General features: G+C 48.5%; 3 protein-coding genes and 1 long non-coding RNA gene across 32 annotated transcripts in view; 2 read left to right on the top strand and 2 right to left on the bottom strand.

Moving 5' to 3' along the window:
* The first annotated feature begins 16,320 nt into the window (after positions 1–16,320).
* On the top strand, positions 16,321–96,948 carry LOC110524889 (cytoplasmic FMR1-interacting protein 1 homolog). Of its 7 annotated transcripts, none has more exons than XM_090236525.1 (31): positions 16,321–16,623; positions 42,208–42,328; positions 42,430–42,519; positions 44,971–45,048; positions 45,163–45,264; positions 46,288–46,469; positions 48,823–48,919; positions 50,264–50,392; positions 51,167–51,271; positions 52,602–52,693; positions 52,834–52,951; positions 53,959–54,081; positions 54,270–54,395; positions 57,877–58,043; positions 58,131–58,278; positions 60,079–60,232; positions 61,859–62,015; positions 62,112–62,208; positions 62,939–63,015; positions 73,843–73,951; positions 76,714–76,833; positions 78,940–79,139; positions 80,809–80,896; positions 85,229–85,372; positions 86,554–86,644; positions 87,235–87,365; positions 88,266–88,338; positions 88,431–88,525; positions 90,340–90,578; positions 95,433–95,580; positions 95,842–96,948. In XM_090236525.1, the coding sequence occupies exons 2-31, from the start codon at positions 42,212–42,214 to the stop codon at positions 96,004–96,006; spliced, it is 3,762 nt and encodes a 1,253-aa protein (XP_090092651.1). In that variant the 5' UTR covers positions 16,321–16,623; positions 42,208–42,211; the 3' UTR covers positions 96,007–96,948. The 7 variants fall into 7 exon arrangements, with proteins under 7 accessions (XP_090092651.1, XP_090092656.1, XP_090092654.1 ...); XM_090236526.1 differs by having other exon boundaries at positions 16,335–16,623; positions 42,211–42,328; XM_090236527.1 differs by lacking the exons at positions 16,321–16,623; positions 42,208–42,328 and having other exon boundaries at positions 42,467–42,571.
* On the bottom strand, positions 96,878–112,813 carry LOC110524891 (magnesium transporter NIPA2). Of its 2 annotated transcripts, none has more exons than XM_090236533.1 (6): positions 112,500–112,813; positions 109,944–110,177; positions 105,747–105,803; positions 105,523–105,613; positions 100,210–100,370; positions 96,878–97,933 (listed from the first exon to the last, which is right to left on the bottom strand). In XM_090236533.1, the coding sequence occupies exons 2-6, from the start codon at positions 110,080–110,082 to the stop codon at positions 97,281–97,283; spliced, it is 1,101 nt and encodes a 366-aa protein (XP_090092659.1). In that variant the 5' UTR covers positions 110,083–110,177; positions 112,500–112,813; the 3' UTR covers positions 96,878–97,280. The 2 variants fall into 2 exon arrangements, with proteins under 2 accessions (XP_090092659.1, XP_090092658.1); XM_090236532.1 differs by having other exon boundaries at positions 96,952–97,933; positions 100,016–100,370.
* Positions 112,814–127,544: 14,731 nt separating this feature from the next.
* On the bottom strand, positions 127,545–132,090 carry LOC118964707 (uncharacterized). The gene is made up of 3 exons (XR_005051931.2): positions 131,969–132,090; positions 131,082–131,129; positions 127,545–127,633 (listed from the first exon to the last, which is right to left on the bottom strand). It is a non-coding gene; the product is annotated as an uncharacterized LOC118964707 (long non-coding RNA).
* The window catches only part of herc2 (HECT and RLD domain containing E3 ubiquitin protein ligase 2), a 228,445-nt gene continuing 226,530 nt past the window's right edge, over positions 131,368–133,282 (top strand). For 20 of the 22 annotated variants that reach the window (XM_090236518.1, XM_090236516.1, XM_090236507.1 and 17 more), the window contains exon 1: positions 131,368–131,541. The gene's annotated coding sequence lies outside the window, so the exon portion shown is untranslated. The remainder of the gene's footprint in view (positions 131,542–133,282) is intronic. The other 2 variants (XM_090236517.1, XM_090236505.1) reach the window with 1 other exon arrangement.

Below are 133,282 nucleotides of genomic sequence, written 5' to 3'. Positions count from 1 at the left end.
TAACCACCTATAGGTGGGAGATAAATGTGGTTATCACTGGCATAACCATCTATAGGAGGGAGCTCAATGTGGTTATCACTGGCATAACCACCTGTAGGAGGGAGCTAAATGTGGTTATCACGGGCATAACCACCTATAGGAGGAGGCTCAATGTGGTTATCACTGGCATAACCATCTATATGAGGAGGCTCAATGTGGTTATCATTGGCATAACCACCTATAGGAGGGAGCTCAATGTGGTTATCACTGGCATAACCATCTATAGGAAGAAGCTCAATGTGGTTAACTTGAGGTATGAAATAATATATAAAATAATTGTAACGTTAATGACATCTCCATGGGTCCACCTTGGGGGGTCAAAGGTCATACCTGCATGCATTTTGGGGTATATTGATGAGACAGAATGGGCAGCTCTGGGATGTCCATAATTATCACATGGTACCCTAGATGAGAACTACCCCAAACTTCCCACAGAACAAGGAGACCCATTGGAAACGTTTCATGGTCATCATGGATTCAGTGTCAAATCAGTCACAGCAGCGTATTTTCACGTTGGCCGCCATTCATTTCCATGTGGAGGAACTGAGTAAATTTTTTTCTCAAGGATCGGACCCTTTTTTGCAATTTTCGCCTGAAGTGACCCAAATCTAACTTCCTGCAGCTCAGGACCTGAAGCAAGGATATGCATATTCTTGATACCATTTGAAAGGAAACACTTTGAAGTTTGTTGAAATGTGAAAGGAATGTGGGAGAATATAACACATTAGATCTGGTAAATGATAATACAAAGAAAAAACATGCGTTTTTTCCCTGTTTTTTTTCTCCATCATATTATGTCAGTCCAGGCGCAATATAGATTTTGGCCATTAGATGGAAGCAGTGTATGTGCAAAGTTTTAGACTGATTTAATGAACCATTAAATATACAGTATACAGAATGGTGTCGTCTGCGTAGAGGTGGATCAGAGAATCACCAGCAGCAAGAGCGACATCATTGATGTATACAGAGAAGCGAGTCGGCCCGAGATTTTAACCCTGTGTTACCCCCATAGAGACTGCCAGAGGTCCGGACAACAGACCCTCCGATTTGACACACTGAACTCTGTCTGAGAATTAGTTGGTGAACCAGGCGAGGCAGTCATTTGAGAAACCAAGGCTGTCGAGTCTGCCGATAAGAATGTGGTGATTGACAGAGTCGACAGCCTTGGCCAGGTCTATGAATACAGCTGCACAATATTGTCTCTTATCAATGGAGGTTATGATTAGAGGTCGATCGATTATGATTTTTCAACACCGATACCGATACCGATTATTGGAGGACCAAAAAAAGCCGATACCGATCAATCGGCCAATTTTTTAAATGTATTTGTAATAATGACAATTACAACTATACTGAATGAAAACTTATTTTAACTTAATATAATACATCAATAAAATCAATTTAGCCTCAAATAAATAATGAAACATGTTCAATTTGGTTTAAATAATGCAAAAACAAAGTGTTGGAGAAGAAAGTAAAAGTGCAATATGTGCCATGTAAGAAAGCTAAAGTTTAAGTTCCTTGCTCAGAACATGAGAACATATGAAAGCTGGTGGTTCCTTTTAACATGAGTCTTCAATATTCCCAGGTAAGAAGTTTTAGGTTGTAGTTATTATAGGACTATTTCTCTCTATACCATTTGTATTTCATATACCTTTGACTATTGGATGTTCTTATAGGCACTTTATTATTGCCAGTGTAACAGTATAGCTTCCGTCCCTCTCCTCTCCCCTACCTGGGCTCGAACCAGGAACACATCGACAATAGCCACCCTCGAAGCAGCGTTACCCATCGCTCCACAAAAGCCGCGGCACTTGCAGAGCAAGGGGAACAACTACTTCAAGGTCTCAGAGCGAGTGACGTCACCGATTGAAACGCTATTAGCGCGAACCCCGCTAACTAGCTAGCCATTTCATATCGGTTACACCAGCCTAATCTTGGGAGTTGATAGGCTTGAAGTCATAAACAGCTCAATGCTTGAAGCACAGCGAAGAGCTGCTGGCAAAACGCACGAAAGTGCTGTTTGAATGAATACTTACGAGCCTGCTGCTGTCTACCACCGCTCAGTCAGACTGCTCTATCAAATAATAGACTTAGTTATAACATAATAACACATAGAAATACGATCCTTTGGTCATTATTAAAATGGTCGAATCTGGAAACTATCATTTCGAAAACAAAACGTTTATTCTTTCAGTGAAATACGGAACCGTTCCGTATTTTATCTAATGGGTGGCATCCCTAAGTCTAAATATTGCTGTTACATTGTACAACCTTCAATGTTATGTCATAGTTATGTACAATTCTGTCACGCCCTGAACTTAGATACCTCTGTTTTCTTTATATTTTGGTTAGGTCAGGGTGTGACTAGGGTGGGTACGCTAGTTTTTGTATTTTCTAGGGTTTTTGTATGTCTAGGGTTGTTGTAGGTCTAGGGTTTTTGTATTTCTATGTTGGGCTGATATGGTTCTCAATCAAAGACAGATGTTTATCGTTGTCTCTGATTGGGGATCATATTTAGGCAGCCATTTCCCTTTGGTGTTTGTGGGATCTTGGTTATATTTAGTTGCCTGTCAGAACTAGTTGTATAGCGTCACGTTTCGTTTGTTCGTTTTGTAGTTTTTGTTCGGTGTTCATTCATTAAAAGTATAATGTACGCCTACCATGCTGCACCTTGGTCTCATCCTTATAACGAACGTGACAGAAGATCCCTCAGCTCCCAGCTGTGCCCTGGACACCATTTGTGAATTGATCGCCTCCCATCTAGCTTCAGAGTTTGTTCTGTTAGGTGACCTAAACTGGGATATGCACCCCGGCAGTCCTACAATTTAAGCTAAATACCCTCAATCCCACACAAATCATCAAGGAACCCACCAGGTACAACCCTAAATCTGTAAACAAGGGCACCCTCATAGACGTCATCCTGACCAACTGGCCCTCCAAATACACCTCCGCTGTCTTCAAACAGGATCTCAGCGATCACTGCCTCATTGCCTGTATCCGCTACGGATCCGCAGTCAAACGACCACCCCTCATCACTGTCAAACGCTCCCTAAAACACTTCTGCGAGCAGGCCTTTCTAATCACTCCAGACCTGACTGCCCTCAACCAGCACAAAAACAGCCTGTGGCGGACTACAATAGCATCTAATAGTCTCCGTGATATGCAACTGTTCAGGGAAATCAGGAACCAATACACGCAGTCAGTCAGGAAAGCAAAGGCCAGCTTCTTCAGGCAGAAATTTGCATCCTGTAGCTCTAACTCCAAAAAGTTCTGGGACACTGTAAAGACCATAGAGAACAAGAGCACCTCCTCCCAGCTGCCCACTGCACTGAGGCTAGGTAACACGGTCACCACCGATAAATCCATGATTATCGAAAACTTCAACAAGCATTTCTCAACGGCTGGCCATGCCTTTCGCCTGGCTACTCCAACCTCGGCCAACAGCTCCGCCCTCCCCGCAGCTACTCGCCCAAGCCTCTCCAGGTTCTCCTTTACCCAAATCTACAGTGCCTTGCGAAAGTATTCGGCCCCCTTGAACTTTGCGACCTTTTGCCACATTTCAGGCTTCAAACATAAAGATATAAAACTGTATTTTTTTGTGAAGAATCAACAACAAGTGGGACACAATCATGAAGTGGAACGACATTTATTGGATATTTCAAACTTTTTTAACAAATCAAAAACTGAAAAATTGGGCTTGCAAAATTATTCGGCCCCTTTACTTTCAGTGCAGCAAACTCTCTCCAGAAGTTCAGTGAGGATCTCTGAATGATCCAATGTTGACCTAAATGACTAATGATGATAAATACAATCCACCTGTGTGTAATCAAGTCTCCGTATAAGTGCACCTGCACTGTGATAGTCTCAGAGGTCCGTTATAAGCGCAGAGAGCATCATGAAGAACAAGGAACACACCAGGCAGGTCCGAGATACTGTTGTGAAGAAGTTTAAAGCCGGATTTGGATACAAAAATATTTCCCAAGCTTTAAACATCCCAGGGAACACTGTGCAAGCGATAATATTGAAATGGAAGGAGTATCAGACCACTGCAAATCTACCAAGACCTGGCCGTCCCTCTAAACTTTCAGCTCATACAAGGAGAAGACTGATCAGAGATGCAGCCAAGAGGCCCATGATCACTCTGGATGAACTGCAGAGATCTACAGCTGAGGTGGGAGACTCTGTCCATAGGACAACAATCAGTCGTATATTGCACAAATCTGGCCTTTATGGAAGAGTGGCAAGAAGAAAGCCATTTATTAAAGATATCCATAAAAAGTGTCGTTTAAAGTTTGCCACAAGCCACCTGGGAGACACACCAAACATGTGGAAGAAGGTGCTCTGGTCAGATGAAACCAAAATTGAACTTTTTGGCAACAATGCAAAACGTTATGTTTGGCGTAAAAGCAACACAGCTGAACACACCATCCCCACTGTCAAACATGGTGGTGGCAGCATCATGGTTTGGGCCTGCTTTTCTTCAGCAGGGACAGGGAAGATGGTTAAATTGATGGGAAGATGGATGGAGCCAAATACAGGACCATTCTGGAAGCAAACCTGATGGAGTCTGCAAAAGACCTGAGACTGGGACGGAGATTTGTCTTCCAACAAGACAATGATCCAAAACATAAAGCAAAATCTACAATGGAATGGTTCAAAAATAAACACATCCAGGTGTTAGAATGGCCAAGTCAAAGTCCAGACCTGAATCCAATCGAGAATCTGTGGAAAGAACTGAAAACTGCTGTTCACAAATGCTCTCCATCCAACCTCACTGAGCTCGAGCTGTTTTGCAAGGAGGAATGGGAAAAAATGTCAGTCTCTCGATGTGCAAAACTGATAGAGACATACCCCAACCGACTTACAGCTGTAATCGCAGCAAAAGGTGGCGCTACAAAGTATTAACTTAAGGGGGCTGAATAATTTTGCACGCCCAATTTATCAGTTTTTGATTTGTTAAAAAAGTTTGAAATATCCAATAAATGTCGTTCCACTTCATGATTGTGTCCCACTTGTTGTTGATTCTTCACAAAAAAATACAGTTTTATATCTTTATGTTTGAAGCCTGAAATGTGGCAAAAGGTCGCAAAGTTCAAGGGGCCAAATACTTTCGCAAGGCACTGTAGATAGCAGATGTTCTGAAAGAGCTGCAAAACCTGGACCCGTACAAATCAGCTGGGCTTGACAATCTGGACCCTCTATTTCTGAAACTATCCACCGCCATTGTCGCAACTCCTATTACCAGCCTGTTCAACCTCTCTTTCACATCGTCTGAGATCCCCAAGGATTGGAAAGCTGCCGCAAAGGGGGAGACACCCTGGACCCAAACTGTTACAGACCTATATCCATCCTGCCCAGTGCGCCTCCACAGTCCAGAGCTTCCGGCGACAGTTCCCAGTCCAGAGCTTCCGGCGACAGTTCCCAGTCTTCGAAAGCCAAGTCAACAAACAGGTCACTGACCATCTCGAATCCCACCGTACCTTCTCCGCTGTGCAATCTGGTTTCCGAGCCGGTCACGGATGCACCTCAGCCACGCTCAAGGTACTAAACGATATCATAACCGCCATCGATAAAAGACAGTACTGTGCAGCCGTCTTCATCAACCTTGCCAAGGCTTTCGACTCTGTCAATCACCATATTCTTATCGGCAGACCCAGTAGCCTCGGTTTTTCTAATGACTGCCTTGCCTGGTTCACCAACTACTTTGCAGACAGAGTTCAGTGTGTCAAATCGGAGGGCATGTTGTCTGGTCCTCTGGCAGTCTCTATGGGGGTGCCACAGGGTTCAAATCTCGGGCCGACTCTTTTCTCTGTATATATCAATGATGTTGCTCTTGCTGTGGGCGATTCTCTGATCCACCTCTACGCAGACGACACCATTCTGTATACTTCCGACCGTTCCTTGGACACTGTGCTATCTAACCTCCAAACGAGCTTCAATGCCATACAACACTCCTTCCGTGGCCTCCAACTGCTCTTAAACGCTAGTAAAACCAAATGCATGCTTTTCAACCGTTCGCTGCCTGCACCCGCACGCCTGACTAGCATCACCACCCTGGATGGTTCCGACTTAGAATATGTGGACATCTATAAGTACCTAGGTGTCTGGCTAGACTGTAAACTCTCCTTCCAGACTCATATCAAACATCTCCAATCTAAAATCAAATCTAGAGTCGGCTTTCTATTCCGCAATAAAGCCTCCTTCACTCACGCCACCAAACTTACCCTAGTAAAACTGACTATCCTACCGATCCTCGACTTCGGTGATGTCATCTACAAAATAGCTTCCAATACTCTACTCAGCAAACTGGATGCAGTTTATCACAGTGCCATCCGTTTTGTTACTAAAGCACCTTATACCACCCACCACTGCGACCTGTATGCTCTAGTCGGCTTGCCCTCGCTACATATTCGTCGCCAGACCCACTGGCTCCAGGTCATCTACAAGTCCATGCTAGGTAAAGCGCCGCCTTATCTCAGTTCACTGGTCACGATGGCAACACCCACCCGTAGCACGCGCTCCAGCAGGTGTATCTCACTGATCATCCCTAAAGCCAATACCTCATTTGGCCGCCTTTCGTTCCAGTTCTCTGCTGCCTGTGACTGGAACGAATTGCAAAAATCGCTGAAGTTGGAGACTTTTATCTCCCTCACCAACTTCGAACATCTGCTATCTGAGCAGCTAACCGATCGCTGCAGCTGTACATAGTCTATCGGTAAATAGCCCACCCAATTTTACCTACCTCATCCCCATACTGTTTATATTTATTTACTTTTCTGCTCTTTTGCACACCAGTATCTCTACCTGTACATGACCATCTGATAATTTATCACTCCAGTGTTAATCTGCAAAATTGTAATTATTCGCCTACCTTCTCATGCCTTTTGCACACAATGTATATAGACTACTGTGTTATTGACTTGTTAATTGTTTACTCCATGTGTAACTCTGTGTTGTCTGTTCACACTGCTATGCTTTATCTTGGCCGGGTCGCAGTTGTAAATGAGAACTTGTTCTCAACTAGCCTACCTGGTTAAATAAAGGTGAAATAAAAAATAATTGCCGGGCTCAAGTGAGCATCCAGCCAGGACGCATTGTGCCAGCGCTACGCTCCAGATCTCCAGTGAGCCTCCACAGTCCAGTACGTCCTGTGCCTGCTCCCTGCACTCACCCTTAGGTGTGTGTCACCAGGCCGGTACCACCAGTGCCGGCACCACGCACCAGACCTCCAGTGAGCCTCCAGAGTCCAGTACATCCTGTGCCTCCTCCCCGCACTCGCCCTGATGTGCGTGTCTTCAGCCCGGTGCCACCTGTACCGGTCGCACGCACCAGGCATTAAGTGCGCCTCCAGAGTCCAGTACGTCTTGTGCCTCCTCCCCGCACTCGCCCTGAGGTGCGTGTCTTCAGCCCAGTGCCACTTGTACCGGTCCCAAGCACCAGGCCTCCAGTGCGCCTCCAGAGTCCAGTACGTCTTGTGCCCTCCCCGCACTTGCCCTGAGATGCGTCTCTTCAGCCCGGTACCACTAGTGCCGGCACCACGCATCAGGTCTCCAGTGCGCCTCTACAGTCCAGAGCTTCCGGCGACAGTTCCCAGTCCAGAGCTTTCGGCAACAGTTCCCAGTCCGTAGCTTCCGGCGACAGTTCACAGTTTCACAGTCCGGAACCTCCAACGACGAGCCACAGTCCGGAATCTCTAATGACGGGCCACAGTCCGGAACCTCCAACGACGGGCCACAGTCCGGAACCTCCAACGACAGGCCACAGTCCGGAACCTCCAACGATGGGCCACAGTCCGGAACCTCCAACGACGGGCCACAGTCCGTAACCTCCAACGACGGTCCACAGTCTGGAACCACCAATGAGGGTCCACAGTCCAGAACCTCCAACGACGGTCCACAGTCCTGAACCTCCACCGACAGTCCACAATCCGGAACTTTCATCGACGCTCCACAGTCCAGAACCTCCACCAACGGTCCACAGTCGGGAACCTCCACCGACGGTCCACAGTCCGGAACCTTCACCGACGGTCCACAGTCCGGAACCTCCAGCGACCGTCCCCAGTCAGGGGCCTCCGGCGATGATCCGTAGTCCGGAACCTCCGGCGATGATCCACGGTCCGGTTCTTCAAAGGCGGAGGGATCAGCGTAAAGAGGGGGGCCGGCGTCCAGAACCGGAGCCGCCACCGAGGGTAGATGTCCAACCGGACCCTCCTCTATAGGTTCAGGTTTGCGGCCGGGAGTCGGAAAATCGGTGTCCAAAAATACTGATTGTTATGAAAACTTGAAATCGGACCTAATTAATCGGCCATTCAGATTAATCGGTCGACCTCCAGTTATGATATCGTTTAGGACCTTGAGCGTGGCTGAGGTGCATACATGACCAGCTCGGAAACCAGATTGCATAGCGGAGAAGGTACGGTGGGATTCTAAATGGTTGGTGATCTATTTGTTAACTTGGCTTTCGAAGACCTTAGAAAGGCAGGGTAGAACAGATATAGGTCTGTAGCAGTTTGGGTCAAAAGTGTCTCCCCCTTTGCAACAATTTCGCCTGATAATTTTAGAAAGAGAGGGTTCAGATTGTCTAGTCCTTCTGATTTGTAGGGGTCCAGATTTTGCAGCTCTTTCAGAACATCAGCTATCTGGATTTGGGTGAAGGAGAAATGGGGGAGGCTTGGGCAAGGTGCTGTGGGGGGTGCAGGGCTGTTGACCAGGGTAGGGTTGGCCAGGTGGAAAGCATGGCCAGCCGTAGAAAAATACTTATTGAAATTCTTAATTATTGTGGATTTATCAGTGGTGACAGTAGTACTGTGTAATGTGTATATCAAACTGTATTCCTATCATGTAGTACTGTGTACTGTGTACTGTATATCAAACTGTATTCCTATCATGTAGTACTGTGTATATCAAACTGTATTCCTATCATGTAGTACTGTGGAATGTGTATATCAAACTGTATTCCTATCATGTAGTACTGTGTATATCAAACTGTATTCCTATCATGTAGTACTGTGTACTGTGTATATCAAACTGTATTCCTATCATGTAGTACTGTGTACTGTGTATATCAAATTGTATTCCTATCATGTAGTACTGTGTACTGTGTATATCAAACTGTATTCCTATCATGTAGTACTGTGGAATGTGTATATCAAACTGTATTCCTGTCATGTAGTACTGTGTACTGTGTACTGTATATCAAACTGTATTCCTATCATGTAGTACTGTGTATATCAAACTGTATTCCTATCATGTAGTACTGTGTACTGTGTACTGTATATCAAACTGTATTCCTATCATGTAGTACTGTGTATATCAAACTGTATTCCTATCATGTAGTACTGTGTACTGTGTATATCAAACTGTATTCCTATCATGTAGTACTGTGGAATGTGTATATCAAACTGTATTCCTATCATGTAGTACTGTGGAATGTGTACTGTATATCAAACTGTATTCCTGTCATGTAGTACTGTGTATATCAAACTGTATTCCTGTCATGTAGTACTGTGTATATCAAACTGTATTCCTATCATGTAGTACTGTGTATATCAAACTGTATTCCTGTCATGTAGTACTGTATATAAACGTATCATGTTTAAATCAGAAGTTTACATACATTTAGGTTGGAGTCATTAAAACTCGTTTTTCAACCACTCCACACATTTATAGTCAAAACTATAGTTTTGGACATCAGTTAGGACATCTACTTTGCGCATCATTTTTCCAACAATTGTTTACAGACAGATTATTTCACGTATAATTCACTGTATCACAATTCCAGTGGGTCAGAAGCTTACATACACTAAGTTGACTGCCTTTAAACAGCTTGGAAAATTCCAGAAAATGATGCAATGGCTTTAGAAGCTTCTGATAGGCTATTAGACATAATTTGAGTCAATTGGAGCTGTACCTGTGGATGTATTTCAAGACCTACCTTCAAACTCAGTGCCTATTTGCTTAACATCATGGGAAAATCAAAAGAAATCAGCCAAGACCTCAGAAAAAAAATTGTAGACCTCCACAAGTCTGGTTCATTCTTGGGAGCAATTTCCAAATGCCTGAAGGTACCACATTCACCTGCACAAACAACAGTACGCAAGTATAAACACCATGGGACCACGCAGCCGTCATACTGCTCAGGAAGGAGACGCGTTCTGTCTCCTAGAGATGAGCGTACTTTGGTGTGGAAAGTGCAAATCAATCGCACCTTTTTTAATTACTAAATGATTCCATGTGTAATATCATAGTTTGATGTCTTCACTATTATTCTACAATGTAGAAAACAGTACAAATAAAGAAGAACCGTGGAATGAGTCGGTGTCCAAACTGTTGACTGTTATTGTACACAGGATGGAACAAAATATTTGTAGAAGAAACGAAAATGTGAAACAAAATGTCCTCCGAAGAGGGGGGAGGATGGGCCACCAAAATATATACTGATAAAGAGTATGTAAGTGGGGTTAGGGTGGTGAGTTACCCCTGTATCGAGTAGGGTTAGGGTAGTGAGATACCCCTGTATAGATTGGAGTGGTGAGTTACCCCTGTATCGAGTGGAGTGGTGAGTTACCTCTGTATAGAGTGGAGTTAGGGTGGTGAGTTACCTCTGTATAGAGTGGAGTTAGGGTGGTGAGTTACCCCTGTATAGAGTGGAGTTAGGGTGGTGAGTTACCCCTGTATAGAGTGGGGTTAGGGTGGTGAGTTACCCCTGTATAGAGTGGGGTTAGGGTGGTGAGTTACCCCTGTATAGAGTAGGGTTAGGGTGGTGAGTTACCCCTGTATAGAGTGGGGTTAGGGTGGTGAGTTACCCCTGTGTAGAGTAGGGTTAGGGTGGTGAGTTATCCCTGTATAGAGTAGGGTTAGGGTGGTGAGTTACCCCTGTGTAGAGTAGGGTTAGGGTGGTGAGTTATCCCTGTATAGAGTAGGGTTAGGGTGGTGAGTTACCCCTGTATAGAGTGGAGTTAGGGTGGTGAGTTACCCCTATATAGAGTAGGGTTAGGGTGGTGAGTTACCCCTGTGTAGAGTAGGGTTAGGGTGGTGAGTTATCCCTGTATAGAGTAGGGTTAGGGTGGTGAGTTACCCCTGTATAGTGTAGGGTTAGGGTGGTGAGTTACCCCTGCATAGAGTAGGGTGGTGAGTTACCCCTGTATAGAGTGGAGTTAGGGTGGTGAGATACCCTTGTATAGAGTAGGGTTAGGGTGGTGAGTTACCCCTGTATAGTGTAGGGTTAGGGTGGTGAGTTACCCCTGTACAGAGTAGGGAGGTGAGATACCCCTGTATAGAGTTAGGGTGGTGAGTTACCCCTGTATAGAGTGGAGTTAGTGTGGTGAGTTACCCCTGTATCGAGTGGAGTTAGGGTGGTGAGTTACCCCTGTATAGAGTAGGGTTAGGGTGGTGAGTTACCCCTGTGTAGAGTAGGGTTAGGGTGGTGAGTTATCCCTGTATAGAGTAGGGTTAGGGTGGTGAGTTACCCCTGTATAGAGTGGAGTTAGGGTGGTGAGTTACCCCTGTATAGAGTAGGGTTAGGGTGGTGAGTTACCCCTGTGTAGAGTAGGGTTAGGGTGGTGAGTTATCCCTGTATAGAGTAGGGTTACGGTGGTGAGTTACCCCTGTATAGAGTGGAGTTAGGATGGTGAGTTACCCCTATATCGAGTGGGGTTAGGGTGGTGAGTTACCCCTGTATAGAGTGGAGTTAGGGTGGTGAGTTACCCCTGTATAGAGTAGGGTGGTGAGTTACCCCTGTATAGAGTAGGGTGGTGAGTTACCCCTGTATCGAGTGGAGTTAGGGTGGTGAGTTACCCCTGTATCGAGTGGAGTTAGGGTGGTGAGTTACCCCTGCATAGAGTAGGGTGGTGAGTTACCCCTGTATAGATTGGAGTTAGGGTGGTGAGATACCCCTGTATAGAGTGGAGTTAGGGTGGTGAGATACCCCTGTATAGAGTAGGGTTAGGGTGGTGAGTTACCCCTGTATAGTGTAGGGTTAGGGTGGTGAGTTACCCCTGTATAGAGTGGAGTTAGGGTGGTGAGTTACCCCTGTATCGAGTGGAGTTAGGGTGGTGAGTTACCCCTGTATAGAGTGGAGTTAGGGTGGTGAGTTACCCCTGCATAGAGTAGGGTGGTGAGTTACCCCTGTATAGAGTGGAGTTAGGGTGGTGAGTTACCCCTGTATAGAGTAGGGTTAGGGTGGTGAGTTACCCCTGTATAGAGTAGGGTTAGGGTGGTGAGTTATCCCTGTATAGAGTAGGGTTACGGTGGTGAGTTACCTCTGTATAGAGTGGAGTTAGGGTGGTGAGTTACCCCTGTATAGAGTAGGGTTAGGGTGGTGAGTTACCCCTATATCGAGTGGGGTTAGGGTGGTGAGTTACCCCTGTATAGAGTAGGGTTAGGGTGGTGAGTTAGCCCTGTATAGAGTGGAGTTAGGGTGGTGAGTTACCCCTGTATAGAGTACGGTGGTGAGTTACCCCTGTATTGAGTGGAGTTAGGGTGGTGAGTTACCCCTGTATCGAGTGGAGTTAGGGTGGTGAGTTACCCCTGTATAGAGTAGGATGGTGAGTTACCCCTGCATAGAGTGGAGTTAGTGTGGTGAGTTACCCCTGTATAGAGTAGGATGGTGAGTTACCCCTGCATAGAGTGGAGTTAGGGTGGTGAGATACCCCTGTATAGAGTGGAGTTAGGGTGGTGAGATACCCCTGTATAGAGTAGGGTTAGGGTGGTGAGTTACCCCTGTATAGAGTGGAGTTAGTGTGGTGAGTTACCCCTGTATCGATTGGAGTTAGGGTGGTGAGTTACCCCTGTATAGAGTAGGGTTAGGGTGGTGAGTTACCCCTGTATAGAGTGGAGTTAGGGTGGTGGGTTACCCCTGTATCGAGTGGAGTTAGGGTGGTGAGTTACCCCTGTGTAGAGTAGGGTTAGGGTGGTGAGTTATCCCTGTATAGAGTAGGGTTAGGGTGGTGAGTTACCCCTGTATAGAGTGGAGTTAGGGTGGTGAGTTACCCCTGTATAGAGTAGGGTTAGGGTGGTGAGTTACCCCTGTGTAGAGTAGGGTTAGGGTGGTGAGTTATCCCTGTATAGAGTAGGGTTAGGGTGGTGAGTTACCCCTGTATAGAGTGGAGTTAGGGTGGTGAGTTACCCCTGTATCGAGTGGAGTTAGGGTGGTGAGTTACCCCTGCATAGAGTAGGGTGGTGAGTTACCCCTGTATAGTGAAGGGTTAGGGTGTTGAGTTACCCCTGTATAGAGTGGAGTTAAGGTGGTGAGTTACCCCTGTATCGATTGGAGTTAGGGTGGTGAGTTACCCCTGTATAGAGTAGGGTTAGGGTGGTGAGTTACCCCTGTATAGAGTGGAGTTAGGGTGGTGAGTTACCCCTGTATCGATTGGAGTTAGGGTGGTGAGTTACCCCTGTATAGAGTAGGGTTAGGGTGGTGAGTTACCCCTGTATAGAGTGGAGTTAGGGTGGTGAGTTACCCCTGCATAGAGTAGGGTGGTGAGTTACCCCTGTATAGATTGGAGTTAGGGTGGTGAGATACCCCTGTATAGAGTGGAGTTAGGGTGGTGAGATACCCCTGTATAGAGTAGGGTTAGGGTGGTGAGTTACCCCTGTATAGTGTAGGGTTAGGGTGGTGAGTTACCCCTGTATAGAGTGGAGTTAGTGTGGTGAGTTACCCCTGTATCGAGTGGAGTTAGGGTGGTGAGTTACCCCTGTATCGAGTGGAGTTAGGGTGGTGAGTTACCCCTGCATAGAGTAGGGTGGTGAGTTACCCCTGTATAGATTGGAGTTAGGGTGGTGAGATACCCCTGTATAGAGTGGAGTTAGGGTGGTGAGATACCCCTGTATAGAGTAGGGTTAGGGTGGTGAGTTACCCCTGTATAGTGTAGGGTTAGGGTGGTGAGTTACCCCTGTATAGAGTGGAGTTAGGGTGGTGAGTTACCCCTGTATCGAGTGGAGTTAGGGTGGTGAGTTACCCCTGTATAGAGTGGAGTTAGGGTGGTGAGTTACCCCTGCATAGAGTAGGGTGGTGAGTTACCCCTGTATAGAGTGGAGTTAGGGTGGTGAGTTACCCCTGTATAGAGTAGGGTTAGGGTGGTGAGTTACCCCTGTATAGAGTAGGGTTAGGGTGGTGAGTTATCCCTGTATAGAGTAGGGTTACGGTGGTGAGTTACCTCTGTATAGAGTGGAGTTAGGGTGGTGAGTTACCCCTGTATAGAGTAGGGTTAGGGTGGTGAGTTACCCCTATATCGAGTGGGGTTAGGGTGGTGAGTTACCCCTGTATAGAGTAGGGTTAGGGTGGTGAGTTAGCCCTGTATAGAGTGGAGTTAGGGTGGTGAGTTACCCCTGTATAGAGTACGGTGGTGAGTTACCCCTGTATTGAGTGGAGTTAGGGTGGTGAGTTACCCCTGTATCGAGTGGAGTTAGGGTGGTGAGTTACCCCTGTATAGAGTAGGATGGTGAGTTACCCCTGCATAGAGTGGAGTTAGGGTGGTGAGATACCCCTGTATAGAGTGGAGTTAGGGTGGTGAGATACCCCTGTATAGAGTAGGGTTAGGGTGGTGAGTTACCCCTGTATAGAGTGGAGTTAGTGTGGTGAGTTACCCCTGTATCGATTGGAGTTAGGGTGGTGAGTTACCCCTGTATAGAGTAGGGTTAGGGTGGTGAGTTACCCCTGTATAGAGTGGAGTTAGGGTGGTGGGTTACCCCTGTATCGAGTGGAGTTAGGGTGGTGAGTTACCCCTGTGTAGAGTAGGGTTAGGGTGGTGAGTTATCCCTGTATAGAGTAGGGTTAGGGTGGTGAGTTACCCCTGTATAGAGTGGAGTTAGGGTGGTGAGTTACCCCTGTATAGAGTAGGGTTAGGGTGGTGAGTTACCCCTGTGTAGAGTAGGGTTAGGGTGGTGAGTTATCCCTGTATAGAGTAGGGTTAGGGTGGTGAGTTACCCCTGTATAGAGTGGAGTTAGGGTGGTGAGTTACCCCTGTATCGAGTGGAGTTAGGGTGGTGAGTTACCCCTGCATAGAGTAGGGTGGTGAGTTACCCCTGTATAGTGAAGGGTTAGGGTGTTGAGTTACCCCTGTATAGAGTGGAGTTAAGGTGGTGAGTTACCCCTGTATCGATTGGAGTTAGGGTGGTGAGTTACCCCTGTATAGAGTAGGGTTAGGGTGGTGAGTTACCCCTGTATAGAGTGGAGTTAGGGTGGTGAGTTACCCCTGTATCGAGTGGAGTTAGGGTGGTGAGTTACCCCTGCATAGAGTAGGGTGGTGAGTTACCCCTGTATAGAGTGGAGTTAGGGTGGTGAGATACCCTTGTATAGAGTAGGGTTAGGGTGGTGAGTTACCCCTGTATAGTGTAGGGTTAGGGTGGTGAGTTACCCCTGTACAGAGTAGGGAGGTGAGATACCCCTGTATAGAGTAGGGTTAGGGTGGTGAGTTACCCCTGTATAGTGTAGGGTTAGGGTGGTGAGTTACCCCTGTATAGAGTGGAGTTAGGGTGGTGAGTTACCCCTGTATCGATTGGAGTTAGGGTGGTGAGTTACCCCTGTATAGAGTAGGGTTAGGGTGGTGAGATACCCTTGTATAGAGTAGGGTTAGGGTGGTGAGTTACCCCTGTATAGTGTAGGGTTAGGGTGGTGAGTTACCCCTGTACAGAGTAGGGAGGTGAGATACCCCTGTATAGAGTTAGGGTGGTGAGTTACCCCTGTATAGAGTGGAGTTAGTGTGGTGAGTTACCCCTGTATCGAGTGGAGTTAGGGTGGTGAGATACCCTTGTATAGAGTAGGGTTAGGGTGGTGAGTTACCCCTGTATAGTGTAGGGTTAGGGTGGTGAGTTACCCCTGCATAGAGTAGGGTGGTGAGTTACCCCTGTATAGAGTGGAGTTAGGGTGGTGAGATACCCTTGTATAGAGTAGGGTTAGGGTGGTGAGTTACCCCTGTATAGTGTAGGGTTAGGGTGGTGAGTTACCCCTGTACAGAGTAGGGAGGTGAGATACCCCTGTATAGAGTTAGGGTGGTGAGTTACCCCTGTATAGAGTGGAGTTAGTGTGGTGAGTTACCCCTGTATCGAGTGGAGTTAGGGTGGACTACAAGGCTATGTTAAGTTCAATAAATAAATTACTATAGTAAGTGCATAGGTGCCAAATAAAGTTATATTTTATCAGCCAAAAATCTGCCAATTTCAAAGATGTATCTTTCTGTGAAACAAAAAAAAAGGCATTTATCTCGGCGTTCGCGTCATCACACTCCCTCATCTGATTGGTGGAGTAGGCTGACTCTGTGGTTATGGTAAGTAGTGAGGAGCCCTTTCCTGTGAGGTCGTTCCCCACACCGTCCCTAGCGGATAACATCTGCACCGCAGTGGAGGGGTTTCCTGTTCCATTTCCCTGCTTCAGTGGGACAGGAACTCCCTGTTCTCGACTCCCCGCCTGCCTGACGCGATAGCCTCAAACAGGGAAGAAGATTGCCCCAGACTAAAAAAAAACGGTGCTATTTATGCTTTTTCACCGCCATTGCTTTCCAGGGGCGTCAAGCTTATTAATATTAGTGTTGAATGGATTTCTAAGTCGTTGAAGTGGACCAAATTCCCAGGAAAACAACTCCGGGTGAGTATCTAATCAGTTCGGGAAGTTTTAGCTGTGTAACCAACGCCTACGAAAACTTTCTGTGATGTTTCTCTGGATGGGTGTTGCCTTTTGTGGCTTCGCGTTGTTTTACTCCTTATGGGTTTTCTATTCAAGAGAATTACCGTTTTTATCGAATTTAGACGATAAAAAAATTGCTTATGCGCTTATTATTTTGATTTAATTAATGAAAAGTTAACTCTATAAACTGCATATTTTCCTTCAACGCCCTAGGCCTCAAACAGTGCGACTAATCAGACTAGATAGGATCTTGACACGCAGGAATCTGACACAGATCCGCCCGTCGAGAGTAACTCTTATACAGGCGAGTCACAGGTTGCAGGAATTATTTGTACCAATCATGGTGGATGTTGACTGACACATCAATGAGAAAATACTAAAAGTGATCAAAATAATTGCCTGTTGGGGAAGTTACTGTGAAAGCTACTGGTTGATAATGACTCTCTTACAGGGCATTTGGAAAGTATTCAGACACCTTGACTTTTTCCACATTTTGTTATTTTACAGCCTCATTCTAAAATGGATTAAATGTTTTACTCATCAATTTACACACTATCATATTATGACAGAGTGAATGACATCTGGGGAGAGCTCTGAGACAGGATTGTGTCGAGGCACAGATCTGGGGAAGGGTACCAAAACATTTTCTGCAGCATTGAAGGTCCCCAAGAACACAGGGGCCTCCATCATTATTAAATGGAAGGAGTTTGGAACCACCAAGACTCTTCCTAGAGCTGGCTGCCCTGCCAAACGGAGCAATCGGGAGGAGGGCCTTGGTCAGGGAGGTGACCAAGAACCCGATGGGCACTCTGACAGAAATCTAGAGATCCTCTGTGGAGATGGAAGAGCCTTCCAGAAGGACAGCCATCGCTGCAGCACTCCACCAATCAGGCCTTTATGGTAAAGTGGCCAGACGGAATTCAGGGTGGTCAGAACATGAGTAACAAGATTCTTTGGTCTGATGAAACTAAGATTGAACTCTTTGGCCTGAATGCCAAGCGTCACATCTGGAGGAAACCTGGCACCATCCCTACGGTGAAGCATGGTGATGGCAGCGTCACATCTGGAGGAAACCTGGCACCATCCCTACGGTGAAGCATGGTGGTGGCAGCGTCACATCTGGAGGAAACCTGGCACCATCCCTACGGTGAAGCATGGTGGTGGCAGCGTCACATCTGGAGGAAACCTGGCACCATCCCTACGGTGAAGCATGGTGATGGCAGCGTCACATCTGGAGGAAACCTGGCACCATCCCTACGGTGAAGCATGGTGATGGCAGAATTAAGGGAAAGATGAACAGAGCAAAGTACAGCGAGATTCTTGACGAAAACCTGCTCCAGAGCCCTCAGGACCTCAGACTGGGGGTGAAGGTTCCCCTTCCAACTGAACAACGATCCTGTGTTGTCTTGGCACACAGCCAAGACAACACAGGAGTGGCTTCTGGACAAGTCTTTGAATGTCTGGACAAGTCTCTGAATGTCCTTGAGTGGACCGGACTTGAACCCAATCTAACATCTCTGTAGAGACCTGATAATAGCTGTGCAGCGGCGCTCCCCGTCCAACCTGACAGAGATTGAGAGGATCTGCAGAGAGGAATGGTGAAACTCCCCAAATACAGGTGTGCCAAGCTTGTAGCGTCATACCCAAGAAGACTTGATGCTGTATGTGCTGCCAAATGTGCCTCAACAAAGAACTGAGTAAAGCGTCTGAATACTTATGTAAATGTGATATAAAAAATAAAAAAAACATTTGCTAAAATCTCAACTTGTTTTTGCTTTGTCATTATGGGTAATTGTATGTAGCTTGAGGGGGGGAAACACAATGTAATCCACTTTAGAATAAAGGCTGTAATGTAACAAAGGTGGAAAACGTCAAGGGGTCTGAATACTTGTCCGAATGCACACGCTCTGATTGGACGAAGACGTCTTCTGTAGGGGGGAGTTTTGCTAACAGCCGTCTGAACATTAACAGGCATCACTCGCTATTTTGGATGTATAAGGACTAAGGCGATATGGACTAAAAATAATATCTAAGCTCAGCAGAAAAAGAAACGTCCTTTCACTGTCTTCTGCATTTATTTTCAGCAACTGAGACATAAACTGAACAAGTTCCACAGACATGTGACTAACAGAAATGTATTAATATGTCCCTGAACAAAGGGTGGGGTCAAAATCAAAAGTAACAGTCAGTCTCTGGTGTGGCCACCAGCTGCATTAAGTACTGCAGTGCATCTCCTCCTCATGGACTGCACCAGATTTGCCAGTTCTTGCAGTGAGATGTTACCCCACTCTTCCACCAAGGCACCTGCAAGTTCCCGGACATTTCTGGGGGCAATGGCCCTAGCCCTCACCCTCCGATCCAACAGGTCCCAGACGTGCTCAATGGGATTAAGATCATTCCTTGCAGGAAATCACACACAGAACGAGCAGTATGGCTGGAGGGTCATGGAGGGTCAGGATGAGCCTGCAGGAAGGGTACCACGTGAGGGAGGAGGATGTCTTCCCTGTAACGCACAGCATTGAAATTGCCTGCAATGACAACAAGCTCAGTCCGATGATGCTGTGACACTCCACACCATGACGGACCCTCCACCTCCAAATCGATCCCTCTCCAGAGTACAGGCCTCGGTGTAACGCTCATTCCTTCGACAATAAATGCGAATCCGACCATCATCCCATGTGAGGCAAAACCACAACTCGTCAGTGAAGAGCACTTTTTACCAGTCCTGTCTGGTCCAGCGACGGTGGGTTTGTGCCCATAGGCGATGTTGTTGCCGGTGATGTCTGGTGAGGACCTGCCTTACAACAGGCCTACAAGCCCTCAGTCCAGCCTCTCTCAGCCTATTGCAGACAGTCTGAGCACTGATGGAGGGATTGTGTGTTCCTGGTGTAACTCGGGCAGTTGTTGTTGCCATCCTGTATATGTCCCGCAGGTGTGATGTTCGGATGTACCGATCCTGTGCAGGAGTTGTTACACATGGTCTGCCACTGCGTGGACGATCAGCTGTCCATCCTGTCTCCCTGTAGTGCTGTCTTAGGCGTCTCACAGTATGGACATTTCAATTTATTGCCCTGGCCACATCAGTCCTCATGCCTCCTTGCAACATGCCTAAGGCATGTTCATGCAGATGAGCAGGGACACTCTTTTTCAGAGTCAGTAGAAAGGCCTCTTTAGTGTCCTAAACGTTCATAACTGTGACCTTAATTGCCTACCGTCTGTAAACTGTTAGTGTCTTAATGACCGTTCCACAGGTGCTTGTTCATTATTTGTTTATGATTCATTGAACAAGCATGGGAAACAGTGTTTAAACCCTTTACAATGAAGGTCTGTGAAGTGTTTTAGATTTTTACGAATTATCTTTGAAAGACAGGGTCCTGAAAATGGGACTTTGCTTTTTTTACTGAGTTTACACCATAGCTATATACATACATACATACATACATACATACATACATATGATTAGTCCGTTCGACGCGTTTCCACTGCTCCAGAGTCCAATGGCGGTGAGCTTATCACCACTCCAGCTGACGCTTGGCACTGTGCATGGTGATCTTAGGCTTGTGTGCGGCTGCTAGGCCATGGAAACCCATTTCATGAAGCTCCCTGATTAATTAACCGGACTGCCAGATGGTGAAGTGATTCATCACTCCAGAGAAGGTGTTTCTACTGCTCCAGAGTCCAATGGCGGTGAGCTTATCACCACTCCAGCTGATGCTTGGCATTGTGCATGGTGATTTCATGCTTATGTACGGCTGCTAGGCCATGAACACTTCTTATGCTGACGTTGCTTCCAGGGGTAGTTTGGAACACGGTAGTGAGTGTCGCCACCGAGGACAGACGATTTTTACACGCTACACGTTTCATCACTCAGTGGTCCTGTTCTGTGAGCTTGTGTGGCCTACCACGTCACAGCTGAGCCGTTGTTGCTCCTAGAAGTTTCCGCTTCACAATAACAGCACTTACACTGGGCCAGTTCTAGCAGGGCAGACATTTGACAAACAGATTTGTTGGAAAGGTGGCATCCTATGACGGTGCCACGTTGAAAGTCAATCAAATTGCAATTAAATGTATTTGTAAAGGCCTTTTTACATCAGCAGTTGTCCCAAAGTTCTATACAGAAACCCGAGGTAGCACGTCTGGTGAACAAGTCTGGGTTCCATAGCCGCAGGCAGAACAGTTGAAACTGGAGCAGAAGCACGACCAGGTGGACTGGGGACAGCAAGGAGTCATCAGGCCAGGTAGTTCTGAGGCATGGTCCCAGGGCTCAGTTCCTCTGGGAGGGGAGGGAGAGAATTAGAGTGATCATACTTAAATTCACACAGGACACCAGATAAGACAGGAGAATTTCACCAGATATAACAGACTGACCCTAGCCCCCCGACACAAATTATTGCAACATAGATACTGGAGGCTGAGACAAGGGTGGGTTGGGGGACACTGTGGCCCCGTCTGACGATACCCCCAGACAGGGTCAACCAGGCAGAGTATAACCCCACCCACTTAGCCAATGCACAGCCCCAACACCACGAGAGGCATATCAACAGACCACCAACTTACGACCCTGAGGCAAGGCTGAGTATAGCCACGAAGGTATCATCCACTGCACCAGCCTGAGGGGCTGCGAAACCTGACAGGAAGATCACGTCAGTGACTCACCCCTTCTAGGACTGTCATGCAAGAGCGCTACTAAGCCAGTGACTCAGCCCCCGTAATAGGGTCAGAGGCAGAGAATCCCAGTAGAGAGAGGGGAGCCAGCCAGTCAGAGACAGCAAGAGTGGTTCGTTGCTCCTCCTCCTCTCCAATCCTTACATCTTATGGTTCCACAGGAAAAGGGTAGTAAAACCTTGAAATACTCCCTTCAGATCTGTCCTCACCTCCTGACCTCAACCCCTCCTTCCCCTAGTCCACAGATGTCCATCTGTCTCCCCTGTATCAACACGTTGCTCTGCTCCCGTCCCCCAACACATTCCACAGCCACTCTGTCTTTCTACAGATCTCTCTCCTTAATATGCGTCTGATCTATCATGTCTTATCTCAATGTTCAAAATGTCAAATCCAACAATACTGAACAAAAATATAAATGCAACAATTTCAACGATTTTACTGAGTTACAGTTCATGGAAGGAAATCAGTCAATTGAAATAAATTCACAAAGCTCTTATCTATGGATTTCACTTGCCTGGGCAGGGGAGCAGGGGTACAGTGGGCGCAGGGGTGCAGGGGTGCAGCAGACGCAGTGGGTGCAGCGGGCGCAGTGGGCGCAGGGGTGCAGGGGTGCAGCAGACGCAGTGGGTGCAGGGGTGCAGCTATGGGTGGGGAGTTTTTGCAGGTATGGAACGTTTCTGGGATTTTTGTAATTTCAGCTCATGAAACATGGGACCAACACTTTACATGTTGCGTTTCTTCTATTTGTGTTCAGTGTAGTTCAGCTACCACCTGCAAAATGTCTAGTAGTTGAACTACTAGTTGACCTACGTGTCGGTCACTGCTGTTGGGTTGTTATTGAGGAACAGAGATTTCAAAGTTGACATTTCATTCTTTCTGAACTGAAGTCATATCCATTGCTCTGCAAAAATCAAGGTTTAAATTGTATTTGGTGTCAGTGCATACGAACCAGATGTCTGTAGTGACTTATATTGTTGATTTATAAATGTGGTTTCTATGTACTCGTATCATATCTGTTGGGTGTGGGCTGGGTGGCATGGCCCAGGTTCCTACAAAACCACAATGTAACCATTCACCGGTTGGTTGGATCCTTGCTTTGTAATACACCCACTATCCTGTAGTCATTCTGCCACCACTAACCAATTCTGCAATTAGATAAGGAGAAGTTTATCTTAAAGCTCAACACGTCTCTATTGAGACCAGATAGGCCTAGATCTAGTCTACTGTAGGCCCTCCAGCAGTCTGGTATAGGCCCTCCAGCAGTCTGGTATAGGCCCTCCAGCAGTCTGGTATAGGCCCTCCTGCAGTCTGGTATAGGCCCTCCTGCAGTCTGGTATAGGCCCTCCAGCAGTCTGGTATAGGCCCTCCAGCAGTCTGGTATAGGCCCTCCAGCAGTCTAGTATAGGCCCTCCAGCAGTCTGGTATAGGCCCTCCAGCAGTCTAGTATAGGCCCTCCAGCAGTCTGGTATAGGCCCTCCAGCAGTCTAGTATAGGCCCTCCAGCAGTCTGGTATAGGCCCTCCAGCAGTCTGGTATAGGCCCTCCAGCAGTCTGGTATAGGCCCTCCAGCAGTCTAGTATAGGCCCTCCAGCAGTCTGGTATAGGCCCTCCAGCAGTCTAGTATAGGCCCTCCAGCAGTCTGGTATAGGCCCTCCAGCAGTCTAGTATAGGCCCTCCAGCAGTCTGGTATAGGCCCTCCAGCAGTCTAGTATAGGCCCTCCAGCAGTCTGGTATAGGCCCTCCAGCAGTCTAGTATAGGCCCTCCAGCAGTCTAGTATAGGCCCTCCAGCAGTCTGGTATAGGCCCTCCAGCAGTCTGGTATAGGCCCTCCTGCAGTCTGGTATAGGCCCTCCAGCAGTCTGGTATAGGCCCTCCAGCAGTCTGGTATAGGCCCTCCTGCAGTCTGGTATAGGCCCTCCTGCAGTCTGGTATAGGCCCTCCAGCAGTCTGGTATAGGCCCTCCAGCAGTCTAGTATAGGCCCTCCAGCAGTCTGGTATAGGCCCTCCAGCAGTCTGGTATAGGCCCTCCAGCAGTCTGGTATAGGCCCTCCAGCAGTCTGGTATAGGCCCTCCAGCAGTCTGGTATAGGCCCTCCAGCAGTCTAGTATAGGCCCTCCAGCAGTCTGGTATAGGCCCTCCAGCAGTCTAGTATAGGCCCTCCAGCAGTCTAGTATAGGCCCTCCAGCAGTCTGGTATAGGCCCTCCAGCAGTCTGGTATAGGCCCTCCTGCAGTCTGGTATAGGCCCTCCAGCAGTCTGGTATAGGCCCTCCAGCAGTCTGGTATAGGCCCTCCAGCAGTCTGGTATAGGCCCTCCAGCAGTCTGGTATAGGCCCTCCAGCAGTCTGGTATAGGCCCTCCTGCAGTCTAGTATAGGCCCTCCAGCAGTCTGGTATAGGCCCTCCAGCAGTCTAGTATAGGCCCTCCAGCAGTCTAGTATAGGCCCTCCAGCAGTCTGGTATAGGCCCTCCAGCAGTCTGGTATAGGCCCTCCAGCAGTCTGATATAGGCCCTCCAGCAGTCTAGTATAGGCCCTCCAGCAGTCTGGTATAGGCCCTCCAGCAGTCTGGTATAGGCCCTCCAGCAGTCTAGTATAGGCCCTCCAGCAGTCTAGTATAGGCCCTCCAGCAGTCTGATATAGGCCCTCCAGCAGTCTGGTATAGGCCCTCCAGCAGTCTGATATAGGCCCTCCAGCAGTCTGGTATAGGCCCTCCAGCAGTCTGGTATAGGCCCTCCAGCAGTCTGGTATAGGCCCTCCTGCAGTCTGGTATAGGCCCTCCAGCAGTCTGATATAGGCCCTCCAGCAGTCTAGTATAGGCCCTCCAGCAGTCTGGTATAGGCCCTCCAGCAGTCTGGTATAGGCCCTCCAGCAGTCTAGTATAGGCCCTCCAGCAGTCTAGTATAGGCCCTCCAGCAGTCTGATATAGGCCCTCCAGCAGTCTGGTATAGGCCCTCCTGCAGTCTGGTATAGGCCCTCCAGCAGTCTGGTATAGGCCCTCCAGCAGTCTAGTATAGGCCCTCCAGCAGTCTGGTATAGGCCCTCCAGCAGTCTAGTATAGGCCCTCCAGCAGTCTGGTATAGGCCCTCCAGCAGTCTAGTATAGGCCCTCCAGCAGTCTGGTATAGGCCCTCCAGCAGTCTAGTATAGGCCCTCCAGCAGTCTAGTATAGGCCCTCCAGCAGTCTGGTATAGGCCCTCCAGCAGTCTGGTATAGGCCCTCCTGCAGTCTGGTATAGGCCCTCCAGCAGTCTGGTATAGGCCCTCCAGCAGTCTGGTATAGGCCCTCCTGCAGTCTGGTATAGGCCCTCCTGCAGTCTGGTATAGGCCCTCCAGCAGTCTGGTATAGGCCCTCCAGCAGTCTAGTATAGGCCCTCCAGCAGTCTGGTATAGGCCCTCCAGCAGTCTGGTATAGGCCCTCCAGCAGTCTGGTATAGGCCCTCCAGCAGTCTGGTATAGGCCCTCCAGCAGTCTGGTATAGGCCCTCCAGCAGTCTAGTATAGGCCCTCCAGCAGTCTGGTATAGGCCCTCCAGCAGTCTAGTATAGGCCCTCCAGCAGTCTAGTATAGGCCCTCCAGCAGTCTGGTATAGGCCCTCCAGCAGTCTGGTATAGGCCCTCCTGCAGTCTGGTATAGGCCCTCCAGCAGTCTGGTATAGGCCCTCCAGCAGTCTGGTATAGGCCCTCCAGCAGTCTGGTATAGGCCCTCCAGCAGTCTGGTATAGGCCCTCCAGCAGTCTGGTATAGGCCCTCCTGCAGTCTAGTATAGGCCCTCCAGCAGTCTGGTATAGGCCCTCCAGCAGTCTAGTATAGGCCCTCCAGCAGTCTAGTATAGGCCCTCCAGCAGTCTGGTATAGGCCCTCCAGCAGTCTGGTATAGGCCCTCCAGCAGTCTGATATAGGCCCTCCAGCAGTCTAGTATAGGCCCTCCAGCAGTCTGGTATAGGCCCTCCAGCAGTCTGGTATAGGCCCTCCAGCAGTCTAGTATAGGCCCTCCAGCAGTCTAGTATAGGCCCTCCAGCAGTCTGATATAGGCCCTCCAGCAGTCTGGTATAGGCCCTCCAGCAGTCTGATATAGGCCCTCCAGCAGTCTGGTATAGGCCCTCCAGCAGTCTGGTATAGGCCCTCCAGCAGTCTGGTATAGGCCCTCCTGCAGTCTGGTATAGGCCCTCCAGCAGTCTGATATAGGCCCTCCAGCAGTCTAGTATAGGCCCTCCAGCAGTCTGGTATAGGCCCTCCAGCAGTCTGGTATAGGCCCTCCAGCAGTCTAGTATAGGCCCTCCAGCAGTCTAGTATAGGCCCTCCAGCAGTCTGATATAGGCCCTCCAGCAGTCTGGTATAGGCCCTCCAGCAGTCTGATATAGGCCCTCCAGCAGTCTAGTATAGGCCCTCCAGCAGTCTGGTATAGGCCCTCCAGCAGTCTGGTATAGGCCCTCCAGCAGTCTGGTATAGGCCCTCCAGCAGTCTAGTATAGGCCCTCCAGCAGTCTAGTATAGGCCCTCCAGCAGTCTGGTATAGGCCCTCCAGCAGTCTGGTATAGGCCCTCCAGCAGTCTAGTATAGGCCCTCCAGCAGTCTAGTATAGGCCCTCCTGCAGTCTGGTATAGGCCCTCCTGCAGTCTGGTATAGGCCCTCCAGCAGTCTAGTATAGGCCCTCCAGCAGTCTAGTATAGGCCCTCCAGCAGTCTGGTATAGGCCCTCCTGCAGTCTGGTATAGGCCCTCCAGCAGTCTAGTATAGGCCCTCCAGCAGTCTAGTATAGGCCCTCCAGCAGTCTGGTATAGGCCCTCCAGCAGTCTGATATAGGCCCTCCAGCAGTCTAGTATAGGCCCTCCAGCAGTCTGGTATAGGCCCTCCAGCAGTCTGGTATAGGCCCTCCAGCAGTCTGGTATAGGCCCTCCAGCAGTCTGGTATAGGCCCTCCAGCAGTCTGATATAGGCCCTCCAGCAGTCTAGTATAGGCCCTCCAGCAGTCTGGTATAGGCCCTCCAGCAGTCTAGTATAGGCCCTCCAGCAGTCTGGTATAGGCCCTCCTGCAGTCTGATATAGTCCCTCCAGCAGTCTGGTATACGCCCTCCAGCAGTCTGGTATAGGCCCTCCAGCAGTCTGATATAGGCCCTCCAGCAGTCTAGTATAGGCCCTCCAGCAGTCTGGTATAGGCCCTCCAGCAGTCTAGTATAGGCCCTCCAGCAGTCTGGTATAGGCCCTCCTGCAGTCTGATATAGGCCCTCCAGCAGTCTAGTATAGGCCCTCCAGCAGTCTGGTATACGCCCTCCAGCAGTCTAGTATAGGCCCTCCAGCAGTCTAGTATAGGCCCTCCAGCAGTCTGGTATAGGCCCTCCAGCAGTCTAGTATAGGCCCTCCAGCAGTCTGGTATAGGCCCTCCAGCAGTCTGGTATAGGCCCTCCAGCAGTCTGGTATAGGCCCTCCTGCAATCTGGTATAGGCCCTCCAACAGTCTAGTATAGGCCCTCCAGCAGTCTAGTATAGGCCCTCCAGCAGTCTGGTATAGGCCCTCCAGCAGTCTAGTATAGGCCCTCCAGCAGTCTAGTATAGGCCCTCCAGCAGTCTGGTATAGGCCCTCCAGCAGTCTGGTATAGGCCCTCCAGCAGTCTGGTATAGGCCCTCCAGCAGTCTAGTATAGGCCCTCCAGCAGTCTAGTATAGGCCCTCCAGCAGTCTGGTATAGGCCCTCCAGCAGTCTAGTATAGGCCCTCCAGCAGTCTGGTATAGGCCCTCCAGCAGTCTAGTATAGGCCCTCTAGCAGTCTGGTATAGGCCCTCCAGCAGTCTAGTATAGGCCCTCCAGCAGTCTAGTATAGGCCCTCCAGCAGTCTAGTATAGGCCCTCCAGCAGTCTGGTATAGGCCCTCCAGCAGTCTGGTATAGGCCCTCCAGCAGTCTGATATAGGCCCTCCAGCAGTCTGGTATAGGCCCTCCAGCAGTCTGATATAGGCCCTCCAGCAGTCTGGTATAGGCCCTCCTGCAGTCTGGTATAGGCCCTCCAGCAGTCTGGTATAGGCCCTCCAGCAGTCTAGTATAGGCCCTCCAGCAGTCTAGTATAGGCCCTCCAGCAGTCTGGTATAGGCCCTCCTGCAGTCTGGTATAGGCCCTCCAGCAGTCTAGTATAGGCCCTCCAGCAGTCTGGTATAGGCCCTCCTGCAGTCTGGTATAGGCCCTCCAGCAGTCTGGTATAGGCCCTCCTGCAGTCTGGTATAGGCCCTCCAGCAGTCTGGTATAGGCCCTCCAGCAGTCTGATATAGGCCCTCCAGCAGTCTGGTATAGGCCCTCCAGCAGTCTGGTATAGGCCCTCCAGCAGTCTGGTATAGGCCCTCCAGCAGTCTGGTATAGGCCCTCCTGCAGTCTGGTATAGGCCCTCCAGCAGTCTGGTATAGGCCCTCCTGCAGTCTGGTATAGGCCCTCCAGCAGTCTGGTATAGGCCCTCCAGCAGTCTGATATAGGCCCTCCAGCAGTCTGGTATAGGCCCTCCAGCAGTCTGGTATAGGCCCTCCAGCAGTCTGGTATAGGCCCTCCAGCAGTCTGGTATAGGCCCTCCTGCAGTCTGGTATAGGCCCTCCAGCAGTCTGGTATAGGCCCTCCTGCAGTCTGGTATAGGCCCTCCAGCAGTCTGGTATAGGCCCTCCAGCAGTCTGATATAGGCCCTCCTGCAGTCTGGTATAGGCCCTCCAGCAGTCTGGTATAGGCCCTCCAGCAGTCTGGTATAGGCCCTCCAGCAGTCTGGTATAGGCCCTCCAGCAGTCTGGTATAGGCCCTCCAGCAGTCTGGTATAGGCCCTCCAGCAGTCTGGTATAGGCCCTCCAGCAGTCTGGTATAGGCCCTCCTGCAGTCTGGTATAGGCCCTCCAGCAGTCTAGTATAGGCCCTCCAGCAGTCTAGTATAGGCCCTCCAGCAGTCTGGTATAGGCCCTCCAGCAGTCTGGTATAGGCCCTCCAGCAGTCTGGTATAGGCCCTCCTGCAGTCTGGTATAGGCCCTCCAGCAGTCTAGTATAGGCCCTCCAGCAGTCTAGTATAGGCCCTCCAGCAGTCTGGTATAGGCCCTCCAGCAGTCTGGTATAGGCCCTCCAGCAGTCTGGTATAGGCCCTCCAGCAGTCTGGTATAGGCCCTCCAGCAGTCTGATATAGGCCCTCCAGCAGTCTGGTATAGGCCCTCCAGCAGTCTAGTATAGGCCCTCCAGCAGTCTGGTATAGGCCCTCCAGCAGTCTAGTATAGGTCCTCCAGCAGTCTGGTATAGGCCCTCCAGCAGTCTGGTATAGGCCCTCCAGCAGTCTGGTATAGGCCCTCCAGCAGTCTAGTATAGGCCCTCCAGCAGTCTGGTATAGGCCCTCCAGCAGTCTAGTATAGGCCCTCCAGCAGTCTGGTATAGGCCCTCCAGCAGTCTGGTATAGGCCCTCCAGCAGTCTGGTATAGGCCCTCCAGCAGTCTGGTATAGGCCCTCCAGCAGTCTAGTATAGGCCCTCCAGCAGTCTGGTATAGGCCCTCCTGCAGTCTGGTATAGGCCCTCCAGCAGTCTAGTATAGGCCCTCCAGCAGTCTAGTATAGGCCCTCCAGCAGTCTAGTATAGGCCCTCCAGCAGTCTGGTATAGGCCCTCCAGCAGTCTAGTATAGGCCCTCCAGCAGTCTGGTATAGGCCCTCCAGCAGTCTAGTATAGGCCCTCCAGCAGTCTAGTATAGGCCCTCCAGCAGTCTAGTATAGGCCCTCCAGCAGTCTGGTATAGGCCCTCCTGCAGTCTGGTATAGGCCCTCCAGCAGTCTAGTATAGGCCCTCCAGCAGTCTAGTATAGGCCCTCCAGCAGTCTAGTATAGGCCCTCCAGCAGTCTAGTATAGGCCCTCCAGCAGTCTAGTATATGCCCTCCAGCAGTCTGGTATAGGCCCTCCAGCAGTCTAGTATAGGCCCTCCAGCAGTCTAGTATAGGCCCTCCAGCAGTCTGGTATAGGCCCTCCAGCAGTCTGGTATAGGCCCTCCAGCAGTCTGGTATAGGCCCTCCAGCAGTCTGGTATAGGCCCTCCAGCAGTCTAGTATAGGCCCTCCAGCAGTCTGGTATAGGCCCTCCAGCAGTCTAGTATAGGCCCTCCAGCAGTCTGGTATAGGCCCTCCAGCAGTCTAGTATAGGCCCTCCAGCAGTCTGGTATAGGCCCTCCAGCAGTCTAGTATAGGCCCTCCAGCAGTCTGGTATAGGCCCTCCAGCAGTCTGGTATAGGCCCTCCAGCAGTCTGGTATAGGCCCTCCAGCAGTCTGGTATAGGCCCTCCTGCAGTCTGGTATAGGCCCTCCAGCAGTCTAGTATAGGCCCTCCTGCAGTCTAGTATAGGCCCTCCAGCAGTCTAGTATAGGCCCTCCTGCAGTCTAGTATAGGCCCTCCAGCAGTCTAGTATAGGCCCTCCTGCAGTCTGGTATAGGCCCTCCAGCAGTCTAGTATAGGCCCTCCTGCAGTCTAGTATAGGCCCTCCAGCAGTCTAGTATAGGCCCTCCTGCAGTCTAGTATAGGCCCTCCAGCAGTCTAGTATAGGCCCTCCTGCAGTCTAGTATAGGCCCTCCAGCAGTCTAGTATAGGCCCTCCTGCAGTCTAGTATAGGCCCTCCAGCAGTCTGGTATAGGCCCTCCTGCAGTCTGGTATAGGCCCTCCAGCAGTCTAGTATAGGCCCTCCAGCAGTCTAGTATAGGCCCTCCAGCAGTCTGGTATAGGCCCTCCAGCAGTCTGGTATAGGCCCTCCAGCAGTCTGGTATAGGCCCTCCTGCAGTCTGGTATAGGCCCTCCAGCAGTCTAGTATAGGCCCTCCAGCAGTCTAGTATAGGCCCTCCAGCAGTCTGGTATAGGCCCTCCAGCAGTCTGGTATAGGCCCTCCAGCAGTCTGGTATAGGCCCTCCAGCAGTCTGGTATAGGCCCTCCAGCAGTCTGGTATAGGCCCTCCAGCAGTCTGATATAGGCCCTCCAGCAGTCTAGTATAGGCCCTCCAGCAGTCTGGTATAGGCCCTCCAGCAGTCTAGTATAGGCCCTCCAGCAGTCTGGTATAGGCCCTCCAGCAGTCTGGTATAGGCCCTCCAGCAGTCTGGTATAGGCCCTCCAGCAGTCTAGTATAGGCCCTCCAGCAGTCTGGTATAGGCCCTCCAGCAGTCTAGTATAGGCCCTCCAGCAGTCTGGTATAGGCCCTCCAGCAGTCTGGTATAGGCCCTCCAGCAGTCTGGTATAGGCCCTCCAGCAGTCTGGTATAGGCCCTCCAGCAGTCTAGTATAGGCCCTCCAGCAGTCTAGTATAGGCCCTCCAGCAGTCTGGTATAGGCCCTCCTGCAGTCTGGTATAGGCCCTCCAGCAGTCTAGTATAGGCCCTCCAGCAGTCTAGTATAGGCCCTCCAGCAGTCTAGTATAGGCCCTCCAGCAGTCTGGTATAGGCCCTCCAGCAGTCTAGTATAGGCCCTCCAGCAGTCTGGTATAGGCCCTCCAGCAGTCTAGTATAGGCCCTCCAGCAGTCTAGTATAGGCCCTCCAGCAGTCTAGTATAGGCCCTCCAGCAGTCTGGTATAGGCCCTCCTGCAGTCTGGTATAGGCCCTCCAGCAGTCTAGTATAGGCCCTCCAGCAGTCTAGTATAGGCCCTCCAGCAGTCTAGTATAGGCCCTCCAGCAGTCTAGTATAGGCCCTCCAGCAGTCTAGTATAGGCCCTCCAGCAGTCTAGTATAGGCCCTCCAGCAGTCTAGTATTGGCCCTCCAGCAGTCTGGTATAGGCCCTCCAGCAGTCTAGTATAGGCCCTCCAGCAGTCTGGTATAGGCCCTCCAGCAGTCTGGTATAGGCCCTCCAGCAGTCTGGTATAGGCCCTCCAGCAGTCTGGTATAGGCCCTCCAGCAGTCTAGTATAGGCCCTCCAGCAGTCTGGTATAGGCCCTCCAGCAGTCTAGTATAGGCCCTCCAGCAGTCTGGTATAGGCCCTCCAGCAGTCTAGTATAGGCCCTCCAGCAGTCTGGTATAGGCCCTCCAGCAGTCTGGTATAGGCCCTCCAGCAGTCTGGTATAGGCCCTCCAGCAGTCTGGTATAGGCCCTCCAGCAGTCTAGTATAGGCCCTCCAGCAGTCTGGTATAGGCCCTCCAGCAGTCTGGTATAGGCCCTCCTGCAGTCTGGTATAGGCCCTCCAGCAGTCTGGTATAGGCCCTCCAGCAGTCTGGTATAGGCCCTCCAGCAGTCTGGTATAGGCCCTCCAGCAGTCTGGTATAGGCCCTCCTGCAGTCTGGTATAGGCCCTCCAGCAGTCTGGTATAGGCCCTCCAGCAGTCTGGTATAGGCCCTCCTGCAGTCTGGTATAGGCCCAAGGAACTCGGTGTGTTTTGTATTTGCTCAGTGTCTTCCTTCCTTGTGTGATCTGGTGAAGCACAGTTGAGAGAGGGGGCAGGGTAGAGGGGGTTGCAGCTGATGTTTAGGAGAAGTGAGAGTTGCTGCTGACGTTTAGGAGAAGTGAGAGTTGCTGCTGAGGTTTAGAAGCGAAAGAGAGAAACTGTAGATGGGGGAGGGTGACAGCTGGACCCTAGTATATCTGGATCTTGGTATTGCAGGTTTGGTTTGTGGTGGGGGACGTCATTTATCTCTGCAGGGTTTCTACCTCTAGTTGTTTTTCTTGTGAAAAGTGAGGCTTCGAGCAAAGTGGTTTCCTTGGAAGCTGAAGTTTTCATGTGATTTCACACCTCTTGTATATTTGCAACGTGACAACTTGTTGCAACTGCACAGCTACTGTTGGAGGTGTGACTCTGTCAATCTCCTGTTCAGAGGTGCCATTGGCTACATCTTTTGCTGCTGGTCTCGACAACAGGGCCACAAAACATAACTTGACTTGAACGGAGTTTCTACCACGCCAGGCTTCATCCAGACGAGAGTCTGTGAGAGGAGACTTATTTCCAACAGCGCTGGACTCCTGGGCTGGGTTCACTACATTTATACCTTCAATTGAATTGAAACGGTGCTGTAATGAATGACCAGTTGGGGGGGAAAACGGGTTGGGTTGTGGGTTAAAAATGCACCGTTTAAAATACGCCGCTCTTTGCTTCAAGCCACGCCCACCTAAATGGAGAACTTATCTTTCTGTTCAAGAACTTACAAAAAATGTTTTGGGGAAAATGTGGCATTCAGGTACAAACCATTCCACAACGTCGCAAACGTCTGAGTGAACTGAACGCCCCCCCTAGATATTAGGGCTAGGAATTACCAGGGACCTCACGATCGGATATTATCACGACGCTTCTATGATGTGTATTGTAATTGCATACTGTGATTTTATTGTGATTCGATGTTGCGAACATGTTGCTCACCATGTGTCTGCTGCAGAGAGACGAGTCATGAGAAAACATCAAGTTTCAATCCGTCATGGAAAGAGAAGTGCTGAAAACAAATTGGCCTCCTAAATTACAAAAAGGACATATTGGTTTCCTTCCCCTGTAAGCAGTCTGTGGCCCTTTGATAAAGAGTGTAGCAAATGACATAAGACTGTAAGCAGTCTGTGGATAAGGTATGACAGCAGACCACGCTTTGGTTTTGTTGGACCCTGTTTCAGATGCTAACTTTTTAGCATTTGTGGCACAAATCCAATGCAAGTCAATGGTACCTATATTAGCATTTTCACGCTTCATATCCAACTCATAATAAAGTATCTAAAAATGTTGTAGATCAATTATGTTACTTATAGAGTTGGATATGATGCGTGAAAATGCTAATACTGGTACCATTGACATGCATTGGATTTGTGGGTGGCTCTTGGTTTGGGAGGGGGGGGAGGTCCGTGGGTGGCTCTTGGTTTGGGAGGGGGGAGGTCCGTGGGTGGCTCTTGGTTTGGGAGGGGGGAGGTCCGTGGGTGGCTCTTGGTTTGGGAGGGGGGAGGTCCGTGGGTGGCTCTTGGTTTGGGAGGGGGGAGGTCCGTGGGTGGCTCTTGGTTTGGGAGGGGGGAGGTCCGTGGGTGGCTCTTGGTTTGGGAGGGGGGGTCCGTGGGTGGCTCTTGGTTTGGGAGGGGGGGTCTGTGGGTGGCTCTTGGTTTGGGAGGGGGGGGTCTGTGGGTGGCTCTTGGTTTGGGAGGGGGGGTCCGTGGGTGGCTCTTGGTTTGGGATTGGGGGTCCGTGGGAGGCTCTTGGCCATTGATTTGGAATCCTGTACATTGACATGAATCCTGTACATTGAAATTACCAATTTGGGTGCAATCAATTACACTACAGAGAGGGATCAGGGACACCTCCTGAGTCTCTTAGTTAGCTGTGGTTCAGTCCTACTTGTCTCTCTACTCTGCTGCTGCCCACCTCCCTAGGGCCCGGAACTCCCTAGGGCCCGGAACTCCCTAGGGCTTAGACCTAATCCTGGGACAAGGCATTTAACCCTATTTATAAGGGAAGGAGAAGACAACCGGAGACTTTGCAGCTTCAAGAGGAACTGAACCAGAAGTCACTGAGTCTTCCTGCTTTTCTACAGTGAAAGTACACCTATTCTATTTAGCTTCTGGGTTTGCGTCTTTGTTGTTTTTGGGTCTTTTACATAGGGGTTTTGTACACCAGCTTCAAACAGCTGAAAATAGAGTATTCCTGGTTATGGATAATAAATGTCACAGTGGTTGAGAGGGAACAGTGATTCTCTATACTACACTTGCTTGTTTTGTCTCACAAACTGAAATTAGTCAAACTACTAGTTTTATCAACCAGGAAATGGCAGAGTGACGTCTGCATAGTGACTCTGTGTTAAGTCATTTGTAGAAACGTAAGCATAACATACCATGTGTAGTTCTCTCCAGTTTACTACCCTGCTCTGCCAGACTGTATTCCACAGGTCTGCCAGTGAGTCAGTGTTGAAGAGCTCCACAACTATAATACGTATTCGGTCCTACTTCCATCTTTTAGATTGAGTGTTTCAACCAGGAAATGTGATTGTTGTATCCCATACCAGTGTTTATTCTAAGCCAATCGGATGTCTTATTGATCAGTTATGTGTAAGTTCCTGTCAGGGGTTTGCTGACATGGCTATACTCATAATCATATCCGTAAATTGACAGTTGGATCGGATGATACTTGTGATTGTAAAACACAACAGGGAAGTGTTTTAATGTGAATAGATGTTGGCTAAATATGTCACTGCAAAAAAAGCTTCAGATTAGCACTCTGAGTGTCTGTGGTCAAGTTGCAGCAGGCAGCCAAGTTTACTGTCACTCAGTCAGAATGTGCATTAGCATTTCATAGTGTCTTCTCTACTCTTACCCCGCCTGTTAGATATTATACACATTGATAGCCTCCAGCCTGTTAGATATTATACACGTTGATAGCCTCCAGCCTGTTAGATATTATACACATTGATAGCCTCCAGCCTGTTAGATAGTATACACATTGATAGTATACACATTGATAGCCTGATGCCTGTTAGATATGTACGTGGGTATTAATAACTATTTCTTACCAGTCGTACTTTGTCAGTCACACACTTGGTGGACCAACCCCTCACAGGTCACGTGTTTTGACCCCAACCTCTCACAGATCACGTGTTTTGACCCCAACCTCTCACAGATCACGTGTTTTGACCCCAACCCCTCACAGATCACGTGTTTTGACCCCAACCCCTCACAGATCACGTGTTTTGACCCCAACCCCTCACAGATCACGTGTTTTGACCCCAACCTCTCACAGATCATGTGTTTTGACCCCAACCTCTCACAGATCACGTGTTTTGACCCCAACCTCTCACAGATCACGTGTTTTGACCCCAACCTCTCACAGATCACGTGTTTTGACCCCAACCTCTCACAGATCACGTGTTTTGACCCCAACCTCTCACAGATCACGTGTTTTGACCCCAACCCCTCACAGATCACGTGTTTTGACCCCAACCCCTCACAGATCACGTGTTTTGACCCCAACCCCTCACAGATCACGCGTTTTGACCCCAACCTCTCACAGATCACGTGTTTTGACCCCAACCCCTCACAGATCACGTGTTTTGACCCCAACCCCTCACAGATCACGTGTTCTGACCCCAACCCCTCACAGATCACGTGTTTTGACCCCAACCCCTCACAGATCACGTGTTTTGACCCCAACCTCTCACAGGTCACGCGTTTTGACCCCAACCTCTCACAGGTCACGCGTTTTGACCCCAACCCCTCACAGATCACGCGTTTTGACCCCAACCCCTCACAGATCGCGCGTTTTGATGCATTTAGTCTTATTTTACTGTTAAATGAACCTTCCATTGTTACATAGAGATGCCGTTTAAAGGGCACCGTATCGCAAAGTAAATTAATACTAACTTTGCATTACATTACATGATCTGGCTAAATAATGTAATTGTAGTCTATTAGGGAAACATGATATGGCTAAATAATGTAATTTAAGAGTAATTTTTTTACCAAATATTGCCATCACGACTTTACTTGCTATTTAAATAAAAACACTTGGGTGAACTGTTGCAAAACAAATATATAATATATATTCCATTTCAGCTGTCCGCTTTCAAAATGCAGACATACAGCCAGTACAAGGTGCCCTTACCCTAACCCCGCCCTCTTCTCCTTTGATAGGTGCACTTACCCTAACCCCGCCCTCTTCTCCTTTGATAGGTGCACTTACCCTAACCCCGCCCTCTTTTCCTTTTGATAGGTGCACTTACCCTAACCCCGCCCTCTTTTCCTTTGATAGGTGCACTTACCCTAACCCCACCCTCTTTTCCTTTGATAGGTGCACTTACCCTAACCCCGCCCTCTTTTCTTTTGATAGGTGCACTTACCCTAACCCCGCCTTCTTCTCCTTTGATAGGTGCACTTACCCTAACCCCGCCCTCTTTTCCTTTTGATAAGTGCACTTACCCTAACCCCGCCCTCTTTTCCTTTTGATAGGTGCACTTACCCTAACCCCGCCCTCTTTTCCTTTTGATAGGTGCACTTACCCTAACCCCGCCCTCTTTCTGCTCTACATGCAGTTGGAGTCGCAACATTAAGATGTTTTGTACCACAAATGGAATGAGCATAGACAATGCAGCTGCTCTATGGGTCTGGACTTAAGCCATACAGCTGTGGGTGCCGTTATTTTGGGTGCCGGTATTTTGGGTGCCGGTATTTTGGGTGCCGGTGTTTGGGTTCTGGTATTGCAGTGGTGGAAAAAGTACCCAATTGTCAAAGTTGAGTAAAAATATAGATTCTTTGATAAAGTTACTCAAGTAAAAGTCTGCCAGTAAAATAGTACTTGAGTAAAAGTCTAAAACTATTTGATTTTAAATATATGTAAGTATCAAAAGTAAATGTAATTGCTAAAGTATACTTAATTATCAAAAGTAGAAGTAAAAGTATAAATAATTTCAAATTCCTTATATTAAGCAAACCAGACATGGCCATTTATTTACTAAAGATGCGTTTGTGTTTATCGAGTCCTCCAGACCAAAGGCAGTAGGGATGACCACGTGTTCTCTGGTGCGTCAATTTCAAAAAATGTTCTGTCCTGCTAAGCATTCAAAATGTAACAAATACTTTGGGTTGTCAGGGAAAATGGAACGAATACTTTGGGTTGTCAGGGAAAATGGAACGAATACTTTGGGTTGTCAGGGAAAATGGAACGAATACTTTGGGTTGTCAGGGAAAATGTAACGAATACTTTGGGTTGTCAGGGAAAATGGAACGAATACTTTGGGTTGTCAGGGAAAATGGAACGAATACTTTGGGTTGTCAGGGAAAATGGAACGAATACTTTGGGTTGCCAGGGAAAATGGAACGAATACTTTGGGTTGCCAGGGAAAATGGAACGAATACTTTGGGTTGCCAGGGAAAATGGAACGAATACTTTGGGTTGCCAGGGAAAATGGAACGAATACTTTGGGTTGCCAGGGAAAATGGAACGAATACTTTGGGTTGTCAGGGAAAATGGAACGAATACTTTGGGTTGTCAGGGAAAATGGAACGAATACTTTGGGTTGTCAGGGAAAATGGAACGAATACTTTGGGTTGCCAGGGAAAATGGAACGAATACTTTGGGTTGTCAGGGAAAATGTCTGCAGTAAAAAGTACTTTGTTTTCTTTAGGAATGTAGTCAAGTAAAAGTTGTCAAAAATATAAATTGTAATGTAAAGATACCCAAAAAACTACTTAAGTAGTACTTTAAAGTATTTTTACTTCAGTACTTCACACCACTGCGGTACTGCCTACATGTACTTTAGGTGCAGGAGTACCACAACACGCTCCTGCCCAAGTCAAGCACGGATTATTTGGCATATCTTGTTACTTGCTAGCTACTCTGACAATTTGACAAGAACATGTGGTAACTAACTAGCGTGTTATTTAGAAACGAATGAGTGATTGTGCTAGAAAGCCCAACGGCTAGCTAGTTGACTGCTGCGGCGAGCAAGAGAACTCGTTTTGAAAAGTTGGATCATCTCATCCTTTGAGGCAGGGGTGTCAAACTCATTCCATGGAGGTCCTAGTGTCTGTTGGGTTTTCTTTTCAATTAAGACTTAGGCGACCAGGTGAGGGGAGTTCCTTACTAATTAGTGACCTTAATTCATCATTCAAGAACAAGGGAGGAGCGAAACCCTCTGAGTTTGACATGTGCTTTGAGACTTAGTGTCCTTACACTGTGATGTTGAACATTCAACTCAACTGGGAAACATCCACGGCAGGCATCGTTGTCACCTTATGTTGCAACATGACTTCTGAGTGAATGGAAGCACGAGCACCACCAATCAGCCGACACCACTGTGCACACACCTGTTGTTACTATGACAACTAGTGTAGCCATGTCAGCTAATGACTGTTGCCTGAACACACATCTGATTTGGACAGTCAATATTCCAAATCGGATTTGAGCATTAAGGCCTGCAGTGTTCTCCTGTCCACATGGCCTCTGATTCCTCACATCTGTCTGTGTGTCTGTGTGTCTGTGTGTCTGTGTGTCTGTGTGTCTGTGTGTCTGTGTGTCTGTGTGTCTGTGTGTCTGTGTGTCTGTGTGTCAGTGTGTCTGTCTGACAGTGTGTCTCTGTCTGTGTGACAGTGTGTCTGTCTGACAGTGTGTCTCTGTCTGTGTGACAGTGTGTCTGTCAGTGCTGAGCGGTTAGTGCTTTTTGAGGTCGGTTCTATTCTAAAAAATACAATATTACGGTTTTCTTTTTTTTAAACATTAAATGCAGTGCATTATGTGGAATGCTGTAACATCACATAATAAAACAGAGCCACATGATGATAGTGACTGTCCATCACTACAGATCACTTATGAACCATCATTTATTACCTTTTTAATACAGTATTCCAGTTGTATATTACATTGGTTTTATTTAATGACTTTTAGTATTTCAATCCAAGTCATCATCTCATCCCTATAGAGCTGCTGCCTATGCTGTCTGACAAAATCACTATTTTGTAGTTCTTCAAAGTAAAATAAGTCATACTTTCATGACTGCTGAATACCAACTATCAATCAGTGTTTCCCAAACTCGGTCCTGGGGCCCCCCTGGGTGCATTTTTGTAGTTTTTTTTTTTCCCGAGTACTACACAGCTGATTCAAATAACGAACTCATCATCAATCTTTGATTATTTGAATCAGCTGTGTCGTGCTAGGGCAAAAAACGAAACTTGCACCCAAGTGGGGCACCAGGACCGAGTTTGGGAACCCCCGACTTAGTGCATGTATTTTCAAGTAGAGATACCTCGAGATGCAACAGATTTATAAACCTGGAGATCTGAGATCATGTATTTTCAGGTAGAGATACCTCGCGATGCAACAGATTTATAAACCTGGAGATCTGAGATCATGTATTTTCAGGTAGAGATACCTCGAGATGCAACAGATTTATAATCCTGGAGATCTGAGATCATGTAGAGATACCCTACGAGACATTCTTCTCACTACTGTCCGTGTCTGCCCAACACTACTAACCTAACGTAGCCGGCGTAAAATAAACACACCTGCGAGCAATGGATTATATGGTCATTGTAGTTCATTACCACGGTTTCTGAGCTAAAATATGTAGAGTTTTGTCCTGTTGGAAACTACAACTCCCATCGCACAGTTCAGCTGGTCTGATTTACTGTATCTCTAGAGCAGTGGTTCATCCCGGTGCTGGGGACCCACAGGGTGCACATTGTAGTTTTTTCCCTAGCACTACACAGCTGATTCAAATGATCAACTCATCATCTTTGATGATTTCAATCAGGTGTGTAGTGCGAATGCAACAACTACAATGTGCGCCCTGTGGGTCCCCAGGACCAGGATGATGAACCGCTGCTCAAGGAAAACTAGGAAATGTGTGCATTAAGCTCTCAGAAAAAACCCCAGAAGGAAATGGAATTCATATTATTGAACCGATGTCGGTCAATTAGTTGTTTAAAACCGAAAAATAGCCAACATTTCAGTTCATTTCTCAGCACTAGTGTCTGTTAGTGGAGCGTCCCCTGAACCGGTCTGCCGCCTGTCTGGCCGGTCTGCCGCCTGTCTGGCCGGTCTGCCGCCTGTCTGGCCGGTCTGCCGTCTGTCTGGCCGGTATCCCTCTCACACCCTGTCCATGGGTGATTGTGTGTCCCCACAGTCCTTTGTAATACCGATCTGACGGTCTGTTTTCATTGCAGTGAGTCTTTATTGTTCCATGGCAATAAATCTCCATCAGCAGTTGAGAGAAAGAGAAGAGAAGCATGTGACTGTATTATCAAGACTGCAACGAAGCTAATTAGAATGTGTTTAACCTACAGCCGGAGGCCTTTAATCATTATTTAACCTACAGCCGGAGGTGTTTAATCATTATTTAACCTACAGCCGGAGGTGTTTAATCATTATTTAACCTGCAGCCGGAGGTGTTTAATCATTATTTAACCTACAGCCGGAGGTGTTTAATCATTATTTAACCTACAGCCGGAGGTGTTTAATCATTATTTAACCTACAGCCGGAGGGGTTTAATCATTATTTAACCTACAGCCGGATGTATTTAACCTACAGCCGGAGGTGTTTAATCATTATTTAACCTACAGCCGGAGGGGTTTAATCATTATTTAACCTACAGCCGGAGGGGTTTAATCATTATTTAACCTACAGCCGGAGGGGTTTAATCATTATTTAACCTACAGCCGGAGGCGTTTAATCATTATTTAACCTGCAGCCGGAGGTATTTAATCATTATTTAACCTACAGCCGGAGGGGTTTAATCATTATTTAACCTACAGCCGGATGTATTTAACCTACAGCCGGAGGTGTTTAATCATTATTTAACCTACAGCCGGAGGGGTTTAATCATTATTTAACCTACAGCCGGAGGGGTTTAATCATTATTTAACCTACAGCCGGAGGGGTTTAATCATTATTTAACCTACAGCCGGAGGCGTTTAATCATTATTTAACCTGCAGCCGGAGGTATTTAATCATTATTTAACCTACAGCCGGAGGTGTTTAATCATTATTTAACCTGCAGCCGGAGGTGTTTAATCATTATTTAACCTACAGCCGGAGGCCTTTAATCATTATTTAACCTGCAGCCGGAGGTGTTTAATCATTATTTAACCTACAGCCGGAGGTGTTTAATCATTATTTAACCTACAGCCGGAGGTGTTTAATCATTATTTAACCTGCAGCCGGAGGTGTTTAATCATTATTTAACCTGCAGCTGGAGACGTTTAATCATTTATACTAGGCTATTATGTTATACCTGGACCTGTCCTGTACTTTACACTGTCTATATAAAAGTATGTGGACACGCCTTCAAATTCAGCTATTTCAGCGCAACCCATTGCTGACCGGTGTGTAACATCGAGCACACAGCCATGCAATCTCCATAGACAAACATTGACAATAGAATGACTTTATTGAAGAGCTTAGTGACTTTCAATGTAGCACCGTCATAGGATGCCATCTTTCCAACAAGTCAGTTCGTCAAATTTCTGCCCTACTAGAGCTGCCCAGGTCAACTGTAAGTGCTGTTTTTGTGAAGTGGAAATGTCAGGGAACAACAATGGCTCAGTCGTGAAGTGGTAGGCCACACAAGCTCACAGAACGGGACCGGCGAGTGTGAAGCACATAGCGTGTACAAATCATCTTTCCTTGGTTGCAACACTCACTACCGAATTCCAAACTGCCTCTAGAAGCAACGTCAGCACAAGAACTGTTCGTCAAGACCTTCATGAAATGGGTTTCCATGGCCGAGCAGCCGCACACAAGACTCTGGACTCTGGAGCAGTGGAAACACGTTCTCTGGAGGGATGAATCGAGCTACACTATCTGGGTTTGGTGGATGCCAGGACAACGCTACCTGGCCCCAATGCATAGTTCCAACTGAAACGTTTGGTGAAGGAGGAATAATGGTCTGGGGCTGTTTTTCATGGTTCAGACTAGGCCCCTTAGTTCCAGTGAAGGGAAGTCTTAAAATGACATTCTAGACTAGGGTTGCACATTTTGGGGAATATTCAGAGGTGGAAACTTTCTATGGGAATTCATATTGATACTGTTTATATGGTAGATGTTTTTTTTGCATTGGATATATTTACCAGGGTGAGGGCTGCAGTAGATATCTCAGATAGGGGGGAGTGAGGCCTAAGACGGTTTTATAAATAAGCATCAACCAGTGGGTCTTGTGACAGGTATATAGAGATGACCAGTTTACAGAAGAGTATAGAGTGCAGTGATGTGTCCTGTAAGTAGCATTGGTGGCAAATCTGATGTTGGATGGACAAGGAGGCATGGCTGAGTCAAATAGGAGTCCTGACCTATATCTGTGTGTTGTTGCAGCATCATATCTCTAACTGCTATATCTGTGTTCCAGCAGCATCATATCTCTAACTCCTATATCTGTGTGTTGTTGCAGCATCATATCTCTAACTCCTATATCTGTGTTCTAGCAGCATCATGTCTCTAACTCCTATATCTGTGTGTTCCAGCATCATATCTCTAACTCCTATATCTGTGTGTTGTTGCAGCAGCATGGCGTCCACGGTGACCCTGGAGGATGCTCTGTCCAATGTGGACCTTCTGGAGGAGCTGCCTCTCCCAGACCAGCAGCCCTGCATCGAGCCCCTGCCCTGCTCCCTCATGTACCAGGTAAGAACTGTTCTCAGATCTCCTGTCAAGCTCAGCAGGTAAACACCTGAATGTAGATTTAATTTGATTAAAACATCCTCTCTCTCTCTCTCTCTCCAAAGCCCAACTTCAACACCAATTTTGAGGACCGTAATGCCTTTGTGACGGGGATCGCCAGATATATCGAGCAGGCCACCGTCCACTCTAGCATGGTAAGTACCAGGTTCCAGACACATCGAGCAGGCCACCGTCCACTCTAGCATGGTAAGTACCAGGTTCCAGACACATCGAGCAGGCCACCGTCCCACTCTAGCGTGGTAAGTACCAGGTTCCAGACACATCGAGCAGGCCACCGTCCACTCTGGTGTGGTAAGTACCAGGTTCCAGACACATCGAGCAGGCCACCGTCCCACTCTAGCATGGTAAGTACCAGGTTCCAGTTGCAATGTGTAGCCTATTGAATACATAGGAAATGGTCACCAGAGCTCTAGCAATAAAAACACAGCACAGTACATCAGCCTTTGGACATTATGAAATCATTAACTTCCTCTAGATTCTCCAGCCCCCAGAACAGGGACAGAGGGGTTATGGTTAGAGAAAGGGCTGCTGGGAGGGTTGACTAGGGAGTGAATAGAGGTGAATGTGGTGACTTCCTTACCATGTGAACATAGCCACTACCCCAGCCTGTGTTAGGGTTGTTCCCTACCATGTGAACATAGCCACTACCCCAGCCTGTGTCAGGGTTGTTCCCTACCATGTGAACATAGCCACTACCCCAGCCTGTGTCAGGGTTGTTCCCTACCATGTGAACATAGCCACTACCCCAGCCTGTGTCAGGGTTGTTCCCTACCATGTGAACATAGCCACTACCCCAGCTTGTGTCAGGGTTGTTCCTTACCATGTGAACATAGCCACTACCCCAGCCTGTGTCAGGGTTGTTCCTTACCATGTGAACATAGCCACTACCCCAGCCTGTGTCAGGGTTGTTCCCTACCATGTGAATATAGCCAGGGATATGGCGCAGCATTCACAGAGAGCCAGGGATATGGCGCAGCATTCACAGAGAGCCAGGGATATGGCGCAGCATTCACAGAGAGCCAGGGATATGGCGCAGCATTCACAGAGAGCCAGGGATATGGCGCAGCATTCACAGAGAGCCAGGGATATGGCGCAGCAAAAATATGATTTATTTTCCTTTAAATCTAAAAAAGTATTCTCCGATCAACTAAAAGCCCAGACTATTTGAAATGAAAAGGCATGATATGGTCAAGACTTTACAGCTCCTGCGTCTAGCTAGGACTCCTCCCACAGAAGGCCAACTTCCTCCATTTACCTGCACACTTGCCAAAGTGCAGCAAAAAATAATTGATATTCCTTTTAATCGAACAAATCCTATCAACTTAAAGCATAGACAACAAGACAGGAAAATACATCATCTGATCTCCTCTGTGTATAATTTATTTCTGGCCACCCATTCTGAAATTAACTGCAGCTCTTTAAGTGTTGCAGTGGCATGTCATTAGTAAAGATTGAAAAAGGAATTACTTTTGCTCCCTTCAGGCCCGAGGACACACCCTTTATAGTAGGTTTAGATTGAAGATGTGGCAATATCGTCCATTATTATCCTCAGTAATTTTGCATCCAAGATGTCAGACCCCGGTGGCTTGTCATTGTAGATAGACGACAACAAAAAATGTCACTTCTTCCACACTCACTTTACAAATTCAAAATGATTAATGTTAATAAGTGTGGTAATTGGTGTTTTAGAGCGACCGCCAGGTCACCATGAAACAGCACTGTTAGCCAACCAGTCAGTCAGCCAGCCAGCCAGCCAGCCAGCCAGTCAGCCAACCAACCACTGAGACCAAGCCTGCTCTGAATGCACTGATGCACAACCTCAGAGGCTAGTAGCTGTATTGTACCTCAGGAACCTCAGAGAGAGAGAGAGAGGCTAGTAGCTGTATTGTACCTCAGGAACCTCAGAGAGAGAGAGGCTAGTAGCTGTATTGTACCTCAGGAACCTCAGAGAGAGAGAGGCTAGTAGCTGTATTGTACCTCAGGAACCTCAGAGAGAGAGAGGCTAGTAGCTGTATTGTACCTCACCAACCTCCGTGAGAGAGGCTAGTAGCTGTATTGTACCTCACCAACCTCCGTGAGAGAGGCTAGTAGCTGTATTATACCTGAGAGAGGGAGAGAGAGAGAGAGAGGCTAGTAGCTGTATTGTACCTCACCAACCTCAGAGAGAGAGGCTAGTAGCTGTATTGTACCTCAGAACCTCAGCGAGAGAGGCTAGTAGCTGTATTGTACCTCACCAACCTCCATGAGAGAGGCTAGTAGCTGTATTGTACCTCACCAACCTCCGTGAGAGAGGCTAGTAGCTGTATTGTACCTCACCAACCTCCGTGAGAGAGGCAAGTAGCTGTATTGTACCTCACCAACCTCAGAGAGAGAGAGGCTAGTAGCTATATTGTACCTCAGGAAACTCAGAGAGAGAGGCTAGTAGCTGTATTGTACCTCAGGAAACTCAGAGAGAGGCTAGTAGCTGTATTGTACCTCAGGAAACTCAGAGAGAGGCTAGTAGCTGTATTGTACCTCACCAACCTCTGTGAGAGAGGCTAGTAGCTGTATTGTGTTTGAGAGCCTTGTAACTGTCTTCCTTTTAGAATGAGATGCTGGAGGAGGGCCAGGAGTATGCTGTGATGCTGTACACGTGGAGGAGCTGCTCTCGCGCTATCCCACAGGTAACCTCCATATAACTCACCTGACAAACCGTCTATACTGTGGGGTTCTAGTTGCAACCTGTTGTGCACTGGACCTCTATGTAAATACGTTACCGATCATCTCCCCTTCATCAGGTGAAGTGTAATGAGCAGCCCAACAGAGTGGAGATCTATGAGAAGACAGTGGAGGTGCTGGAGCCTGAGGTCACCAAGCTCATGAACTTTATGTACTTCCAGGTAACACCAACCAGCCGGAGGCACCCTCACCTCTCTCGCTCACACACCCTCGCCTCTCTCGCTCACACACACACCCCCTCGCCTCTCTCTCTCACACACACACCCCCTCGCCTCTCTCACACACACACACCCCCTCGCCTCTCTCACACACACACACACCCTCACCTCTCTCGCTCACACACCCTCGCCTCTCTCTCTCACACACACACCCCCTCGCCTCTCTCACACACACACCCCCTCGCCTCTCTCGCACACACACCCCCTCGCCTCTCTCGCTCACACACCCTCGCCTCTCTCGCTCACACACACACCCCCTCGCCTCTCTCTCTCACACACACACCCCCTCGCCTCTCTCACACACACACACCCCCTCGCCTCTCACACACACACACACCCCCTCGCCTCTCTCACACACACACACCCCCTCGCCTCTCTCACACACACACACCCCCTCGCCTCTCTCACACTCACACACACACACCCCCTCGCCTCTCTCACACACACACACCCTCGCCTCTCTCACACACACACCCCCTCGCCTCTCTCACACACACACCCCCTCGCCACTCTCACACACACACCCCCTCGCCTCTCTCACACACACACCCCCTCACCTCTCTCACACACACACCCCCTCGCCTCTCTCACACACACACCCCCTCGCCTCTCTCACACACACACCCCCTCGCCTCTCTCACACACACCCCCTCGCCTCTCTCACACACACCCCCTCGCCTCTCTCACACACACACCCCCTCACCTCTCTCTCACACACACCCCCCCACCTCTCTCTGTCACACCAACCAGCCGGAGGCTCCCTCACTCCCTCACTCACTCACTCACTCACTCACTCACACACCTCTCTCTGTAGATAATATTCTCATATGTTCTGTGAAATATTGTATACACATTTAGTTAAAATAATTTGTTCAAATTAAATTAATATAAAGATGTGTTCTTGAAATGTAACTGTTAAACCTTCTATCCATGTCAACCCCCCCCCCCCCTCTTTCTCCTCATCAGCGATTGGCTATAGACCGGTTCTGTGGGGAGGTGCGTCGTCTCTGCCACGCTGAGAGGAGGAAGGACTTTGTCTCCGAGGCCTACCTCCTGACCTTGGGGAAGTTCATCAACATGTTCGCTGTGCTGGATGAACTCAAGAACATGAAGTGTAGCGTCAAGAACGACCACTCTGCATACAAACGGTACAGAAAGGTCCTACATGGGACCCTATTCCCTTTATAGTGCACTGTTGTGGAACTGGGCCCAAAGGTCTCTGGTCAAGTGGTGGAACTGGGCCCATGGGTCTCTGGTCAAGTGGTGGAACTGGGCCCAAAGGTCTCTGGTCAACAGTGGTGGAACTGGGCCCAAAGGTCTCTGGTCAAGTGGTGGAACTGGGCCCAAAGGTCTCTGGTCAACAGTGGTGGAACTGGGCCCATAGGTCTCTGGTCAACAGTGGTGGAACTGGGCCCATGGGTCTCTGGTCAACAGTGGTGGAACTGGGCCCATGGGTCTCTGGTCAACAGTGGTGGAACTGGGCCCATGGGTCTCTGGTCAACAGTGGTGGAACTGGGCCCATGGGTCTCTGGTCAACAGTGGTGGAACTGGGCCCAAAGGTCTCTGGTCAACAGTGGTGGAACTGGGCCCATAGGTCTCTGGTCAACAGTGGTGGAACTGGGCCCATGGGTCTCTGGTCAACAGTGGTGGAACTGGGCCCATGGGTCTCTGGTCAACAGTGGTGGAACTGGGCCCATGGGTCTCTGGTCAACAGTGGTGGAACTGGGCCCATAGGTCTCTGGTTAACAGTGGTGGAACTGGGCCCATAGGTCTCTGGTCAACAGTGGTGGAACTGGGCCCATAGGTCTCTGGTCAACAGTGGTGGAACTGGGCCCATAGGTCTCTGGTCAACAGTGGTGGCACTGGGCCCATAGGTCTCTGGTCAACAGTGGTGGAACTGGGCCCATGGGTCTCTGGTCAACAGTGGTGGAACTGGGCCCATGGGTCTCTGGTCAACAGTGGTGGAACTGGGCCCATGGGTCTCTGGTCAACAGTGGTGGAACTGGGCCCATGGGTCTCTGGTCAACAGTGGTGGAACTGGGCCCATAGGTCTCTGGTTAACAGTGGTGGAACTGGGCCCATAGGTCTCTGGTCAACAGTGGTGGAACTGGGCCCATAGGTCTCTGGTCAACAGTGGTGGAACTGGGCCCATGGGTCTCTGGTCAACAGTGGTGGAACTGGGCCCATGGGTCTCTGGTCAACAGTGATATCCTATCAGGAGCAGTGATATGAGCAGTGATATCCTACCAGGAGCAGTGTCATCCTATCATGAGCAGTGGGAGATGCAGTATATTCTGGAACACATTTGCTATCATAGACACTAGATGGTATCATCACTCAGCGTCCCCTCCCTGCTATCATAGACACTAGATGGTATCATCACTCAGCGTCCCCTCCCTGCTATCATAGACACTAGATGGTATCATCACTCAGCGTCCCCTCCCTGCTATCATAGAGACTAGATGGTATCATCACTCAGCGTCCCCTCCCTGCTATCATAGACACTAGATGGTATCATCACTCAGCGTCCCCTCCCTGCTATCATAGACACTAGATGGTATCATCACTCAGCGTCCCCTCCCTGCTATCATAGACACTAGATGGTATCATCACTCAGCGTACCTTCCCTGCTATCATAGACACTAGATGGTATCATCACTCAGCGTCCCCTCCCTGCTATCATAGACACTAGATGGTATCATCACTCAGCGTCCCCTCCCTGCTATCATAGACACTAGATGGTATCATCACTCAGCGTCCCCTCCCTGCTATCATAGACACTAGATGGTATCATCACTCAGCGTCCCCTCCCTGCTATCATAGACACTAGATGGTATCATCACTCAGCGTCCCCTCCCTGCTATCATAGACACTAGATGGTATCATCACTCAGCGTCCCCTCCCTGCTATCATAGAGACTAGATGGTATCATCACTCAGCGTCCCCTCCCTGCTATCATAGACACTAGATGGTATCATCACTCAGCGTCCCCTCCCTGCTATCATAGAGACTAGATGGTATCATCACTCAGCGTCCCCTCCCTGCTATCATAGACACTAGATGGTATCATCACTCAGCGTCCCCTCCCTGCTATCATAGACACTAGATGGTATCATCACTCAGCGTCCCCTCCCTGCTATCATAGACACTAGATGGTATCATCACTCAGCGTCCCCTCCCTGCTATCATAGACACTAGATGGTATCATCACTCAGCGTCCCCTCCCTGCTACCATAGACACTAGATGGTATCATCACTCAGCGTACCCTCCCTGCTATCATAGACACTAGATGGTATCATCACTCAGCGTCCCCTCCCTGCTATCATAGACACTAGATGGTATCATCACTCAGCGTCCCCTCGCCGCCTTGATCTCTCACGTACTGTTCTTCCTCCGTCTCTCCCTCCCGCCTTCTATCTCCTTCCCTCTCTCCCTCCCGCCTTCTTCTTCCCTCTGTCTCTCTCCCTCCATCTCCTCCCCCCTTCCTCTCCTCTCTGTAGAGCTGCCCAGTTCCTCAGGAAGATGTCAGAACCCTCGTCCATCCAGGAGTCTCAGAACCTCTCCATGTTTCTGGCCAACCACAACAAGATCACTCAGGTAACACACACACACCTGGCCAACCACAACAAGATCACTCAGGTAACACACACACCTGGCCAACCACAACAAGATCACTCAGGTAACACACACACCTGGCCAACCACAACAAGATCACTCAGGTAACACACACACCTGGCCAACCACAACAAGATCACTCAGGTAACACACACACCTGGCCAACCACAACAAGATCACTCAGGTAACACACACACCTGGCCAACCACAACAAGATCACTCAGGTAACACACACACCTGGCCAACCACAACAAGATCACTCAGGTAACACACACACCTGGCCAACCACAACAAGATCACTCAGGTAACACACACACCTGGCCAACCACAACAAGATCACTCAGGTAACACACACACCTGGCCAACCACAACAAGATCACTCAGGTAACACACACACCTGGCCAACCACAACAAGATCACTCAGGTAACACACACACACCTGGCCAACCACAACAAGATCACTCAGGTAACACACACACACACCTGGCCAACCACAACAAGATCACTCAGGTAACACACACACACACCTGGCCAACCACAACAAGATCAGTCAGGTAACACACACACACACCTGGCCAACCACAACAAGATCAGTCAGGTAACACACACACACACCTGGCCAACCACAACAAGATCAGTCAGGTAACACACACACACACCTGGCCAACCACAACAAGATCAGTCAGGTAACACACACACACACCTGGCCAACCACAACAAGATCACTCAGGTAACACACACACCTGGCCAACCACAACAAGATCACTCAGGTAACACACACACCTGGCCAACCACAACAAGATCAGTCAGGTAACACACACACCTGGCCAACCACAACAAGATCACTCAGGTAACACACACCTGGCCAACCACAACAAGATCAGTCAGGTAACACACACACCTGGCCAACCACAACAAGATCACTCAGGTAACACACACACCTGGCCAACCACAACAAGATCAGTCAGGTAACACACACACCTGGCCAACCACAACAAGATCAGTCAGGTAACACACACACACGTGGCCAACCACAACAAGATCAGTCAGGTAACACACACACACCTGGCCAACCACAACAAGATCAGTCAGGTAACACACACACCTGGCCAACCACAACAAGATCACTCAGGTAACACACACACCTGGCCAACCACAACAAGATCACTCAGGTAACACACCGTGCCGACGAACATACTACTGTCCATCATTCTCTGTTAATCTCCAACGATTCTATTTGTTGAATCGCCACCCAGCAGGTTTCAGCTGTTGGTCTTTCCTCTCTAAAACAACACTTGTCAGTTAAACATCTCTCTCTGTCTCCAGTCTCTGCAGCAGCAGTTGGAGGTGATTAACGGCCACGATGAGCTGCTGGCTGACATAGTCAACCTGTGTGTTGATTACTATGAGAACAGGATGTACCTGACCCCCAACGAGAAACACATGCTGCTCAAGGTACGCTACCGTCTGGCTGGCCAGCTCCGAACATGGCCTCCTATTCCCTTCGACCATGGGGTTAGGTCTGTACCTGTCTGTTACCTCTAGGTGATGGGGTTTGGTCTGTACCTGTCTGTTACCTCTAGGTGATGGGGTTAGGTCTGTACCTGTCTGTTACCTCTAGGTGATGGGGTTAGGTCTGTACCTGTCTGTTACCTCTAGGTGATGGGGTTTGGTCTGTACCTGTCTGTTACCTCTAGGTGATGGGGTTTGGTCTGTACCTGTCTGTTACCTCTAGGTGATGGGGTTTAGTCTGTACCTGTCTGTTACCTCTAGGTGATGGGGTTTGGTCTGTACCTGTCTGTTACCTCTAGGTGATGGGGTTTGGTCTGTACCTGTCTGTTACCTCTAGGTGATGGGGTTTGGTCTGTACCTGTCTGTTATCTCTAGGTGATGGGGTTTGGTCTGTACCTGTCTGTTACCTCTAGGTGATGGGGTTTGGTCTGTACCTGTCTGTTTCCTCTAGGTGATGGGGTTTGGTCTGTACCTGTCTGTTATCTCTAGGTGATGGGGTTTGGTCTGTACCTGTCTGTTACCTCTAGGTGATGGGGTTTGGTCTGTACCTGTCTGTTACCTCTAGGTGATGGGGTTTGGTCTGTACCTGTCTGTTACCTCTAGGTGATGGGGTTTGGTCTGTACCTGTCTGTTACCTCTAGGTGATGGGGTTTGGTCTGTACCTGTCTGTTACCTCTAGGTGATGGGGTTTGGTCTGTACCTGTCTGTTATCTCTAGGTGATGGGGTTTGGTCTGTACCTGATGGATGGCAGTAACAGCAACATCTACAAAATGGACGCCAAGAAGAGGATCAACCTGACAAAGATTGACAAGTTCTTCAAGGTGAGCAGTAGGAGAGACATGTTGCTGTGGGTGTTATCAGTATGTGTCTAAACCAAGGATGTGTCGCTGACCTTTCACCCTCAATCAACATTGAAAATCTCATCGTTTTTATGTCTGTGTGTGTTCATAAACTGTCTGTGTAGTGAATTAGGGGTACATGGGCCTTATTGTCTGTGTAGTGAATTAGGGGTACATGGGCCTTATTGTCTGTGTAGTGAATTAGGGGTACATGGGCCTTATTGTCTGTGTAGTGAATTAGGGGTACATGGGCCTTATTGTCTGTGTAGTGAATTAGGGGTACATGGGCCTTATTGTCTGTGTAGTGAATTAGGGGTACATGGGCCTTACTGTCTGTGTAGTGAATTAGGGGTACATGGGCCTTATTGTCTGTGTAGTGAATTAGGGGTACATGGGCCTTATTGTCTGTGTAGTGAATTAGGGGTACATGGGCCTTATTGTCTGTGTAGTGAATTAGGGGTACATGGGCCTTATTGTCTGTGTAGTGAATTAGGGGTACATGGGCCTTATTGTCTGTGTAGTGAATTAGGGGTACATGGGCCTTATTGTCTGTGTAGTGAATTAGGGGTACATGGGCCTTATTGTCTGTGTAGTGAATTAGGGGTACATGGGCCTTATTGTCTGTGTAGTGAATTAGGGGTACATGGGCCTTATTGTCTGTGTAGTGAATTAGGGGTACATGGGCCTTATTGTCTGTGTAGTGAATTAGGGGTACATGGGCCTTATTGTCTGTGTAGTGAATTAGGGGTACATGGGCCTTATTGTCTGTGTAGTGAATTAGGGGTACTGACTGGTCTTCATGTATCTGAAATGGCTCTGACTAACTGACTGGTCTTCATGTATCTGAAATGGCTCTGACTAACTGACTGGTCTTCATGTATCTGAAATGGCTCTGACTAACTGACTGGTCTTCATGTATCTGAAATGGCTCTGACTAACTGACTGGTCTTCATGTATCTGAAATGGCTCTGACTAACTGACTGGTCTTCATGTATCTGAATTGGCTCTGACTAACTGACTGGTCTTCATGTATCTGAAATGGCTCTGACTAACTGACTGGTCTTCATGTATCTGAAATGGCTCTGACTAACTGACTGGTCTTCATGTATCTGAAATGGCTCTGACTAACTGACTGGTCTTCATGTATCTGAAATGGCTCTGACTAACTGACTGGTCTTCATGTATCTGAAATGGCTCTGACTAACTGACTGGTCTTCATGTATCTGAAATGGCTCTGACTAACTGACTGGTCTTCATGTATCTGAAATGGCTCTGACTAACTGACTGGTCTTCATGTATCTGTCCCCAACAGCAACTGCAGGTGGTACCTCTGTTTGGTGACATGCAGATTGAGCTGTCCAGGTACATCAAGACAAGCGCACACTTTGAAGAGAACAAGAACAGGTGAGGTTTTCTCTACTCTCTCTCCCCCCCCCCCCCTCTCTCTTTCTCTCTTCTCTCTCTTTCTCTCTCTCTTCTCTCTTCTTTCTCTTTCTCTCTCCTCCATCCACCTCTTCTCACCTCTCTCTCCTCCCCGTTCCCAGGTGGTCATGTACCTCAACAGGCAGCAGTCCTCAGTATAATATCTGTGAGCAGATGGTTCAGATCAGGGAAGACCACATGAGGTTCATCTCTGAGCTGGCTCGATACAGCAACAGTGAGGTGAGCACCTAGCAACACACCTTTCCCTGTCTGGGTCTGTTAACCTGTTATGTCCTAATAAAGATGTCTCTCTAGGTGGAGACCAGGGTCTGTTTACCTGTTATGTCCTAATAAAGATGTCTCTCTAGGTGGAGACCAGGGTCTGTTAACCTGTTATGTCCTAATAAAGATGTCTCTCTAGGTGGAGACCAGGGTCTGTTATGTCCTAATAAAGATGTCTCTCTCTAGGTGGAGACCAGGGTCTGTTATGTCCTAATAAAGATGTCTCTCTCTAGGTGGAGACCAGGGTCTGTTATGTCCTAATAAAGATGTCTCTCTCTAGGTGGAGACCAGGGTCTGTTATGTCTCTCTAGGTGGAGACCAGGGTCTGTTATGTCCTAATAAAGATGTCTCTCTCTCTCTAGGTGGAGACCAGGGTCTGTTATGTCCTAATAAAGATGTCTCTCTCTAGGTGGAGACCATGGTCTGTTATGTCCTAATAAAGATGTATCTCTCTAGGTGGAGACCATGGTCTGTTATGTCCTAATAAAGATGTATCTCTCTAGGTGGAGACCAGGGTCTGTTATGTCCTAATAAAGATGTCTCTCTAGGTGGAGACCAGGGTCTGTTATGTCCTAATAAAGATGTATCTCTCTAGGTGGAGACCAGGGTCTGTTATGTCCTAATAAAGATGTATCTCTCTAGGTGGAGACCAGGGTCTGTTATGTCCTAATAAAGATGTCTCTCTAGGTGGAGACCAGGGTCTGTTATGTCCTAATAAAGATGTCTCTCTAGGTGGAGACCAGGGTCTGTTATGTCCTAATAAAGATGTATCTCTCTAGGTGGAGACCAGGGTCTGTTATGTCCTAATAAAGATGTCTCTCTAGGTGGTGACCAGGGTCTGTTATGTCCTAATAAAGATGTCTCTCTCTAGGTGGAGACCAGGGTCTGTTATGTCCTAATAAAGATGTCTCTCTCTAGGTGGAGACCAGGGTCTGTTATGTCCTAATAAAGATGTCTCTCTCTAGGTGGTGACGGGGTCCGGTCGTCAGGAGGCCCACAAGACAGACCATGAGTACAGGAAGCTGTTTGACCTGTCTCTGCAGGGGATGCAGCTACTGTCCCAGTGGAGCGCACACGTCATGGAAGTGGTGAGTGACCCCTGACCTCGGACCCATCCAGGGTTAAGGTTGGCACTAAAACAACACGACAGGACAGAATAAATGAACTGGGTTCATGCAGATTGATCTCACCAAAGCTATAAATACTTAATGTTATAAAAGCAGGTTTTCTAACACGGTGATGATGATGATGATGATGATGACTCTTCTTCTTGCAGTACTCGTGGAAGCTGGTTCATCCAACAGATAAGTACTCGAACAAGGAGTGTCCTGACAACGCGGAGGAGTATGAACGAGCTACACGATACAACTACACAAGCGAGGAGAAGTTCTCCCTGGTAGAGGTCAGTCAGCCTAACCCCTCTTTAGTGAGGAGAAGTTCTCCCTGGTAGAGGTCAGTCAGCCTAACCCCTCTTTAGTGAGGAGAAGTTCTCCCTGGTAGAGGTCAGTCAGCCTAACCCCTCTTTAGTGAGGAGAAGTTCTCCCTGGTAGAGGTCAGTCAGCCTAACCCCTCTTTAGTGAGGAGAAGTTCTCCCTGGTAGAGGTCAGTCAGCCTAACCCCTCTTTAGTGAGGAGAAGTTCTCCCTGGTAGAGGTCAGTCAGCCTAACCCCTCTTTAGTGAGGAGAAGTTCTCCCTGGTAGAGGTCAGTCAGCCTAACCCCTCTTTAGTGAGGAGAAGTTCTCCCTGGTAGAGGTCAGTCAGCCTAACCCCTCTTTAGTGAGGAGAAGTTCTCCCTGGTAGAGGTCAGTCAGCCTAACCCCTCTTTAGTGAGGAGAAGTTCTCCCTGGTAGAGGTCAGTCAGCCTAACCCCTCTTTAGTGAGGAGAAGTTCTCCCTGGTAGAGGTCAGTCAGCCTAACCCCTCTTTAGTGAGGAGAAGTTCTCCCTGGTAGAGGTCAGTCAGCCTAACCCCTCTTTAGTGAGGAGAAGTTCTCCCTGGTAGAGGTCAGTCAGCCTAACCCCTCTTTAGTGAGGAGAAGTTCTCCCTGGTAGAGGTCAGTCAGCCTAACCCCTCTTTAGTGAGGAGAAGTTCTCCCTGGTAGAGGTCAGTCAGCCTAACCCCTCTTTAGTGAGGAGAAGTTCTCCCTGGTAGAGGTCAGTCAGCCTAACCCCTCTTTAGTGAGGAGAAGTTCTCCCTGGTAGAGGTCAGTCAGCCTAACCCCTCTTTAGTGAGGAGAAGTTCTCCCTGGTAGAGGTCAGTCAGCCTAACCCCTCTTTAGTGAGGAGAAGTTCTCCCTGGTAGAGGTCAGTCAGCCTAACCCCTCTTTAGTGAGGAGAAGTTCTCCCTGGTAGAGGTCAGTCAGCCTAACCCCTCTTTAGCGAGGAGAAGTTCTGTCTTTAGGCGTGTCTCTAACTAACCTGTGTGAGGTGTGTCTCTAACTAACCTGTCTCTAACTAACCTGTGTGAGGTGTGTCTCTAACTAACCTGTCTCTAACTAACCTGTGTGAGGTGTGTCTCTAACTAACCTGTGTGAGGTGTGTCTCTAACTAACCTGTCTCTAACTAACCTGTGTGAGGTGTGTCTCTAATTAACCTGTCTCTAATTAACCTGTCTCTAACTAACCTGTCTCTAATTAACCTGTCTCTAATTAACCTGTCTCTAACTAACCTGTCTCTAACTAACCTGTGTGAGGTGTGTCTCTAATTAACCTGTCTCTAATTAACCCGTCTCTAATTAACCCGTCTCTAATTAACCCGTCTCTAATTAACCTGTCTCTAACTAACCTGTCTCTAACTAACCTGTCTCTAATTAACCTGTGTGAGGTGTGTCTCTAACTAACCTGTCTCTAACTAACCTGTCTGAGGTGTGTCTCTAACTAACCTGTCTCTAGGTGTGTCTCTAACTAACCTGTGTGAGGCGTGTCTCTAACTAACCTGTCTCTAATTAAGCTGTGTGAGGTGTGTCTCTAACTAACCTGTCTCTAACTAACCTGTCTCTGACTAACCTGTCTCTAATGAACCTGTCTCTAACTAACCTGTCTCTAATTAACCTGTGTGAGGTGTCTCTGACTAACCTGTCTCTGACTAACCTGTCTCTAATGAACCTGTCTCTAACTAACCTGTCTCTAATTAACCTGTGTGAGGTGTGTCTCTAACTAACCTGTCTCTAATTAACCTGTGTGAGATGTGTCTCTAACTAACCTGTCTCTAACAAACCTGTTTCTAATTAACCTGTGTGAGGTGTGTCTCTGACTAACCTGTCTCTGACTAACCTGTCTCTAATTAACTTGTGTGAGGTGTGTCACTGCCTAACCTATCTCTAATTAACCTGTGTGAGGTGTGTCTCTAACTAACCTGTCTCTGACTAACCTGTCTCTAATTAACCTGTCTCTAATGAACCTGTCTCTAACTTAACTGTCTCTAATTAACCTGTCTCTAATTTACCTGTGCGAGGTGTCTCTAACTAACCTGTCTCTAATTAACCTGTGTGAGGTGTGTCTCTGACTAACCTGTCTCTGACTAACCTGTCTCTAATGAACCTGTCTCTAACTAACCTGTCTCTAATTAACCTGTGTGAGGTGTGTCTCTAACTAACCTGTCTCTAATTAACCTGTGTGAGGTGTGTCTCTGACTAACCTGTCTCTGACTAACCTGTCTCTAATGAACCTGTCTCTAACTAACCTGTCTCTAATTAACCTGTGTGAGGTGTGTCTCTGACTAACCTGTCTCTGACTATCCTGTCTCTAATTAACCTGTGTGAGGTGTCTCTAACTAACTTGTCTCTAACTAACCTGTCTCTAATTAACCTGTGTGAGGTGTCTCTAACTAACTTGTCTCTAATAAACCTGTCTCTAATTAACCTGTGTGAGGTGTCTCTAACTAACCTGTCTCTGACTAACCTGTCTCTAATGAACCTATCTCTAACTAACCTGTCTCTAATTAACCTGTGTGAGGTGTGTCTCTAACTAACCTGTCTCTAACAAACCTGTCTCTAATTAACCTGTGTGAGGTGTGTCTCTGACTAACCTGTCTCTGACTATCCTGTCTCTAATTAACCTGTGTGAGGTGTGTCTCTGACTAACCTGTCTCTAATTAACCTGTGTGAGGTGTGTCTCTGACTAACCTGTCTCTGACTAACCTGTCTCTGACTAACCTGTCTCTGACTAACCTGTCTCTAATTAACCTGTGTGAGGTGTGTCTCTGACTAACCTGTCTCTAATTAACCTGTGTGAGGTGTGTCTCTGACTAACCTGTCTCTGACTAACCTGTCTCTGACTAACCTGTCTCTGACTAACCTGTCTCTGACTAACCTGTCTCTAATTAACCTGTCTCTAATGAACCTGTCTCTAACTTACCTGTCTCTAATTAACCTGTCTCTGGGTGTGTCTCTAATTAACCTGTCTCTAGGCGTGTCTCTAATTAACCTGTGTGAGGTGTCTCTAATTAACCTGTCTCTAGGTGTGTCTCTAATTAAACATGTCTCTAATTTACTTGTGTGAGGTGTGTCTCTAATTAACCTGTCTCTAATTTACCTGTGTGAGGTGTGTCTCTAACTTACCTGTCTCTAATTAACCTGTCTCTGAGGTGTCTCTAACTAACCTGTCTCTAATTAACCTGTCTTTAGGTGTGTCTCTAATTAACCTGTCTCTAGGTGTGTCTCTAACTAACCTGTCTCTAGGTGTGTCTCTAACTAACCTGTCTCTAGCTAACCTGTCTCTAATTAACCTGTCTCTAACTAACCTGTCTCTAGGTGTATTAGAGACTAACTAACCTGTCTCTAGGTGTGTTAGACCAACTAACCTGTCTCTAGGTGTGTTAGAGACTAACTAACCTGTCTCTAGGTATGTTAGAGACTAACTAACCGTGAGGTGGTCCTTCCCTCCAGGTGATGGCCATGATAAAGGGTTTACAGGTCCTGATGGGTCGTATGGAGTCGGTGTTTAACCACGCTATCCGCCACACCATCTACTCGGCCCTGCAGGACTTCGCCCAGCTCACCCTGAGAGACCCGCTACGGCAGGCCATCAAGAAGAAGAAGAACGTGGTGCAAAGGTACTACGGAGCGCAACACACACACACACACACACACACACACGCTCAGTCACTCTGATGTACTGATCAACATGTTTCTCTCCCCAGTGTCCTGCAGGCCATCAGGAAGACCATCTGTGATTGGGAGGCAGGACATGAGCCCCACAATGACCCTGCCCTGCGAGGAGAGAAAGACCCCAAGGGAGGCTTTGACATCAAGGTTCCTCGCCGCGCCGTCGGCCCTTCCAGCACACAGGTCTGTCTGAGCCCCCTCTCTCAGCACCCTCTGTTCTCTCTCTCTCAGCACCCTTGGTCTCTCCCCCTCTCTCTCAGCACCCTCGGTCTCTCCCCCTCTCTCTCAGCACCCTCGGTCTCTCCCCCTCTCTCTCGGCACCCCCGGTCTCTCTCTCAGCACCCTCGGTCTCTCTCCCTCTCTCTCAGCACCCTCGGTCTCTCTCCCTCTCTCTCAGCACCATCGGTCTCTCTCTCACAGCACCCTCGGTGTCTCTCTCTCTCACAGCACCCTCGGTGTCTCTCTCTCTCAGCACCCTCGGTGTCTCTCTCTCTCAGCACCCTCGGTGTCTCTCTCTCTCAGCACCCTCGGTGTCTCTCTCGCTCTCAGCACCCTCGGTGTCTCTCTCGCTCTCAGCACCCTCGGTCTCTCTCTCGCTCTCAGCACCCTCGGTCTCTCTCTCGCTCTCAGCACCCTCGGTCTCTCTCTCGCTCTCAGCACCCTCGGTCTCTCTCTCTCTCTCTCAGCACCCTCGGTCTCTCTCTCTCTCTCAGCACCCTCGGTCTCTCTCTCTCTCTCTCAGCACCCTCGGTGTCTCTCTCTCTCTCTCTCTCAGCACCCTCGGTCTCTCTCTCTCTCTCTCTCAGCACCCTCGGTGTCTCTCTCTCTCTCTCAGCACCCTCGGTGTCTCTCTCTCTCTCTCAGCACCCTCGGTGTCTCTCTCTCTCTCTCAGCACCCTCGGTGTCTCTCTCTCTCTCTCAGCACCCTCGGTGTCTCTCTCTCTCTCTCAGCACCCTCGGTGTCTCTCTCTCTCTCTCAGCACCCTCGGTGTCTCTCTCTCTCTCTCAGCACCCTCGGTGTCTCTCTCTCTCTCTCAGCACCCTCGGTGTCTCTCTCTCTCTCTCAGCACCCTCGGTGTCTCTCTCTCTCTCTCAGCACCCTCGGTGTCTCTCTCTCTCTCTCAGCACCCTCGGTGTCTCTCTCTCTCTCTCAGCACCCTCGGTGTCTCTCTCTCTCTCTCTCAGCACCCTCGGTGTCTCTCTCTCTCTCTCTCAGCACCCTCGGTGTCTCTCTCTCTCTCTCAGCACCCTCGGTGTGTGTCTCTCTCTCTCTCTCAGCACCCTCGGTGTGTCTCTCTCTCTCTCTCTCAGCACCCTCGGTGTGTCTCTCTCTCTCTCTCTCAGCACCCTCGGTGTGTGTCTCTCTCTCTCTCTCTCTCAGCACCCTCGGTGTGTGTCTCTCTCTCTCTCTCTCTCAGCACCCTCGGTGTGTCTCTCTCTCTCTCTCTCAGCACCCTCGGTGTCTCTCTCTCTCTCTCTCAGCACCCTCGGTGTCTCTCTCTCTCTCTCTCAGCACCCTCGGTGTCTCTCTCTCTCTCTCTCAGCACCCTCGGTGTGTCTCTCTCTCTCTCTCAGCACCCTCGGTGTCTCCCCCTCACTCTCAGCAACCTCGGTGTCCCCCCCTCACTCTCAGCACCCTCGGTCTCTCCCCCTCACTCTCAGCACCCTCAGTCTCTCTCTCTCTCTCAGCACCCTCGGTCTCAGCACATGGTTTCAGGATGGATCTTAGTAGTGAGACACCACATGGTTTCAGGATGGATCTTAGTAGTGAGACACCACATGGTTTCAGGATGGATCTTAGTAGTGAGACACCACATGGTTTCAGGATGGATCTTAGTAGTGAGACACACAACATGGTTTCAGGATGGATCTTAGTAGTGAGACACACAACATGGTTTCAGGATGGATCTTAGTAGTGAGACACAACTGGGCTTTTCGTTTAATGTCCTCTTCTCCTGCTCTTCCTCTCCTCCTCCTCTGTAGCTGTACATGGTTCGTACCATGCTGGAGTCTCTGATAGCTGATAAGAGTGGTTCTAAGAAGACTCTCCGCAGCAGTCTGGAGGGACCCACCATCATGGACATGGAGAAGTTCCACAGAGAGTCCTTCTTCTATACTCACCTGCTCAACTTCAGCGGTAAGGAGTTTACAGAACCATCCTGCTCTGTCTCTCCCTGTTCCCTCTCTACCTCTAACCCTCCGTCTGTCCCCCCCTAACCCTCCGTCTGTCCCCCCCCTAACCCTGTCCTTCTTCTATACTCACCTGCTCAACTTCAGCGGTAAGGAGTTTACAGAACCATCCTGCTCTGTCTCTCCCTGTTCCCTCTCTACCTCTAACCCTCCGTCTGTCCCCCCACTAACCCTCCGTCTGTCCCCCCCTAACCCTGTCCTTCTTCTATACTCACCTGCTCAACTTCAGCGGTAAGGAGTTTACAGAACCATCCTGCTCTGTCTCTCCCTGTTCCCTCTCTACCTCTAACCCTCCGTCTGTCCCCCCACTAACCCTCCATCTGTCCCCCCCTAACCCTGTCCTTCTTCTATACTCACCTGCTCAACTTCAGCGGTAAGGAGTTTACAGAACCATCCTGCTCTGTCTCTCCCTGTTCCCTCTCTACCTCTAACCCTCCGTCTGTCCCCCCCTAACCCTCCGTCTGTCCCCCCCCTAACCCTGTCCTTCTTCTATACTCACCTGCTCAACTTCAGCGGTAAGGAGTTTACAGAACCATCCTGCTCTGTCTCTCCCTGTTCCCTCTCTACCTCTAACCCTCCGTCTGTCCCCCCCTAACCCTCCGTCTGTCCCCCCCTAACCCTGTCCTTCGTCTATACTCACCTGCTCAACTTCAGCGGTAAGGAGTTTACAGAACCATCCTGCTCTGTCTCTCCCTGTTCCCTCTCTACCTCTAACCCTCCGTCTGTCCCCCCCTAACCCTCCGTCTTTCCCCCCCCCTAACCCTGTCCTCCTTCTATACTCACCTGCTCAACTTCAGCGGTAAGGAGTTTACAGAACCATCCTGCTCTGTCTCTCCCTGTTCCCTCTCTCTCTAACCCTCCGTCTGTTCCCCACTAACCCTCCGTCTGTCCCCCCCTAACCCTCCGTCTGTCCCCCCCTAACCCTGTCCTTCTTCTATACTCACCTGCTCAACTTCAGCGGTAAGGAGTTTACAGAACCATCCTGCTCTGTCTCTCCCTGTTCCCTCTCTACCTCTAACCCTCCGTCTGTCCCCCCCTAACCCTCCGTCTGTCCCCCCCTAACCCTCCGTCTGTCCCCCCCCTAACCCTGTCCTCCTTCTATACTCACCTGCTCAACTTCAGCGGTAAGGAGTTTACAGAACCATCCTGCTCTGTCTCTCCCTGTTCCCTCTCTACCTCTAACCCTCCGTCTTTCCCCCCTCTAACCCTCCCTCTGTCCCCTCTCTAACCCTCCCTCTGTCCCCTCCCTAACCCTCCCTCTGTCCCCTCCCTAACCCTCCCTCTGTCCCCTCCCTAACCCTCCCTCTGTCCCCTCCCTAACCCTCCCTCTGTCCCCTCCCTAACCCTCCCTCTGTCCCCTCCCTAACCCTCCGTCTGTCCCCTCTCTCTGTCCCCTCTCTAACCCCCTGTCCCCTCTCTAACCCTCCCTCTGTCCCCTCTCTAACCCTCCCTCTGTCCCCTCTCTAACCCTCGGTCCCCTCTCTAACCCTCCCTCTGTCCCCTCTCTAACCCTCTGTCCCCCCTCTAACCCTCCCTCTGTCCCCTCTCTAACCCTTTGTCCCCTCCCTAACAGAGACCCTACAGCAGTGCTGTGACCTGTCTCAGCTGTGGTTCAGAGAGTTCTTCCTGGAGCTGACCATGGGTCGCAGGATCCAGTTCCCCATCGAGATGTCCATGCCCTGGATCCTCACAGACCACATTCTGGAGACCAAGGAGGCCTCTATGATGGAGTAAGGAGGAGACACACACACACACACACACACACACACACGCACACAGTCGTGTCTTCCATCCAGAGCCAGTCTCATGAAGTGTCTGTCCCCCAGGTATGTGCTGTATCCTCTGGACCTCTATAATGACAGTGCCCACTACGCCCTGACCAAGTTCAAGAAGCAGTTCCTCTATGATGAGATAGAAGCAGAGGTATGTAGTTCACCATTAGACTAGTCATCACTACAGCAGAGGTAACTAGTTCACCATTAGACTAGTCATCACTACAGCAGAGGTAACTAGTTCACCATTAGACTAGTCATCACTACAGCAGAGGTAACTAGTTCACCATTAGACTAGTCATCACTACAGCAGAGGTAACTAGTTCACCATTAGACTAGTCATCACTACAGCAGAGGTAACTAGTTCACCATTAGACTAGTCATCACTACAGCAGAGGTAACTAGTTCACCATTAGACTAGTCATCACTACAGCAGAGGTAAGTAGTTCACCATTAGACTAGTCATCACTACAGCAGAGGTAAGTAGTTCACCATTAGACTAGTCATCACTACAGCAGAGGTAACTAGTTCACCATTAGACTCGTCATCACTACAGCAGAGGTAACTAGTTCACCATTAGACTAGTCATCACTACAGCAGAGGTAACTAGTTCACCATTAGACTAGTCATCACTACAGCAGAGGTAACTAGTTCACCATTAGACTAGTCATCACTACAGCAGAGGTAACTAGTTCACCATTAGACTAGTCATCACTACAGCAGAGGTAACTAGTTCACCATTAGACTAGTCATCACTACAGCAGAGGTAACTAGTTCACCATTAGACTAACTAACCTAAATGACACCATCTTACCTCAGGTCAACCTGTATTAATCTGTATGATGACTGATACTATACTTCCTATATGACATCCTCTGCAGGTCAACCTGTGTTTTGATCAGTTTGTCTACAAGCTGGCTGATCAGATATTTGCCTACTACAAGATTCTAGCTGGAAGGTACGTTAAACTTACTGTTCAATAACTGAAATACGGGTGGGGCGGGGCGGGGCGGGGCGGGGGCGGGGCGGGGCGGGGGCGGGTGGGGCGGGGGTTGGGCGGGCGGGGTGGGGTGGGTGCGGGGTTGGGCGGGCGGGGTGGCGCAATGGGACGACATGTTTTCCTTTTGCTCCTGCAATATTCTTAAAGTTTATGTTTATTTGAATTTAGCAATAAAACTATTTATTTTCAAATATTAGTTTGGGGATCCCTGTCTGTAGTAGGCAAGACTACCCTGCTTTCAAATGTCAGCATGTCATGAAACAAAAAGCCAAAAATAGGACTGAGAAAACCCGGCCTACAAGACTGTTTCATCACCGTCCTCTCCTGAGACTATAAGCCCAGAGACTTTGAGAACCCGTCTACAAGACTGTTTCATCACCGTCCTCTCCTGAGACTATAAGCCCAGAGACTTTGAGAACCCGGCCTACAAGACTGTTTCATCACCGTCCTCTCCTAAGACTATAAGCCCAGAGACTTTGAGAACCCGTCTACAAGACTGTTTCATCACCGTCCTCTCCTGAGACTATAAGCCCAGAGACTTTGAGAACCCGGCCTACAAGACTGTTTCATCACCGTCCTCTCCTGAGACTATAAGCCCAGAGACTTTGAGAACCCGTCTACAAGACTGTTTCATCACCGTCCTCTCCTGAGACTATAAGCCCAGAGACTTTGAGAACCCGTCTACAAGACTGTTTCATCACCGTCCTCTCCTGAGACTATAAGCCCAGAGACTTTGAGAACCCGTCTACAAGACTGTTTCATCACCGTCCTCTCCTGAGACTATAAGCCCAGAGACTTTGAGAACCCGTCTACAAGACTGTTTCATCACCGTCCTCTCCTGAGACTATAAGCCCAGAGACTTTGAGAACCCGTCTACAAGACTGTTTCATCACCGTCCTCTCCTGAGACTATAAGCCCAGAGACTTTGAGAACCCGGCCTACAAGACTGTTTCATCACCGTCCTCTCCTGAGACTATAAGCCCAGAGACTTTGAGAACCCGTCTACAAGACTGTTTCATCACCGTCCTCTCCTGAGACTATAAGCCCAGAGACTTTGAGAACCCGGCCTACAAGACTGTTTCATCACCGTCCTCTCCTGAGACTATAAGCCCAGAGACTTTGAGAACCCGTCTACAAGACTGTTTCATCACCGTCCTCTCCTGAGACTATAAGCCCAGAGACTTTGAGAACCCGTCTACAAGACTGTTTCATCACCGTCCTCTCCTGAGACTATAAGCCCAGAGACTTTGAGAACCCGTCTACAAGACTGTTTCATCACCGTCCTCTCCTGAGACTATAAGCCCAGAGACTTTGAGAACCCGTCTACAAGACTGTTTCATCACCGTCCTCTCCTGAGACTATAAGCCCAGAGACTTTGAGAACCCGGCCTACAAGACTGTTTCATCACCGTCCTCTCCTGAGACTATAAGCCCAGAGACTTTGAGAACCCGTCTACAAGACTGTTTCATCACCGTCCTCTCCTGAGACTATAAGCCCAGAGACTTTGAGAACCCGGCCTACAAGACTGTTTCATCACCGTCCTCTCCTGAGACTATAAGCCCAGAGACTTTGAGAACCCGTCTACAAGACTGTTTCATCACCGTCCTCTCCTGAGACTATAAGCCCAGAGACTTTGAGAACCCGTCTACAAGACTGTTTCATCACCGTCCTCTCCTGAGACTATAAGCCCAGAGACTTTGAGAACCCGGCCTACAAGACTGTTTCATCACCGTCCTCTCCTAAGACTATAAGCCCAGAGACTTTGAGAACCCGTCTACAAGACTGTTTCATCACCGTCCTCTCCTGAGACTATAAGCCCAGAGACTTTGAGAACCCGGCCTACAAGACTGTTTCATCACCGTCCTCTCCTGAGACTATAAGCCCAGAGACTTTGAGAACCCGTCTACAAGACTGTTTCATCACCGTCCTCTCCTGAGACTATAAGCCCAGAGACTTTGAGAACCCGTCTACAAGACTGTTTCATCACCGTCCTCTCCTGAGACTATAAGCCCAGAGACTTTGAGAACCCGTCTACAAGACTGTTTCATCACCGTCCTCTCCTGAGACTATAAGCCCAGAGACTTTGAGAACCCGTCTACAAGACTGTTTCATCACCGTCCTCTCCTGAGACTATAAGCCCAGAGACTTTGAGAACCCGTCTACAAGACTGTTTCATCACCGTCCTCTCCTGAGACTATAAGCCCAGAGACTTTGAGAACCCGTCTACAAGACTGTTTCATCACCGTCCTCTCCTGAGACTATAAGCCCAGAGACTTTGAGAACCCGTCTACAAGACTGTTTCATCACCGTCCTCTCCTGAGACTATAAGCCCAGAGACTTTGAGAACCCGTCTACAAGACTGTTTCATCACCGTCCTCTCCTGAGACTATAAGCCCAGAGACTTTGAGAACCCGGCCTACAAGACTGTTTCATCACCGTCCTCTCCTAAGACTATAAGCCCAGAGACTTTGAGAACCCGTCTACAAGACTGTTTCATCACCGTCCTCTCCTGAGACTATAAGCCCAGAGACTTTGAGAACCCGGCCTACAAGACTGTTTCATCACCGTCCTCTCCTGAGACTATAAGCCCAGAGACTTTGAGAACCCGTCTACAAGACTGTTTCATCACCGTCCTCTCCTAAGCCTGTAAACCCGGAGGTACGCGCTCTGTATCACTCAAACAGAGTTGCACACCGTGACGATTACAGCACTGGAGACCTCCGCTACCAGTGTCTCTGACCTGACTACCGGTGTCTCCGACCTGACTAGCGGTATCTCCGACCTGACTAGCGGCATCTCCGACATGACTAGCGGCATCTCCGACCTGACTAGCGGCATCTCCGACCTGACTAGCGGCATCTCCGACCTGACTAGCGGCATCTCCGACCTGACTAGCGGTATCTCCGACCTGACTAGCGGCATCTCCGACCTGACTAGCGGTATCTCTGACCTGACTACCGGTATCTCCGACCTGACTAGCGGTATCTCCGACCTGACTAGCGGCATCTCCGACCTGACTAGCGGCATCTCCGACCTGACTAGCGGCATCTCCGACCTGACTAGCGGCATCTCCGACCTGACTAGCGGCATCTCCGACCTGACTACCGGTATCTCCGACCTGACTACCGGTGTCTCTGACCTGACTACCGGTGTCTCTGACCTGACTACCGGTGTCTCTGACCTGACTACCGGTGTCTCTGACCTGACTACCGGTGTCTCTGACCTGACTACCGGTGTCTCTGACCTGACTACCGGTATCTCCGACCTGACTAGCGGTATCTCCGACCTGACTACCGGTATCTCCGACCTGACTACCGGTATCTCCGACCTGACTACCGGTATCTCCGACCTGACTACCGGTATCTCCGACCTGACTACCGGTGTCTCTGACCTGACTACCGGTGTCTCCGACCTGACTACCGGTATCTCCGACCTGACTAGCGGTATCTCCGACCTGACTACCGGTATCTCCGACCTGACTACCGGTATCTCCGACCTGACTACCGGTATCTCCGACCTGACTACCGGTATCTCCGACCTGACTACCGGTGTCTCTGACCTGACTACCGGTATCTCCGACCTGACTACCGGTATCTCCGACCTGACTACCGGTGTCTCTGACCTGACTACCGGTATCTCCGACCTGACTACCGGTGTCTCTGACCTGACTACCGGTGTCTCTGACCTGACTACCGGTGTCTCTGACCTGACTACCGGTGTCTCTGACCTGACTACCGGTGTCTCTGACCTGACTACCGGTGTCTCTGACCTGACTACCGGTGTCTCTGACCTGACTACCGGTGTCTCTGACCTGACTACCGGTATCTCTGACCTGACTACCGGTATCTCTGACCTGACTACCGGTGTCTCTGACCTGACTACCGGTATCTCCGACCTGACTACCGGTGTCTCTGACCTGACTACCGGTGTCTCCGACCTGACTACCGGTATCTCCGACCTGACTAGCGGTATCTCCGACCTGACTACCGGTATCTCCGACCTGACTACCGGTATCTCCGACCTGACTACCGGTATCTCCGACCTGACTACCGGTGTCTCCGACCTGACTACCGGTATCTCCGACCTGACTACCGGTATCTCTGACCTGACTACCGGTGTCTCTGACCTGACTACCGGTGTCTCTGACCTGACTACCGGTGTCTCTGACCTGACTACCGGTGTCTCCGACCTGACTACCGGTATCTCTGACCTGACTACCGGTGTCTCTGACCTGACTAGCGGTGTCTCTGACCTGACTACCGGTGTCTCCGACCTGACTAGCGGTGTCTCCGACCTGACTACCGGTGTCTCCGACCTGACTAGCGGTGTCTCCGACCTGACTACCGGTGTCTCCGACCTGACTAGCGGTGTCTCCGACCTGACTAGCGGTGTCTCCGACCTGACTAGCGGTGTCTCCGACCTGACTACCGGTGTCTCTGACCTGACTAGCGGTATCTCCGACCTGACTAGCGGTATCTCTGACCTGACTACCGGTGTCTCTGACCTGACTACCGGTGTCTCCGACCTGACTACCGGTGTCTCCGACCTGACTAGCGGTGTCTCCGACCTGACTAGCGGTGTCTCCGACCTGACTACCGGTGTCTCTGACCTGACTACCGGTGTCTCTGACCTGACTACCGGTATCTCCGACCTGACTACCGGTGTCTCTGACCTGACTACCGGTGTCTCCGACCTGACTACCGGTATCTCCGACCTGACTAGCGGTATCTCCGACCTGACTACCGGTATCTCCGACCTGACTACCGGTATCTCCGACCTGACTACCGGTATCTCCGACCTGACTACCGGTATCTCCGACCTGACTACCGGTGTCTCTGACCTGACTACCGGTATCTCCGACCTGACTACCGGTATCTCCGACCTGACTACCGGTGTCTCTGACCTGACTACCGGTATCTCCGACCTGACTACCGGTGTCTCTGACCTGACTACCGGTGTCTCTGACCTGACTACCGGTGTCTCTGACCTGACTACCGGTGTCTCTGACCTGACTACCGGTGTCTCTGACCTGACTACCGGTGTCTCTGACCTGACTACCGGTGTCTCTGACCTGACTACCGGTGTCTCTGACCTGACTACCGGTATCTCTGACCTGACTACCGGTATCTCTGACCTGACTACCGGTGTCTCTGACCTGACTACCGGTATCTCCGACCTGACTACCGGTGTCTCTGACCTGACTACCGGTGTCTCCGACCTGACTACCGGTATCTCCGACCTGACTAGCGGTATCTCCGACCTGACTACCGGTATCTCCGACCTGACTACCGGTATCTCCGACCTGACTACCGGTATCTCCGACCTGACTACCGGTGTCTCCGACCTGACTACCGGTATCTCCGACCTGACTACCGGTATCTCTGACCTGACTACCGGTGTCTCTGACCTGACTACCGGTGTCTCTGACCTGACTACCGGTGTCTCTGACCTGACTACCGGTGTCTCCGACCTGACTACCGGTATCTCTGACCTGACTACCGGTGTCTCTGACCTGACTAGCGGTGTCTCTGACCTGACTACCGGTGTCTCCGACCTGACTAGCGGTGTCTCCGACCTGACTACCGGTGTCTCCGACCTGACTAGCGGTGTCTCCGACCTGACTACCGGTGTCTCCGACCTGACTAGCGGTGTCTCCGACCTGACTAGCGGTGTCTCCGACCTGACTAGCGGTGTCTCCGACCTGACTACCGGTGTCTCTGACCTGACTAGCGGTATCTCTGACCTGACTAGCGGTATCTCTGACCTGACTACCGGTGTCTCTGACCTGACTACCGGTGTCTCCGACCTGACTACCGGTGTCTCCGACCTGACTAGCGGTGTCTCCGACCTGACTAGCGGTGTCTCCGACCTGACTACCGGTGTCTCTGACCTGACTACCGGTGTCTCTGACCTGACTACCGGTATCTCCGACCTGACTAGCGGTGTCTCTGACCTGACTAGCGGTGTCTCCGACCTGACTACCGGTGTCTCTGACCTGACTACCGGTGTCTCTGACCTGACTACCGGTATCTCCGACCTGACTAGCGGTGTCTCTGACCTGACTACCGGTGTCTCTGACCTGACTACCGGTGTCTCCGACCTGACTACCGGTGTCTCCGACCTGACTACCGGTATCTCTGACCTGACTACCGGTGTCTCTGACCTGACTAGCGGTGTCTCCGACCTGACTAGCGGTGTCTCCGACCTGACTAGCGGTGTCTCTGACCTGACTACCGGTGTCTCTGACCTGACTACCGGTGTCTCTGAACTGACTACCGGTGTCTCTGACCTGACTACCGGTGTCTCTGACCTGACTACCGGTGTCTCTGACCTGACTACCGGTGTCTCTGACCTGACTACCGGTGTCTCTGACCTGACTACCGGTGTCTCCGACCTGACTAGCGGTGTCTCCGACCTGACTAGCGGTGTCTCCGACCTGACTACCGGTGTCTCTGACCTGACTACCGGTGTCTCTGACCTGACTACCGGTGTCTCTGACCTGACTACCGGTGTCTCTGACCTGACTACCGGTGTCTCTGACCTGACTACCGGTGTCTCCGACCTGACTAGCGGTGTCTCCGACCTGACTAGCGGTGTCTCCGACCTGACTACCGGTGTCTCCGACCTGACTAGCGGTGTCTCCGACCTGACTACCGGTGTCTCTGACCTGACTACCGGTGTCTCTGACCTGACTACCGGTGTCTCTGACCTGACTACCGGTGTCTCTGACCTGACTACCGGTGTCTCCGACCTGACTAGCGGTGTCTCCGACCTGACTAGCGGTGTCTCCGACCTGACTACCGGTGTCTCCGACCTGACTAGCGGTGTCTCCGACCTGACTACCGGTGTCTCCGTCCTGACTAGCGGTGTCTCTGACCTGACTACCGGTGTCTCCGACCTGACTAGCGGTGTCTCTGACCTGACTACCGGTGTCTCCGACCTGACTAGCGGTGTCTCCGACCTGACTAGCGGTGTCTCCGACCTGACTAGCGGTGTCTCCGACCTGACTACCGGTGTCTCCGACCTGACTACCGGTGTCTCCGACCTGACTAGCGGTGTCTCCGACCTGACTAGCGGTGTCTCCGACCTGACTAGCGGTATCTCCGACCTGACTAGCGGTGTCTCTGACCTGACTACCGGTGTCTCTGACCTGACTACCGGTGTCTCCGACCTGACTAGCGGTGTCTCCGACCTGACTAGCGGTATCTCCGACCTGACTAGCGGTGTCTCTTTGACCTGACTACCGGTGTCTCCGACCTGACCAGCGGTGTCTCCGACCTGACTACCGGTGTCTCCGACCTGACTACCGGTGTCTCTGACCTGACTACCGGTGTCTCTGACCTGACTACCGGTGTCTCCGACCTGACTAGCGGTATCTCCGACCTGACTAGCGGTGTCTCTGACCTGACTACCGGTGTCTCCGACCTGACTAGCGGTGTCTCCGACCTGACTAGCGGTGTCTCCGACCTGACTAGCGGTATCTCCGACCTGACTAGCGGTGTCTCCGACCTGACTACCGGTGTCTCCGACCTGACTAGCGGTGTCTCCGACCTGACTACCGGTGTCTCCGACCTGACTACCGGTGTCTCTGACCTGACTACCGGTGTCTCTGACCTGACTACCGGTGTCTCTGACCTGACTACCGGTGTCTCTGACCTGACTACCGGTGTCTCTGACCTGACTACCGGTGTCTCTGACCTGACTACCGGTGTCTCTGACCTGACTACCGGTGTCTCCGACCTGACTAGCGGTGTCTCTGACCTGACTACCGGTGTCTCCGACCTGACTAGCGGTGTCTCTGACCTGACTAGCGGTGTCTCTGACCTGACTAGCGGTGTCTCCGACCTGACTACCGGTGTCTCCGACCTGACTAGCGGTATCTCCGACCTGACTACCGGTATCTCCGACCTGACTACCGGTATCTCCGACCTGACTACCGGTGTCTCTGACCTGACTAGCGGTGTCTCTGACCTGACTACCGGTGTCTCCGACCTGACTACCGGTGTCTCTGACCTGACTAGCGGTATCTCCGACCTGACTAGCGGTATCTCCGACCTGACTAGCGGTATCTCCGACCTGACTAGCGGTATCTCCGACCTGACTAGCGGTATCTCCGACCTGACTAGCGGTATCTCCGACCTGACTAGCGGTATCTCCGACCTGACTAGCGGTGTTTTTGACCTGACTACCGGTGTCTCTGACCTGACTACCGGTGTCTCTGACCTGACTACCGGTGTCTCTGACACTGCACTCTCAGACTGTTTTCTTCTCACAGTCTATCTAGACCTGTACCTTGTTTGGGGAGGTGTTGTCTGAGGGGGAGGTTGAATTGTTTAGTTGTCATTGTCTTTTCAGTTGATTTTACCCTGGTGTTACCCTGGTGTTACCCTGGTGTTACCCTGCCTGGTGTTACCCTGCCTGGTGTTACCCTGCCTGGTGTTACCCTGCCTGGTGTTACCCTGCCTGGTGTTACCCTGGTGTTACCCTGCCTGGTGTTACCCTGCCTGGTGTTACCCTGCCTGGTGTTACCCTGCCTGGTGTGTTACCCTGCCTGGTGTTACCCTGCCTGGTGTTACCCTGCCTGGTGTTATCCTGGTAGTATCCTGCCTGGTGTTACCCTGGTGTTACCCTGCCTGGTGTTACCCTGGTGTTACCCTGGTGTTACCCTGGTGTTATCCTGGTGTTACCCTGGTAGTATCCTCCCTGGTGTTACCCTGCCTGGTGTTACCCTGCCTGGTGTTACCCTGCCTGGTGTTACCCTGCCTGGTGTTACCCTGCCTGGTGTTATCCTGCCTGGTGTTATCCTGCCTGGTGTTATCCTGCCTGGTGTTATCCTGCCAGGTGTTATCCTGCCAGGTGTTACCCTGCCTGGTGTTACCCTGGTGTTACCCTGGTGTTACCCTGGTGTTACCCTGGTGTTACCCTGGTGTTACCCTGGTGTTATCCTGGTGTTACCCTGGTAGTATCCTGCCTGGTGTTACCCTGCCTGGTGTTATCCTGGTGTTACCCTGCCTGGTGTTACCCTGGTGTTACCCTGGTGTTACCCTGTCTGGTGTTATCCAGGTGTTACCCTGCCTGGTGTTACCCTGGTGTTACCCTGCCTGGTGTTACCCTGGTGTTACCCTGCCTGGTGTTACCCTGGTGTTATCCTGCCTGGTGTTACCCTGGTGTTATCCTGCCTGGTGTTACCCTGGTGTTATCCTGCCTGGTGTTACCCTGGTGTTATCCTGCCTGGTGTTACCCTGGTGTTATCCTGCCTGGTGTTACCTTGGTGTTATCCTGCCTGGTCTTACCCTGGTGTTATCCTGCCTGGTGTTATCCTGGTGTTATCCTGGTGTTATCCTGGTGTTACCCTGCCTGGTGTTATCCTGGTGTTACCCTGCCTGGTGTTACCCAGCCTGGTGTTACCCTGCCTGGTGTTACCCTGCCTGGTGTTACCCTGCCTGGTGTTACCCTGCCTGGTGTTACCCTGCCTGGTGTTACCCTGCCTGGTGTTACCCTGCCTGGTGTTACCCTGCCTGGTGTTATCCTGGTGTTATCCTGGTGTTATCCTGGTGTTACCCTGCCTGGTGTTATCCTGGTGTTATCCTGGTGTTATCCTGGTGTTACCCTGCCTGGTGTTATCCTGGTGTTACCCTGCCTGGTGTTACCCTGCCTGGTGTTACCCTGCCTGGTGTTATCCTGCCTGGTGTTATCCTGCCTGGTGTTACCCTGCCTGGTGTTACCCTGCCTGGTGTTACCCTACCTGGTGTTACCCTGCCTGGTGTTACCCTGCCTGGTGTTACCCTGCCTGGTGTTACCCTGCCTGGTGTTACCCTGCCTGGTGTTACCCTGCCTGGTGTTACCCTGCCTGGTGTTACCCTACCTGGTGTTACCCTACCTGGTGTTACCCTACCTGGTGTTACCCTGCCTGGTGTTACCCTGCCTGGTGTTACCCTGCCTGGTGTTACCCTGCCTGGTGTTACCCTGCCTGGTGTTACCCTGCCTGGTGTTACCCTGCCTGGTGTTATCCTGCCTGGTGTTACCCTGCCTGGTGTTATCCTGCCTGGTGTTATCCTGCCTGGTGTTACCCTGCCTGGTGTTACCCTGGTGTTTTGGTATTCCTTGCTTAATGACGGGTGTGTAATGGGGGTGCTCCGGGTGACAAATAATAGCATGAAGTACATTTTGTGGAACATCAAAGGGGCTAATTACCCTGTTAAACTGTTGTTTTGGACAGTGTTTATGCACCCAATTGAAATGACACAAGTTTAATTTCTACCTTTTTATCTGCTATACCCATTTTAGATTCCAGTTGTCTGATTTTAGGGGGTAATTTCAAATCTACAATGTCCCCAGTTCCTTATAAGTCCTCAAGAAGAACTTCAACATGTGTCCTCCTCATTCAATACTGGCCCTTCTACGTGTGTCCTCCTCATTCAATACTGGCCCTTCTACGTGTGTCCTCCTCATTCAATACTGGCCCTTCTACGTGTGTCCTCCTCATTCAATACTGGCCCTTCTACGCGTGTCCTCCTCATTCAATACTGGCCCTTCTACGCGTGTCCTCCTCATTCAATACTGGCCCTTCTACGCGTGTCCTCCTCATTCAATACTGGCCCTTCTACGCGTGTCCTCCTCATTCAATACTGGCCCTTCTACATGTGTCCTCCTCATTTCTTATCTCTCAGCTGTTTACAGGAGATTCCCCTTTGACTTCTGTACCCTTCTGCCCAGCGTGTTTAACTAAAGTAGGGTCTCTCTCTGGTTGTCTTATTGTTTATATGGTGTTTCTCTTCTCCTCAGTCTGCTACTGGACAAGCGTCTGAGAGCGGACTGTAAGAACCAGGGAGCTAACATCCCCTGGCCCGCGTCCAACCGCTACGAGACCCTGCTGAAACAACGCCATGTTCAGGTAACCCCCTGACCTCTGACCCCTAACCCTCCAACCGCTACGAGACCCTGCTGAAACAACGCCCCGTTCAGTTAACCCCCTGACCTCTGACCCCCTAACCGTCCAACCTCTACGAGACCCTGTTGAAACAACGCCACGTTCAGGTAACCCCCTGACCTCTGACCCTCCAACCGCTACGAGACCCTGTTGAAACAACGCCACGTTCAGGTAACCCCCTGACCTCTGACCCTCCAACCGCTACGAGACCCTGTTGAAACAACGCCACGTTCAGGTAACCCCCTGACCTCTGACCCCTAACCGCTACAAGACCCTGCTGAAACAACGCCACGTTCAGGTAACCCCCTGACCTCTGACCCCCTAACCGTCCAACCTCTACGAGACCCTGTTGAAACAACGCCACGTTCAGGTAACCCCCTGACCTCTGACCCCTAACCCTCCAACCGCTACGAGACCCTGCTGAAACAACGCCATGTACCTTGACCTCTGACCCCCTAACCCTCCAACCGCTGCTAGACCCTGTTGAAACAATGGCACGTACAGGTAACCCTCTGACCTCTAACCCTCCAACCACTACTAGACCCAGGCTAAATAATCGGCAAGTCCAGGTAACCATCTGACCCCTAACCCTCGAACTGCCTTCGAGATTGCTAAAACAACACCAAGTCCAGATGACCCCTAACCTCTGACCCCTAACCCTCCAACTAGAGGTATTCACGGGTGCAACAGACCCGAAATTCCGATATCCAAGCGGGTCCAGGTCCTAAATTCAGATTTATTTTCATAATGTATCTGGGTTGGATCTGATATAATTGCCACAGGTCTTAGATTTACCGCCTAGACCGCTCCTCTGTTAATGTGTGAGGTGATGAGAACTGTGTCATCCAATGACAACTCAATAAAACGAACAGCTGATGTCCACTACTCCCCCACTCCCCCCACTACTCCACTCCTACTCAACCCACTGCCCCACTACTCCCCCCACTACTCCCCATCCCAGTGTTGCCTCTCTGTACTTCACCCCCCACTCCCCCACTACTCCACTACTCCCCCACTACTCCCCCACTACTCCACTCCTACTCAACCCACTACTCCCCCACTACTCCACTACTCCCCCACTACTCCCCCACTACTCCACTCCTACTCAACCCACTACTCCACTACTCCCCCACTACTCCCCCACTACTCCACTACTCCCCCACTACTCCCCCCACTACTCCACTACTCCCCCACTACTCCCCCACTACTCCACTCCTACTCAACCCACTACTCCACTACTCCCCCACTACTCCCCCACTACCCCACTACTCAACCCACTACTCCCCCACTACTCCACTCCTACTCAACCCACTACTCCACTACTCCCCCACTACTCCCCCACTACTCCACTACTCCCCCACTACTCCCCCCACTACTCCACTACTCCCCCACTACTCCCCCACTACTCCACTCCTACTCAACCCACTACTCCACTACTCCCCCACTACTCCACTACTCCCCCACTACTCCCCCACTACTCCACTACTCCCCCACTACTCAACCCACTACTCCCCCACTACTCCACTCCTACTCAACCCACTACTCCACTACTCCCCCACTACTCAACCCACTACTCCCCCACTACTCCACTCCTACTCAACCCACTACTCCCCCACTACTCCACTACTCCCCCACTACTCCCCCACTACTCCACTACTCCCCCACTACTCCCCCCACTACTCAACCCACTACCCCACTACTCCCCCACTACTCAACCCACTACTCCACTACTCCCCCACTACTCCCCCACTACTCCACTACTCCCCCACTACTCCCCCCACTACTCCCCCACTACTCAACCCACTACTCCACTACTCCCCCACTACTCCCCCACTACTCCCCCACTCCCCCACTACTCCCCCCACTACTCCCCCACTACCCCACTACTCCCCCACTACTCAACCCACTACTCCCCCACTACTCCACTCCTACTCAACCCACTACTCCACTACCCCACTACTCCCCCACTACTCAACCCACTACTCCCCCACTACTCCACTCCTACTCAACCCACTACCCCACTACTCCCCCACTACTCAACCCACTACCCCACTACTCCCCCACTACTCAACCCACTACTCCACTACTCCCCCACTACTCCCCCCACTACTCAACCCACTACCCCACTACTCCCCCACTACCCCACTACTCCCCCACTACCCCACTACTCCACTCCTACTCAACCCACTACTCCACTACCCCACTACTCCCCCACTACTCAACCCACTACTCCCCCACTACTCCACTCCTACTCAACCCACTACCCCACTACTCCCCCACTACTCAACCCACTACCCCACTACTCCCCCACTACTCAACCCACTACCCCACTACTCCCCCACTACTCAACCCACTACTCCACTACTCCCCCACTACTCCACTCCTACTCAACCCACTGCTCCACTACTCCCCCACTACTCCACTCCTACTCAACCCACTACTCCCCCACTACTCCACTACCCAACCCACTGCTCCACTACTCCCCCACTACTCCACTCCTACTCAACCCACTACTCCCCCACTACTCCACTACCCAACCCACTACTCCACTACTCCCCCACTACTCCACTCCTACTCAACCCACTACTCCCCCACTACTCCACTACCCAACCCACTGCTCCACTACTCCCCCACTACTTCCCGTCCCAGTGTTGCATCTCTCTTTACTTCATGTAGTCCTTGTCTGTCTGGGTTGTGTCTCATGTTGGTTCCTCTCCTCTCTCTAGCTGCTGGGTCGTTCCATAGACCTGAACCGTCTGATCACCCAGAGAGTGTCTGCTGCTCTCTACAAGTCTCTGGAGCTGGCCATCAACCGCTTTGAGAGCGAGGACCTCACATCCATCGTGGTACGACCTGCTTTAAGTGTGTCAGTGTTTTCACTGTTTTCTCTGGGAACTAGAAGGTCTGATCAAATCACATTTATTTATAAAGCCCTTCATACATCAGCTGATGTCTCAAGGTGCTGTACAGAAACGCAGCCTAAAACCCCAAACAGCAATCAATGCAGGTGTAGAAGCATGGTGGATAGGAAAAACTCCCTAGAAAGGCCAAAACCTAGGAAGAAACCTAGAGAGGAACCAGGCTATGTGGGGTGGCCAGTCCTCTTCTGGCTGTGCCGGGTGGAGATTATAACAGAACATGGACAAGATGTTCAAATGTTCATAAATGACCAGCATGGTCCAATAATAATAAGGCAGAACAGTTGAAACTGGAGCAGCAGCACGGCCAGGTGGACTGGGGACAGCAAGGAGTCATCATGTCAGGTAGTTCTGAGGCATGGTCCCAGGGCTCAGGTCCTCTGAGAGAGAGCGAGAGAGAGAATTAGAGAGAGCACACTTAAATTCACACAGGACACCGGATAGGACAGGAGAAGTACTCCAGATATAACAAACGGACCCTAGCCCCCCGACACAAACTACTGCAGTATAAATACTGGAGGCTAAGACAGGAGGGGTCAGGATGAACATCAACCGTATGACCCGCAAGCTGTCTTCTCCTCCTTCCTTGTAACAGGAACTAGAAGGTCTGATTGGACATCATCTGTATGACCCACAAACTGTCTTCTCCCCCTCCTTGTAACAGGAACTAGAAGGTCTGATTGGACATCATCCGTATGACCCACAAACTGTCTTCTCCCCCTCCTTGTAACAGGAACTAGAAGGTCTGATGAACATCAACCGTATGACCCACAAACTGTCTTCTCCTCCTCCTTGTAACAGGAACTAGAAGGTCTGATGAACATCAACCGTATGACCCACAAACTGTCTTCTCCTCCTCCTTGTAACAGGAACTAGAAGGTCTGATGAACATCAACCGTATGACCCACAAGCTGTCTTCTCCTCCTCCTTGTAACAGGAACTAGAAGGTCTGATGAACATCAACCGTATGACCCACAAACTGTCTTCTCCTCCTCCTTGTAACAGGAACTAGAAGGTCTGATGAACATCAACCGTATGACCCACAAACTGTCTTCTCCTCCTCCTTGTAACAGGAACTAGAAGGTCTGATGAACATCAACCGTATGACCCACAAACTGTCTTCCTTCTCCTCCTCCTTGTAACAGGAACTAGAAGGTCTGATGAACATCAACCGTATGACCCACAAACTGTCTTCTCCCCCTCCTTGTAACAGGAACTAGAAGGTCTGATGAACATCAACCGTATGACCCACAAACTGTCTTCTCCCCCTCCTTGTAACAGGAACTAGAAGGTCTGATGAACATCAACCGTATGACCCACAAGCTGTCTTCTCCTCCTCCTTGTAACAGGAACTAGAAGGTCTGATGAACATCAACCGTATGACCCACAAACTGTCTTCTCCTCCTCCTTGTAACAGGAACTAGAAGGTCTGATGAACATCAACCGTATGACCCACAAACTGTCTTCTCCTCCTCCTTGTAACAGGAACTAGAAGGTCTGATGAACATCAACCGTATGACCCACAAACTGTCTTCCTTCTCCTCCTCCTTGTAACAGGAACTAGAAGGTCTGATGAACATCAACCGTATGACCCACAAGCTGTCTTCTCCTCCTCCTTGTAACAGGAACTAGAAGGTCTGATGAACATCAACCGTATGACCCACAAGCTGTCTTCTCCTCCTTGTAACAGGAACTAGAAGGTCTGATGAACATCAACCGTATGACCCACAAATTGTCTTCTCCTCCTCCTTGTAACAGGAACTAGAAGGTCTGATGAACATCAACCGTATGACCCACAAGCTGTCTTCTCCTCCTCCTTGTAACAGGAACTAGAAGGTCTGATGAACATCAACCGTATGACCCACAAACTGTCTTCTCCTCCTCCTTGTAACAGGAACTAGAAGGTCTGATGAACATCAACCGTATGACCCACAAACTGTCTTCCTTCTCCTCCTCCTTGTAACAGGAACTAGAAGGTCTGATGAACATCAACCGTATGACCCACAAGCTGTCTTCTCCTCCTCCTTGTAACAGGAACTAGAAGGTCTGATGAACATCAACCGTATGACCCACAAGCTGCTGTCTAAGTTCCTGACGCTGGACAGTATGGACGCCATGTTCCGGGAGGCCAATCACAATGTCTCCGCCCCCTACGGACGCATCACACTCCATGTCTTCTGGGAACTCAACTACGATTTCCTCCCCAACTACTGCTACAACGGATCTACTAACAGGTAACACAACTACACCCAACTACTGCTACAACTACACACAAGTAATACTACACAACCACACCCAACTACTGCTACAACTACACACAACTACTGCTACAAGGGATCTACTAACAGGTAACAACTAAACACTACTACACGCTGCTCCTACAATTACACACTACTACAACTATACACTATTATTACTACAACTACACACTACTACTACAATTACACACTACTATTACTACAACTACACACCTACAACTACACACTACTGCTACAACTACACACTACAACTACACACTGCTACAACTACACACACACACACAGACAGACCAGTGTAACAGGAATTAAGGCCATTCAGAGAGCTCTCTTTAACACATCTTTTCTCATTTTCTAAACATTGACATTATGAGCTTTCCACCTGTCCTTGTTTCCCTCAGAGGGGTGGTTATGAACACTGGCACAAGCTTCATTACATATGAGGCAGTCAGTCACACTGTAATACTACTGCTGATGAGAGATCAGGTGGACTCGTTTCCATGGCGACAGATTTTCATTCAAATATTCTAAAATCCACATTAAAGGAGATTGAGCATTTCTTCACCAGTGGTGTTTCCACCAAACTGACTTTCATTTATTTTACCCCTTTTTCTCCCCAATTTCATGATATCCAATTGGTAGTTACAGTCTTGTCCCATCGCTGCAACTCCCGTACAGACTCGGGAGAGGCGAAGGTCGAGAGCCATGCATCCTCCAAAACACGACCCGGCCAAGCCGCTCTGCTTCTTGATGCACTGCTCGCTTAACCCGGAAGCCAGCCGCACCAATGTGTCGGAGGAAACACCGTACACATGGTGACCGAAGTCAGCTTGCAGGCACCTGGCCCGCCACAAGGTGTCGCTAGAGTGCAATGGGACAAGGACATCCCTGCCGGCCAAACCCTCCCCTAACCCGGACGATGCTGGGCCAAACCCTCCCCTAACCCGGACGACGCTGGGCCAAACCCTCCCCTAACCCGGACGACGCTGGGCCAAACCCTCCCCTAACCCGGACGACGCTGGGCCAATTGTGCGCCGCCTCATGGGTCTCCCGGTCACGGTCAGCTTCCACACAGTCCGGGATCAAACTCGGGTCTGTAGTGCCGCCTCTAGCACTGCAGATACAAGTCAGTGCGTGATGACAGTGCGCTTCAGTTTTCATGTACCGAATAAAAATATCAAGTTCAATGTGTTTCCATCCAGTTTCAACTCCTCCGCTGCGGTAAATAGAAAATGTGCCGACTCTGGTCTTGGTACGTTCGTTCTAGCCAACAGCTCCCAGACAGTGTGGACAGGCTAGTAGTCTACATGATGACATTATTATGGATCCTCATGTCATCAGAACCTCAATATTTATTGGAAAGAAGCATCAAGATCAACGTGCACGTTCACCACCTTGTGAAGTTCGTCACTAGTTTAATTTGTAGTCTTATAAACGGCATAGTTCCCTGAGTTGTGGTGAGAGGACCACACACACCATGTCATCACGTGACTCCACATTCCCCCTGCCATTTCCCTCATGAACAGTTTAACACAAAAAGATCACACCATGTCTAACAAACTTTCTGTCAGCATTTATAAAATGACATCAAAACTTCCTGTTTCCATCACAGCTCTTTTTTTTAAAAACAACCAATCCCTCTCTCTAGGTTCGTCCGCACGGTCCTGCCGTTCTCACAGGAGTTCCAGAGGGACAAGCCACCCAACGCCCAGCCCCAGTACCTGTATGGGTCAAAGGTCAGTACAACCCTACCCAGCCCCAGTACCTGTACGGGTCCAAGGTCAATATAACCCTACCCAGCCCTAGTATCTGTATGGTTCAAAGGTCAGTACAACCCTAGTACCTGTACGGGTCGAAGGTCAGTTCAACCCTAACTCTCAGCCCCAGTACCTGTATGGGTCAAAGGTCAGTTCAACCCTAACTCTCAGCCCCAGTACCTGTACGGGTCAAAGGTCAGTTCAACCCTAACTCTCAGCCCCAGTACCTGTACGGGTTAAAGGTCAGTACAACCCTACCCAGTAACTGTATGGGTCAAAGGTCAGTACAACCCTAACTCTCAGCCCCAGTACCTGTATGGGTCAAAGGTCAGTTCAACCCTAATCCCTGACCCCTAAATCCCTGTAAAACTACCTGAAGTCAAACTCTCTCTAGCCGTTCACACACTTATGTGTTTCAGCCAAACAGACGTAGAACATCAAACGTCTGCTATTGGTTTATCTGGTATCAAACGTCTGCTATTGGTTTATCTGGTATCAAACAGACGTAGAACATAAAACAATACCAGAGCCTGGGTGCGAATCCAGAGTCTCTGGTGGCACAGCTAGCGCTGCAATGCAGTGCCCTAGACCACTTCCTCCTTGCTGAGAGGCCTTTCAGGTTATATCGATATAGGACCTGTTTTACTGTGGATATAGCTACTTTTGTACCGGTTTCCTCCAGCATCTTCACAAGGTCCTTTGCTGTTGTTCTGGGATTGATTTGCACTTTTCACACCAAAGTACGTTCATCTCTAGGAGACAGAGCACGTCTCCTTCCTGAGCGGTATGACGGCTGCGTGGTCCCATGGTGTTTATACTTGCGTACTATAGTTTGTACAGATGAACGTGGTACCTTCAGGCATTTGGAGATTTCTCCCAAGGATGACCAGACTTGTGGAGGTCTACACATTTTTTTCTGAGGTCTTGGCTGATTTCTTTTGAGTTTCCCATGATGTCAAGCTAAGAGGCACTGAGTTTGAAGGTAGGCCTTGAAATACATCCACAGGTACACCTCCAATTGACTCAAATGATGTCAATTAGCCAACCCGAAGCTTCTAAAGCAATGACATAATTTTCTGGAATTTTCTAAGCTGTTTAAAGGCACAGTCAACTTAGTGTATGCAAACTTCTGACCCACTGGAATTGTGATACAGTGAATTATAAGTGAAATAATCTGTCTGTAAACAATTGTTGTAAAAAATACTTCTCATGCACAAAGTAGATGTCCTAACCGACTTGCCAAAACTATAGTTTGTTAACAAGAAATTTGTGGAGTGGTTGAAAAACGAGCTTTAATGACTCCAACCTAAATCTATGTAAACTTCTGACTTCAACTATATCATTAGAGCTGTAGTACCCCCGAGTCTGGCTGTAATACCCCCAAGTCTGGCTGTAATACCCCCGAGTCTGGCTGTGTATCTGTCATAGTAGTTGTGACGTGAATGAATATGTAAACCAGGTGATGAGATGTACAGTCGTGGCCAAAAGTTTTGAGAATGACACAAATATTAATTTCCACAAAGTTTGCTGCTTCAGTGTCTTTAGATATTTTTGTCAGATGTTACTGTGGAATACTGAAATATAATTTCAAGCATTTCATAAGTGTCAAAGGATTTTATTGACAATAACATGAAGTTGATGCAAAGTGTCAATAGTGTTGACCCTTCTTTTTCAAGACCTCTGCAATCTGCCCTGGCATGCTGTCAATTAACTTCTGGGTCACATCCTGACTGATGGCCGCCCATTCTTGCATAATCAATGCTTGGAGTTTGTCAGAATTTGTGGTGTTTTGTTTGTCCACCCGCCTCTTGAGGATTGACCACAAGTTCTCAATGGGATTAAGTCTGGGGAGTTTCCTGGCCATGGACCCAAAATATCGATGTTTTGTTCCCCGAGCACTTAGTTATCACTTTTGCCTTATGGAAAAGGCATTGTTCGTCACCAAACTGTTCCTGGATGTTTGGAGAACTTGCTCTCGGAGGATGTGTTGGTACTATTCTTTATTCATGGCTGTGTTCTTAGGCAAATTGTGAGTGTGGACACTCCATTGCCTGAGAAGCAACGCCACACATGAATGGTCTCAGGATTCTTTACTGTTGGCATCACACAGGACTGATGGTAGCGCTCACCTTGTCTTCTCCGGACAAGCTTTTTTTCCGGATGCCCCAGACAATCTGAAAGGGGATTCATCAGAGAAAATGACTTTACCCCAGTCCTCATCAGTCCAATCCCTGTACCTTTTGCAGAATATCAGTCGGTCCCTGATGTTTTTCCTGGAGATTAGTGGCTTCTTTGCTGCCCTTCTTGACACCAGGCAATCCTCCAAAAGTCTTTGCCTCACTGTGCGTGCAGATGCACTCACACCTGCCTGCTGCCATTCCTGAGCAAGCTCTGTACTGGTGGTGCCCCGATCCCGCAGCTGAATCAACTTTAGGAGACGGTCCTGGCGCTTGCTGGACTTTCTTGGGCACCCTGAAGCCTTCTTCACAACAATTGAACCGTTATCCTTGAAGTTCTTGATGATTCGATAAATCATTGATTTTGGTGCAATCTTACTGGCAGCGATATCCTTGCCTGTGAAGCCCTTTTTGTGCAAAGCAATGATGACGGCACGTGTTTCCTTGCAGGTAACCATGGTTGACAGAGGAAGAACAATGCACCACCCTCCTTTTGAAGCTTCCAGTCTGTTTTTCGAACTCAATCAGCATGACAGAGTGATCTCCAGGATTGTCCTGGTCAACACTCACACCTGTGTTAACGAGAGAATCACTGACATGATGTCAGCTGGTCCTTTTGTGGCAGGGCTGAAATGCAGTGGAAATGTTTTTTGGGGGGGATTCAGTTCATTTGCATGGCAAAGAGGGACTTTGGAATTAATTTCAATTCATCTGATCACTCTTCATAACATTCTGGAGTATATGCAAATTGCCATCATACAAACTGAGGCAGAAGACTTAAGAAGACAATTAATATTTGTGTCACTCAACTTTTGGCCACGACTGTAGTGTAGGGTTTACCAGGTGATCAGAAGGAGTGTCGGGTTTACCAGGTGATCAGCAGTAGTGTAGGGTTTACCAGGTGATCAGCAGTAGTGTAGGGTTTACCAGGTGATCAGAAGGAGTGTCGGGTTTACCAGGTGATCAGCAGTAGTGTAGGGTTTACCAGGTGATCAGCAGTAGTGTAGGGTTTACCAGGTGATCAGCAGTAGTGTAGGGTTTACCAGGTGATCAGCAGTAGTGTAGGGTTTACCAGGTGATCAGCAGTAGAGTAGGGTTTACCAGGTGATCAGCAGTAGTGTAGGGTTTACCAGGTGATCAGAAGCAGTTTACCAGGTGCACAAAACAAAAACAGTGAAATGAAAGAAAAATAAATGTCCTGTAGTTTACTGCATCGTGGGGAGCATATTAAACTACAGCAGTTTACTGCATCGCGGGGAGCATATTAAACTACAGCAGTTTACTGCATCGTGGGGAGCATATTAAACTACAGCAGTTTACTGCATCGTGGGGAGCATATTAAACTACAGCAGTTTACTGCATCGCGGGGAGCATATTAAACTACAGCAGTTTACTGCATCGCGGGGAGCATATTAAACTACAGCAGTTTACTGCATCGTGGGGAGCATATTAAACTACAGCAGTTTACTGCATCGTGGGGAGCATATTAAACTACAGCAGTTTACTGCATCGCGGGGAGCATATTAAACTACAGCAGTTTACTGCATCGTGGGGAGCATATTAAACTACAGCAGTTTACTGCATCGTGGGGAGCATATTAAACTACAGCAGTTTACTGCATCGTGGGGAGCATATTAAACTACAGCAGTTTACTGCATCGTGGGGAGCATATTAAACTACAGCAGTTTACTGCATCGTGGGGAGCATATTAAACTACAGCAGTTTACTGCATCGTGGGGAGCATATTAAACTACAGCAGTTTACTGCATCGTGGGGAGCATATTAAACTACAGCAGTTTACTGCATCGTGGGGAGCATATTAAACTACAGCAAGCAGGAACAACAGTCTGCAGATATTTCTATTCCTTTCATGTACCACGTGAAATCAAAATAGATGTTCTTTGAATCTCCAGATCTAACGACATTATCCTCATGTTCACACTCCTCTGTTTGTTATGCATTTCTACAGGCCCTTAACTTCCTGTCTCCCTCTACCTCTCCCCTCTCCACAGGCCCTTAACTTCCTGTCTCCCTCTACCTCTCCCCTCTCTACAGGCCCTTAACTTCCTGTCTCCCTCTACCTCTCCCCTCTCTACAGGCCCTTAACTTCCTGTCTCCCTCTACCTCTCTACAGGCTCTGAACCTGGCGTACAGCAGTATCTTTGGTTTCTACAGACACTTTGTTGGTCCTCCTCACATCAAGGCCATGTGTCGTCTGCTGGGGTACCAGGGCATCGCTGTGGTCATGGAGGAACTGCTCAAAGTGGTCAAGAGCCTGGTGAGAAAGGAGAGGGATGGTGGCTTGGGAAGGGATGGAGGAGGGGTGGGATGGAGGAGGGTTTGGGGGTGGGATGGAGGAGTGGTGGAATGGTGGGGGGATGGAGGAGAGATGGGATGGAGGGGTGGTAGAATGGTGGAGCGGTGGTAGAATGGTGCAGGGGTGGGATGGTGGAGGGGTGGGGTGGAGGGGTGGTAGAATGGTGGAGGGGTAGGATGGTGGAGGGGTGGGATGGAGGAGGGGTAGAATGGAGGAGGGGTGGTGGGGTGGGATGGAGGGGTGGTAGAATGGAGGAGGGGTAGAATGGAGGGGTGGTAGAATGGAGGAGGGGTGGGATGGAGGGGTGGTAGAATGGAGGAGGGATGGGGGGGTGGGATGGAGGGGTAGATTGGAGGAGGGGTGGGATGGAGGGTGTGGGAGAGTGAGCATTTCATACCATCATGCAGTATGTTATTTACCCTGTCCCCCCCAGCTCCAGGGCACCATCATGCAGTATGTTATTTACCCTGTCCCCCCCCAGCTCCAGGGCACCATCATGCAGTATGTTATTTACCCTGCCATCCCCCCCCAGCTCCAGATCCAGGGCACCATCATGCAGTATGTTATTAACCCTGCCCTGCCCCCCCCCCCCCCAGCTCCAGGGCACCATCATGCAGTATGTTATTAACCCTGACCCCCCCCCACCCCCCTTAGCTCCAGGGCACCATCATGCAGTATGTTATTAACCCTGCCCCCCCCCCCCCCCCAGCTCCAGGGCACCATCATGCAGTATGCTATTTACCCTGCCCCCCCCCCCAGCTCCAGATCCAGGGCACCACCATGCAGTACGTTATTAACCCTGCCCCCCCCCCCCAGCTCCAGGGCACCATCATGCAGTATGTTATTAACCCTGACCCCCCCCCACCCCCCTTAGCTCCAGGGCACCATCATGCAGTATGTTATTAACCCTGCCCCCCCCCCCCCCAGCTCCAGGGCACCATCATGCAGTATGCTATTTACCCTGCCCCCCCCCCAGCTCCAGATCCAGGGCACCACCATGCAGTACGTTATTAACCCTGCCCCCCCCCCCCAGCTCCAGGGCACCATCATGCAGTACGTTATTAACCCTGCCCCCCCCCCCCCCCTTAGCTCCAGGGCACCATCATGCAGTATGCTATTAACCCTGCCCCCCCTCCACTCAGCTCCAGGGCACCATCATGCAGTATGTGAAGACCCTGATGGAGGTGATGCCTAAGATCTGCCGTCTCCCTCGCCACGAGTACGGCTCGCCGGGTGAGTCATGAGGGAGCTTTCTTCAATGTCTTGACATATTGTTACGTAATTAAAGGTTTTTAGCAAGGCAAAGTAGACGACAGTAGCTAGCTGTTTAATTAAAGGTTTTAGCAAGGCAAAGTAGACGACAGTAGCTAGCTGTTTAATTAAAGGTTTTAGCAAGGCAAAGTAGACGACAGTAGCTAGCTGTTTAATTAAAGGTTTTAGCAAGGCAAAGTAGACGACAGTAGCTAGCTGTTTAATTAAAGGTTTTTAGCAAGGCAAAGTAGACGACAGTAGCTAGCTGTGTAATTAAAGGTTTTAGCAAGGCAAAGTAGACGGCAGTAGCTAGCTGTTTAAATAAAGGTTTTAGCAAGGCAAAGTAAACGACAGTAGCTAGCTGTGTAATTAAAGGTTTTAGCAAGGCAAAGTAGACGACAGTAGCTAGCTGTTTAGCTGATGTAAAACAAATCAAATTTTATTTGTCACATACACATGGTTAGCAGATGTTAATGCGAGTGTAGCGAAATGCTTGTGCTTCTAGTTCCGACCGTGCAGTAACATCTAACAAGTAATCTAACCTAACAATAGCCGCCTCTCCTCCCTGCCAGGTATCCTGGAGTTTTTCCACCACCAGCTGAAGGACATAGTGGAGTACGCCGAGTTGAAGACCGTCTGTTTCCAGAACCTCAGAGAAGTCGGCAATGCTCTCCTCTTCTGTCTGCTCAGTGAACAGAGCCTGGTAAGAACTTCAACCACAGCGCCACCTTGTCAGTGATTTGATACCATCCACCTTTCATACTAGCCTGAGAGCTAACCCTCATACTGGCCGCCTTTCATACTAGCCTGAGAGCTAACCCTCATACTGGCTGCCTTTCCTACTAGCCTGAGAGCTAACCCTCATACCGTCCACCTTTCATACTAGCCTGAGAGCTAACCCTCATACTGGCTGCCTTTCATACTAGCCTGAGAGCTAACCCTCATACCGGCCACCTTTCATACTAGCCTGAGAGCTAACCCTCATACCGTCCACCTTTCATACTAGCCTGAGAGCTAACCCTCATACCGGCCGCCTTTCATACTAGCCTGAGAGCTAACCCTCATACCATCCACCTTTCATACTAGCCTGAGAGCTAACCCTCATACTGGCCGCCTTTCATACTAGCCTGAGAGCTAACCCTCATACCGGCCACCTTTCATACTAGCCTGAGAGCTAACCCTCATACTGGCCGCCTGTCATACTAGCCTGAGAGCTAACCCTCATACCGGCCGCCTTTCATACTAGCCTGAGAGCTAACCCTCATACCGGCTACCTTTCATACTAGCCTGAGAGCTAACCCTCATGCTGTCTTTCTAAAGACTATTTCATACAGAGTGCATCCGTGCAACTTGTTATTTTACTTATTTGTGCATGACATAAAGGGGTTGAATTCTTATCGACTCAAGGACATTGCAGCTTTCATTTATAAAAATGTCTAAACATAATTTCACTTTGACATTATGGGGCATTGTGTGTAGGCCATTGACACAATCTCATGTAATCCCTTTTAAATTCAGGCTGTAACACAACAAAATGTGGAGAATGTCCTTTTGTGTGAATACGTTCTGAAGGCACTAGCTGTGATAATATGTTTCCTCTCAGTCGCAGGAGGAAGTTTGTGACCTGCTTCATGCCGCACCGTTCCAGAACATTCTGCCCAGGGTCCATGTCAAAGGTAATAATGTCTTTATTTATTCTGTGCTGTGTGTTAGTGTCAGACTAGTGCATGTGTCAGTCTGTCTGAATGGATCTCTTGTCTCTTCTCAGAGGGTGAGCGTCTTGATGCCAAGATGAAACGCCTGGAGGCTAAGTACACAGCCCTGCACCTGGTTCCTCTGATAGAACGCCTGGGAACCCCACAGGTACCACCACACTGCCTTAGTAAACACCAGCCCTGGGAACCCCACAGGTACCATCACACTGCCTTAGTTAACACCAGCCCTGGGAACCCCACAGGTACCACCACACTGCCTTAGTAAACACCAGCCCTGGGAACCCCACAGGTACCACCACACTGCCTTAGTTAACACCAGCCCTGGGAACCCCACAGGTACCATCACGCTGCCTTAGTAAACACCAGCCCTGGGAACCCCACAGGTACCATCACGCTGCCTTAGTTAACACCAGCCCTGGGAACCCCACAGGTACCATCACACTGCCTTAGTTAACACCAGCCCTGGGAACCCCACAGGTACCATCACACTGCCTTAGTAAACACCAGCCCTGGGAACCCCACAGGTACCATCACACTGCCTTAGTTAACACCAGCCCTGCACCTGGGAACCCCACAGGTACCATCACACTGCCTTAGTAAACACCAGCCCTGGGAACCCCACAGGTACCATCACACTGCCTTAGTAAACACCAGCCCTGGGAACCCCACAGGTACCATCACACTGCCTTAGTAAACACCAGCCCTGGGAACCCCACAGGTACCATCACACTGCCTTAGTTAACACCAGCCCTGGGAACCCCACAGGTACCATCACACTGCCTTGGTTAACACCAGCCCTGGGAACCCCACAGGTACCATCACACTGCCTTAGTTAACACCAGTACTGGGAACCATCACACTGCCTTAGTAAACACCAGCCCTGGGAACCCCACAGGTACCATCACACTGCCTTAGTTAACACCAGCCCTGGGAACCCCACAGGTACCATCACACTGCCTTAGTAAACACCAGCCCTGGGAACCCCACAGGTACCATCACACTGCCTTAGTTAACACCAGCCCTGGGAACCCCACAGGTACCATCACACTGCCTTAGGGAACCCCACAGGTACCATCACACTGCCTTAGTTAACACCAGCCCTGGGAACCCCACAGGTACCATCACACTGCCTTAGGGAACCCCACAGGTACCACCACACTGCCTTAGTAAACACCAGCCCTGGGAACCCCACAGGTACCATCACACTGCCTTAGTAAACACCAGCCCTGGGAACCCCACAGGTACCATCACACTGCCTTAGTTAACACCAGCCCTGGGAACCCCACAGGTACCACCACACTGCCTTAGTAAACACCAGCCCTGGGAACCCCACAGGTACCACCACACTGCCTTAGTAAACACCAGCCCTGGGAACCCCACAGGTACCATCACACTACCTTAGTTAACACCAGCCCTGGGAACCCCACAGGTACCATCACACTGCCTTAGTAAACACCAGCCCTGCACCTGGGAACCCCACAGGTACCATCACACTGCCTTAGTAAACACCAGCCCCGGGAACCCCACAGGTACCATCACACTGCCTTAGTAAACACCAGCCCTGCACCTGGGAACCCCACAGATACCATCACACTGCCTTAGTTAACACCAGCCCTGGGAACCCCACAGGTACCATCACACTGCCTTAGTAAACACCAGCCCTGCACCTGGGAACCCCACAGGTACCATCACACTGCCTTAGTTAACACCAGCCCTGGGAACCCCACAGGTACCATCACACTGCCTTAGTAAACACCAGCCCTGCACCTGGGAACCCCACAGGTACCATCACACTGCCTTAGTAAACACCAGCCCTGCACCTGGGAACCCCACAGGTACCATCACACTGCCTTAGTAAACACCAGCCCTGCACCTGGGAACCCCACAGGTACCACCACACTGCCCCATACTTCTGTGGCTGTACACGGAATCTCATCTCTACCCTCTCCCTCCCCCCTGTAGCAAATAGCCATAGCTCGTGAAGGTGACCTGCTGACCAAAGAGCGTCTGTGCTGTGGCCTGTCCATGTTCGAGGTCATCCTGACTCGCGTCCGCGGTTTCCTGGACGACCCCATCTGGCGCGGCCCGTTGCCCAGCAACGGCGTGATGCACGTGGACGAGTGTGTGGAGTTTCACCGGCTGTGGAGTGCCATGCAGTTTGTTTACTGCATCCCTGTAGGAGCACACGAGTTCACCGTGGAGTGAGTAGTGACACATCATCGGTCTAGAAGGATCCCTGAGGGGTTTACACTGCTCTGTTAAGAGGGGGGATCTCTGCTCTGTATAGAGGGGGGATCTCTGCTCTGTATAGAGGGGGGTGATCTCTGAGGGGTTTACACTGCTCTGTATAGAGGGGGGATCTCTGCTCTGTATAGAGGGGGGTGATCTCTGAGGGGTTTACACTGCTCTGTATAGAGGGGGGATCTCTGCTCTGTATAGAGGGGGGTGATCTCTGAGGGGTTTACACTGCTCTGCATAGAGGGGGGTGATCTGATGGGTTTACACTGCTCTGTATAGAGGGGGGGGGGTGATCTGAGGGGTTTACACTGCTCTGTATAGAGGGGGGGGGGGTGATCTGAGGGGTTTACACTGCTCTGTATAGAGGGGGGATCTCTGCTCTGTATAGAGGGGGGATCTCTGCTCTGTATAGAGGGGGGTGATCTCTGAGGGGTTTACACTGCTCTGTATAGAGGGGGGATCTCTGCTCTGTATAGAGGGGGGTGATCTCTGAGGGGTTTACACTGCTCTGTATAGAGGGGGGATCTCTGCTCTGTATAGAGGGGGGTGATCTCTGAGGGGTTTACACTGCTCTGCATAGAGGGGGGTGATCTGATGGGTTTACACTGCTCTGTATAGAGGGGGGGGGGTGATCTGAGGGGTTTACACTGCTCTGTATAGAGGGGGGGGGGGTGATCTGAGGGGTTTACACTGCTCTGTATAGAGGGGGGATGATCTCTGCTCTGTATAGAGGGGGGGTGATCTGAGGGGTTTACACTGCTCTGTATAGAGGGGGGGGGGGGGTGATCTGAGGGGTTTACACTGCTCTGTATAGAGGGGGATGATCTCTGCTCTGTATAGAGGGGGGGGGTGATCTGAGGGGTTTACACTGCTCTGTATAGAGGGGGGATGATCTCTGCTCTGTATAGGGGGGGGGTGATCTCTGAGGGGTTTACACTGCTCTGTATAGAGGGGGGATGATCTCTGCTCTGTAGAGAGGGGGGGGGGTCTCTGAGGAGTTCACACTGCTCTGTATAGAGGGGGGGGATCTCTGAGGGGTTCACACTGCTCTGTACGGTCTCCACTGGGATGGGTGTATAACCTGTGTTGTATTTTCCAGGCAGTGTTTTGGGGACTGTCTCCACTGGGCTGGGTATATAACCAGTGTTTTGGGGACGGTCTCCACTGGGCTGGGTGTATAACCAGTGTTTTGGGGACGGTCTCCACTGGGCTGGGTGTATAACCTGTGTTTTGGGGACTGTCTCCACTGGGCTGGGTGTATAACCTGTGTTTCGGGGACTGTCTCCACTGGGCTGGGTGTATAACCTGTGTTGTATTTTCCAGGCAGTGTTTCGGGGACGGTCTCCACTGGGCTGGGTATATAACCAGTGTTTCGGGGACGGTCTCCACTGGGCTGGGTGTATAACCTGTGTTTCGGGGACGGTCTCCACTGGGCTGGGTGTATAACCTGTGTTTCGGGGACGGTCTCCACTGGGCTGGGTGTATAACCTGTGTGTCGGGGACGGTCTCCACTGGGCTGGGTATACAACCTGTGTTTCGGGGACGGTCTCCACTGGGCTGGGTATATAACCTGTGTTTCGGGGACGGTCTCCACTGGGCTGGGTATATAACCTGTGTTTCGGGGACGGTCTCCACTGGGCTGGGTATATAACCTGTGTTTTGGGGACTGTCTCCACTGGGCTGGGTATATAACCTGTGTTTTGGGGACTGTCTCCACTGGGCTGGGTATATAACCTGTGTTTTGGGGACTGTCTCCACTGGGCTGGGTATATAACCTGTGTTTCGGGGACGGTCTCCACTGGCCTGGGTATATAACCTGTGTTTCGGGGACGGTCTCCACTGGGCTGGGTATATAACCTGTGTTTCGGGGACGGTCTCCACTGGGCTGGGTATATAACCTGTGTTTTGGGAACTGTCTCCACTGGGCTGGGTATATAACCTGTGTTTTGGGGACTGTCTCCACTGGGCTGGGTATATAACCTGTGTTTTGGGGACGGTCTCCACTGGGCTGGGTATATAACCTGTGTTTCGGGGACGGTCTCCACTGGGCTGGGTATATAACCTGTGTTTCGGGGACGGTCTCCACTGGGCTGGGTATATAACCTGTGTTTCGGGGACAGTCTCCACTGGGCTGGGTGTATAACCTGTGTGTCGGGGACGGGTATATAACCTGTGTTTCGGGGACTGTCTCCACTGGGCTGAGTATATAACCTGTGTTTCGGGGACGGTCTTCACTGGGCTGGGTGTATAATCTGTGTGTCGGGGACGGGTATATAACCTGTGTTTCGAGGACTGTCTCCACTGGACTGAGTATATAACCTGTGTTTCGGGGACGGTCTCCACTGGGCTGGGTATATAACCTGTGTTTTGGGGACTGTCTCCACTGGGCTGGGTATATAACCTGTGTTTTGGGGACTGTCTCCACTGGGCTGGGTATATAACCTGTGTTTTGGGGACTGTCTCCACTGGGCTGGGTATATAACCTGTGTTTCGGGGACGGTCTCCACTGGCCTGGGTATATAACCTGTGTTTCGGGGACGGTCTCCACTGGGCTGGGTATATAACCTGTGTTTCGGGGACGGTCTCCACTGGGCTGGGTATATAACCTGTGTTTTGGGAACTGTCTCCACTGGGCTGGGTATATAACCTGTGTTTTGGGGACTGTCTCCACTGGGCTGGGTATATAACCTGTGTTTTGGGGACGGTCTCCACTGGGCTGGGTATATAACCTGTGTTTCGGGGACGGTCTCCACTGGGCTGGGTATATAACCTGTGTTTCGGGGACAGTCTCCACTGGGCTGAGTGTATAACCTGTGTGTCGGGGACGGGTATATAACCTGTGTTTCGGGGACTGTCTCCACTGGGCTGAGTATATAACCTGTGTTTCGGGGACGGTCTCCACTGGGCTGGGTGTATAACCTGTGTGTCGGGGACGGTCTCCACTGGGCTGGGTATATAACCTGTGTTTCGGGGACGGTCTCCACTGGGCTGGGTATATAACCTGTGTTTCGGGGACGGTCTCCACTGGGCTGAGTATATAACCTGTGTTTCGGGGACGGTCTCCACTGGGCTGGGTATATAACCTGTGTTTCGGGGACGGTCTCCACTGGGCTGGGTATACAGTGCCTTGCGAAAGTATTCGGCCCCCTTGAACTTTGCGACCTTTTGCCACATTTCAGGCTTCAAACATAAAGATATAAAACTGTATTTTTTTGTGAAGAATCAACAACAAGTGGGACACAATCATGAAGTGGAACGACATTTATTGGATATTTCAAACTTTTTTAACAAATCAAAAACTGAAAAATTGGGCGTGCAAAATTATTCAGCCCCCATAAGTTAATACTTTGTAGCGCCACCTTTTGCTGCGATTACAGCTGTAAGTCGCTTGGGGTATGTCTCTATCAGTTTTGCACATCGAGAATTTTTTTCCCATTCCTCCTTGCAAAACAGCTCGAGCTCAGTGAGGTTGGATGGAGAGCATTTGTGAACAGCAGTTTTCAGTTCTTTCCACAGATTCTCGATTGGATTCAGGTCTGGACTTTGACTTGGCCATTCTAACACCTGGATATGTTTATTTTTGAACCATTCCAATGTAGATTTTGCTTTATGTTTTGGATCATTGTCTTGTTGGAAGACAAATCTCCGTCCCAGTCTCAGGTCTTTTGCAGACTCCATCAGGTTTTCTTCCAGAATGGTCCTGTATTTGGTTCCATCCATCTTCCCATCAATTTTAACCATCTTCCCTGTCCCTGCTGAAGAAAAGCAGGCCCAAACCATGATGCTGCCACCACCATGTTTGACAGTGGGGATGGTGTGTTCAGCTGTGTTGCTTTTACGCCAAACATAACGTTTTGCATTGTTGCCAAAAAGTTCAATTTTTGAAAGCATGTGTTTGGTGTGTCTCCCAGGTGGCTTGTGGCAAACTTTAAACAACACTTTTTATGGATATCTTTAAGAAATGGCTTTCTTCTTGCCACTCTTCCATAAAGGCCAGATTTGTGCAATATACGACTGATTGTTGTCCTATGGACAGAGTCTCCCCCCTCAGCTGTAGATCTCTGCAGTTCATCCAGAGTGATCATGGGCCTCTTGGCTGCATCTCTGATCAGTCTTCTCCTTGTATGAGCTGAAAGTTTAGAGGGACGGCCAGGTCTTGGTAGATTTGCAGTGGTCTGATACTCCTTCCATTTCAATATTATCGCTTGCACAGTGCTCCTTGGGATGTTTAAAGCTTGGGAAATCTTTTTGTATCCAAATCCGGCTTTAAACTTCTTCACAACAGTATCTCGGACCTGCCTGGTGTGTTCCTTGTTCTTCATGATGCTCTCTGCGCTTTTAACGGACCTCTGAGACTATCACAGTGCAGGTGCATTTATAAGGAGACTTGATTACACACAGGTGGATTGTTTTTATCATCATTAGTCATTTAGGTCAACATTGGATCATTCAGAGATCCTCACTGAACTTCTGGAGAGAGTTTGCTGCACTGAAAGTAAAGGGGCTGAATAATTTTGCACGCCCAATTTTTCAGTTTTTGATTTGTTAAAAAAGTTTGAAATATCCAATAAATGTCGTTCCACTTCATGATTGTGTCCCACTTGTTGTTGATTCTTCACAAAAAAATACAGTTTTATATCTTTGTTTGAAGCCTGAAATGTGGCAAAAGGTCGCAAAGTTCAAGGGGGCCGAATACTTTCGCAAGGCACTGTATAACCTGTGTTTCGGGGACGGTCTCCACTGGGCTGGGTATATAACCTGTGTTTTGGGGACGGTCTCCACTGGGCTGGGTGTATAACCTGTGTTGTATTTTCCAGGCAGTGTTTCGGGGACGGTCTCCACTGGGCTGGGTGTATGATCATCTCCCTACTGGGTCAACAGAGACGCTTTGACATCCTGGACTTCAGCTATCACCTGCTGAAGGTGCAGAAACACGATGGAAAGGATGAGATCATCAAGAGTGTGGTGAGTGGAGGGTCAGGGGTCAGCGACACTAGAACCTTCAGATCCCAAACATGTTCATTAGTGCAAACCGTAGCAAAAACGTTTTGCAACGAGAACTAACATTTGTCAATGGTATAAGTTCTAGTCAGTCCCTCACCTTTGGTTCCTCGTCAATATGACCATGGACACATTTTAGACTTTCAAGGGGGTGTCATGCTTGGGTCTTTTTGGTATCCACCTCTGTCTTCTAGATCAATGATCACTTTCCCTCTCCTTCCTCAGCCTCTTAAAAAGATGGTGGACAGAATCCGCAAGTTCCAGGTCCTCAACGATGAGATCTTTGCCATCCTGAACAAGTACCTGAAGTCAGGTGATGGAGAGAACATGCCAGTGGAGCACGTCCGGTGTTTCCAGCCTCCTATCCACCAATCCCTGGCCAGCAACTGAGATTGACCGGTGCACGTTTCCTATAGTACCATCCTGTGTCAGACTAGACACACAGGATGTGTCTGAAATGGCACCCTATGCCCTATATAGGACACTACTTTATATAAACGGCACTACATAGGGAATAGGGTGCCTTTTGGAACGTGACCCATCAGACTAGACACGCAATATTCCTTAATCTGCTTCTTCCACCTTTTAAAGCAGCACCGGACCATGAGACTAAAGCCTTGTTCACACTTAATGCCTTAATGCTCAAACAGCTGACATCGCTACGCTGGTTGTCATAGTAACAACAGGTGTGTGCGCACAGTGGTGTAGGCTGATTGGTGGTGGTGAGTATGACACCCCTGCCTCGAAGGATGAGATGATCCAACTTTTCAAAACGAGTCCTCTCTTGCTCGCCACAGCAGTCAACTAGCTAGCCGTTGGGCTTTCTAGCACAATCACTCATTCGTTTCTAAATAACACGCTAGTTAGTTCTTGTCAAACTGTCAGAGTAGCTAGCAAGCAACAAGATATGTTGGGGAAATAAATCAGATTTGACCGTTCAGGCAAGCCCCTACAAATGTGGCTTGAAATATCTGCTTCCGTGTGTTTTTTGGCTGTTCAGACGGCAGGAAGCAGATCGGGTCACTTCAAACTGCCAGTGTGAACAGGGCTTGAGGTCTAACTTTCCTGACGAACTGTTTGTACCCAATTGTGCCTTATGATCTTAATAGCCGTTTTCATTCTAAACTCTTCTGTTTTACGGAGCATTTAAACTATCAAATGATTATTTAAGGGGTTTTGCGGTGGTGGGATGTAATTGGTGAACAGTAGCCTGTAGTCAATGAGAAGTAGTATGATTAGCAGCTTAAAGGAGACCAAGTTCTTACTTATAACCATTTATTCACTGTGCCTTTTTGGAATAATTTTTAATTCAATAAATATATAACAAATCTCTGCTTGTTCTTGAGAACATTTATTATGCAAACGATACAAAAAAAAAAGGTTAATGGTGATTTTCAGAACTCATATTGACCAGACAAAGACCTGGGATCTCCACAGGGGTTGAATAAGGATATTTTACCTAAATAAATCTGTGGATTTGTAGACACTCAGTGGCTGGTTAAACATGTGGAGTAGACTACTGACCACTCTATGGAGATGAAGCTCCGTCCACGTAGTCAGATATCCAGGGAAACAGAAGGGAAATACAATCAGTTGGTCCAAGCAAACACACCAATGTAATGGTCCTAGTCAGTAGAACTACACCAGGCCGCCAGCTAGTTCCTCTAAGAGGCTGTCATATCACCATTCCTCCTGGACAGGCTGTCAAACGGCAGGCCCACCTCCCTCTCCTCCAGGTTCATGTCTGTGGAGTCATTGCGCAGCAGTTCGTAGCTGCCGTGTGTTGCCACTCCGTTAGCTGCCGGCCCGGGCCTCTCGTCCTTCCTGATGGACACCGCTAGCGTGGACAGGCTCACACTAAGGTCCTTAAAGGCATGGAGCAGAAAGATACCAACTATAATGGTCAGGAACCCACTCAGAGTCCCGATAACATCCGCAGTAGCCATGTGCTCCCACTCTTTGAAGAGGATGGCAGAGCAGGAGAGGACTGAGGTGGTGAAGAACACGTAGTAGATGGGTGTGACCAGGGACGTGTTGAAGATATCCAGAGCCTTGTTCAGGTAGTTGATCTGAGTGGAGACGCAGGCCACCAGCCCGAGCAGTAACACCCAGGCTAAAGGGTTCCCCACCACGGACCTCCCAGCTATGGCCTCTTTGATGGCGATGCCCAACCCCTTCACACACGACACCGACAGAGCTCCTATCACAGAGCAGATGGTAATATACACCATGATGTTGGTCTGGCCGTGCCGAGGGCCCACCACCAAGATGAAGATGAGCGCTACGATGATGACGAAGGTGGCAAACACCAGGAAACCTGAGGAAGAGGAAGGATCATTAGAAACATAACAAAGGAGATGCTTTCATCCAAAGCGACTGAGTCATGTGCATACACTTTTACAAATGAGTGGTCCCGGGAATCAAACCTACTACCCTGGCATTACCAGCACCATGCTCTACCAACTGAGCTAAAGGAGACCACTTGTAAAGGGGATTAAAAGAGCAGTCCGGGATAAAGTCGATCATAAATCAAGTTGCAACAGGGAGACAACATCCAGCATAGAAAAAGTAACATTCTTATATATATTAAATCAGACGACACCAAATGTTCTGTAAACAGCAGCCAGATTTATATTAAATCAATCCATAAGTCACTCACCATGTTTATTATATCAATCCATAAGTCACTCACCATGTTTATTATACACTGCTCAAATAAATAAAGGGAACACTAAAATAACACATCCTAGATCTGAATGAATGAAATATTCTTATTAAATACTTTTTTCTTTACATAGTTGAATGTGCTGACATCAAAATCACGCAAAAATGATCAATGGAAATCAAATGTATCAACCCATGGAGGTCTGGATTTGGAGTCACACACAAAATTAAAGTGGAAAACCACACTACAGGCTGATCCAACTTTAATGTCCTTAAAACTAGTCAAAATGAGGCTCAGTAGTGTGTGTGGCCTCCACGTGCCTGTATGACCTCCCTACAACGCCCAGGCATGCTCCTGATGAGGTGGCGGATGGTCTCCTGAGGGATTTCCTCCCAGACCTGGACTAAAGCATCCACCAACTCCTGCACAGTCTGGATGGAGCGAGACATGATGTGCTCAGTTGGATTCAGGTCTGGGGAACGGGCGGGCCAGTCCATAGCATCAATGCCTTCCTCTTGCAGGAACTGCTGACACACTCCAGCCACATGAGGTCTAGCATTGTCTTGCATTAGGAGGAACCCAGGGCCAACCGCACCAGCATATGGTCTCACAAGGGGTCTGAGGATCTCATCTCGGTACCTAATGGCAGTCAGGCTACCTCTGGCGAGCACATGGAGGGCTGTGCGGCCCCCCAAAGAAATGCCACCCCACACCATGACTGACCCACCGCCAAACCGGTCATGCTGGAGGATGTTGTAGGCAGCAGAATGTTCTCCACAGCGTCTCCAGAATCTCACGTGCTCAGTGTGAACCTGCTTTCATCTGTGAAGAGCACAGGGCGCTAGTGGCGAATTTGCCAATCTTGGTGTTCTCTGGCAAATGCCAAACGTCCTGCACGGTGTTGGGCTGTAAACACAACCCCCACCTGTGGACGTCGGGCCCTCATACCTCATGGAGTCTGTTTCTGACCGTTTGAGCAGACACATGCACATTTGTGGCCTGCTGGAGGTCATTTTGCAGGGCTCTGGCAGTGTTCCTCCTGCTCCTCCTTGCACAAAGGTGGAGGTAGCGGTCCTGATGCTGGGTTGACGCCCTCCTACGGCCTCCTCCACGTCTCCTGATGTACTAGCCTGTCTCCTGGTAGCGCCTCCATGCTCTGGACACTACGCTGACAGACACAGCAAACCTTCTTGCCACAGCTCGCATTGATGTGCCATCCTGGATGAGCTGCACTACCTGAGCCACTTGTGTGGGTTGTAGACTCCGTCTCATGCTACCACTAGAGTGAAAGCACCGCCAGCATTCAAAAGTGACCAAAACATCAGCCAGGAAGCATAGGAACTGAGAAGTGGTCTGTGGTCCCCACCTGCAGAACCACTCCTTTATTGGGGGTGTCTTGCTAATTGCCTCTAATTTCCACCTGTTGTCTATTCCATTTGCACAACAGCATGTGAAATGTATTGTCAATCAGTGTTGCTTCCTAAGTGGACAGTTTGATTTCACAGAAGTGTGATTGACTTGGAGTTACATTGTGTTGTTTAAGTGTTCCCTTTATTTTTTTGAGCAGTGTATATCAATCCATAAGTCATTCAAATACAGGAAAATAATTACTCCCATTACTAAAGTTAAACCGAAGAATGTTGTACTCTAGCCCAAATGATCTCCTCCACCCACCTCCTGTCTGGTACCAACCTGGGTGGATCAGTTTCCCTCTCCTGTCTGTCTGGTACTGACCTGGCTGGACCAGTTTCCCTCTCCTGTCTGGTACCGACCTGGCTGGACCAGTTTCCCTCTCCTGTCTGGTACCGACCTGGGTGGACCAGTGTCCCTCTCCTGTCTGGTACTGACCTGGCTGGACCGGTTTCCCTCTCCTGTCTGGTACGTACTGACCTGGGTGGACCAGTTTCCCTCTCCTGTCTGGTACCGACCTGGCTGGACCAGTTTCCGAGCCATGTGGTCCAGACTGTTGATCTCTTCCTCCTGAGGGGCGTGGATCACCATGGTAGTAGAGCCCAAGATACTGAGCAGACAGCCTAGCTTCCCGTGCAGGTTCAGACGCTCGGTCAGGAAGTACGAGGACAGCACCGCACTGCAACAACACACACACCGTTACATCATGGACACACAGCCCTGCAACAACACACACACCGTTACATCATGGACACACAGCCCTGCAACAACACACACACCGTTACATCATGGACACACAGCCCTGCAACAACACACACACCGTTACATCATGGACACACAGCCCTGCAACAACACACACACCTTTACATCATAAACACACAACACACACACATCATGGACACACAACACTGCAACAACACACACACCGTTACATCATGGACACACAGCCCTGCAACAACACACACACCTTTACATCATGGACACACAGCCCTGCAACAACACACACACAACACACACACTGTTACATCATGGACACACAACACTGCAACAACACACACACCGTTACATCATGGACACACAGCCCTGCAACAACACACACACTGTTACATCATGGACACACAGCCCTGCAACAACACACACACCGTTACATCATGGACACACAGCCCTGCAACAACACACACTCCTTTACATCATAAACACACAACACACACACCGTTACATCATGGACACACAGCCCTGCAACAACACACACACCGTTACAGCACTGCAACAACACACACACCGTTACAGCACTGCAACAACACACACACCGTTACATCATGGACACACAGCCCTGCAACAACACAGTAAATATCTTGCTAAAGAGATATTCAAATACTATGGCTTGGTAGTTTCTAGTAAGAAGTCTACAGGGGTTAGAGCAAAACATCATTGTGAATAGCACTGTTAGACCATATGGTCCAACCGGCCTAACTGACAAGCACACCTGATTCAACTTGTCAACTAATCATCAAACCCTCAAGTTGAATCAGGTTTGCCCGGGGTTACAATAACGTGTGCTGTTGGAGGTACTGGAGTTGGGCTGTTGGGGGACTGGAGTTGGGCTGATGGGAGGAATTATCTGGCAAATATTCCTGCAGTCAACATGACAATTGCACGCTCCCTCAAATCTTGAGACATGTAAAACTGCACATTGTAGAGTGGCCTTTTATTGTCCCCAGCACAAGGTGCACCTGTGTAATGATCATGCTGTTTAATCAGCTTCTTCATTTTCCACACCTGTCAGGTGGATGGATTATCTGGGCAAAGGAGAAATGTTCACTAACAGGGATGTGCACAAAATTTGAGTGAAATAAGCTTTTTGTGTGTATGGAACATTCCTGGGATCTTTTATTTCAGCTCTTGAACATGGGACCAACACTTCACATGTTGCGTTTATATTTTGGTTCGGTGTAAAATGGATACAATGTCACTTGCCTACACACAATACTGCATAATGTCAAAGTGGAATGATGTTTTTAGAAATGTTTACAAATTACAAAATGAAAGGCTGAAATGTCATGAGTCAATCCATATTCAGCCCCTTTGTTAGAGCAAGCCTCAATAAGTTCAGGAGCGAAAAGGCACATAAATTGCATGTGTGCTCAATTTTCACCTAAAATCGCATACCCAAATCTAACTGCCTGTTGCTCAGGACCTGAAGCAAGGACATGCATATTATTGATACCATGAAGTTTGTGGAAATGTGAAATTAATTAAAGGAATGTAGGACAATATAACACATTAGATCTGGTAAAAGATAATACAAAGAAAAAAAACGTGATTTTAGAAATGCAAGAGAAATGTATTATTCCAGTTTAGGCACAATTTAGATTTTGGCCATTAGATGGCAGCAGTGTACAGTTGAAGTTTACATACACTTAGGTTGGAGTCATTAAAACTCGTTTTTCAACCACTCCACAAATTTCTTGTTAACAAACTATATTTTTGCCAAGTCAGATCGTACATCTTCTTTGTGCATGACACAAGTAATTTTTCCAACAATTGTTTACAGACAATTATTATTTCGCTTATAATTCACTGTATCACAATTCCAGTGGGTCAGAAGTTTACAAACACTAAGTTGACTCTGCCTTTAAATAGCTTGGAAAATTCCAGAAAATGATGCCATGGCTTGTACCTGTGGATGTATTTCAAGGCCTACCTTCAAACTCAGTGTCTCTTTGCTTGACATCATGGGAAATGTTTTTTTAAAATCAGCCAAGACCTCAGAAAAAAATGTGTAGACCTCCACAAGACTGGTTCATCCTTGGGAGCAATTTCCAAACGCCTGAAGGTACCACGTTCATCTGTACAAACAATAGTACGCAAGTATAAACACCATGGGACCACGCAGCCGTCATACCGCTCAGGAAGGAGACGTGTTCTGTCTCCTAGAGATTAATGTACTTTGGTGTGAAAAGTGCAAATCAATCCCAGAACAACAGCAAAGGACCTTGTGAAGATGCTGGAGGAAACAGGTACAAAAGTATCAATATCCACAGTAAAACGAGTCCTATATCGACATAACCTGAAAGGCCGCTCAGCAAGGAGGAAGCCACTACTCCAAAACCGCCATAAAAAGCCAGACTACAGTTTGCAACTGCACATGGGACAAAGATAATAATTTTTGGAGAAATGTCACTGGTCTGATGAAACAAAAATAGAACTGTTTGGTCATAATGACCATCGTTAAGTTTGGAGGAAAAAGGGGGAGCCTTGCAAGCCGAAGGACACCATCCCAACCGTGAAGCACGGGGGTGGCAGCATCATGCTGTGGGGGTGCTTTGCTGCAGGAGGGACTGGTGCACTTCACAAAATAGATGGCATCATGAGGTAGGAAAATTATGTGGGTATATTGAAGCAACATCTCAAGACATCAGTCAGGAAGTTAAAGCTTGGTCACAAATGGGTCTTCCAAATGGACAATGACCCAAAGCATACTTCCAAAGTTGTGGCAAAATGGCTTAAGGACAACCAAGTCAAGGTAATGGAGTGGCCATCACAAAGCCCTGACCTCAACCCTATAGAAAATGTGTGGGCAGAAATGAAAAAGCGTGTGCGAGCAAGGAGGCCGACAAACCTGACTCCGTTACACCAACTCTGTCAGGTTCCTCAGTCGAGCAGTGAATTTCAAACAGATTCAAGCACAAATACCAGGGAGGTTTTCCACTGCCTCGCAAAGGGCTCCTATAGGTAGATGGTTAAACATTTTTCATAAAAGTAGACAGTACCCCTTTGAGCATGGTGAAGTTATTAAATTACACTTCAGATGGTGTATCAATACATCCAGTCACGACAAAGATACAGGCGTCCTCCGTTTTCGGAGAGGAAGGGAACAGCTCTGGGATTTAATGGCTGTGATAGAAGAAAACTGAGGATGGATCCACATTGTAGTTACTCCACAATACTAACCTAATTGACAGAGTGAAAAGGAAGCCTGTACAGAATAAAACATGCATTCTGTTTGCAATAAGGCACTAAAGTAATACTGCAAAAAATGTGGCAAAGAAATTAACTTTATGTCCTGGATACAAAAGGGTTACGTTTGGGGGAAAATCCAGCACAACACACCACTGAGTACCACTCTTCATACTGTCAAGCAGGTGGTGGCTGCAGTTACACAGGGCAGGGTTGAGACCCAAGGCCTCAAGCTTAATGATGAGCTTGGAGGGAACTACGGTGTTGAATGCTGAGCTGTAGTCAATGAACGCATTCTTACATAGGTATTCCTCTTGTCCAGATGGGACAGGGCAGTGCATCATCTGTGGATCTATTGGGGTAGTGTAGTCATTTAGTTCAGTTACCTTTGTTCCTGTCCACAAAAAAAAGAAATGGTGGCCGTCTTGAAGCATGTGGGGGACAGCAGACTGGGATAGGGAGAAATGTTATATGTCTGTAAACACTCCAGCCAAGTTTTGAGGGCCATTGTGGTATCGGCTTGAGGGGATATATGCACGGCTGTGACGACTGAAGAGAATTCTCTCGGGAGGTAATACGATCGGCATTTGATTGTGAGATATTCTAGGTCAGGTGAACAAAAGGACTTGAGTTCCTGTATGTTATCACAGTAGTTAATCATGAAACATACACCACCGCCTTTCTTCTTCCCGGATAGTTCTTTATTCCTGTCTGCTTGATAAACTGAGAACCCAGCTGGCTGTATGGACGAGGACAGTATATCCAGAGAGAGCCATGATTTTGTGAAACAAAGTATGTTGCAGTCCCTGATGTCTCTCTGGAAGGAGATCCTCGCCCTGAGCTCGTCTACTTTATTGTTCAGAAGAGGTGGATGGTGTGCATGCCTCCAGAGTCAGACTAGAAGTCCACTCCGGGTTATCTCTCCCAATACCTCTTCTCCACCGGCGGCATCGTGGTGCAGCCTCTGGGATAAGTTACATTTCCTTGGGGGGGGGGTACGAACAAAGGATCCAATTCTTGAAAGTGGTATTTATGGTGGTAATGCTGGTGAGTTACCACCGCTCTGATATCCAGCTGTATGTACGTTCTGAAATAACACAAACTAAGTTGCTTAGGAGCAGAGCTGTCTGTCAGCACCATCTTCATCACCTCTGCCTGTCCATACTGATAGTGACTAATATTTAACATGATACAAATAGGAAACAGAAAGTTAGGGCTGGGAGATACGGCATAAAAATCCATTCATATTTTGGGTATTGAAAAGCATAACGTCGGTATTTCGAAATACCCCGGTATATCACCCAAGTTCAACCTTTCACTCGATGCCTTGAGATGGATGAAATCATACCTTGGAGGCAGAACCCAGTGTGTCAGAGTGAGCAATGAGCTGTCGCCCACTCTTAGCTATGATGTGGGCGTGCCCCAAGGGTCAATACTGGGGCCCCTCCTGTTCACCCTGTACATTAATGATCTACCTTCTGTCTGTACTGGGTCTGAAGTTCAGCCTGTACATTAATGATGTGCCTTCTGTCTGTAGTTCAGATGTAGTTCAGACCTACCTGACCAGCACACTGAGGGCCCCCAGAGGGGTGACCTACCTGACCAGCACACTGAGGGCCCCCAGAGGGGTGACCTACCTGACCAGCACACCGAGGGCCCCCAGAGGGGTGACCTACCTGACCAGCACACCGAGGGCCCCCAGAGGGGTGACCTACCTGACCAGCACACCGAGGGCCCCCAGAGGGGTGACCTACCTGACCAGCACACAGAGGGCCCCCAGAGGGGTGACCTACCTGACCAGCACATCGAGGGCCCCCAGAGGGGTGACCTACCTGACCAGCACACAGAGGGCCCCCAGAGGGGTGACCTACCTGACCAGCACACTGAGGGCCCCCAGAGGGGTGACGAGAGTAGCAGGAGCGAAGGCATACGCTGCAAAGTTCGCCCCTTCTCCAGCTGCCACTGTGAAAGCACAGATATATCAACCCCACGTACGAAGGTGAACAGAAATACATCTAGTAAAACAAAACCACAGAAAACAAGATGGAAACTGTGAACTGAAACACGTCATCTTAGTGTAGAAATGTTCACTTACTTGATAATAAGCCAGCCCACCAGAGCCATTCTTTAAGATATGCATGTCCGCCCTGGCCTAAACAAAAACAACAGGACTTTATTACTATTCAAATATATTCAAATGTGCGTTCAATAATACAGTGTCATGCACTGGAGTGCCACCATATCAGCTGGACTGTCAAGCTCTAGGGTGTTATGGTAACTACCAGGGTTACATGTTCTGATGTCGTCACGCTGAAGGTTTGGCAACAGTGAACTTTGACCCTGTATGACACTAGCTGCATCTTTATCTGGTCTGTGTCCCAAAGGGCACTACTTCCTATGAGCCCTGGTCTAAAGTAGTGCACTACATTGGGAATAGGGTACAATAGAGCTCTGGTCTAAAGTAGTGCACTACATAGGGAATATGCTACCATAGAGCTCTGGTCTAAAGTAGTGCACTACATAGGGAATAGGGTACCATAGAGCTCTGGTCTAAAGTAGTGCACTACATAGGGAATAGGGTACCATAGGGCTCTGGTCTAAAGTAGTGCACCACATAGGGAATAGGGTACCATAGGGCTCTGGTCTAAAGTAGTGCACTACATAGGGAATAGGGTACCATAGGGCTCTGGTCTAAAGTAGTGCACTACATAGGGAATAGGGTACCATAGGGCTCTGGTCTAAAGTAGTGCACTACATAGGGAATAGGGTACCATAGAGCTCCTGGTCTAAAGTAGTGCACTACATAGGGAATAGGGTACCATAGGGCTCTGGTCTAAAGTAGTGCACTGCATAGGGAATAGGGTACCATTTGGGTGTTTATATAGAAGGTAGTGATCAAGTGTCAACTCAGCCTTCTGCATGTTTGCACCAGTCTGTTGCTTCCACATTCTAAGCTGGACTCGCAGGTGCAGTGATCTATGAGCTGCTCAAATATGAACGTACCCGCTCTCTCTCGAATGTACAATGCCCTGCCTCAAATGTACAAATTCAACCTAACGATATGCCATGCAGAGCTACATGTTACAGTATGTTTCAGTGCCATACAGAGCTACATGTTACAGTATGTCTCAGTGCCATACAGAGCTACATGTTACAGTATGTCTCAGTGCCATACAGAGCTACATGTTACAGTATGTCTCAGTGCCATACAGAGCTACATGTTACAGTGCCATACAGAGCTACATGTTACAGTATATCTCAGTGCCATACAGAGCTACATGTTACAGTATATCTCAGTGCCATACAGAGTTACATGTTACAGTATGTCTCAGTGCCATACAGAGCTACATGTTACAGTGCCATACAGAGCTACATGTTACAGTATATCTCAGTGCCATACAGAGCTACATGTTACAGTATATCTCAGTGCCATACAGAGCTACATGTTACAGTATATCTCAGTGCCATACAGAGCTACATGTTACAGTATATCTCAGTGCCATACAGAGCTACATGTTACAGTATATCTCAGTGCCATACAGAGCTACATGTTACAGTATGTCTCAGTGCCATACAGAGCTACATGTTACAGTATATCTCAGTGCCATACAGAGCTACATGTTACAGTATATCTCAGTGCCATACAGAGCTACATGTTACAGTATGTCTCAGTGCCATACAGAGCTACATGTTACAGTATATATCAGTACCATACAGAGCTACATGTCTCAGTGCCATACAGAGCTACATGTTACAGTATGTCTCAGTGCCACAGAGCTACAGTGCGTACTGTACAGGGTTTCCGGTAGCCGGTAATTGCCCGCTTCTGGCCGATTATAAAGGATAAAATGTTGCCGCCCAAATTGACCGGGACAAAAAACAACCCCACTGCAAAATAATACTTTTTATTATTTTATGTAAATATCAGCCAATGTAAATACATTTCATCGTTATGCTTATCGATCGATAGGTTAATTTGCTAAAGTTAGTGGAATTAAATTGGGCTGTATATTTTCATTTAGTATCTTATTCATCATTCGACCATAGAAACATGGAGACAATTATGTTGATAAAGATTTACTCGTATGCCATTGAAGCCAGCATTTAATTGAAGCGCGCCTCCCATTCACCATTGGAGTGCAGAGGCTATAGTCAACAGAAGGTTGGCCATCAGGCCGTCACCCACCAGGCCGTCGCCCACCAGGCCGTCGCCCACCACTTCACACTGTGAGCTTTACCTTCCTTCAAAGTAGCCATAGCAATGTGGAGGCAGTTATTTTATAAAGATTTCCACATGCCATTAACCAGAATTTCTCTCCTGTTCTATTGGTTGTCATATCATCTTTCTTTCATTGTCCAGAAGACAAAAAGCACAACCCTAGTCATATTATACTGAACAAAAATATAAACACAACATGTGAAGTGTTGGTCCCATGTTCAAGAGCTTAAATAAAATATCCCAGAAATGTTCCATATGCAGAACAATTGTTTTTCTCTCATTCTGTGCACAAGTTTGTTTACATCCCTGTTAGTGAGCATTTCTCCTTTGCCAAGATAATCCATCCACCAGGCAGTTGTGGCATATTAAGAAACTGATTAAACAGCATGATCATTACACAGGTGCACCTGGGCAATAAAAGGCCACTCCAAAATGTGCAGTTTTGTCACACAACACAATTCCACAGACTTCTCAAGTTTTGAGGGAGTGGGCAATGCTGACTGCAGGAATGTCCACCAGAGCTGTTGCTAGAAAATGTAATGTTAATTTCTCTACCATAAGCCGCCTCCAATGTCATTTTAGAGAATTTGGCAGTACGTCCAACCGGTCTCACAACCGCAGACCACGTGTAACCACGCCATTCCAGGACCTCCACATCTGTTTTCTTCACCTACGGGATCGTCTGAGACCAGCCACCCGGACAGCTGATGAAACTGTGGGTTTGCACAATTGAAGAATTGTACGCTGGAGAACTGTTCTCTTCACAGGTGAATCCCGGTTTCAACTGTACCGGGCAGATGGCAGACAGTATGGCGTTATGAGGGCGAGCGCTTTGGTGGCAGTGGGGTTATGATATGGACAGGCATAAGCTACGGACAACGAACACAATTGCATTTTATCGATGGCAATTTGAATGCACAGAGATATCGTGACAAGATCCTGAGGCCCATTGTCGTGCCATTCATCCTCCACCATCACCTCATGTTTCAGCATGATAATGCACGGCACCATGCCGCAAGGATCTGAAAATGTCCCAGTTCTTCCATGGCCTGTATACTCAGACATGTCACCCATTGAGCATGTTTGGGATGCTCTGGATCGACGTGTACGACAACGTATTCCAGTTTCCCGCCACAATCAACAGCCTGATCAACTCAACGTGAAGGAGACGTGTCACGCTGCATGAGGCAAATGGTGTTCATTTACTGACTGGTTTTCTGAATGGGAGGTGTGCTTTAATTACAATAAAAATATATATTTGTAATCGTGGCCATCAAAACAGTTAACACGCGTTTGCATTTATAATTGTTATTTGTTGCTCAATGACTGGCCTTACCAATGACTGGCCTTACCAATGACCGGCCCTACCAATGACTGGCCCTACCAATGACTGGCCTTACCAATGACTGGCCCTACCAATGACTGGCCTTACCAATGACTGGCCTTACCAATGACTCTACTTACCAATGACTCTACTTACCAATGGCTGGCCCTACCAATGACTGGCCTTACCAATGACCGGCCCTACCAATGACTGGCCCTACCAATGACTGGCCTTACCAATGACTGGGCTTACCAATGACTGGGCTTACCAATGACTGGCCTTACCAATGACTCTACTTACCAATGGCTGGCCCTACCAATGACTGGCCTTACCAATGACTGGGCTTACCAATGACTGGCCTTCCCAATGACTGGCCTTCCCAATGACTGGCCTTACCAATGACTGGCCTTACCAATGACTGGCCTTACCAATGACTGGCCTTACCAATGACTGGGCTTACAAATGACTGGCCCTGCCAATGACTGGCCTTACCAATGACTGGGCTTACCAAAGCACATTTCACTCCATTACCAGCTTTTTGAGGAGCTGCTCTCACATTGTCTGACAGGTGATAGGCTATTCCGCTCATCAAACTAGGCTCTGTATGCTGTGCGCGTGATAAGTGAGATACATGACTATCGAGAACACACACGCAGCAATTTAATTAAACTAAATTATGCAAATGAATGTATTTTAACCATTGAACTGATTAATGGGCAACTTTCCTAGACTGAACACAAAAACACTACCTGCTCTGCACTGTCCCTTCCTGGCCAGGCGGAGTAGTCCTTTCTTCTTGAGGAGGAAGCTTCCTCCTATGAAGATGCTGGAGCTGATGGCTAGTCCCAGGCCGATGTAGAAATCATACTTCCCTCTGTCCTGGCCCATGGAAACGCTGGATGAGTTGTTCGTACTGTCTGTTACATTGACCACCACACACAGCAGTTCCTGACCAGCTGAACACTTGTCACCAACCCAAGTACCTTTAGTAAGCAAAACAAGACTCACACATCAATGTACCTAGGAACTCAATATACCTCAAGTTTACAACTGTTAATGTTAGTAATTAAATTGTCAAATCAGAGTCCTCCCAGGTAGGCTACCTGGCCATTTCCCAGTTAGGCTACCTGGCCATTTCCCAATTAGGCTACCTGGCCATTTCCCAATTAGGCTACCTGGCCATTTCCCAGTTAGGCTACCTGGCCATTTCCCAGTTAGGCTACCTGGCCATTTCCCAATTAGGCTGCCTGGCCATTTCCCAGTTAGGCTACCGGACCATTCCCCAGTTAGGCTACCGGACCATTTCCCAGTTAGGCTACCGGACCATTTCCCAGTTAGGCTACCTGGCCATTTCCCAGTTAGGCTACCTGGCCATTTCCCAGTTAGGCTACCTGGCCATTTCCCAGTTAGGCTACCTGGCCATTTCCCAGGTAGGCTACCTGACCATTTCCCAGGCAGGCTACCTGACCATTTCCCAGGTAGGCTACCTGGCCATTTCCCAGGTAGGCTACCTGGCCATTTCCCAGGTAGGCTACCTGGCCATTTCCCAGTTAGGCTACCTGGCCATTTCCCAGTTAGGCTACCGGACCATTTCCCAGGTAGGCTACCGGACCATTTCCCAGTTAGGCTACCTGGCCATTTCCCAGTTAGGCTACCTGGCCATTTCCCAGTTAGGCTACCTGGCCATTTCCCAGTTAGGCTACCTGGCCATTTCCCAGTTAGGCTACCTGGCCATTTCCCAGGTAGGCTACCGGACCATTTCCCAGGTAGGCTACCGGACCATTTCCCAGTTAGGCTACCTGGCCATTTCCCAGTTAGGCTACCGGGCCATTTCCCAGTTAGGCTACCGGGCCATTTCCCAGTTAGGCTACCTGGCCATTTCCCAGTTAGGCTACCTGGCCATTTCCCAATTAGGCTACCTGGCCATTTCCCAGTTAGGCTACCTGGCCATTTCCCAGTTAGGCTACCTGGCCATTTCCCAGGTAGGATACCTGGCCATTTCCCAGTTAGGCTACCTTATCATTGACAAGTTACATCACAGAGTGAACAACCCTGAACAAATACAGTTGGTTCCATTATAGAAATGGCACATTGACTATCTGTATGCAAAGACTACGTGGATCAATCCAATCAGTCACTTCCGCAACATGTACTCATGAATATTCAATGAGTCAAGAATTATGGAAGTGATTAAGATTGCAGAAATTCCGCATTCAAGACAACTCGGAACTATGACATTTCAGACTTTTAATCACGTAGATTGATAAGCTCCGAGTTCCTCACTGGTAAAGTATCAGAATGCTTCCTGCCTCCCGGCCCAACTCTCTAACCACTAGGCTACCTGCCTCCCGGTCCTACTCTCTAACCACTAGGCTACCTGCCTCCCGGTCCAACTCTCTAACCACTAGGCTACCTGCCTCCCGGTCCTACTCTCTAACCACCAGGCTACCTGCCTCCCGGTCCTACTCTCTAACCACTAGGCTACCTGCCTCCCGGTCCAACTCTCTAACCACTAGGCTACCTGCCTCCCGGTCCAACTCTCTAACCACTAGGCTACCTGCCTCCCGGTCCAACTCTCTAACCACTAGGCTTCCTGCCTCCCAGTCCAACTCTCTAACCACTAGGCTACCTGCCTCCCGGTCCAACTCTCTAACCACTAGGCTACCTGCCTCCCGGTCCAACTCTCTAACCACTAGGCTACCTGCCTCCCGGTCCAACTCTCTAACCACTAGGATACCTGCCTCCCGGTCCTACTCTCTAACCACTAGGCTACCTGCCTCCCAATATGTATATACTGTACTCTATACCATCTACTGCATCTTGCCAATGCCGCACGGCCATCACTCATTCATATATATTTATGTACATATTCTTATTCATTTCTTTACACTTGTGTGTATAAGGTAGTTGTTGTGTAATTGTTAGGTTAGATTACTCGTTGGTTATTGCTGCATTGTCGGAACTAGAAGCCCAAGCATTTCGCTAAACTCGCATTAACATCTGCTAACCATGTGTATGTAACAAAACTTTGACTAGTAACTCATTAACTAACGTTAACATATCTAACTTATCATTTTATTGAGCTAAAGCTTAATCCTTCTTGTCTACCTCAGAACGACACTAGCTAGCTTGTTAGCATAAGGCTAATGTTGGCTAAATCCGTTGACAACTGTACCAGCTACTGAGCTAGTTTAGCAAACTGACATTATTTGTAAACGTGCCCAAATAACTAAACGTTAGCAAGCTAGCTGACTGGCATACTATCGTAAACATTAATATCCTCGGTATGTTTCCATACGAAATACCTGGCAAAAAAAAGATCCCTTGTTTGACCAATAAGACGTTGGTAATTTGCTAACTATATATTAATCACATCGTTAGCTAGATCTCTTCACATTTTGTTACGACCCAACTTGACAGCAAGGTTGACGCAACCACACGGGTCGTTACTAGTGATGGGACGATTGATACCGATGCGGTTTCCAAAGCACCAGCTACCAAAGGCAGTTCCGGTACGCTCTGACGAATGACTTATCCGACACGACGTAAGGACGTTCCTCCCAAAATAACATTACCACGTGATTAACGACGTCCAGAGCAGCTGCTGTTCTTCTTCTTTGGTAGAATGCCGTTCGCAACAATATGTGCATTCCGCCACCTACTGTACAGGTGGATAAAAGGATCCAAAAAGGAGAAGAAAAAAATGCGGTGTAAAAAAAAAAATACAATAAAAACATACAAACTACCAGTAACGAGATGCTAATGAAATTAAATCAGCTTTTCTGTTTTAATCAGGTCCCTACATAGGCTCAGAAGGATCCTGTGATGGCGGGATATTTCCTGGAGACAGTCATCCTTGCAGTGCTCGTGCCGTTAAGTCTTGGAGGCCCAAGCCTCCCGGGTGGCGCAGTGGTCTAGCGCACTGCATCGCAGCGCTAGCTGTGCCACCAGAGACTCTGGGTTCACGCTCAGGCTCTGTGGCAGCCGGCCGCGACCGGGAGGCTCAAGGATTATATGCTTGAGGTAGCTTCTTTGATCACGTAGGTTGCCAGTTAGAAACTGGGGGAAAACAGAGTGGAATGTTTACCTTTTCTACACCGGTGGCTGGACGACGTTTGCGCATGCTGGATGCATTGTCGTTCGTCATTATCCAACTGGCCGGTGTTGCCTTGAGTTTCTTTGCCAGTGGAGCCTGCTTCTCCTCCCCCATTTGACAGAGGAGTCAAAGGAGCACAGCAAGAGGAGCATGGTTATCAACGATGGTTGCATGTAACGAGCCGTGGAAGCCGAAGACAGTGGCCTCCCGCAAAGCAGTTTAAACTCCCAACGAGAGGCCAAGAACGGATACAAACAACAAATAGTTGTTTGCCACCCTGGAGCCTGATCTTCCTGCACCTTTGCCCCTGGCGGTACCTGTGTCTGCGGCCGCTGTGCCTACTCCTACTCCTTCCCCTACGATTTTGAAGTCGATGTCGGCAATCTTCCGTCCCCGCTCTGGATCGAGCAGGACTTCTACATCTGTCGGTGGCACCATCCTGTGAAGCATGGGAGTGGGTGGATTTCCTTGTCCTTATCGCCAGCTGTGATTTTGGGCAGCTCCATGGTAAGAAATGTGACTGTACCTGGTGCAAAAACAATGTCCCATCCAGAAGCGAGAGTAAATTACATCACTAAGCTGTTCCTGAATGTACTACGCCAGGACATGGAAATCCATTCTAGTCCATGTGGGTTTTCAAATCTAATGTTATTAGTCACATGCGCCGAATACAAGGCGTAGACCTTACAGTGAAATGCTTATTTACGAGCCCCTAACCAACAATGCAGTTAAAAAAAATACAGATAAGAATAAGAAATAGAAGTAACAAGTAATTAAAGAGCAGCAGTAAAATAACGAGACTATATACAGGGGGGGTACCGATACAGAGTTAATGTGTGGGGGGGCACCGGTTATTTAAAGTAATATGTACATGTAGGTAGAGTTATTGAAGTGACTATGCAGAGATGACAACAGAGTAACAGTGGTATAAAGAAGGGATGGGGGGGGCGCAATACAAATAGTCTAGGAAGCCATTTGACAAGATGTTCAGGAGTCTTATGGCTTGGGGGTAGAAGTTGTTTAGAAGCCTCTTGGACCGAGACTTGGCGCTCCGATACCGCTTGCTGTGCGGTAGCAGAGAGAACAGTCTATGACCAGGGTGGCTGGAGTCTTTGACAATTTTCAGGGCCCTCCTCTGACACAGCATTGTATAGAGGTCCTGGATGGCAGGAAGCTTGGCCCCAGTGATGTACTGGGCTGTTTACACTACCCTCTGTAGTGCCTTGCAGTCGGGAGCCGAGCAGTTGCCATAACAGGCAGCGATGCAACCGATGCAACCATGCTCTCGATGGTGCAGCTGTAGAACCTTTTGAGGATCTGAGGACCCATGCCAAATCTTTTCAGTTTCCTGGGGGGGAATAGGTTTTGTCAAGCCATCTTCGACTGTCTTGGTGTGCTTGGACCATGTTAGTTTGTTGGTGATGTGGACACCAAGGAACTTGAAGCTCTCAACCTGCTCCACTACAGCCCCGTCGATGAGAATGGGGGCGTGCTCTGTCCTCCTTTTCCTGTAGCCTACAATCATCTTCTTAGTCTTGATTACATTGAGGGGGGAGGTTGTTGTCCTGGCACCACACGGCCGGGTCTCTGACCTCCCTATACGCTGTCTCGTCGTTGTCGTTGATCAGGCCTACCAATGTTGTGACGTCAGAAAACTTGATGATAGTGTTGGAGTCGTGCCTGGCCGTGCAGTCATGAGTGAACAGGGAGTACAGGAGGGGACTGAGCACTCACCCCTGAGGGGCCCTTGTGTTGAGGATCAGCGTGGCGGATGTGTTGTTACCTACCCTTACCACCTGGGGGCAACCTGTCAGGAAGTCCAGGATCCACTTGCAGAGGGAGGTGTTTAGTCCCAGGTTTCTTAACTTAGTGATTAACTTTGAGGGCACTATGGTGTTGAACGCTGATCTGTAGTCAATTAATAGCATTCTCACATACAGTGGGGAGAACAAGTATTTGATACACTGCCGATTTTGCAGGTTTTCCAACTTACAAAGCATGTAGAGGTCAAATTTTTATCATAGGTACACTTCAACTGTGAGAGACAGAATCTAAAACAAAAATCCAGAAAATCACATTGTATGATTTTTAAGAAATTCATTTGCATTTTATTGCATGACATAAGTATTTGATACATCAGAAAAGCAGAACTTAATATTTGGTACAGTAACCTTTGTTTGCAAATACAGAGATCATACGTTTCCTGTAGTTCTTGACCAGGTTTGCACACACTGCAGCAGGGATTTTGGCCCACTCCTCCATACAGACTTTCTCCAGATCCTTCAGGTTTCGGGGCTGTCGCTGGGCAATACGGACTTTCAGCTCCCTCCAAAGATTTTCTATTGGGTTCAGGTCTGGAGACTGGCTAGGCCACTCCAGGACCTTGAGATGCTTCTTACGGAGCCACTCCTTAGTTGCCCTGGCTGTGTGTTTCAGGTCGTTGTCATGCTGGAAGACTCAGCCACGACCCATCTTCAATGCTCTCACTGAGGGAAGGAGATTGTTGGCCAAGATCTCGCGATACATGGCCGCATCCATCCTCCCCTAAATACGGTGCAGTTGACCTGTCCCCTTTGCAGAAAAACATCCCCAAAGAATGATGTTTCCACTTCCATGCTTCAGGGTTGGGATGGTGTTCTTGGGGTTGTACTCATCCTTCTTCTTCCTCCAAACAAGGCGAGTGGAGTTTAGCTCAAAAAGCTATATTTTTGTCTCATCAGACCACATGACCTTCTCCCATTCCTCCTCTGGATCATCCAGATGGTCATTGGCAAACTTCAGATGGGCCTGGACATGCGCTGGCTTGAGCAGGGGGACCTTGCGTGCGCTGCAGGATTTTAATCCATGACAGCGTAGTGTGTTACTAAATGTTTTCTTTGAGACTGTGGTCCCAGCTCTCTTCAGGTCATTGACCAGGTCCTGCCGTGTAGTTTTGGGCTGATCCCTCACCTTCCTCATGATCATTGATGCCCCACGAGGTGAGATCTTGCATGGAGCCCCAGACCGAGGGTGATTGACCGTCATCTTGAACTTCTTCCATTTTCTAATAATTGCGCCAACAGTTGTTGCCTTCTCACCAAGCTGCTTGCCTATTGTCCTGTAGCCCATCCCAGCCTTGTGCAGGTCTACAATTTTAACCCTGATGTCCTTACACAGCTATCTGGTCTTGGCCATTGTGGAGAGGTTGGAGTCTGTTTGATTGAGTGTGGACAGGTGTCTTTTATACAGGTAACGAGTTCAAACAGGTGCAGTTAATACAGGTAATGAGTGGAGAACAGGAGGGCTTCTTAAAGAAAAACTAACAGGTCTGTGAGAGCCGGAATTCTTACCGGTTGGTAGGTGATCAAATACTTATGTCATGCAATAAAATGCTAATTAATTACTTAAAAATCATACAATGTGATTTTCTTGATTTTTGTTTTTAGATTTGGTCTCTCACAGTTGAAGTGTATCTATGATAAAAAAAATTACAGACCTCTACATGCTTTGTAAGTGGGAAACCTGCAAAATCAGCAGTGTATCAAATACTTGTTCTCCCCACTGTCGGTGTTCCTTTTGTCCAGGTGGGAAAGGGCAGTGTGGAGTGCAATGGAGATTGCATTATCTGTTGGGCAGTATGCAAATTGGAGTGGGTCTAGGGTTTCTGGGATGATGGTTTTGATGTGAGCCATGACCAGCCTTTCAAAGCACTTCATGGCTACAGACGTGAGTGCTACGGGTCGGTAGTCATTTAGGCAGGTTACCTTCGTGTTCTTGGGCACAGGGACTATGGAGGTCTGCTTAATTAAAACCTCTTGGTGTTAGGGGGCAGTATTTTCATTTTTGGAAAAAAAACGTTCCCGTTTTAAACGGGATATTTTGTAAGGAAAAGATGCTAGAATATGCATATAATTGACAGCTTTGGATAGAAAAAACACTAATATTTCCAAAACTGTAAAGATATTGTCTGTGAGAATAACAGAACTGATGTTGCAGGCGAAAGCCTGAGAAAAATCCAATCCGGAAGTGCCCCAGGTTTTGAAAGCACTGCATTCCAATGACTCCCTATATGGCTGTGAATGTACCATCAACGAGCTTACGCTTTCTACGTATTCCCCAAGGTGTCTACAGCATTGTGGCGTAGTTTTACGCATTTCTGTTGAAGAATAGCCGTAGGTGGCCACATTGCGTAAGTGGTCACATGGTGGCTCCGAGAGAGATTCTCGCGTAAAATACAGAGGTAGCCATTATTCCAATCGCTTCTACTGAGAAACCAATTGTCTCGGTTGATATATTATTATCAAATAGATATTAGAAAAACACCTTGAGGATGGATTCTAAACAGCGTTTGCCATGTTTCTGTCGATATTATGGAGCTAATTTTGAATATTTTTCGGAGTTGTGGTGACTGCAATTTCTGGGCGATTTCTCAGCCAAACGTGAAGAACAAACGGAGCTATTTCGCCTACAAAAATAATATTTGGGGAAAAAATATACTTTGGCTGTCTACCTGGGAGTCTCGTGAGTGAAAACATCCGAATACTATGATAAACTTACACAAATGCTTGTCTAGCGTTGGCTGTAAAGCATATTTTGAAAATCTGAGATGACAGGGTGATTAACAAAAGGCTAAGCTGTGTTCCAATATATTTCACTTGTGATTTTCATGAATAGGAATATTTTCTAGGAAGATTTATGTCTGTTGCATTATGCTAATTAGTGTCAGATGATGACAACGGTCCCGTTCACGGGATGGGGTGTCACTACAGGTTAAACATGTTGGTATTACAGACTCGGACAGGGAGAGATTGAAAATGTCAGTGAAGACACTTGCTAGTTGGTCAGCGCCTGTTCGCAGTACATGTCCTGGTAATCTGTCTGGCCCTGCGGCCTTGTGAATGTTGACCTGTTTAAAGTTCTTACTCACATCGGCTGCGGAGAGCGTGATCACACAGTCATCCGGAACAGCTGGTGCTCTCATGCGCGTTTCAGTGTTATTTGCCTCGAAGCGAGCATAGAGGTAGTTTAGCTCATCCGGTAGGCTCGTGTCACTGGGAAGCTCTCGGCTGTGCTTCCCCTTGACGTCTGTAATAGTTTGCAAGCCCTGCCACATCCGACGAGCATCAGAGCCGGTGTAGTACGACTCAATCTTAGTCCTGTATTGACGCTTTGCCTGTTTGATGGTTCGTCGGAGGGCGTAGCGGGATTTCTCATAAACTTCCGGGTTAGAGTCCCGCTCCTTTAAAGCCTCAGCTCTACCCTTTAGCTCAGTGTGGATGTTGCCTGTAATCCATGGCTTCTGGTTGGGGTATGTATGTACAGTCACTGTAGAGACGACGTCATTGATGTACTTATTGATGAAGACAGTGACTGATGTGGTGTACTCCTCAATCCCGGAACATATTCCAGTCTGTGCTAGCAAAACAGTCCTGTAGCTTAGCATCTCCGTCATCTGACCAGTTCTTTATTGACCGAGTCACTGGTTCTTCCTGCTTTAGTTTTTGCTTGTAAGCAGGAATCATGAGGATAGAATTATGGTCAGATTTGCAAAATGGAGGGCGAGGGAGTGTATGCGTCTCTGTGTGTGGAGTCTCAGCCTCCAGTATTTATGCTGCAGTAGTTTATGTGTCGGGGGGCTAGGGTCAGTTTGTTATATCTGGAGTACTTATCCTGTCTCAGCCTCCAGTATTTATGCTGCAGTAGTTTATGTGTCGGGGGGCTAGGGTCAGTTTGTTATATCTGGAGTATATCTGGAGTACTTCTCCTGTCTTATCCGGTGTCCTGTGTGAATAATTAACTGCCTCTATTTAAAGGTATGCTGTTATGCTGCTATGCTCATACATTCAGTAAATACATTCTGTAAACTGGAATTGTGAAGTATGTTTGAGAACTTATTTGAATGCAATCAGTCTAATGCAGTTACCCTGTTTGTATTGATAATTTAATCAAATCAAAACAAACTTTGTCACATGCGCCGAATACAACAAGTGTAGACCGTACCGTGAAATGCTTACTTACAAGCCCAACAGTGCAGTTCAAGAAAAGTTAAGAAAATATTTACCAAGTAGACTAAAGTAAAAACAAAAATGCTAAAAAGTAACACAATAAGAATAACGAGGCTTATTACAGGGGGCACCGATACTGAGTCAGTGTGGAGGCTATATACAGGGGGCACCGGTACAGAGTCAATGTGGAGGCTATATACAGGGGGCACCGGTTCAGAGTCAATGTGGAGGCTATATACAGGGGGTACCGGTACAGAGTCAATGTGGAGGCTATATATAGGGGGTACCGGTACCGAGTCAGTGTGGAGGGTTACAGGTTAGTCAAGGTCATTTGTACATGTAGGTGGGGGTGAAGTGATTATGCATAGATAAAACAGTGAGCGGCAGCAGTGTACAAAACCCCCCAAAGAGGGGGGTCAATGTAAATAGTTCAGTGGCCACACATTTGATGAATTGTTTAGCAGTCTTATGTCTTGGGGGTAGAAGCTGTTAAGGAGCCTTTTGGTCCTAGACTTGCTGCTCCGGTACCGCCATGCGGTAGCAGAGAAAACAGTCTGACAATTTGATGGGCATTCCTCTGACACCGCCTAGTATAGAGGTCCTGGATGGCAGGAAGTTTGGCCCCAGTGATGTACTGAACCGTACGCACTACCCTCTGTAGCGCCTTACGGTCAGATGCCAAGCAGTTGCCGTACCAGGCGGTGATGCAACCGGTCAGGATGCTCTCGATGGTGCAGCTGTAGAACTTTTTGAGGATCTGGGGACCCATGCCAAATATTTTATGGGACAAACATACAGTACCAGTCAAAAGTTAGGACACACCTACTCATTCCAGTGTTTTTGTTGTTGTTGTTTTACTATTTTCTACATTGTAGAATAATAGTGAAGACATCAAAACTATGAAATAACTCAAAACTTTTTTGGTTACTACATGATAAGTAAATCAAAATATATTTTATATTTGAGATTTTTCAAAAGTAGCCAGCTTTTGCCTTGATGACAGCTTTGCACATTCTTGGCATTCTCTCAACCAGCTTCATGATGTAGTCACCTGGAATGCATTTCAAGTAACAGGTGTGCCTTGTTAAAAGTTAATTTGTGGATTTTCTTTCCTTCTTAATGCGTTTGAGCCAGTCAGTTGTGTTGTGACAAAGTAGGGTGGTATACAGAAGATAACCCTATTTGGTAAAAGCCCAAGAACAGACCATCATTACTTGAAGACATGAAGGTCAGTCAATCCAGAAAATGTCTTCAAGTGCAGTCGCAAAAACCATCAAGCGCTATGATGAAACTAGCTCTCATGAGGACCGCCACAGGAATGGAAGACCCAGAGTTACTTCTGCTGCAGAAGATAAGTTCATTAAAGTTCACTGCACCTCAGAATGCAGACCAAATAAATGCTTCAGAGTTCAAGTAACAGACACATCTCAACATCAACTGTTCAGAGGAGACTGTGTGAGTCAGGCCTTCATGGCCATCACACCACTACTCTCCAGATCTGACCCATCACACCACTATGTTCCAGATCTGACCCATCACGCCACAATGTGCCAGATCTGACCCATCACACCACTATGTTCCAGATCTGACCCATCACACCACTACTCTCCAGATCTGACCCATCACACCACTATGTTCCAGATCTGACCCATCACACCACTACTCTCCAGATCTGACCCATCACACCAGATCTGACCCATCACACCACTATGTTCCAGATCTGACCCATCACACCACTATGTTCCAGATCTGACCCATCACACCACTACTCTCCAGATCTGACCCATCACACCAGATCTGACCCATCACACCACTATGTTCCAGATCTGACCCATCACACCACTACTCTCCAGATCTGACCCATCACACCAGATCTGACCCATCACACCACTATGTTCCAGATCTGACCCATCACACCACTATGTTCCAGATCTGACCCATCACACCACTATGTTCCAGATCTGTGTTCCAGGTGTGACCCATCACACCACTATGTTCCAGATCTGACCCATCACACCACTACTCTCCAGATCTGACCCATCACACCAGATCTGACCCATCACACCACTATGTTCCAGATCTGACCCATCACACCACTACTCTCCAGATCTGACCCATCACACCAGATCTGACCCATCACACCACTATGTTCCAGATCTGACCCATCACACCACTATGTTCCAGATCTGACCCATCACACCACTATGTTCCAGATCTGACCCATCACACCACTACTCTCCAGATCTGACCCATCACACCACTACTCTCCAGATCTGACCCATCACACCAGATCTGACCCATCACACCACTATGTTCCAGATCTGACCCATCACACCACTATGTTCCAGATCTGACCCATCACACCACTACGCTCCAGATCTGACCCATCACACCACTACTCTCCAGATCTGACCCATCACACCAGATCTGACCCATCACACCACTATGTTCCAGATCTGACCCATCACACCACTATGTTCCAGATCTGACCCATCATACCACTATGTTCCAGATCTGACCCATCACACCACTACTCTCCAGATCTGACCCATCACACCACTACTCTCCAGATCTGACCCATCACACCACTATGTTCCAGATCTGACCCATCACACCACTATGTTCCAGATCTGACCCATCACACCACTACTCTCCAGATCTGACCCATCACACCACTATGTTCCAGATCTGACCCATCACACCACTATGTTCCAGATCTGACCCATCACACCACTACTCTCCAGATCTGACCCATCACACCAGATCTGACCCATCACATCACTATGTTCCAGCTCTGACCCATCACACCACTATGTTCCAGATCTGACCCATCACACCACTATGTTCCAGATCTGACCCATCACACCAGATCTGACCCATCACATCACTATGTTCCAGCTCTGACCCATCACACCACTATGTTCCAGATCTGACCCATCACACCACTACGCTCCAGATCTGACCCATCACACCACTATGTTCCAGATCTGACCCATCACACCACTATGTTCCAGATCTGACCCATCACACCACTATGTTCCAGATCTGACCCATCACACCACTACTCTCCAGATCTGACCCATCACACCACTATGTTCCAGATCTGACCCATCACACCACTATGTTCCAGATCTGACCTATCACACCACTACTCTCCAGATCTGACCCATCACACCACTACGCTCCAGATCTGACCCATCACACCACTACGCTCCAGATCTGACCCATCACACTACTACTCTCCAGATCTGACCCATCACACCACTACTCTCCAGATCTGACCCATCACACTACTACTCTCCAGATGCGTTGGGCTACTATCCGTCAGCCCAGCCTGCCCTCTGGTTACCTTGTCTCCCATGCCTTGTTGGGCTACTATCCGTGAGCCCAGCCTGCCCTCTGGTTACCTTGTCCCCATGCCTTGTTGGGCTATTATCCGTGAGCCCAGCCTGCCCTCTGGTTACCTTGTCTCCCATGCCTTGTTGGGCTACTATCCGTGAGCCCAGCCTGCCGTCTGGTGGTCCTTCCACAATAACTACTCAATATTATTTGTAGATCAGTCAGTTTTGATGCTCTCCAACACCGGAGTGTATTCATTATGCCGACTCTGTTGCAAAATGTTTTACAAAGGAAACGGTTTACTCCAAACGGAAAACGTTTTGCAACAAAAACAAGAGTTTCTATTGGACAAAATCAGGTAGGATCCTTCCCGTTTCATTCCATTTGGTTCTTAAAATGGTAAACGTTTTTCGTTGTAAGGCGTAATGACTACACCCCAGGCCGGAGTTTGGTTTGGCAAGTCAATGGGAAATGTGAAAAATGGGTCCTTAGTTGTTCATTTTCTTCAATTCTAAAGGCAGAACCTTGATTGGAGACAATGCCTTAAGTTACTGAACCTGCCACTACTACAACCTTGTAAAATGGACAAGTTTTTATTTTTGTTAGGCACGACATGACCATTACATGTTCCTGCGCATGAGCTCACGGACTGATGTTCACATAAGTCACATGGGCCGTAAGGATGTAAAAATCTCTCAATCTGACGTTGGCTCCCATTCAAATGAACCCCAAGGTTGCCTTGTTCATGCTCTTCAATTAAATACCATGAATGTTTTCTCATTAGCTGTGAATGTTGTTTGAAATGTCTGATACAACATACTTTGGTGAAATCATTATCAACCTACAGCAAAACCCTTAAATATATATATATATATTTTTTTTAAATGTGTGTGCAGGGTTTGTTATTAGCGTGCTAACACTAACACAGACCTGTAGAATAGCTAGCCATTGCTAGCATTCACTGGTTGAAGTTGAAGTAACATTTGAGTTTAATGGATTTGACTGACATGAATATATATCATTCACACAACATTTGGACCAGCGCTAAAATAAGGTGTGTCATTATTGCTTGAAATCAGGCTGCACTGCTTTCAATGGGTTTCCACTAGCTTAAACCACAAAGATTCCACAGCCAGAAAGTCAGATTCCACAACCAAAATTGGCAAAAACAATTTGCATTTTTGGCTGAATTTAAGATTAGGATTAGGCATAAAGTCAGCAGTGGGGTTAGGGTTAAAATAAGATTGTAGAAATGTAGAAAAGGGCGGGGTTTATGAATTTGTGGCTATAGCAGCTAGCTAGCTAACGACCCTTTCAATTGATAAAGATGGCTTCTTTATCAAGGTTTTTTTTTTTTTAGGTTGAAGACAAAGGTTAAGATCACTCTAGGTTGAAGACCCCGCTCGAGTGAATTTAATTGAAAACGTCACTTTACCATGTTGACCTATGCTAGCTAATTTCGATGTCGCCTACAAGTGTCCTCAGAGATTTCTATTGTAGAAGCAGTTTCTGCAAATCTTCATAGATATACAGTAGGTCATCATATACAAAATGGAAGCAATGTTTGAAATTATTAAGTTTTAGTCAAATATTACATCTGTTTTAATTATGTTAATTATGCCCCCTGACATCCGCCAATTTTTTTTTACAAATAATAATATTGATGATATTCAGACAGCAGTTTAATCTAATTTAATCCAGTTTAATCTAATTGAATCCAGTTTAATCTAGTTTAATCCAGTTTAATCTAATTGAATCCAGTTTAATCTAATTGAATCCAGTTTAATCTAGTTTAATCCAGTTTAATCTAATTGAATCCAGTTTAATCTAATTGAATCCAGTTTAATCTAGTTTAATCCAGTTTAATCTAATTGAATCCAGTTTAATCTAATTGAATCCAGTTTAATCCAGTTTAACCTAGCTTAATCCAGTTGAATCCAGTTGAATCTAGCTTAATCCAGTTTAATCTAGTTGATTATCGCTTTTTTGGTGAAATGGTGATTCTTCACACACGCGTAGAAATAGGTCCTGTGAAATAACACTTCCTCTCATTCTAGCGGAAACTATCTAGATTAATATTTTAGTGAACAACACTAATACAAAGTCCCCTTTTTCATTAACCATATTCTGAACTATTGACCGTTTCACCTTGAAAGTTTTTCAAACACATTTGACTCCAATCTGCTGTAAATATTTGGATTGATGATATGCTGTCTTTTAAAACACACATTGAAAAACACACGAGGGAGCTGAGAATTGAGATTGATTTCCTTTATATAAATAAATGCTGCCACATTTTTCAAAAACAGTGAGGCATGGGTTACAAACACTGCATGGAGAGACGGACTCACCTCAGTACTCATCATCCTCCCCCAACAACCATCATGGATTCTTGTGGAGGGCAATTACATGAACTATTTGATACTGTTGCACAAATCAAAATGTGAAAACTATAGTTAAAATGTACCTTTCTGACCATATAAGTCAGGAGCAGTCACTGTATGTGTCATACATGTAATCTCATTCCCTACTACTATAAAGTAGTGCACTATATAGGGAATAGGGTTCTGGTCTAAAGTAGTGCACTATATAGGGAATAGGGTTCTGGTCTAAAGTAGTGCACTATATAGGGAATAGGGCTCTGGTCTAAAGTAGTGCACTATATAGGGAATAGGGCTCTGGTCTAAAGTAGTGCACTATATAGGGAATAGGGCTCTGGTCTAAAGTAGTGCACTATATAGGGAATAGGGTGCCATTTGAGACGCAATATACATGTCCTGGTCCCACCCACCTGAGCCAGCCAGCCTCTCCTCCGGCTCCAGACTAGAGGTGACGCTCTTTGATTTAGGGGAGTGTGTGATGAGCACGACAGAACCAGAGCAACACATCACACAGCCCAGCTTCCCCAGGATATCCAGCTGAAGGAGATGAGGCCCCCAGGACATCCAGCTGAAGGAGATGAGGCCCCCAGGACACCAGGACATCCAGCTGAAGGAGATGAGGCCCCCAGGACATCCAGCTGAAGGAGATATGAGGCCCCCAGGACATCAAGACATCCAGCTGAAGGAGATGAGGCCCCCAGGACATCCAGCTGAAGGAGATGAGGCCCCTAGGACATCCAGCTGAAGGAGATATGAGGCCCCCAGGACATCCAGCGGAAAGACATGAGGCCCCCAGGACATCCAGCTGAAGGAGAAATCAGGCCTTCAGGACATCCAGCTGAAGGAGATATGAGGCCCCCAGGACATCCAGCTGAAGGAGATGAGGCCCCCAGGACATCCAGCTGAAGGAGATGAGGCCCCCAGGACATCCAGCTGAAGGAGATGAGGCCCCTAGGACATCCAGCTGAAGGAGATATGAGGCCCCCAGGACATCCAGCTGAAAGACATGAGGCCCCCAGGACATCCAGCTGAAGGAGATATGAGGCCCCCAGGACATCAGGACATCCAGCTGAAGGAGATATGAGGCCCCCAGGACATCCAGCTGAAGGAGATATGAGGCCCCCAGGACATCAGGACATCCAGCTGAAGGAGATGAGGCCCCCTGGACATCCAGCTGAAGGAGATGAGGCCCCTTTCACATCCAGCTGAAGGAGATGAGGCCCCCAGGACATCCAGCTGAAGGAGATATGAGGCCCCCAGGACATCCAGCTGAAGGAGATATGAGACCCCCAGGACATCCAGCTGAAGGAGATATGAGGCCCCCAGGACATCCAGCTGAAAGACATGAGGCCCCCAGGACATCCAGCTGAAGGAGATATGAGGCCCCCAGGACATCCAGCTGAAGGAGATATGAGGCCCCCAGGACATCCACCTGAAGGAGATGAGGCCCCCAGGACATCCAGTTGAAGGAGATATGAGGCCCCCAGGACATCCAGCTGAAGGAGATATGAGGCTCCCAGGACATCCAGCTGAAGGAGATATGAGGCCCCCAGGACATCCAGCTGAAGGAGATATGAGGCCCCCAGGACATCCAGCTGAAGGAGATATGAGGCCCCCAGGACATCCAGCTGAAGGAGATGAGGCCCCCAGGACATCAGGACATCCAGCTGAAGGAGATATGAGGCCCCCAGGACATCCAGCTGAAGAAGATATGAGGCCCCCAGGACATCCAGCTGAAGGAGATATGAGGCCCCCAGGACATCCAGTGATCAACAGTCATACATTGAGGGGAACATTATATCACTGTAACCCCTGTAGTAAAACAAAACAGGAGTTTATGATCTATGCATAGTCACTTTACCCCTACCTACATGTACAAATTAACTTGACTAACCTGTACACCCGCACATTGACTATGTACCGGTAACCCCTGTATACAGCCTCATTACTAACCAGTAGTACCCCTTGTATATAGCCTCATTATTGTTATTTTATTCTGTTACATTATTAGTATTTAATTTTTTTAAACTTTTGTTTATTAATTAAATATTTTAAATATTTCTTGAACTGCATTGTTGGTTAAGGGCTTGTAAGTAGCATTTCATGGTTAGGTCTGCTACACCTGTTGTATTCAGCATTTCATGGTTAGGTCTACTACACCGGTTGTATTCGGCATTTCATGGTTAGGCCTGCTACACCGGTTGTATTCGGCATTTCATGGTTAGATCTACTACACCTGTTGTATTCGGCATTTCATGGTTAGATCTACTACACCGGTTGTATTCGGCATTTCCTGGTTAGGTCTACTACACCGGTTCAATTCGGCATTTCCTGGTTAGGTGTACTACACCGGTTGTATTCGGCATTTCCTGGTTAGGTCTACTACACCGGTTGTATTCGGCATTTCCTGGTTAGGTCTGCTACACCGGTTCTATTCAGCCTTTCATGGTTAGGTCTACTACACCGGTTGTATTCGGCTCATGTGACATACCATTTGATTTGATTTGAGTTACACACTCAATGATAACATGCCAAACAATAATTCTCACTAAACCAGCACCCCAGGGTTCCTAAAAGTGTGACCCTCACAGCAGGGGTTGCGTTATAGGTCAGGAAGTCCCCAATCTGGTCCATAATCACTGTTGGAAGAAATTCACAAGAGGTCAGTGCATTCAAGGAATATCAAAAATTATATATTTTATTGTTTTTGAAAAAGTGTACCCATGTGCAGTATCATACCGGAGCTCCAAGTCAAGGTCCAAGAGGCTTCTAAACAGCTTCCATCCCCAAACCATGAGACTCCTGAACATCTAGTCGGATAGCTACCCAGACTATTTGCATTGCCCCACCCCCCCATCCTCCTCTTCCACGCTGCTGCTGCTACTCTCTGTTATTATCTACGCATAGTCAGTTTAATAACTCTACTTAAATGTACATATTACCTCAATTACCTCGACACCGGTGCCCCCGGACATAGCCCCCTTATTGTTATTTATGGATGCGTCACTGCAAACTTTAAGGTCTTCAATGACGTCACCATTGCCCTTGATTCTAAGCAATGTTGTGCTGCTATTTTAATTGACTTGGCCAAAGCTTTTGATACGGTAGACCATTCCATTCTTGTGGGCCGGCTAAGGAGTATTGGTGTCTCTGAGGGGTCTTTGGCCTGGTTTGCAAACTACCTCTTTCAAAGAGTGCAGTGTATAAAGTCAGAACATCTGCTGTCTCAGCCACTGCCTGTCACCAAGGGAGTTCCCCATCGCTCGATCCTAGGCCCCACACTCCTCTCAATTTACATCAACAACATAGCTCAGGCAGTAGGAAGCTCTCTCATCCACTTATATTCAGATGATACAGTCTTATACTCAGCTGGCCCCTCCCCAGACTTTGTATTAAACGCTCTACAACAAAGCTTTCTTCGTGTCCAACAAGCTTTCTCTGCCCTTAACCTTGATCTGAACACCTCCAAAACAAAGGTCATATGGTTTTGTAAGAAAAATGCCCCTCTCCCCACAGGTGTGATTACTACCTCTGAGGGTTTAGAGCTTGATGTTGTCACCCCCTGACCATAGAGAGCTGTTTATTCTCTATGTTGTTTGGGGCGCGATAGTGACTAGGGTGGGTCATCTAAGTGATTAATGGTTTATGTTGGCCTGGTATGGTTCCCAATCAGAGACAGCTGTTTATTGTTGTCTCTGATTGGGGATCATATTTAGGTAGCCATTTTCTCCATTGTGGGATCTTGACTATGTTTAGTTGCCTAGTAGCACTGTTAGCTTCACGTTTTGTGTGTGCTTTATTGTTTTGTTCGGTGAGTTTTGATTTATTAAAATATGTGGAACTCTACGCGTGCTGCGCCTTGGTCCAATCATTTCGACGAGCGTGATAGATGTAGTCACGCTCATACAAGTACTTGGGAGTATGGCTAGACGGTGCACTGTCTTTCTCTCAGCACATAACAAAGCTGCAGGCTGAAATTAAATCTAGACTTGGTTTCCTCTATCGTAATCACTCCTCTTTCACCCGAGCTGCCAAACTAACCCTGATTCAGATGACCATCCTACCCATGCTAGATTACGGAGATGTAATTTATAGATCGGCAGGTAAGGGTGCTCTCGAGCGGCCAGAGGTGGGACCAAGTCATTGTTTTACAAGTTACAAGTAAGTCCCAGATCAAAACAGGCAAGTCCGAGTCAAGACCGTCAAGTCTCAAGTCATAATGTGCTCTTAACCAAATTTAATACCATTTCATATTTTTAATAAGCGTAATAGTATATTACATTTTGCTGCGCCTCCGTCTGTAATTTTCTTCCTGTATGTTTTGCAAGTTGCAATCCGTTTTTTGTTGATACAGCGTCGTCTTTATATCCGAAAATAATACTTTGGGGTATCATCTTTCCAAGGGCTCCATCTGAATTCACTCACCGACGTTCCTCTGCACTGCCATGCACAACTTTTTCTCAGCTGGCACAATTTGATTGGCTGCTGTCCGATTCAAACTGTAATCCGTTAAATGAAGAGTTGATACGCTGCACACTTTGTTTAATAGCATCATTTTAATATTGGGGCTTGGGGAGGGTTGGGGAGGTTTGGGGAGGGTCGAGTCAAAAGGCTCAAGTCCAAGTCAAGTCACAAGTCATTGGTGTTAAAGACAGTCGAGTTGCAAGTCATCATATTTGTGACTCGAGTCCACACCTCTGGAGCGGCTAGATGTTCTTTACCATTAGGCCATCAGATTTGCCAACAATGCTTCTTAGGTTGCAAGTTCAAATCCCCGAGCTGACAAGGTACAAATCTGTCGTTCTGCCCCTGAACAGGCAGTTAACCCACTGTTCCTAGGCCGTCATTGAAAATAAGAATTTGTTCTTAACTGACTTGCCTAGTTAAATAAAGATAAAATACAAAAATTGGACATCACTGCACTCTATACTCCTCTGTAAACTGGTCATCTCTGCAAGACCCTCTGGTTGATGCTTATTTACAAAACCCTCTTAGGCCTCACTCCCCCCTAACTGAGATATCTTCTGCAGCCCTCATCCTCCACATACAACACCCGTTCTGCCAGTCACCTTCTGTTAAAGGTCCCCAAAGCACACACATCCCTGGGTCACTTTTCAGTTCGCTGCAGCTGGTGACTGGAACAAGCTGCAACAAACACTCAAACTGGACAGTTTTATCTCCATCTCTTCATTCAAAGACTCAATCATGGACTCTTACTGTCAGTTGTGGCTACTTTGCGTGATGTATTGTTGTCTCTACCTTCTTACCCTTTGTGCTGTTGTCTGTGCCCAATAATAGTTGTACCATGTTTTGTGCTGCTACCATGTTATGTTGTGTTGCTACAATGCTATGTTGTCATGTGTTGCTGCCTTGCTATGTTGTTGTCTTAGGTCTCTCTTTATGTCGTGTTGTGTTCTCTCTTGTTGTGATGTGCGTTTTGTCCTATATTTATATTGTTTGTTTTTTTAAATTAACTCCCAGGCCCCCGTCCCCGCAGGAGGCCTTTTGTTAGGCCGTCATTGTAAATAAGAATTTGTTCTTAACTGACTTGCTTAGTTAAATAAAGGCTATAGAAAATAAATAATACATTTACTGCTGCTCTTTAATGATTTGTCATTCTTATCTCTTTTGTTGTTGTTGGTATTTCCTTGAAACTGCATAGTTGGTTAAGGGCTTGTAAGTAAGCATTTCACTGTAAAGTGAAACACCTGTTGTATTCGGCACAACTGACAAATACAATTTGATTTGAAACTATTATGTAATCAATGAGTAGTAATGGTGTATGTTTTTTTTGTATAATTTAAATTTAACCAGTTTAACCAGTTAAGAACCAATTCTTATTTACAATGAAGGCCTACCCTAGCCAAACCCGGACGACGCTGGGCCAATTGTGCGCCGCCCTATGGGATTCCCAATCACGGCTGGATGTGATGCAGCCTGGATTCGAACCAGGTACTGCAGTGTCTTAGACCACTGCACCACTCGGGTTACGTACATTAGGAAAATATGCCTAATTTAAAACATGATCATGTAGACTACTTCAGCTAAAACATGCCAGGAGGTGAAGCTGTAAACTAGACTACTTACTGGAGAGAGTACCGCTGCACCGTACGCCATCTTTTAGATAGGACCCACCTAAAAAATAATGAAACACATCCAGTGTTTGTATGATACCATTAAGAGTCATCACCCTCTGATTTGCCATGAATGCAGCATTCTGTTTTGCGGCGAAATCACGGTATCATTTTAATGAAAACGTTAGTTGATGACCTTATGAGACAATTTAAATAAGGGAACGTTCTCTAAAGTTGTAGTGACGTTCGTTCAATAATTAGGCTACTTCAAGGAAACAAGGGAGGAATGAAGGATGCATGCACAATATTCTAACACGTCCCGGTGACTGGCTGTAGTCTGGCTACGTCATCTGTTTCGACGCCCTGGAAGGTTCAGCTGTCAATCACATGGGTCCAATATGGACGACCTGGTAATGCAGCAAAGCCCGTGTTAGGACTGGAGGGGGCCAGAATAGAACAAGAAAAACTTGCAAGTAAGGACAAAACTAATTGTATACATTTTGTCGTATAAATGTAGATGAAGTGAGCGACATCGTCGAGTTTATAGGACGTGAAACGCTTCTGTCCTTGCAGTTGTTATGACCTAGCGCGTTAAGTTAGTTAGCTTGGATGCAGTTAGCCGCATCGCTAAAGTAAACTCATGTATTTATGGTTAACCGAACACTAACGCTAGTATGATTACACTGCAAGTATCCAACAGTTAAGCTAAAAACAAGTGTGTGGTAACTAGTGTAGATATAACGTTGTCTTACTGTCGAAGTAAAATATAGCTAGCCAAACAGTAGCCTGCAGATCCGAACCGCTTTGCTTACAGCAGCACTACGGTCGGACATCATTCCCGTGTATATTATATAAAGACACCGCGGAGCCGGCGGTAGATAAGGCTCGGAGAAAATGTACCTCTATCCAGGGATGAGAAATACATTATACTCCGAATTGTCCAACTAGCCCAACTGTTAACGTTACACGGAGACGATTGAACGGCTGATAGCTCGTTTTCCGGACCACTGTCCTTTTTTTTTTTGTCCTCATGATAGAAGCCACAGCAGCCATCTTGGAACGGCGGTGTCAGCCAATCAGCGCCTTTGTTGTTCAACGCGACCCCATTCCATAATGGCTGCTCCTGCTAGCTTAGCACAATGACAATATCTGCTCGTTTACTTAAACGAGCAGTCGTTCAGTCTTTCCATGTAATTGGGAAAAGTCGGAGTACAACGCATTTTCAAATTTCAAATCATAGTTTATTGGTCACGTACACAGATGTGCAGATGTTATCGCAATAATGCTTGTGCCATATTGTTGTTGTTGTGTTGCTATCATGCTGTGTTGTTGTGTTGCTGCCATGCTGTGTTGTCATGTGTTGCTGCCTTGTTATGTTGTTGTCTCTCTTTATGTAGTGATGTGTCTCTCTTGTTGTGATGTGTGTTTTGTCCCATATTTACATTTTTATAATCCCAGGCCCCCGTTCCCGCAGGAGGCCTTTTTGTTGTAAATAAGAATTTATTCTTAACTGACTTGCTTAGTTAAATAAAGGTAACGTAAATAAAAGAGAACCGCAGGTGCAGCGAAATGCTTGTGTGTCTAGGTCCAACAGTGCAATAATAATACAAAAATACACATAATCCACAAAATGTAAGAAATATCAGAATGAGCAATGTCAGAGGCGGGAATATAAATATACTGAACAAAAATATAAAGGCAACAATTTAAACGATTTTACTGAGTTACAGTTCATATCAGGACATCAGTCAATTGAAATAAATTCATTAGGCCCTAATCTATGGATTTCACATGGGGGTAGGAGCGAAGCCATGGGAGGGCAAAGGCCCACCCACTGGGGAGCCAGGTCCAGCCAATCGGAATGAGTTTTTCCCCCACAAGATGGCTTTATGACAGACAGTAATACTCCTCAGTTTCATTAGGTGGCTGGTCTTAGGCGATCCTGCAGGTGAAGAAGCTGGATGTGGAGGTTCTGGGCTGGCGTGGTTACACGTGTTTATGAGGCTGGTTGGACATGCTGCCAAATTCTCGAAAAACAACATTATGGCTTATGGTAGAAAAATGAACATTAAATTCTGTGGCAACAGCTCTGTTGGACATTCATGCAGTCAACATGCAAATTGCACGCTCCCTAAAAACTTGAGACATATGTGGCATTGTGTTGTGACAAAACTGCACATTTTAGAGTGGCCTTTTGTTGCCCCCAGCACAAGG

Source organism: Oncorhynchus mykiss, chromosome 5 (assembly GCF_057628025.1).
Source record: "Oncorhynchus mykiss isolate SJ-2025 chromosome 5, ASM5762802v1, whole genome shotgun sequence".
Classification (NCBI taxonomy): Eukaryota; Metazoa; Chordata; class Actinopteri; order Salmoniformes; family Salmonidae; genus Oncorhynchus; species Oncorhynchus mykiss.
This window is presented reverse-complemented; position numbering and strand designations above follow the sequence as displayed.

Excerpts from the sequence above, each read along its gene's own strand:
- LOC110524889 (XM_090236525.1), top strand. The coding sequence starts at position 42,212 with ATGGCGTCCACGGTGACCCTGGAGGATGCTCTGTCCAATGTGGACCTT. Across the intron at positions 46,470-48,822 it reads GACCACTCTGCATACAAACG|AGCTGCCCAGTTCCTCAGGA; the intron begins GTACAGAAAGGT and ends TCCTCTCTGTAG. Across the intron at positions 50,393-51,166 it reads AGAAACACATGCTGCTCAAG|GTGATGGGGTTTGGTCTGTA; the intron begins GTACGCTACCGT and ends TGTTATCTCTAG.
- LOC110524891 (XM_090236532.1), bottom strand. The coding sequence starts at position 105,775 with ATGGCTCTGGTGGGCTGGCTTATTATCAA. Across the intron at positions 100,371-105,522 it reads GCCCTCAGTGTGCTGGTCAG|TGCGGTGCTGTCCTCGTACT; the intron begins GTAGGTCACCCC and ends GTGTTGTTGCAG. Across the intron at positions 97,934-100,015 it reads AGGGAAACTGGTCCAGCCAG|GTTTCCTGGTGTTTGCCACC; the intron begins GTCAGTACCAGA and ends CCTCTTCCTCAG.